This window comes from Dipteris shenzhenensis, chromosome 16, assembly GCF_047967505.1.
Source record: "Dipteris shenzhenensis isolate YYH24624 ecotype China chromosome 16, Dip_SZ_1.0, whole genome shotgun sequence".
Classification (NCBI taxonomy): Eukaryota; Viridiplantae; Streptophyta; class Polypodiopsida; order Gleicheniales; family Dipteridaceae; genus Dipteris; species Dipteris shenzhenensis.
The window spans coordinates 26,018,547-26,162,725 of NC_141611.1; the positions used below are offsets into that span (position 1 = coordinate 26,018,547).

At 42.0% G+C, this 144,179-nt stretch overlaps 3 protein-coding genes across 5 annotated transcripts; all 3 read right to left on the bottom strand.

Moving 5' to 3' along the window:
- Positions 1-17,751: 17,751 nt before the first annotated feature.
- On the bottom strand, positions 17,752-85,466 carry LOC147892745 (putative L-type lectin-domain containing receptor kinase S.7). The gene is made up of 3 exons (XM_087386780.1): positions 85,416-85,466; positions 85,054-85,318; positions 17,752-19,939 (listed from the first exon to the last, which is right to left on the bottom strand). The coding sequence occupies exons 1-3, from the start codon at positions 85,464-85,466 to the stop codon at positions 17,835-17,837; spliced, it is 2,421 nt and encodes an 806-aa protein (XP_087242906.1). The 3' UTR covers positions 17,752-17,834.
- Positions 85,467-121,273: 35,807 nt separating this feature from the next.
- LOC147892746 (uncharacterized) lies at positions 121,274-121,705 on the bottom strand. Its single transcript, XM_087386781.1, has one exon. The coding sequence runs from the start codon at positions 121,703-121,705 to the stop codon at positions 121,274-121,276; it is 432 nt and encodes a 143-aa protein (XP_087242907.1).
- Positions 121,706-139,931: 18,226 nt separating this feature from the next.
- Positions 139,932-143,523, bottom strand: LOC147892747 (pentatricopeptide repeat-containing protein At1g11290, chloroplastic-like). 3 transcript variants are annotated; one of them, XM_087387271.1, is made up of 3 exons: positions 143,422-143,523; positions 142,394-143,230; positions 139,932-142,270 (listed from the first exon to the last, which is right to left on the bottom strand). In XM_087387271.1, the coding sequence occupies exons 2-3, from the start codon at positions 142,928-142,930 to the stop codon at positions 140,306-140,308; spliced, it is 2,502 nt and encodes an 833-aa protein (XP_087243397.1). In that variant the 5' UTR covers positions 142,931-143,230; positions 143,422-143,523; the 3' UTR covers positions 139,932-140,305. The 3 variants fall into 3 exon arrangements, with proteins under 3 accessions (XP_087243397.1, XP_087243396.1, XP_087243398.1); XM_087387270.1 differs by having other exon boundaries at positions 139,932-143,230; XM_087387272.1 differs by lacking the exon at positions 143,422-143,523 and having other exon boundaries at positions 139,932-142,280; positions 142,394-142,548.
- Between the last annotated feature and the right edge of the window lie 656 nt (positions 143,524-144,179).

Below are 144,179 nucleotides of genomic sequence, written 5' to 3' on the forward strand. Positions count from 1 at the left end.
TTTTCTATTTTTAGAAATTTCTCTATGCTCAAAACCCTAAACCTAACCTTGACTTTCATGGTCAGGCATATAATTTCCATCTTTCCTTGTTGCATGGCACTTTTGGGGCGTCCCCTTTGAAGCTTTCCAAAGTTCTACATGGGAGGTTCGTTCGACACTACGTCTATCTGAATTTCTTCTTCTCATAGTTCCAAGGGTGCTTCCTTTGCTACATTGGATGTATCTTCTACTAGTGGTGGAACCTCTTTTGCCACCTTGGATGTGTCTCCTACTCCTTCACCTAAGCATGATGGTGGACATAGAAGCCCAAGTACTCAAATCCATGGACCTGATATTCCCATTGAAGAGAATGAAATAATAGATGTCGAAGCAAGCACAAGAGGTCAACAAGTGTTATCAGGTATGTGGTCCATGTCTAAGTTCATTCAATGGCTCTCTTTGTTTCATTTTTGGAGCTAGAAATTATTTTTGACAAGGGACATCTAATCTAGATGGATCTCAATGACTGTCTCGGCTATTACAAAAGGGGAAGCGGAATTCAATCTCGTCTATTGAGGAGAGACTAAAGGGAAGACCAATGAATGTGGACCTCAAAAAGTCTAGCTACACAAGAGGGAGAGCTCATATAATGCTAGACACCGCACATCTGAAAGAAACCTGCAATACTCTTTGTTGTAGCAGAATGTGCTTGGTCACTTTTGGGGTTGCAAAATTAAGGGTGTTACGGCAAAATTATGTTGAAATGAATAAAGATGATCAAAATTTTTATTTAGCATGGTCTGTAAGACCTAGGGAAAACAATATGAACAAAATTGTGTTTAAGTATTCATTCAGTTCAAGGATTGTTTGTCGCAAAGCATATAGACTTGCACATTGTCTTGGCAATGAAAGGCTAAAAAGATTACAGGCCCGCCTCTATAAAGACCCCCGCATTTGTACAACAGGACAAATGAGAGTGCCTGGACCACATGGCAATATGGTATGCTCGTGGTTGCAAGACTTTGTGCAAAAACATGCCAAGGCTCTTCCAAATAGTGACCAGTTGCACTTACCGGATAATTTCTCCAAGCGTGAGATCCATTCCATGTACAAGGATGCCATGGTTACTGTAGGTGATGAGTATGTGACATACCAGCATTTTTGTAGGATTTGGAAGAATGAATTCAACAACATGAAGATACCAAAGCTTTCAAGTCGCTTTGGTGTATGTGCCACATGCACAGACTTGAAGGCCTTGCATAATAGAAGTCAAGGACAAGAGAGAGGTGTGTAATGATGCCGTGAAATTTTGCTTCGTTTTGACAAAAATTGTTTGCTTGCAACATCTAATAATTTTCTATATTTGTAGAAGAAGCAATCACAGAGTTGCAAATGCATTGAGAAATGCAAGCTCTAGAAAGGAGGAAGTTAGCGAAGCATCGCAAGAAGAGCTACCAATAACCTGATAAGTACATAACCATCATCATTGATGGGATGGATCAAAAGAAGACCAATCTTCCACAGTTCAAACGAGTGCCCAAGGATTTGAAAGAGGAGAACTTCATCACATTTAATATGGTTGATCCTAATCTCACAGTTTTCGTTCTTAATGATGCATTGAGGAATCTTACACAACCTCTTCCAAAAGTGTTGTATGTCCAACTTGATAACACATCGAGAGAGAACAAGAATCAAGTTGTGTTGGCATATCTTTGCATGCTTGTGGAGAAAGGAATATTTCTGAAAGTGAAATAAGGATTCCTTATGGTGGGTCACACACACGACCATATTGATCAAATGTTTAGCCGGTTCTTAGTAAAGCTGAGAAGGAAAGAAGCATGGGATGGGGATGCAATGATCTACATTTTACAGGATGCATATGTGCCAAAATCGATAATTGCAAACATGGAAAATACAACAGATTTCAGATGCTTTGTGTTTGGTGACAACGAGTGAATTGATCGATGTATTGAGAAGCTTAATGAGTTAAGCTTTCAACACCAATTTTTAATGAAGAAATATCAAGAAGGCACAATGTTGTTGTGGGGGATGTTCTATTCCACATCACCGACTTGGGTTCCAGTCAAAGGATTGAAGTTCTTGAAGTGTGTTCCAGAGCGTGAGTTGTATGTGGCACCCTTACAACCTTTACAATCAATGAGGGAGTTACAATGAGCCATGAAGGAGGGGAGAGATGTAAACCCTATGAGTTCAGTCAATGAGATTAGAGAAACAATCCAGCATGCTGCATCGTATTCACTACAAGGCATAGGCCCTTTTCCGATGAAAATACCGATGCTTTTTACATTAATTTTTTTTTCACGGGCGCAAACGTCGTTATTAAAGTCGCTAAAAGCATCGAAAAAGAACCATCGCTATATAGCGACAATGATAAACGTCGCTATATAGCGACACTGTTAATCATCGCTATATAGCGACACTGGTAAACGTCGCTATATAGCGACGATTAACAGAACTAAAAAAAAAGGATTAGTGGGGCTAAACAGGGCTTGCTATGGCCCTGTTTAGCCCCACTAATCCTTTTTTTTTTTGGTAATTACAAAACAAAGTTTTTTTATAACAAAATTTCCCTTGCGAAAAGGGTGATACAAAATCGCTCAAATGAAATGATCGAGCAACAAAAGCATATACATGTCGAACATATACAACATTGCTTGTTACAAAATTACCCTTTCGAAAGGGTGATACAAAATTTCTCAAACGAGCGGATATACAAAATGACATACAGGGCGAAGTATCTGCCCAGCTAGGTTTAGCCAACCCCTTTGTGATGGAAGTACGCAAGGTTGTTCTACGATGCTTTAAGACCAAACCCATGTGCTCTCGCATATAATCCTCATTAAACTCCCAATTTGGCGGGTTAGGGTATTTTTGTTTTAATTCATTGATGACCGCCTGCTTCTTTTGGTCATCTTGATACCGCCAATCGGTAGCAATGCCGCTCTTGAAGTGATGGCTCATCAGCCGCCTCATGGTGGCCATCACTGCTTTGCCCTTTCTATCTTCTATTATCTCTCCGGCAGCTGTGATTTGATAGGAGAGATCCCCTGATGAGTAAGGAGGACTCTGATGGTAGCAGAGTCAGAAGGAGTGGAAGCTATGTGAGCGCTTCCAGAGCGAGGAGTAGTAGTGGGAGCAAGAGAGGGTAAGGGACCTGACTAATACTGTGTCTCCGGACCAAGTGGAGACCTGTAGGAATGTGTGTGCTGACTCGTCTACATCTCCCGAGTCAGCACAACATAAGCTACCCTTCCTACTCTTCCTTCCCTTACGAGAGGCACACGCAGGTGATGACCCCTCGGTTGAAGGGGCACGAGGGGACGGTTGGGCAGTACGTCCAGCCATTGGTGTAGGGGAGGGAATTGCTGAGGTCCTCTGAGATAGCAGAAAGAAGAATCTCACTGCCTCCTCATTGCTCATCTGTGCTACAAACTCGTTGGGACTCCCGACAAAGCCATGCGCGACTAGCAAAGGAGTTCCCCAAGGGGTAGTCACAGTGCTACGTGGAAGAGGAGTCGGACCAAGGGTAGTCGTAGTGCTAGGTCCGAGAGGAGTCGGACCAGGGGTAGTCGCCTAAGAGGAATAAAAGTCCTCTGGAGCATATAGATCATGAGCTCTCCTCCTGCGAAGCTGTCCGTACTCGTCGGATGTGCGACGTGAGCCCATGTCTAACATAGACACAAACACGAAAACAAAAAACAAAAAAACAAACATAAGCATAGGCATAGGCATAGGCAAAGAGGGAGAGAAGAGGAAGAAGAGGAAGAGGAAGAGGAAGAAGAGGGAGAGAAGAGGGAAAAGAGAAAGTGGAGGAGAAGAGGAAGAAGAGGGAAAGGAAAGAGGGAAAGAAGAGGAAGAAGAGGGAAAAGAGGAAGTGGACAAGAAGAGGAAGAAGAGGGAAAGGAAAGAGGGAAAGAAGAGGAAGAAGAGGGAGAGAAGAGGAAGAAGAGAGAAAGAAGAGAGAAAGAAGATGAAGAAGAAAAGAGGAAAAAGAGGAGAAGAGGAGGGAAAAGAGGAGGAAGAAGAGGGAAAAGAGGAGGAAGAAGAGGGAAAAGAGGAAGACATATGCTCATGCTCATGCATAAGCATAAGCATGAGCATATGTCTCCTTCTCTTATGCTCATGCATAATGCATAAGCATGAGCATATGTCTCCTTCTCTTATGCTCATGCATAATGCATAAGCATAAGCATGAGCATAAGAGAAGGAGACATATGCTCATGCTTATGCTTATGCATGAGCATAAGAGAAGGGGGAAAGAGAGAAGAAGAGGGAAAGGAAAGAGGGAAAAAGAGGAAAAGAGAGAAGAAGAGGGAAAGGAGAGGGGAAAAGAGGAGAAGAGAGAAGACGAGGGAAAGGAGAAAGAGGAAAAAGAGAGAAGAAGAGGGAAAAAAGAGAGAGAGGGAAAAAGAGAGAAGAAGAGGGAAAAAGAGAGAAGAAGAAGAGGGAAAAAGAGAGAAGAAGAGGGAAAAAAGAGACATATGCTCATGCTTATGCTTATGCATGAGCATAAGAACATGAGCATGAAAGAGGGAAAAGAGGGGGAAAAGAGGAGAAGAGGGAAAGGAAAGAGAGATTGGAAAAGAGGAAAGAGGGAAAGAAAGAGAGAAGAAGAGGGAAAGTAAAGAGGAAAAAAGAGACATATGCTCATGCTTATGCATGAGCATATGTCTACTTCTCTTATGCTCATGCATAAGCATAAGCATGAGCATATGTCTCCTTCTCTTGCTGAGCATAAGAGAAGGAGACATATGCTCATGCTTATGCTTATGCATGAGCATAAGAGAAGGGGGAAAGAGAGAAGAAGAGGGAAAGGAAAGAGGAAAAAAGAGGAAAAGAGAGAAGAAGAGGGAAAGGAGAGGGGAAAAGAGGAGAAGAGAGAAGAAGAAAGAGGAAAAAGAGAGAAGAAGAGGGAAAAAAGAGAGAGAGGGAAAAAGAGAGAAGAAGAGGGAAAAAGAGAGAAGAAGAGGAAAAAAAGAGACATATGCTCATGCTTATGCATGAGCATATGTCTTCTTCTCTTATGCTCATGCTTATGCTTATGCATAAGAGGAGTCTTATGCATAAGCATAAGCATAAGCATAAGAGGGAAAGGAGAAAGAGGGAAAAAGAAAGAAGAAGAGGGAAAAAAGGGAAAAAAGGAAAAGAGGAGGGAAAAAGAGGAGAAGAGGAGGGAAAAGAGGAGGAAGAAGAGGGAGAAGAGGAGGGAAAAGAGGAAAAAGAGGAGGGAAAGAAAAGAGAGATTGGAAAAGAGGAAAGAGGAAAAGAAAGAGAGAAGAAGAGGGAAAGTATGTCTACTTCTCTTATGCTCATGCATAAGCATAAGCATGAGCATATGTGTCCTTCTCTTATGCTCATGCTTATGCTTATGCATAAGAGGAGTCTTATGCATAAGCATAAGCATGAGCATAAGTCTCTCCTTCCTTTCCCTCTTCTTCTCTCTTCTCCTCTTTTCCCCCTCTTTTCCCTCTTTCATGCTCATGTTCTTGTGCTCATGCATAAGCATAAGCATGAGATTACATAAGAGACGTAATATCATGCTTATGCTTATGCATGAGCACAAGAACATGAGCATGAAAGAGGGAAAAGAGGGGGAAAACAGGAGAAGAGAGAAGAAGAGGGAAAGGAAGGAGAGATTGGAAAAGAGGAAAGAGGGAGAGAAAGAGAGAAGAAGAGGGAAAGAGAAAAGAGGAAAAAAGAGACACATGCTCATGCTTATGCATGAGCATATGTCTACTTCTCTTATGCTCATGCATAAGCATAAGCATGAGCATATGTCTCCTTCTCTTATGCTCATGCTTAAGCATAAGCATAAGCATATGCTCATGCTTATGCTTATGGATGAGCATAAGAGAAGGGGGAAAGAGAGAAGAAGAGGGAAAGGAAAGAGGGAAAAAAAGGGAAAGAAAGAGAGAAGAAGAGGGAAAGGAAAGAGGGAAAAAGAGGAGGAAAGAGATTGAAGGAGAGAAGAAGGAAAGGAGGGAAAGAAGAGGAGAGAAGAGGGAAAGAAGAGGAAAGAGAGGGGAAGAGAGGGTTCCTACACCCATCACTGTAGCTAGCGCTTAAGGCGCTAGCTACAGGCCAATGCAAATAACAAAAATAATAAATGAAAAAAAGAGGAAGCACTTACCTGAAATAGTATGTCCCGCTCGGTGTTGTGGACTGGCCCTACAAAAGAGAGGAAACATACCATTTTTCAAATAAGATGTTAGAGGAAGGAGGAGATTACAAAAGTAACTTCTTGAAAGGAGGAGATTGAGGAGACAAGGAGAAAGAGAAGGAAGAGAAATACAAAAAAGACTAGAAGAGGTGAGTCTTCTTTCTTTCTTGAAATCTCGTTTTTTGTTTCAATCCTTTGAAAACAAGCATGAAAACTAGTTTACAGGTTTAGCAATACAAGGAGAAGCACTCACAAAACTAAAGCTAACAAACAAATAACCTACATTGTTGAAACAAACTCACCTCTTGAAAAACTTCCTTTCAAGAAACCAAAGAGGAAAAAGGATAGAGAAGGAGCACAAGAGCTAGGAGAAGGGTGAGGAGTGGAGAATAGAGTGGGAGGTTGTTGGAAATAGGTGGGAGGTCGTCGAAAATAGATGGGAGGAGAGATTTCCTTGCTTACTTGAGAGATTAGAGAGTGCTAAAGAAAGCGCCACGTGTCGAGATGAGTTTCGGTTTTAACCCACAACGTCACTATATAGCGACGCTTTTCCGTCGCTATATAGCGACATTTTTAATTAAAAGCGTTGCTATATAGCGACGGAATAGAGAAAAAAGTCACTATATAGCGACGCTTTAAGTCACTTTTTGTTCTAAGTTGAAGGGAAGCTCATAGATGCTATTTTATAACTATTAATATATTTTCTTGTAACTTATGTTGTGATTTTATAAGTGTAGATGGAAGGGATGAGTGGAAGCTCGTTCGATGATGCGCCAACGCCCAGAAGCACAAAGTGGCTTACGAAGAGGTTATACTGTCATTGCACTCATTGCAAGCGAGAAGTACGACATCAACATCGTATTATCATGCGCCACTTGTGGATGTATGGGGAGGAGCCCGAACCAGTACCCACCGTTGGTGTTACACGTGTTGATGGACCATCGGTAAGTCAAAGCTATTTAAGTTCGTAGTCTTATTGGATACCAGGAAATACAAGATCTTATATTTACATGAAATCTTAAAATAGGATGAGGAGGGTGACGAGGGTAGGCATATACCTTCACACTTTGAGCAAGACTATAGTCTCCCAGATGATGACGAGGGTATGGTCGACATGATGGATTCTATTTTTAGGGGCACTACATCCCATGTACACATGATGTCAGAGTCTGAGGTCAAAATGCGAGAGTTGCAATCAACACAATTGTACAAGGGTGCTAGGATGTCTAAACTACGTGCTTGTCTCTCAATCTTGAATCTGCAAGTAAAGTATGGGTGGTCGGATACAAGTATCTCGGCCTTAATGAGGTTAGCTCTTGCATTAATTTGACTCATTATTTGGATATTGTTTGTTTTGAAAATCATCATGTTTGTTTTGAGAATCATCATTTGGATAGTGTATACCGAATCATCATTGTTCGAAGCCTATGTATGTTTGAATTGTCATAGGTTGCTCCAGAAGATGTTGCCTTCACCAAACACCATGCTCGCATCAAGAGATGAAGTGAAAAAGATGCTAACAACGGTGGGTATGGATTATAATACCATCCATGCTTGCCGTAATGATTGTATTCTCTTTCGTCGTGAGCATGGAGATTTGGCTAGTTATCCAAAGTGTGGGGAACAACGATATAGAGATGACTTGCAGGGTGAGCGGATACCGGTAAAGGTCTTGAGACGCTTTCCCATCATTGCAAGAATACAACACATGTTCTGATGCAAATCCATAGCGGAGTTGATGACATGGCATGCATCTCATCAGTCCACTGATGACACAATGAGGATTCCCGCAGATTGTGTAGCTTGGAAGCACATAGATAATCAGTGGCCGGACTTTGCGAGCGAGCCACGCAACTTACATCTTGGGCTCGCCATGGACGGCATGAATCCTTTCGGGTTATGCTCGACATCTTGGTCGACATGGCCCATAGTCGTGGTGAATTACAATATCCCACCATGGCTAACAATAAAAAAGGGACACCTCATGCTTGCACTACTTGTGCCAAGAAAGTACAAGGCAAAAAATATGGACGTGTACATGGCACCTTTGATAGAGGAGTTACAGATATTATGGAGAGGAGTGCAGGTCTTTGATATTTCCAGAGCTCCTAGACATACCAATGATATTTTGGTGAGGGGTATCTTGATGTGGACAATGCATGACTACCCAGGATATGGAGAGTGTGCAGGTACGTGGTTGTGTCTTTACATGTATAATGAGGGATTATGCTTTTATGACTCTCTTTCGCATGCATGTCTTATACTAACACATTCATGCACGCGTGCAGGACTTGTTACAAGTGGGTACCATGCTTGTCCTGTTTGTGGACCGACTCTGAAATCGCTTGCATGCTACTCCAAACATATGAGGAAAAATGTTTATGAAGGTCATGCTCGATACCTTCCGCTCGACCATCTCACACGTGGAGGTCAGCTTGATCCACCACCATCATATTTGAAGGCAAGTGATTGGATTCAAGCTTGGAGGGTGAATGGAGAGGAACCTCCTCCTGGTATGAAGAGGCTATCGATCTTTCACGAGCTTCCTTATTGGGGTCAGTTACAAATCAATCATCTCTTGGATCCCATGCATATCTTCAAGAATGTGGGGGCTACTATTTGGGCACACTTGGTTGGTTCCCAAGACTCGAGAGGAGTGCGAGAAGACTTGCATGCTATGAATAGGATGTCTCGTTTGTGGCCCCAAGTGCATGCTTCGGGAAAAGTTGTCCTCCCGAAAGCAACGTGGATCCTCTCTACGAGGGAGGAGGCAGCGGTCAAGGTAGACATTGCCTCTTTTCAAACACCGACAAGGTACATGCGTTGCTTGAAAGGAGTATTTTCAAAGGACAATAAGCTTAGTAGGCTCAAGTGGCACAAGGTCTTATAGGTATTCTAAGTAGAATTAGTGTACCGATAATCGTGATGCATTAGCGTAATTATGATTATGTTATATTATTGACATGACTTCTTTGTTGCTTTGATAGTTCATCCTCCCAATTACAATAAAAGGGTGCTTACAAGAAGATGTTAGAAATGCTATTTTCAAGATCTGTGATATTGTGAGGTATGCTTACTATCAAATCGTATTGATTGCATTTTCTTCAATTTAAGCTGATTATGAAAATATCTTACATGGACATGTGAAATAGGTGGATATCTCAAAAAGAGATCTCCATATCGAGCATCGAGAAGGCTAAGGTGGAATCCATCGAAGCCATATGCTTGCTTGAGAAGCACTTTTCCTCGAGCATTATCACAACTCAAGTCCACTTGCTTGTGCAGATAGTTGATGAGGTGGCTATTGCAGGTACCGTTCATAATCGATGGATGTTTTTTCTCGAGTGGTTTATGAAAACTTTAAAGGGATTTGTAAGACAAAGAGCAAGACCAGAAGAAAGCATGGTAGAGGGATGGCTTGTGCAAGAGTCATTAGTATATATCACAAAGTTTCTTACATCCACGGATCTCGATATGCCGCAAGCTTGGCATAACAAGGATGATGATCGCATTGTTGGCGAGGTTCCCCAAGGAAAAGGGATTGAAAGAAAGATGAGCGAAGAGCAAATGGAGAAATTCAATAAGTTTTGTATCCTCAATAGCCCTGAGATGCAGAAGTGGATTGAGAGATATGAAGTGGCCAAAGCAGAAAGAATAAATGCAAGGACGAGATTCAGAGTAATGTACAGGTGATCGCAACCATATCCACTGGATCTGGCTCTTCTCCCCACTCACATGTCACTTGATTGGCTACAACTGGCTCTACATAAAGCCGAACGTGATGGAGAGACAATAAACGAGCGCGAGCAAGAGTTATCATCTGGATGTATGGTGCATGTAAGTTTCTTACCTCTTGACGTAATTAAGTAATTATTTGTGGCAATATACGCTATAAAATAGATGCATCTTCATTGTTTTAATGATGCTCTTTTACAGTACAAAAAGTACAGTGCATTATGGTCATATGGACGACATTTTCGCGTGAAACGCATCGATTCAAAGAGAGTCACGTATGATTGTGGAGTCATGGCTAACTTCACACAAGATAGCCGAGCAAGTGCTTCGGATACCAATCTTCTCTTCTCACAGTTGGATTATTGTGGAACCATACACGACATCTATGAAGTTGATATCAGACGATTTAGTATTTTCATTCTTGATGTAAAATGGTTTAGAACTGTTTACAACAGTCCCCATGCGACAGTGAGAAAAGATAGTAGCGGTTTCTTTGCAATAGACTCCACCAAACATTGGACCGATGAAAGTGATACTTTCGTTCTTCCTGAGCACTGTGAGCAGGTGCATACTAATGATTTAATTAATCGAAGCTTTCATTTTTAAAGATCCATTGATACATGTACTTGAGCATAGTTTCATATATATAATTGACGACATTTGGCACCCATCTTCAATATAGGTGGTTTTTCATCCGGATCGTTCTGATCCAAGATGGTGGTACGTGATCCAAGTTGCACCACGAAGTAAGCAAATTTTTGAAGATAGGGATGTGGATATGGAGATGCCGGATCCAATTGATGAATCTAGCGAAGAAGATGTAGATCACAATATGAGCCAAGAGGAAGATGCGCATAATGACATCGCACGGGAGGAAGATGGAGATCACGATATTGAGGAAGAAGACAACGATCATCAAGAATCACCACACTTTATTCTCACTTTATTGAAGAATATAATCAAGTACTTTTAGGTGAACGTACGATGTTACTAGAGTACGATGATGATATAGGAGATCAACTCTGTATAGAGTTGGAGATAGACTTGTTTGGCACCTTAGACTTGGCTCAAGATGAAACAGTATATGTAAATGCTCTTAATTGATTTTTTTCATCTCAAACTTGGACATGAATACATGAGCTTCAAAGGCTTGATGTACATGCTCTCATATTTTTATTCTCTATGAGATCAAACATGTATGAAAAATTAAAAAAATTTGTCATTGGAAAAAACTAACTTTTAAGGCCTATATGAAAAAAAAAACGTCTCTGGAAAACGTCGCTATAAAATAGTATATTAGTGTCACCATATAGTGACACTTAAAAGTCGCTATATAGCGACCCTTGTAATAGTCGCTATATAGCGATGTTTGGCTAACGTCGCTATATAGCGACGCTTTACGGGATCCGCTTTTCATATCGACGATTAGCGCCCCGCGCATGCTAAACGTCGATACGTAAACGTCGCAATAGGATCTATGTGTAGTAGTGATTTTAAAGATGTCGTGTGGACATGGTGGAATCACTCTTTGCATCCCAACTACTTATCAATCACCTACTAAATGACCCCCAAGATGTGTCAAATTTTAGTTGGCCACAATGCATTGAACAAGATTTTGTAAATGCGCGTATGAATGCTTCTTCAAGTGCGCATTTACATGCACCTTCAAAGAAGAACTATCTTGGGGAGGAGAGAGAAATGTACCTTGGAGCCAGAAAGTCCAAAAAAGCTAGGAAACACAACAACACAAAGCAACTATAGACGCGCTTGGTAGACGTGCAAAATAGCGGGTGCGTCTATAGGCGTTGCTTTAGTAGAGAAATTACGGGCGCGTCTATAGGCGCGGCTAAACACTCGTTTATTTGCGCGTAAATCACCGCATCTATTTGCGCGTTTGACCTGAGAAAATACGGGCCCGTCTAACATCCCGTTTATTAGCGTGTCTATTTACGCGTGTATTTGCGCGTTTATTTGCGCGTTTACACTGAGAATTAGACGCGCATTTAGACGCATAAATAGACGCGCTCCAGAGAATACAGAAAGTGAGATTTTGGTGTACATCATTGCTTTCCAAACATTGCCCATGATTACCAAAGCACATAATTTTTTGCAAGCCCACATATACAAGAATTAAGTGAAATGAGGAGAATGAGACAATATGTAAAATAGTTTTGCCAATATCAATTGTGGGGCTACGGTTCAATCTCATCCTCAATGAGATCAACCCTTGCCAAACTATCTACTTCAAAATCCAAACAAGTGTTTAGATCTACAAATACATTCAACCCACTACTACTTGTGCCACTCATGTGCTCATCGAAATCAACATCTCCATTAATGGTAGGCTCGTCCTCACGGGTAATGTCGGCCTCAATATCTATATCTCCTATCTCATGATCATCCTCCTCTCTTGTATCACGGTCATCATCACGTCCATGGCCATGATCATCCTCCATACGCTCCATATTAGTAAATGTACTATACATCACTTTGGAACGTGGCATAATAGGTATGACATGCCACCATCTATTATTATCCACCATTGGTTGATAGACAACCTAATTCAAACACAAATACAATCATGTTACTTTTCTTGCATCAAATATTTAAAAGCGAGTATTTTTATGTGTGTGCACAGTACCTGTTCACATTGTTGCGGTAGTACTAGTGTGTCCTTCCTACTTTGCCAAAACTTTGTGGAGTCAATAGTTACAAAGCCACTTGCATGACGTTTGATTGTTGCATTAGGGCCTCTTTAAAGCTTACTTGAGTAATGCATTCAAACTTACATTGCTCCATCCATAGATGGTTTGCAAGTTTAGTAACTCAAGGGAGGCACGTAGAACAGAGAATGTGCACCCCTCAAACAGTGGAGTCGATGCTGCGGTAAAAAGATCATCCTGCTCCATGCTATTATCCCTGCCTTGATGGACATATAAATCCCGCACCATATCATCAAACACCTCCTCCTCCACGGCTTCATGAGGTAATGGCGGAGGGCTACTATCACCATCACTCCATGCATCCGTAACGGTCCCTCCTGAAGATCCCACCTCATATCGCCGACGCTTCGCCTCCTCACGATGGGCATAGGGTAACATGTGCGGGTGTGGCACTGCATCCTGTATCAAATTAAAACGGGATCATAACTCAAACATATGAACACCCATAGGTATCTCAATCAACCTTAACTTACAAACCCTTATCCTGTTTACGGTCACATCCCATTCTCCATACTTTGAGATATGATTGAGCGTAATCCTGCGTGCACGATACATGTTTCCTCGACATCGATCACATAGACATTTGATTTTTTGCTCCAACCACATTTCGCGATGGTGGATACCGAGGGATTCATCCTCACTGGAGCTACTTGTTGAAGATGGAGACATCCTACAAACAAACAACCCACCAAATTTGCTCTTCTTCAAATGCTTAATTTAAACTCTGTGTTGTGTCTATCGCTGCGTCTATAGTCGCGTCTAACATCGCGTCTAACGGCGCGTCTAAACACACGTCTACTCTGTGTATTCAGACGCGACTATAGACGCGCTAATAGACGCGACTATAAACGCGCTAATAGACGCGGCTTTTAAACCTGCTTTTCGGCGCGCCGCTCGCTTTGCTTTTCTTTTCATTACTTAAACTTCGCGAGCGGCTTCCTTCCTTCTTTATTAGCAGTTCCATAGATTCGAAGCTTAAGAGAGAGCCTCTCATGATACACAGTTCCAAGCTTTCACTCAAGAGAAAGGGACCGTACCTACACTTCCTTCCAAGCCTAAAGAAGAGGAGTACGAACAAGGAGAAGAAACAAGTTTGGAAAAGAAAGATCCTTCCATACCTTTTTCCAAGTAAGTCCTTTTGAAGTTGTTCTTGCTTGCTCTTTCCAGTTTTGTACTTTCTCGCATCCATGAAACGCAGAACTAGGTATGAGCGACACGTTCTTTTGTCGGGCGCAACGTCCTTTTCGACTTTTTAGTATTCTCGCCTGTCGGAGCGCGTTTATAGGTGCGTCTAAAGGTGCGTCTAAACGCGTGTCTATAAGCGCGTCTACCTTGTTGCAGACACACACAGACGCGTCTATAGACGCTCAGACAAACGCTCTGTTAGACGCGCTTTTAAACGCACTGTTAGACGGATTGTTAGACGGACTGTTAGACGGATTGGTAGACGCGCTTTTACTTGAATTGTTAAACGCTCTGTTAGACGCGTCTATAGACGCGCAGATCAGACGGGTCTATAGACGCGCTCTGACAGAGCCTGTTTTTTTTTTCCCTTTCTTCTTAGCTCCCAAAGTAATAGATTTGTTTCCTATTTTCCAGTTCAACATGTGGCCAGGAAGTGCTTCTAGCTCACCTGATCCACGGGAATCGATTTGGAAGGATTTATATAATCTTTTAGGGCACCCTCCTAGTCCTGCGGAGTTATATGGGTATATGACGGGTACCCTTAACACTCCCCAGGAGTCGGCACTACAGACTCCGAGCCACCCCACACCGCCTGAGATCACCCCAGCGAAGTCCGCACAGCCGTCTTATGCCCCTTCCCCCGTACCGTCTTATGCCCCTTCCCCCATGCCGTCTTATGTCCCTTCTGCCATCCCGTCTTATGCCCCTTCCCCCATGCCGTCAGGAGGTCCTTCTGTCTCGGCGAGCCGTCGACGTACTCCCCAGCCGTCGAGACTCGGTTCTCCAGCTGCGAGTGGTCAGCGTAGTCCCGTGCAGTCCCCAGCTACGAGTGGCCAGCGTATGAGCTCGACACGACAGGGTAGCAGGCGTAGTAGCAGGGAGAGCGGTGGCGGATGCTGCTTTGGGCCATGTGGCGGTGAGGAGGAGGATGATTCAGATGATTTAGACGTGCCTCTGGGTGATGGTACGATTTATTATGACATCACTTAGACAGGAGGCATCTTGATGGATGCGCGGGGGAAGGACATCATGGCCTTCATGCGCTCTGTAATTGCTAACAATTACAGAGATTGCTTTATCCACTATAAAGACCACCCAAAGAGGTTGGCTGATGAGACCCTCACTACTGTTCGCTCTAGGTATCCTAACCCCCCCAATCGCCAGTTTACAGATAAATGGGGGAAGTCAAAGATTGTTACGATACTTAGCAATAAAAGATCTTCGCTTAAGAGGCAGGCACTAGCGGAGCTTGCCAGGCTTGAGGCAGGTCAACCACCAAGGGGCCCGCCCCACACCGCTCACAAGCGTGAGTGGAAGAAGGCAATGAAGTCAGCGAGGGAGGAGCCCAATCTGCAGCACGTGGAGGCACGGAGGATCCAGATGGAGGAATATGGAAGCGCGCATTTTGGAGCAGGGGGTGTTGAATCATGGGAGGCCCAATTTGTAAGTATCGATCTCAAATTATATTGCTTATGTAGTTTATTAGGAGGTTGGTTGTTTCTTTGTACTAATCCCTCCACAAAGTGTATCGCAGTCATGCAGCTTGAGATCGTGGGCAGATACCCTACTCCAGTGGAGACAGCCTACCACCGCCACCATCGCAGAGGAGATACATGGAGGCACTTCTATGATGACGGGTTGATTACTGAGGAGCAGTATACCTGAGCTACTGGACAGGCCCCCCAGGTATTTGAAAGTAATTAAATAATGCCAAAATTATAAGTAAAGATTTGATTTTTCATACATTGATATATGTTGTCCCTTGTTTACAGGCCCATGCACAAGACGATGAGGAAGACGAGGAAGGAGGTGCAGAAGGGAGCGCAGAAGGGAGCGTGGAAGGCAGCGAGGATTAGTCGTAGAAGTAGTGCTACTATTCTTAAAGCCACTGGCTTGGCTTCGTGCCTCTTGTATATAGACTCCTCTTATTTTTTGTACTTGAAGCCACATGACATGGCTTAGCTTCCTTATTTTTTGTACTTGAAGCCACATGACGTGGCTTAGCTTCGTGCTATATGTATATACAAGCACTTTTTGAGCTTTCAATTTTATTGCGTTTTGGAGTTGTAATATTTTATTTGGAATTGTAATTAAAATGCGGTTGGCTGTAAGAATTGAATTACAGAATGTGGATATGGGATTCTTGTAACTATATAGCATACACAACATACACAGTACTATTCTGTAAATTTTTTTTAAAAAAAAGGCGCGTCTATCAGTGCGTTTAAAAACGCGTTTATATTCGCGTCTGTCTGTTCGACTTGCGTCTATACGTGCGTCTATAAAAGCGTTTATAAGCGCGTTTATTTATGCGTCTTTGTGCGCGTCTATACGCGCGTAAGTCGGATATATAGACGCGCAATTAGACGCGGGTCTCCAAACACGCAAATAGACGCGCCCGTAAGTTTTTTATTTAGTTCATGAAATGCGTCTGTGCGCGCGTCTATTGGTGCTTTGTCTTGTTGTGAAAAGGGTTCAAAAAATGTGGAGTGGTAGCATCGAGGACTTGGTAGTGGGTATGATGGTTGCTGTGTTAGCAACATATGATCCTAGTGGATTTTCTTTTTGGATTGCTAAAGTTGTGAAAGTTGAAAAGGAAGGTTCAAACACCAAGTCAATAGAGGTGCATTGGTTTTTCACCAAGTCCATGGATGCTTTCACGGGTTGATATAACCCAGAGATGGTGGTTACAAGGAAGCGTGGCCAAAAAGGGAAGAGGGCAACAAATAATTGTCCAAGAATTGATACTCTACAATTGGATGAGGTAGATATTTTGGTATATGCATTTCAATTAACACAAGCCAGGCATTTGCCAAAGGAGACACAATACATAATATCCCAAAAAATTCCAAAGACATTAATAGAATGCAGTGAACAAATGGAAGCCAAGACATGCCATGTAAAAAAGAGGGTGGCAGCTAAACTTGCCCAGGGTGACTCGAAGAATGTTTTAGTGGACAGCCTAGAGGAGGAAGGATCTTCAACTTCTACCACACAAAGCTTAGGCTCTAGTGCATTTGAAGGTGTAGGATTAGAGGATGAGTACTATTCTTTGTAGGATCAGTGGCATGTATGTTTGTGCAACAATGTGATTTGTACCTTTTTATGATTTTGAAATGTGTTATGCCATGGTCCTTTTATGTGCATTGGATGCATAGGCCCTTATTGTAGTGGTTTAAAAAAATTAATGTATTTTTTACAATTTTGGTATTCCAAGTGTAGGTGCTTGTGCCCGTTTTCCAAAAAAACTTTGTCGACAAAATTTGATAAAAGCATGGTTTTTATGTATTTTTTCAAAAACCGTCGTGCAAAAAGGCCATCTTTTTCAAATAAACGTAAAATTCACATGAAAAAGAGGTAATCTTTCAAAGATTCCCCTAGAGTTCTCTTTTGGAGGTTATAGTTCTCGAATTAGATGTTACACTATTTTCCACCTTCATCGCCAACATTTGCGCTCGGTAACGTCAACATTGACTTCAATTGCTCTTCCACGAACATGGCTCAGCTACAAGACTTCATGCTCCACCACAACATGCGTCTACTCAACAAAGGGCCGGCAACAATCTATGGATTCACAATCATCCATATCTGGACTAACGAGAATACAAACAACACACAGAGAGAAAGGGCTTTCACATATTGGTATGACCACTTGCTACTCCATATAGAGATGTCGCTGTAAAACCATGCGCTTCCTCGAAAGCGCTCACAAGGGCAGGCCCATTGAAGAAATCACCGTGTTCTACTTCAAGAGGCAATTAGACATCACACTTGGAAACGGGTTTGGTCATTTTTGTACTTCAAGAGGCAATGAGAATGTAAGACTGTTCCGTTGGCCGAACGACCACGGTGTTCTTGATAAATTTATTGTTCGTGCAAAGCATCCCCTCTACAAAAGATCGATCAAAAGTAAGGGTGTTAACAAAAGGACATAAAGATGCCATCTATGGAAGTGTTCATGTGTCACGACGCACGGTTATGTGTTTATGTTACAAAAAGCCACAACGTCGTGCAACTCAAACGTTCTTATGTTATTTGCTGTGTGAGTTGAGTAGATCAGTGGTTGAAGAGGATGAGGTTGTAGAGGGAAGGGAATAAGAAGATGCAATGGAAGTGATGCCTGATAGGTTACTGGGAACACTATCACATGTAGCTTCTTCGGAGCAATCTTTGGGACTCCACTGTTTGCTCTTGCCAGACCGTAAGAGATCCTCCAAACAGAGAGGCACGTCGTATTGATATTGGACGACAGGCCGAGAGCTTCCGAGTGGGATCACCCGCTCCTCCTTCAATATCTGTAATACTTGTCGCATTGATGGTCTTGCATTCGCAATCGGATGGCCACACAACAATGCCACATGCAACACCGTCCGCACTTGACGTTCTACGTATTCGCCCTCCAACCGTCCATCCACAGCATCCAAGATCCTGCCGTTCTCGTGTAGATGCCACACCCACTTGAGGAGTTGCGCTTGCTCGGGGGGTAAGTTGTAGTTCAGGACTCGACGACCAGCAACGATTTCGAGCGCAAGGATCCCAAAGCTGTAGACATCAGCCCGATCGGTGGCCTTGCCCGTGAGGGGAAGCTCGGGAGCCACATAACCGGCGGTGCCAGCTGCAGTCATGGTGGCCAGCTGGTCATGGTCGATAAAACGAGCGAGCCCGAAGTCACCGAGGCGGGCTGCGAACTCAGAGTCGAGGAGCACATTGGCAGCCTTGATGTCGCGGTGGATGATGCACTGCTGGCGGCCTTCATGGAGGTAGTCGAGGCCGGAGGCGACGCCGGAGACGATACGAAAGCGTTGATGCCAGGTGAGAGCGGGGCGGGAGGTGCAGAAAAGGTATTGATCGAGGCTGCCGTTGGGCATGAGGTCGTAGACAAGGAGCTGGGAGTGACGCTCGTGGCACCAGCCGAGGAGTTGGACCAAGTTACGATGGAGGGTGTTACTGATGGTGGTGACTTCTTGACGGAAGTCGGATTCACGGGAGTCATTGAGGGTGAGTTTCTTGACGGCGATGGGGGTGTGGAGGGGGCGAAGGGAGCCACGGTAGACGGTGCCGAAGGCGCCTTTGCCGAGGAAGTTGGAGGGGCTGAAGCCGGAGGTGGCGAGGTGGAGCTCTTTGTAGGAGAAGCGCCGAGGGCCGGCTTGAAGCATGCTCATGGAAATCTCTTCATCTCCGTCGACGGAACGGCGGCGGCGATATAGAAGAAAGCAGGCGACTCCGGCGGCGACCGCAAGCAGAGCCGCCGCTCCGCCGCCCAGGCCCGCCCCTACTCCTCCCCTCCGCCGCCCAATCCCCTCTAAATTTGGCGATGATACCTCCCCCAGCTCCGGCGCTCCTGCCCCCACCGCCGGCGTCGCTGCACTTCCGTCTCCCTCCGGCGCCGGCGCCGGCGCCCCGCTCCCTCCCCCTACCGCCTCGAAGCTCCACGAGAAGATCTCGTGCCCCTCGTACGAGTCCCCCGTCGCTGCCGAAAATCCCACATACATATCCTCCAGGAACACGCTCGACAGATTGTACCTCGCCGTCACCACCGGTCTCGCTGGCCTCTGCGCCCCGTTCTGCCCCACTAGCCGCACCTCAATCAGTTCCGTCTGCTTGCTGTAGTCGATCCAGCACGTGAACGTCGCGTTCCTGTGCATGTCCAGCGCCGTCCCGGACGTGTCCGTCGCGTTTATCGACACCACCGTGTCTATGTCGATGCCTACGTGACTGGAGCTCAGGTCCTCGAACTCGGCGTTCATGTAGGTGTCGAACTCCACCGCGAAGAAATGCCGGGTAGGATCCGCGGCGGTGTTGTTGCTGCCTTCGATCAATCCCAGGGATCCGCCGCCGCTGTTGGCCCCGAAAGGCCCTCCGTCGCTGGGCACGATCGCGAACGCCAGCCCGTCCCCTGCGAATTGAGGGTCTGTCCAAATTTGAAAGGTGAAGGAGGTGGTGAATGAATCGACATCCTGAAGCTGAACTGGTGCCCTGTAAAGCACCCATCCGAGTGTACGTTTCACGGAGACTTGGTCTGGAAATCGCGAGGCTGCCGTGAGGACGACGCCGCCAGTGTCGAACGATGCATTTTTATAGAGCTTGATTTTCTGGGACGTTTGGAGAGGGCTGTAATTGAATTGTAAGCAACAAACTGCGCTGAATACGCAGCAGTGTGTAAATGCCCAAAGGAGCCAACTCCATTTCTTACGCATCCCTCCTCCCTCTCAATCTCAGGTTCAAGTTCTGTCTCACCCTCTTTCCGTCCCTCCCTCGCTTATGCGGTAACCAAATCGATGTAGCACCTGGAAGGGCTCAAGAGCAGCGTCCGCCCGTCGAATCCCAAAAGCAAGCGTGCTAAGTCCTCATACTCAAACTAGGCGATGGAAGCTTGGTCGACGATGTATGGAAACTCTCCCTACAATGACACCCATTTCTCGATGCAAGGTGAGAACCCGATGCGAAAACGCTGAACTCTTACGTACAGGTTGTGCAGGAAAGCAGGTTGTGTGCTGTGACAAGGGACGGAATATGGATGAGGCAGAAAGTTGACGCGAGCTACGAACAGGTGACGGGCAGAGCGTGAAGACAACGAAGAGCACGTAAAGAAGAAGCTCGAAACCGGCGAGGGCAGGGCCGGCCGTGTGCTTGTCGTGTAGCGCTTGGCAAGGGCATTTCAAGGACGGCCTAACAGTTCCAAGCTGTTACTCTAGCTTTCTCAAGGGCGTACGCATTTGTCAAGCTTGACTTTCTAAGTTTGAATTTGGCCCAAGTTTCTCCGGCAGTTTGGAGAGCGCTTGAAATTCAGCCACTGTTTTAGGGTCGTCCTTAACATTCGCCAAAACACGTGATGTCTAGAGTTCATTCCCACGAAGCAACCTCTTGGACAACAGCTTGAGCCTGCCTGGGCTGAATAGCCTGATTGCAGCGTAAAATCTAAGTGCTTCCCTCACCGCCTCGACTACGGGAAAACCCCTCTCCAAGCGGGCATTACGGGGCCAGTTTTTCTCCCACCAATGTTTGAAGTAGGTTGAGCGAGATGCTACAGATTTCTGTCAGTTTTCGCCAGATATGAGCGTCATGTTGTCAGACGTGAACGATGAGGAGAACCCAGCGACTCGTGGGAACCATTCAAAGGAAATGTTCCATGCCTGCTCAAGAATGCTCGTTAAGCATGAACGCTCGACGAGTGGGAACGGGCTTTAAGAAGGGCATTTCCACGCTCCATGTTTCAAATCCAGGGCAACCAAAAAGTAGGCTGCTGCAAGCTGAGAAACTGCCATGCTCACCGAGCATCGGAACGTGACTCCTATTGTCGCAAATTGGGTCGATGTGAGGATGGATTCAACACGTCCGCCGGACGGCGTGAACTAGACCAACGTTGGGCGCTCGTTTGCTTAGTCACTGGCCATGGAAAAATAGCTGGCATTTCACACACATCTAGACAAAGATCCTGACATTCAATGATGGTTGAGCACAATCCTTCAGCAAACTGTGGTGCTCTCTCCGTTCCCTTCTGGCGGTTGAGCTTCCTCCTTCAATAGAGTCTACCGCTCTCCCCATTTCCTTCTACGACCTCAATCTTGCATGCCTCCCAACAAGTTTGTACCGCAGTGCAGCTCAACAAATCTTGTGGCCACTGGGTACTAGATATCCAGCATTCAAATCGCCTGTATAGACAATGAGCGGCTGCTTCCACAAATTAGAATGTCTTTATAGGGATCTTCTATTACAAATTATGTGCATGTGTGTTACTGGGCTTAACGTCATAGCACCACTTTCATAGGGATCTTCCACAACGTTACTAGGCTCGGCATCATAGTACCACTTTCATAGGGATCTTCTTTTTCAAATTATGTGCATTTGCGTTGCAAAGCTGCTTACTGTGTTGAGCAGAGCATGAATTTTGCAAATGGAGTTAGAGGGAAGGGAGTGGGAGTCGCTTAAGGAAAGCAAGGAAAGAGGCAAAGTGCAGGAGAAAGAAGGACAAAATCAAAGACCTCTGAAAGAGCACGAGGGCGAAAGTACAGGAATAGAACGAAGCATTAGGGGAAAATTGGGGTCTCAAAAAGGCCTCATAAAGAATGGATTAGGGAATGATTAGTGGGCTAATGCAAGGGGCTTGGAGGGTCCCAAAGAGGCCTAACCCGCCCAACCTAGGTGGGTTAAGCCCACATTTAAGCCCACCTCTCCCCCCATCAATGAGAGGAGGGGGCCACTTTTTGAAATTTGAATTCAAATTTCGAATCTCCCTCCCTCCCTCTCTCTCTATCTCTCCCTCCCTCCCTCCCTCTCCCTCCCTGCCTCCCTCCCTCCCTCCTCCTCCTCCCTCTCCCTCCCTCCCTCCCCCTCCCTCCTCCTCTCCCCTCCTCCATCTTGCTCCTCCTCCTCCCTCCTCCCTCTCCCCTCCTCCTCCTTCTGGCTCCTCCTTTCTCTCCCCTCCTTCTCCAGCTGCCCAGGATCCCTCTCCTCTGCTCCTCCCTCCTGCAGAATCTCTCCCCTCCTCCTCCCTCATGTAGGATCTCTCCCCTCCTCCTCCCTTCTATAGCGGCTCCTTCCCTCCCTTCTACACCTGTCGCCCTACTCTTCTTCTCCTCTTCCTCTTGCCCTCATCTGCTTCTCCTCCTCCCTCTTCCTTGCTACTCTCTCCCTCTCACTGCTCCATCTTTGCTAGCTCTCCCCTACATTTCAGCCTACATCACTGATACCTCTCTTTGAGTACTCATGGCACCATTCGAGGACATACCCAACAAGTACCATGTGAATCTACAACTAGAGGCAGAATATGCAAGCACACGCTCTTTGGGATATAGGGGAACTCCTCAAAGTGTGCTCCATAGTCTTCGATTGCAAGGGAAAAAGCATCTTGACCGTTGGGTGGATGGAAACTTGTATCCTTTAGACCCTGCCACCCAAAAGAGTCCTCCTTTCATACAATGCATGATGTTGTTCGGTTTGTTGGCAAGGGACATGTTGGATTGCTCGGTTATTGCAATCGATTGAACCATTCTTAGACATTGGCTATGCAAGCAAGCGAGGTGCAGAGAGCCCAAGCAGAAGAACTTACACATTTGGGAAATATTACTATTGTGGCAATGCATAATAGTATGTAGGATCTCCAATTGCAAAACAAAGAACTTAGTGACAAAGCACATGCACTAGACTTGGAGCGACATGAATTGGAAGAATCAATCCAGAAGCTAGAAGAAATGAGAGGTCGATAGAACGAGTACAAAAGTTGAAGGGAACACCTTTGGGACTGAAGGAGAGGAAAAGACAATTGCAATCTATGGATGCATTATCAATCAATAGTGGTGCCCGAAAGAGGAGAAAACGGGCTGCAAGGTTAGTTTTCCAAATTTTCAATAAAATTTCTTACCCCAAAATATTTGTGGTGTTGCATTCTTTCCACTAAGACTCATTTGTACTCTACTTTAGGAATTTCATGGAGGATGTGATGGGAACAATGGAAATGGATGATAGTGATCCTTCATATGTTCTAAGAAGTTTAATAAAGCCAAGTGATGTCATGGAAGTGTTGAAGGACCCTAGACAAAAAGGGCTACATAAACAAGTTGCTAGAGAGGTAATGAAGGATTTCAAGGGCCTCGTCCAAGCAAAGGAGGTGCTTGGAGCTTGTGATGCTGCTGGTGTAAGTCGTGAAGCTTACAACTCTGTTTTTAAAAATTTCAAGTCTGTTATGGAGGAAAAGTATAAGATATCTACAATGCCATTGCCAACACCGTGGTCTGTAAGGCTTGCACGTCAAGAAACAAACAATGTGCTGGAGAAAAGCTTGCAGGATACCATTTTATAAGTGGCACAATAACTTGGCAGAGTAAAAAGAACACCTATTTCATTAATTTTGGACTTTTTCTGTTGTTTTTGGACGAAGCCCAAAAATCCTTCCCAAATGAAAAGTTTAATTTGTGAAAATATCCTTTCCAAATCAAAATTTTACTTTCTGAAAATATTCTTTCCAAATCAAAAGTTCACTTTGTGGCACTATCATATTCACATAAAAATATTGTTTTTTCAATCTATACTTTTGCACCAACATGCAAGAATTTGAAATCATCCTATATTAGAAATTCTAGCTATATCTAAGTTATTTGTTAATTTAATTATTTTTAATATTTTTCCTTGATGTGATAAATTTATAAATCCATGAAAGGAGACTTAAATATTTCATGAAAATAACATTGTCACTCGCAATATGCACAAAATTTTTAAAACTTTTAATAAATAGAAAAAAGACATGATGCCATAAGACCCAAGTTTTGTATTGAACCAAAGAGGTATAATAGCAATTATAGCTATTATTATATGATTACATTGAGAGACGTTGCTCTCAGGTAGAGTCTTTATATCCAAAAAGATATAGATTGAACATATGTTTACAATTTAAATTGTTGCTCTTAAAGAGCCTCAATTCGTGCCATCTGCATAATTTGACTCCCCATTGTCTTATTGCTCAATGTCACGACAGTCCCTTGCCAGGTGCCATCTGCATTAACTCCCACTTGTCTCGCCAAGCCTTGCCCCTTGGGTGCATTGACTCCCCATTGTCTTATTGCTCAATGTGATAGTCCCTTGCCAGGTGCCATCTGCATTAACTCCCTATTGTCTTGCCAAGCCTTGACCCTTGGGTGACATCCAATGCAAAATACAGGTGCCATCTGCATTAACTCCCACTTGTCTTGCCAAGCCTTGCCCCTTGGGTGCATTGACTCCCCATTGTCTTATTGCTCAATGTGATAGTCCCTTGCCAGGTGCCATCTGCATTAACTCCCTATTGTCTTGCCAAGCCTTGACCCTTGGGTGACATCCAGTGCATATTTTGACTCTGATTCGACATAGGAGGTGATGACTTTGATTATAATTGTCTTGAATTGGCTTCTTGCCTAGTACCCAAATAAAATCCTTCAATGGACTTCAATACAAAGCTTTAATCACGGACATTCTTCATTTGCGCTGTCTCCTTCTACTTCCTCCATGGCGAGCATCCTTAAAAATTCGTGTATATGCAAAATACTTTGCTGTGGTATTTTTATTTTTCCTTCTACCTCATATCCCATGTGCTTCTTTGATTTCTTTGCCCTTGAATGCCAAGACACTATGATTGTCTCCGTCGAAACTTGAGAGACCGCTTCATCATTTGGGACCCACTCCTTCATTATACAATTAGTATACAATGTGTTGTTATCCATATTCTCCTTCCTGCCCTTTGGCTCATACCATACCGCTGTAAATGTTGTAGCTCTCCCTTGGGCATCTCTTTGCACATCAACTACTTTTGCAACCCAAAACTTCACATTCTCATATTCATCATCCGATGGCTGAACCACAACAAAACAATCAACCTTTATATCTACTTGTGGCATAAACTCTCTCTTCTTCGGTCCACAATATGGATGTGGGAGTAATGATACAAATTCATTTTCAAAGACTGGAGCTGGGTGCAAATCGTTATGAACATTTGGCCAAAACATATTGCATTCTTCCTTGACATCCTTTGAGCCTCGCATTCTCTCAAGGTCCTTTATTAAATTTCGTGTCTTGTTAATTACAGTGGTAGTGTGTTCTCTCCAAGTAGGCTTCGAATCAGGATATCTCCGAAGCATTTCCTCTTTGTATGTAATAAATGCTTTTAATCCTTCTATTTCACAGTTAGACCTCTCATTGAATTCTTGTATAGGAGCCCATGTTGGATATCTTTCCTTGCTAGGAATTGAAGTTAAGAGACTGTAAGGTTCTTCAGGTTCCCACTTTGTATCATGAGAATACTATTGCCATTGCATTACGGGTTTTTCATCTTAAAAAAAAAAACGAAAGTAGTGTGGATTGGTATGACCTGTCAATGCATCACCACCCGTTTGTATGAAAGGTAGAATGAAGCTCTTCCAATCATACATTCTTTCGAGCCTCTCACATACTGTACTTTCCTTACGACCACCAACTTGCCTGCCACATCTTCTTACCAAGTCATCTATTGTCTCCACATCCTTGCATTTAAGCTCCCTTGAGACTGTGCTAAAAACCTGATCGATATCCTCATGTGTATGCCCAACATACAAAAATCCGCATTCGACCTCATTGAAGATTCAATGAGCAACTAGCATGGAGCAGAATGCAAACATGAGTACATTCTTATTTTCTCGCCAGCAATTATCAGCTTGTATTCTCAAAGTCGGTGGTAGGTGACCTTTTTCTGCATGTACATTGCGAATTGCCTTCATAATAGATGTTACAACTTGATTGCTATCATGTAGATGCAAGGAATCAATCCATATATCTGCAAAGAACTTAATTCCATGCACTAACACTCCACATAGATGTGTCTTTAGAAAGTGCTTTCCTTGTAATTTAGGTGGAGTGGCAACAAAATGAGGCAATGTTGTTGTATTCAGATCCATGCCATCTACAATTAGGCACATGTAGTCATCAGGGTGTGAAATAGCTTGCTCCTTCCAAAATGCATATTTTTGTCTGGAATGTCGAATAAGGTCATGATGAGATTTTTGGATTTTTTTGTATAATTCCCTTTGATTTGGACATGTTGCACTCTCAATCGCTTGCTTTAAATCATCACAGACATTGCACTTTGATAATTTTTACCTCCTTGGGATTTTAACATATCCAAAGTTCTTCTTCCAAAGAGTTTACAAAGTATGAGAAGAAGCTACGGCATCCCCTCTTTGCCTTTGCTTTTCTGCAATAGAGTCAAATACTTCGAGCTTTGTCAAGCCCATTGGAAGATGCATTTCAGTGATCGTGTCACCGTTAGGGAGTTTGGTAGATATATGGGGTTGAGGTAAAGCATTTTCATGTATGAAGTCTTGCAAAATTGTTGCTGCCCTGACAGTTGAGATTCTTGATTTGGACCTTCCTCTATTACCGTGGATGCTAAATTTGTTGCCGCCCTTTGCCTTGGTGACTAAATCCCAATAGGTACCATGGGATAATCCAGTAATATTGCGATATGCCTTATTGCAAAACTTTTTGAGGTTTTACCTTTTGTCTTGAACTTAGCCTTTTATTGCCATTCTGAAGAAAGCAAGAGAGACTTGTGAGAAGGTATTCATTTCTTTCGCTTCCTCTTCTTTGCCACACGTGCCCTCTACATTCCCTGTTATCTGCAAGATCAATGAAACGCATACATCTTCGCTTGCAACATAGATATCCCAATGCATTTAACATGTTCTCCTCCTTCATTACTCTCTTCCTCTTTGGTTGCTTTTGTGGATCTGCCTGGATTCACTTTCTCTTCATGCATATGTATGACCGTTTTCGTTCCTCGTGCACGTTGTTATCTGTATTTATGCAATTCTTCTCCTCACATTTGTTTGTAACCAAGCATCCATGATTGGTCATTGCATCCTTGGCCATATCACAATCAAAGTTAAATATTGAATAATCCTCTGTTGATCTCATCCTCGTTTTTAACATACTCTTAGGACCATTCAATGAATTCAATATTCTACGAGAGTATTGAGAACCTTGAAACTCTTCCACTCCTGAGAGAACATCACTCATTGGGACATCTTGCATGGCTTTCACAAATCCACAAGCTTGATTGACACCAGGTTTGTTAATATGCATGAACTCATCCACACTTGACAAGACATCGCTATTAAAACCTTTGCCCTTCTCACTATGCAAGAATTCATCGACCCCAGATAAGGCTTCACTTCTAAAATCATTTTATTTCTCGGAACCAATGAACTCATCCACTCCAGATAAGATGTCACTTCTATAATCGAGTACATTGAAATCATCCACATTTGAAGTGATAGAGCCTGGCACATGGGCACACTTTTTAGGTCCTTTTATATTATAGTATACCTTGTCTTTATCATTGAAAACCATGTGCCTCTTTCTCATGTTTAAAAATTGCATGCTCCATCTCATATTCTTGCCTACCTCATAGTAGGGATCACATAAGGATGTTATGTTATCAACCATACCATCATCAGTGACTTTTAGAATCCTCATCTGTGCAAATGACCATTGCTCCACTTGTTCAAATCCCAATACTTCACCTTTTGCTACAGTCTTATTTGCAAATGATCTCATTTGTAAAATGTCCCCTATAGTAAAATCCAAGGTGGTGCACTTTGTATTCTTGATAATGTTTGTTGCATAAGTCTCATCTTTGTCCCATGCTATAAATGATTTGTTGGATGTATTGTAGGGCATAACATCTCTAAGTGTTTCCATATCTCCACATTTATACTTTAGCTTAACATGTGCACTAAGAATCTTTGATACAGTAACTGCCACCTTATCTTCGCCAAGTCTTCGAAAGTGGCAAATTGAATTGGGATTACTATCATGGATTGTAGCAAATGCAACTACTTCTCTTTTGCTACATAAAATCACATCCATCCCTGGAACAAAATCTATAGCCATCTCCTTTGTGAGAGTCCTTCGCAAGCAAGCTGCAGTAGCAACAATTACATAAATATTAGTCTCTTTTTAATAATCTACTCATTTATTATAATTTTTAATTAGTACTTAATTTATTAGTGGGAGAAGTTATCCGATCAAGTACTCATTAGATGGACATGCCAAGTTACCCTTTGCATGGTCGATCGAGCATTAAATACTATTTTTGCTCTAGTGTCATGCACATCCGTAAAAAAACACGATGCTAGGTATGTTATCCGATCAAGTACTTATGGGATGGGCATGCCACTTTGCATGTAAGTCAATTCCACCTAGTTGAAGGTGCTTTGCATGGTCGATTGAGCATTAAATACCATTTTTGCCTTAGTGTCATGCACATCTGTAAAAAAACACGCTGCTAGGTGCGTTATCCGATCAAGTACTTATGCGATGGGAATGCCACTTTACATGTAAGTCAATTCCACCTAGTTGAAGGTCTGTGCAAAGTATTGTTCCCATCGGATATGCTTTGCATTGTCGATCCAGCATAAAACACCGTTTTTGCCTTAGTGTCATGCACACTCATAAAAGAACACGGTCCTAGGTGTGTTATTCAAACAAGTACTTATTGGATGGGGGCTCCACTTTACACGCAAGTCCGTTTCAACTAGGTTGAGATGCGTGCAAAGTATTGTCACCATCGGATATGCTTTGCATGGTCGATCGAGCATTAAATACCATTTTTACCTTAGTGTCATGCACATCCGTAAAAAAACACGCTGCTAGGTGTGTTATCCGATCAAGTACTTATGCAATGGGAATGCCACTTTCCGTGTAAGTCAATTCCACCTATTTGAAGGTGTGTGCAAAGTATTGTGCCCATCGGATATGCTTTGCATTGTCAATCAAGCATAAAACACCGCTTTTGCTTAGTGTCATGCACAACCATATAAAAACACGGCCCTAGGTGTGTTATTCAAATAAGTACTTATCGGATGGGGGCTCCACTTTGCACGCAAGTCCGTTTCAACTACGTTGAGGTGCGTGCAAAGTATTATCACCATTGAATATGCTTTGCATGGTCGATCACGCATTATACAGCATTTTTTCCCTAGTGATATGCACATCTGCAAAAAAACACGCCCTTAGGTGTGTTATCTGACCAAGTACTTATCGGATCGGTGTGCCTCTTTGAGAACATTTCAATACCACCTAGGTTGAGGCGTAGGAAAAGTGTTGTGCCCATCGGATATCCTTTGCATGGTCGATCGAGCATTAAATACTATTTTTGCTCTAGTGTCATGCACATCCGTAAAAAAACACGCTGCTAGGTATGTTATCCGATCAAGCACTTATGGGATGGGAGTGCCACTTTGCATGGAAGTCAATTCCACCTAGTTGAAGGTGTGTGCAAAGTATTGTACCCATCGGATATGCTTTGCATTGTCGATCAAGCATAAAACACTGTTTTTGCCTTAGTGTCATGCACAACCATGAAAAAACACGGTCCTAGGTGTGTTAATCAAACAAGTACTTATCGGATGGGGGCTCCACTTTGCACGCAAGTACGTTTCAACTAGGTTGAGATGCGTGCAAAGTATTGTCACCATCAGATATGCTTTGCATGGTCGATTACACATTATACAACGCTTTTCTGGTAGTGATATACACATCGGCAAAAAACACGCCCTTAGGTATGCTATCTGACCAAGTACTTATCGGATGGGTGTGCCTCCTTGAGAACATCTCAATACTACCTAGGTTAAGGCATAGGAAAATTACTGTGCCCATGGGATATGCTTTGCATGGTTGATCGAGCATTAAATACCATTTTTGCCTTAGTGTCATGCACATCCATAAAAAACACGCTGCTAGGTGTGTTATCCGATCAAGTACTTATGCGATGGGAATGCCACTTTGCATGTAATTCAATTCCACCTGGTTGAAGGTGTGTGCAAAGTATTGTGCTCATCGGATATGCTTTGCATTGTGGATCAAGCATAAAACACCGTTTTTGCCTTAGTGTAATGCACAACCATAAAAAAACACTGCCCTAGGTGTGTTATTCAAACAAGTACTTATCAAATGGGGGCTCCAATTTGCACGCAAGTATCTTTCAACAAGATTGAGGTGCGTGCAAAGTATTGTGACCATCGGATGTACTTTGCATGGCCGATCACGCATTATACATCGTTTTCCCCCTAGCGATATGCACATCCGAAAAAAACACGCCCTTAGATGTGTTATCTGACCAAGTACTTATCGGATGGGTGTGCCTCTTTGAGAACATTTCAATACTACCTAGTTTGAGGCATAGGAAAAGTGTTGTGCCCATTGGATATCCTTTGCATGGTCGATCGAGCATTAAATACTATTTTTGCTCTAGTGTCATGCACATCCGTAAAAAAACACGCTGCTAGGTATGTTAACTATCGGATCAAGCACTTATAAGATGGGCGTGCCACTTTGCATGTAAGTCAATTCCACCTAGTTGAAGGTGTGTGCAAAGTATTGTGCCCATCGGATATGCTTTGCATTGTCGATCAAGCATAAAATACTATTTTTGCCTTAGTGTCATGCATAACCATGAAAAAACACGGTGTGCTAATCAAACAAGTACTTATCCGATGGGGGCTCCACTTTGCACACAAGTCCGTTTCAACTAGGTTGAGATGCGTGCAAAGTATTGTCACCATCGAATATGCTCTGCATGGTCGATTACGCATTATACAACGTTTTTCTGGTAGTGATATGCACATCGGCAAAAAAACACGCCCTTAGGTATGTTATCTGAGCAAGTACTTATCGGATGGGTGTGCCTCTTTGAGAACATTTCAATACCACCTAGGTTAAGGCATAGGAAAAGTATTGTGCCCATCGAATATGCTTTGCATGGTCGATCGAGCATTAAATACCATTTTTGCCTTAGTGTCATGCACATCCGTAAAAAAACACGCTGCTAGGTGTGTTATTCGATCAAGTACTTATGCGATGCAAATGCCACTTTGCATGTAAGTCAATTCCATCTATTTGAAGGTGTGTGCAAAGTATTGTGCCCATAGGATATGCTTTGCATTGTGGATCAAGCATAAAACACCGTTTTTGCCTTAGTGTCATGCACAACCATATAAAAACACAGCCCTAGGTGTGAACTATTCAAACGAGTACTTATCGGATGGGGGCTCCACTTTGCACGCAAGTCCGTTTCAACTATGTTGAGGTGCGTGCAAAGTATTGTCACCATCGGATATGCTTTGCATGGTCGATCACGCATTATACACCGTTTTTTCCCTAGTGATATGCACATCCGTAAAAAAACACGCCCTTAGGTGTGTTATTTGACCAAGTACTTAACAGATGGGTGTGCCTCTTTGAGAACATTTCAATACCACCTAGGTTGAGGCATAGGAAAAGTGTTGTGCCCATCGGATATCCTTTGCATGGTCGATCGAGCATCCAATACTAGTTTTGCTCTAGTGTCATGCACATCCGGAAAAAAACACGCTGCTAGGTATGTTATACGATCAAGCACTTATGGGATGGGCATGCCACTTTTCATGTAAAACAATTCCACCTAGTTGAAAGTGTGTGCAAAGTATTGTGCCCATTGGATATGCTTTGCATTGTCGATCAAGCATAAAACACCGTTTTTGGCTTAGTGTCATGCACAACCATGAAAAAACACGGTCCTAAGTGTGTTAATCAAACAAGTACTTATCGGATGGGGGCTCCACTTTGCACGCAAGTCCATTTCAACTAGGTTGAGATGCGTGCAAAGTATTGTCACCATCGGATATGCTCTGCATGGTCGATTACGCATTATACAACGTTTTTCCCGTAGTGATATGCACATCCGCAAAAAAACATGCCCTTAGGTATGTTATCTGACCAAGTACTTATCGGATGGGTGTGCCTCTTTTAGAACATTTCAATACCACCTAGGTTAAGGCGTAGGAAAAGTACTGTGCCCATCGGATATGCTTTGCATGGTCGATCGAGCATTAAATACCATTTTTGCTTTAGTGTCATGCACATCCGTAAAAAAACACACTGCTAGGTGTGTTATCCGATCAAGTACTTATGCGATGGGAATGCCACTTTGCATGTAAGTCAATTCCACCTAGTTGAAGGTGTGTGCAAAGTATTGTGCCCATCGGATATGGTTTGCATTGTGGATCAAGCATAAAACTCTATTTTTGCCTTAGTGTCATGCACAACCATATAAAAACACTGCCCTAGGTGTGTTATTCAAACAAGTACTTATCGGATGGGGGCTCCACTTTAAATAGCACCTAGGTTGAGGCATAGGAAAAGTGTTGTGCCCATCGGATATCCTTTGCATGGTTGATCGAGCATTATATACTATTTTTGCTCTAGTGTCATGCACATCCGAAAAAAACACACTGCTAGGTATCTTATCTGATCAAGCACTTATGGGATGGGCGTGCCACTTTGCATGTAAGTCAATTCCACCTAGTTGAAGGTGTGTGCAAAGTATTGTGCCCATTGGATATGCTTTGCATTGTCGATCAAGCATAAAACACCGCTTTTGCCTTAATGTCATGCACAACCATAAAAAAACACGATCCTAGATGTGTTAATCAAACAAGTACTTATCGAATGGGGGCTCCACTTTGCACACAAGTCTGTTTCAACTAGGTTGAGATGCATGCAAAGTATTGTCACCATCGAACATGCTCTGCATGGTCGACTACACATTATACAACATTTTTCCGGTAGTGATATGCACATCCGCGAAAAAACACGCCCTTAGTATGTTATCTGAGCAAGTACTTATTGGATGGGTGTGTCTCTTTGAGAACATTTCAATACCACCTAGGTTAAGGCATAGGAAAAGTATTGTGCCCATCGGATATGCTTTGCATGGTCGATCGAGCATTAAATACCATTTTTGCCTTAGTGTCATGCACATCCGTAAAAAAACACGCTGCTAGGTGTGTTATCCGATCAAATACTTGTGCGATGGGAATGCCACTTTGCTTGTAATTGAATTCCACCTAGTTGAAGGTGTGTGGAAAGTATTGTGCCCATCAAATATGCTTTGCATTGTGGATCAAGCATAAAACACCGTTTTTGCCTTAGTGTCATGCACAACCATATAAAAACACGGTCCTAGGTGTGTTATTCAAACAAGTACTTATCGGATGGGGGCTCCACTTTGCACGCAAGTCTGTTTCATTTAGTTTGAGGTGCTTACAAAGTATTGTCACCATCGGATATACTTTGCATGGCTGATCACGCATTATACACCATTTTTTCCCTAGTGATATGCACATCCGCAAAAAAACATGCCCTTAGGTGTGTTATCCGACCAGGTACTTATCGGATGGGTGTGCCTCTTTGAGAACATTTCAAAACCACCTAGGTTGAGGCGTACGAAAAGTGTTGTGCCCATCGTATATGCTTTGCAGTGTCCATCGAGCATTACATACCATTTTTTCCTTAGTGTCATGCACATCTCTAAAAAATCACATTGCTAGGTATGTTATCCGATCAAGCACTTATGGGATGGGTGTGCCACTTTTCATGTAAGGCAATTCCACCTAGTTGAAGGTGTGTGCAAAGTATTGTGCCCATCGGATATGCTTTGCATTGTTGATCAAGCATAAAACACCGTTTTTGCCTTAGTGTCAAGCACATTTGTAAAAAAACACGGTCCTAGGTGTGTTATCGGATCAAGTACTTATCTAACCAACACGCCACTTTTCATGCAACTCAATAACACCTAGGTTGAGGTGGGTGCAAAGTATTGTGCCCATCATATGTACTTTGCATGGTATATCACGTATTAAACTCCATTTGTGCCTCAATGTCGTGCACAACCATAAAAAAATATGCTTTTAGGTGTGTTATCTGACCAACTGCTTATCAGATGGGTGTACCACTTTGCATGCAATGCAATACCACAATTGTTGAGACTCATGCAAAGTATTGTGCCCATCGGATATGCTTTGTATTGTCGAACAAGCATTAAAGACTCTTTTGGCCTTAGTGTCATGTACAACTATCAAAAAACGCGGTCCTAGATGTGTTATTCGACTAAGTACTTATGGGATGGGCACGCCACTTTGCATGTAAGTCAATAATACCTAGGTTGAGATGTATGTAAAGTATTGTGATGATCGGATATGCGTTCAATTGTCGATTAAGCATAAAACAACGTTTTTGCCTTAGTGTCATGGACAACAACCAATAAAAAACATGGTCCTAGGTGTGATATTCTAAAAAGTACTTGTCAGATGGGGGAGCCACTTTGCAAGAAAGTCAACTTCAACTAGGTTGATGTGCGTGCACAGTATTGTGTCTATCGGTTATGCTTTGCATGGGGGTTCACACATTATACACCATTTTCCCCTAGTGTTATGCACATCTGTCAAAGAACACGCTCTTAAGTGTATTATCATACCAAGTACTTATTGAATGGGCGTTCCACTTTGCATGGAATACCATACCGACGCTTTTGAGGCACGTGCAAAGTATTGTGCCCATCGGATATGCTTTACATGGTAGATTGAGTATTAAATACCGTTTTTGCCTTAGTGTCATGTACAACCGTCAAAAAACACGATCCTAGGTGTATTTATCAAACAAGTACTTATCGGATGGGGATGCCACTTTGCACACAAGTCAATACTGCCTAGGTTGAGGAACGTGCAAAGTCTTATGTCCATTGGATATGCTTTGCATAGTCGATCACACATTATACACCATTTTGTTCCTAGTGTTATGCACAATCGTCATAAAATACATTTGGAGGTGTGTTATCCAAACAAGTACTTATGGGATGGGTGCACCACTTTGAATGCAAGTCAATAAAACCTAGGTTGAGGCGTGTACAAAGTTTTGTGCCCATCGGAGAAATGTAGATGCGATAATATTAGAAAATTCTCGGTATGTGTATATGTGTGTGTGTGTGTGAGGCAAACAATTTTGATACAACAAAGTAAACACCTAGTGCACAAATTATGCACTTGATACCTTGAGTATTGTGTCAAAATAAAAGCTGAAATAAGCTTGTTGATGAGGATAAATGCGCCCTTGAATAAAAGCACAGTTGTTGTATGACCACAATAGGATCGCTTTGACACCTGTGATTTTGCCCACATGTAAGTTTGCAAATAGTATAAAAAATCATATAATAATATATTAATAGTTTGCAAATGTGTATAGCAAGTGAGTAATGGGAAGTGGAAGTGGGAGTGAGGAGGGAGGAGTGGAATGGGAGAGGGAAGTAATAGGGGTGTATGATAATAAGTATAAAAAATAGTATAATAATATATTAATAGTTTTCAAATGGCAAGTGAGTAATGGGAATTGGAAGTGAGAGTGGGGAGGGAAGGATGGAATGGGAGAGGGGTAGGTAATAGGGGAGTAGGATAATAAGGGAGTGAAATGAGTGAGGGGAGTTAATAAGGGATGAAAAAGAGGAGGGTGAGATGGGGAAATATAGGATTTTGGGAAATGGAAGGAGTATGGGACGTGGTGGAAATGTCGGATGGGAGTGGTGGCAATGGGGGAGGAAGAAGAAATGGATGGGGGGAGGGCCAATGGAAGATTGGGATGAGAGGGATGGGGGTCCAGTGGGAGAGGGGGAGTAATGGGAGCCAATGGGAGAGGGGAGAAATGAAAAGCCAATAGGAGAGAGGGGAGGAATGGAAAGCCAATAGGAGAGGATGAGGAAAACCTAAATTTTCTTATATATAGTCTTCCTTCTTCATTCATTCTCCCCTCATTTCATTCATTGAAGCAAGAAAGCAAGGAAGGAAGAGCAAGAAAGCAAGAAAGAGCAAACTTACAAACTTTCCAGGTACTTGCAAATTTTTTTGATTAATTCTTTATCTAGATTTTTTTTTTAAATTTGAAGAGAGAGAAAGAAAGAAAGAGAGAGAGGAACTAGAGAGAGAGAGAAAGTTTAGAGAGAAGGAGAGAAGCCTTAGAAGCCGCCGCCTCCAGGAGGAAGAGGGAAGTGGAGGGGGATGAGAGGGAGGAGCCAAGGAGGGAGGGAGGAGCCCGGGGGGGAGGGGTCGAGGCAAGGAGGGGATGGAGGGGCAGGGGGGGTCAAGGGAGGGAGGGGATGGAGGGGGGGTTCCTAGCGACCGCGGCCGCCAGGACGGGAGGGAGGGGAGGGAGGTGGGGGGTCGAAGGAGGGAGGGGATGGAGGGGGGGGCGGGGAAGGAGGGGAAGGAGGGGATGGAGGGGGGGGAGGGGAGGGAGGGCAGGGGGCGGGGTCGAGGGAGGGAGGGGGGAGGGTTCTGGCGGCCGCGACCGCCAGGACCCTAGGGAGGGGAAGGAGGGGATGGAGGGGAGGGGAGGGGAGGGAGGGGCGGGAGGCGGGGTCAAGGGAGGGAGGGGGCGGGGGGTTTTGGCAGCTACAGCTGCCAAGACCCTAGGGAGGGGGCAGGGTTGAGGGAGGGAGGGGGGGCATGGCCGCCAGGACCCCAGGGAGGGGAAGGAGGGGATGGAGGGGAGGGAGGGGCGGGGGGCGGGGTCAAGGGAGGGAGGGGCGGGGGCAGTTCTGGCGGCCACGGCTGCTAGGACTCCAGGGAGGGGAAGGAGGGGGGATGGAGGGGGTGGAGGGGAGGGAGGGGGGGAGGGGAGGGAGGGGTGGGGGGCGTGGTTGAGGGAGGGGGGGTTTTGGCGGCCATGGCCGCCAGGACCCCAGGGAGGGGAAGGAGGGGATGGAGGGGGGGAGGGGAGGGAGGGGCAGGGGGCGGGGTCGAGGGAGGGAGGGGGGGTTCTGGCGGTCGCTGCCGCTAGGACCCCAGGGAGGGGAAGGAGGGGATGGAGGGAGGGGAGGGGCAGGGGCGGGGTCAAGGGAGGGAGGGGGGGTTTTGGCGGCCACGGCTGCCAAGACCCCAGGGAGGGGAAGGAGGGGATGGAGGGGGGGGAGGGGAGGGAGGGGCAAGGGGCGGGGTCGAGGGAGGGAGGGGGCCGGGGGGGGTTTGGCGGCCGCCAGGACCCCAGGGAGGGGGCGGGGTCGAGGAAGGGAGGGGGGGTTCTGGCAGCCGTGGGAGGGGGGGTTCTGGCGGCCACGACCGCCAAGACCACAGGGAGGGGAAGGAGGGGATGAAGGGGGGGAGGGGAGGGCGGGGCGGGGGGCGGGGTCGAGGGAGGGAGGGGGCGGGGGGTTCTGGCGACCGCGGCCACCAGGACCCCAGGGGGGGAAGGAGGGGAGGGAGGGGCGAGAGGGGAGGGAGGGGCGGGGTCGAGGGAGGGAGGGGGGTTCTGGTGGCCGCGACCGCCAGGACCCCAGGGAGGGGAAGGAGGGGATGGGGGGGGAGGGGAGGGAGGGGCAGGGGGCGGGGTCGAGGGAGGGAGGGGGGTTCTGGCGGCCACGACCGCCAGGACCCCAGGGAGGGGAAGGAGGGGATGGAGGGGGGGGAGGGGAGGGAGGGGCGGGGGGCGGGGTCAAGGGAGGGAGGGGGCGGGGGGGGATGGAGGGAGGGAGGGGATGGAGGGGGAGGGGGCACCGCCAGGACGAGAGGGAGGGGAGGCGAGGGAGAGAGAGAGGGGAGGGGAGGGAGAGAGAAAGGGAGAGGAGGAAGAGAGAGAGGGGAGAGGAGGGAGAGAGAAAGGGAGAGGAGGGAGGGGAGAGGAGGGAGCGGAAGGAGAGAGAGGGGAGATGAGGGAGGGGAGGGAGAGAGAGAGAGAGAGAGAGGGAGGGGAGAGGAGGGAGCAGAAGGAGAGAGAGGGGAGAGGAGGGAGGGGGGAAGAGAGAGAGTGAGGGGAGGGAGAGAGAAAGCGAGAGAGAGAGAGAGTGAGGGGGGGAAGATATGGGAGCGAGAGAGAGAGTGAGGGAGTAGAGGGAGAGAGGTCGAATTCTTACAAGAGCGACAAATAAGATTTGACTTAGGAAAAGAATGAAAGGGACTTACAAGAAGAATGTTGAACACAAATTTAAATTCTTACAACTAAGAGTAGGACTATCACGAGCTTTTCAACACAAATTTGAATTCTTATAACTAAAAGTAGAACTATCACGAGCAAGAGCGACAAATAAGATTGTTGCTCAAATAAGATTTGACTTACTATCACGAGCAAGAGCGACAAATAAGATTTGACTTACTATCACGAGCAAGAGCAACAAATAAGATTTGACTTACTATCACGAGCAAGAGCAAGAGCGACAAATAAGATTTGACTTACGAGAAGAATGAAAGGGACTTACGAGAAGAGAGTATCAAGAAGAATGTTGAACACAAATTTGAATTGAAAAGGAACGTACGAGAAGAAAGTATAAGAAGAATGTTGAACACAAATTTATAATGAATTCAAATTTCCCTCTCTTTTTTAAAAATTCAAATTTATGCGTGGGAGGAGTGGGCTAGTTTTTCTTATATATACTCTTCTTTCCCTTCATTCATTCTCATTCTCTCCTCATTTCATTGAAGCAACCAAGAGCGGAAGAGAAAGGATAAGCATAGCCTTACTTTTTTCACTTTTTCCAGGTACTTGCATTCTTTTTCTTTACTTACAATTCTTTTTCAATTAGTTTCTTGTTAAAGTTTTTGAGTTCTATTTCTTAAAATTCGTCTTGTAATTCTTTTTCTTAACTTACAATTCTTTTTCAATTAGTTTATTGTTAAAGTTTTTAAGTTCTATTTGAATTAATTTCTTATTGAAATTTGTGTTCTAAATTTGAAAAGAGAGATAGAGAGAAAGAGAGAGCTAGAGAGAAAGAGGAGAGAGAGTGTGTGTGTGAGAGATAGCACTAGATTAAGAGAGAAAAGAAAGGAGGGAGAGAAAGTAGGAGAGAGAGAGAGAGAAAGAGAGAGAGAGAGAGAGAGAGAGAGAGAGAGAGAGAGAGAGATTAAGAGAGAGAAGAGGGGTAGAGGGAGAGAGAGAAAACTCGTTGCAGCCGTGGCAGCTAGAGGAGGGGGGTTTTTTAGAAGGCATTACAATTCTTTTTAAATTAGTTTCTTATTTGAGTTTTTGAGTTCTATTTTAATTAGTTTCTTATTTATATTTGAGTTTGTAAATTTGAGAAATGAGAAAGAATAGGGAGGGAGAGAAAGAGAGAGGAGAGAGGAAAAGAGAGAAATTAAGAGAGAGAAGAGGGGCTCTTGGCGGCCGTGGCCGCCAAAGGGAGAGAGAGAATAGAAATGAGAGAGAGAATGAGAAATGAGAGGAGTAGGAAGGGAGAGAAAGAGAGAGAGGAGAGAGGGAGAGAGAGAGAGAGAGAGAGATTCAGAGAGAGAAGAGGGGCTCCTTAAATGAAAGAGAAGAGTAGGGAGGGAAAGAAAGAGAGAGGAGAGAGGGGGAGAGAGATTAAGAGAGAGAAGAGGGTCTCCTGGCGGCCGTGGCTACTAGAGGGAGGGAGAGAGTAGGGAGAGAGAGGGAGAGAGAGAGAAAGAGAGAGAGGGAGAGAGAGAGAAAGAGAGAGAGAGAGAAAGAGAGAGAGGGAGAGAGAGAGAAAGAGAGAGAGGGAGAGAGAGGGAGAGAGAGAGAAGTTTAAGAGAATGAAACGTGGCGAGGGGAGAGAGGGAAAGAGAGAAATTAAGAGAGAGAAGAGGGGCTCTTCGTGGCCGTGGCCACCAAAGGGGGAGAGAGAATGAGAAATGAGAGAGAAGAGTAGGGAGGGAGAGAAAGAGAGAGAGGGAGAGAGACAAGAGATTAAGAGAGAGAAGAGGGGCTCCTTAAATGAGAGAGAAGAGTAGGGAGGAAAAGAAAGAGAGAGCTGAGAGAGGGAGAGAGAAAAGAGAGTCTCCTGGCGGCAATGAGAGAGAAGAGTAGGGAGGGAAAGAAAGAGAGAGCTGAGAGAGGGAGAGAGAGATTAAGAGAGAGAAGAGAGTCTCCTGGCGGTCGTGGCTGCTAGAGGGAGGGAGAGAGTAGGGAGGGAGAGGGAGAGAGAGAGAGAGAAGAGAGGAGGGAGACTTAGGGAGAGAGAAAGAGAGAGAGGGAGAGAGAGAGAGAGAGAGAGAGAGAGAGAGAGACAAAGAGAGAGGGAGAGAGAGGGAATGAAACTTTTGTGCTAGAGGGAGGGAGAGAGTAGGGACGGAGAGGGAGAGAGAGAAAGAAGAGAGGAGGGAGACTTAGGGAGAGAGAAAGAGAGAGAGGGAGAGAGAGGGAGAGAGAGAGAGAGAGAGAGAGAGAGAGAGAGAGAGAGAGAGATGAGAGAGAAGAGAGGAGGGAGACTTAGGGAGAGAGAGATAAAGAGAGAGGGAGAGAGAATGAAACTTCTAGCAGCCGTGGCCACCAAGAGAGGGAGGTAGAGAGAGAGAGAGAGAGAGAGACTTCTCGCGGCCGTGGCCGCTAAGGGAGGGAGGGAGGGAGAGAGAGAGAGAGAATGAGAAATGAGAGAGAAGAGGGGAGAGAGAGAAGGAGAGATTAAGAGTGAGAAGAGGGACAGAGGAGAGAGAGAAAGGGAGAGAGGGAGGGAGGGAGGGAGGGAGGAAGGCTGAGAGAGATTAAGAGAGAGAATTGAGAGAGAGAGAGAGACATAGAGAGGGAAAGAATGATAAATCCTAGCGGCCAAGAGGATAGAGGTAGGGAGGTAGAGAGGCTAAGAGAGAGAGAGAGAGAGGGAGAGAGAGAGAGAAGAGGAGAGAGAGAGAGGAGAGAGATGGAGAGAGAGAGAGAAATAATTACAAATCCTAGGGATAGAGAGAGAGATAAAGAGAGAGAATGATAAATCTTAGCCGCCATGGGAGAGAGAGAAAGAGAGACTTGAGATAAACTAAGAGAGAGAATGAGTGGGATGAGGACAGAGAGGGAAACACATAAGAGTTGTCAGAGAGAGAGAGAGAGATTAAGAGAGAGAATGAGGTGTCTTGACTATGGCTACAGAGAGAATTAGGAGTCGAGAGAGAGACAGAGAGAAAGTAAAGAGAGAGTTTTATATATTTACATGTTTTATATTATACTTTTAAAAAATTATAAAAGAGTGAATTTATGGTTTGTTTTGAAGGTGAGATAATATTTTTATATATATTCATCTTTTAAATTGAAAAATGTTAACTTTTCTTTAGATACTTGTTCTTCATTTCTCTCACATGTAGGTTTAGCCTCTACATCAAAACCCCTTCTTTTACATGTTTAAGCCTCTTAAACCCCAGCACATTAAAATGAACACAGAAAAAGAAATTATTTATTACTTTTCTTCACTTCGACGGTTGGTTTAGCATAGTTTAGCATAGATTAGATTGCCTTAGAGGAGAGAATTCTCCAAGTTGCCAATCGAAGCCATGCTCAAATTTTTCTAACTAGTTCCTAATCGTTGTCAGTCCCTTTGCTCACATGCGGTTTAACACTCATAACATGCTATTAAATAAGACCTTTTACCATTTACCAAGAAGTTTATCAGTGGGCAGATTGCATGAGCAAATATCAGTGGACAGATTACATATATCAGTGGACAGATTACATGTCATGGGACATATTGGAGCTTGATGATTATTGGTTATTTTTATTGCATTTGTATAAATATTTAAGCTCATTTATTGTCATAAAAAACCTTGTAAAGCCTTCTATGCTATTTTTTACATTTATTGTCATATGAAGCACCTTGTAATAAACTCGACCATCCCAACCATTCACTATTTAACGAGTATCAGTGGGCTGCATAAGTGGATATCATGTGGGCTACATAAGTGGATATCAGTGGAACAGTTTTTAGTGGGTAGGTTGCATCAGTTGGGTATCAGTGCACAGATATCAATGGATGGACAGATTACATGTCATCACGAAGATTGAAGCTTTATGACTAGAGGGCAAATCAATGGATGGACAGATTGCATGTCTTCACGAAGATTGAAGCTTTATCACTAGAGGACATTTTATTTCATTGTAAAGCTTTATTGGCTAATTTTTTTACATTTGTAGAAATATTTAAGCCTTGTAAAGCCTTCTAGGCTATTTCCCACATTTATTGCCATATGAAGCCTTGTAAAGCCTTTTGGGCTATTTCCCACATTTATTGTATCAAGCGTTGTATATTGTACTTTACTTGTATGTATCTAAATTCTTCATTATCTTTTCTTGTAGGATTATGGAGCAATCAACTAATGTGGGGGCTATCCTAAATGACTCTGAGATAAGAGCATGGGTCTCTGATGTCACTTTGAATTTGAAAGGAAAGGAATATAGCGCCAATGGCTTTAGTAGGTGGACTCGATATCACATGGGTAGAAGAGCTTGGTTTCTTCATCAAAAGGAAAAGAGAATCTTTCTACTTATGTCAAAAAGGGAGTTCAATGATGTTGAAGATCCATGGGATGCTACTTTCTTCAAAAAAGATATGACTTCAAGCCTTGTAGTAGGCATAATGATAGAGCCAAAAGAGACTTTTATGGATATTTTTACAAAGAGTTCAGATCCTGAAGTTGGTGGTCTTCATTTTGTTGTGTCAAGGAGAGACTCAAAGACCTTTGTGATGCCTCCTCCTCAACCATCAAAGTTTCCAAAGCTGCAAAGTGCATTGGAGGCTCTTGCATATACTTGGGAGCAATTTCCTAGTGTGGTGGCAAAAAGGATGCATGCAAAGATAATGTTTGAGTACTTTCAGGATACACAGTATGCTCCTCATATTCAAGGATCTTCACATGAAGGAGATCAAAAAGCTCAGACTTCGATGTAGGGACAAGAAGAACACACACACTGTCACAAATGTGTAGAACATGAGTGCAAACTTCTAGAGCAAGAAATGGTGGATGTAACTAAGGATGATGAAACACAAGCCTTGAGTGCATGGGAATGAAAAAAATTTGAAGAAGATCAAGGTGGATCCACTGCAGTTATGCTAGAAGCTCTTGCTAGCAAACCACGACGTGAAATGCAAAAGGCTAGTACTGCAAGAGCCATGGTTCCAAGCAGTAAAAAAAGGCATCGTCCCACTATAGAGAGAGATAATGTGGATGAAAAACGATTAAAAGAAGAGAAAGATGAAGAAGACTCAGAACCCGAGGCTGAAGATGATCAGGATGAACTCACATCAATCAAAAATCTTAATCTTCGTCTTAATGAAGCAGTTACAGATGATGATGTGGGATATATCTAGGGTCAAAGGACATGGTTAGTGAATGCCAAAGATGTGGAAGCTGCAGCTGTCTTTACTAATAGCCGAAGCCTTGATATATCCTATGCACTGCAAATATACGAGGCTTTGAGAGATGGTAAGAAACCTGTGGCAAGCAATGTGGTCCTGTGCCCAATAATGTTTTGTCCAATCAAAAATAGTGTTTTGGATCAAATAACATTTACAGGGCCTACACATTTCGAGGAAACCTTCAGTCGATTCTTTAAAGATACTCTTAAAAATATTCCACATGAACAAGGCGAAGAGACACAAGGTGAGAATATGCTAAAGGAAGCAAAGAAGTTATTCCTCCTTCATTGCAGATTCCAGCCCATTGATGGTCAACATTGGGCTTATGCTTGTAATCAGATCGCAAAGGAAGCAAAGGACATCAAAAGACTCACTTCAGAATAATTTGCAAAGATAAGTTCATTCCATTATTATCCTGCAACAATCTGTATATTCAAGCATGAGATCAAGTATTTGATTGAGTCCGAAAGACTTAATCATTATGTCCATGGAAAGCGTAAGATATCCTCAACATCAAAGGTCTTACAAAAGGCAAGGATTATATGGACAACATTTGGTTCTCCAAATCTTGATTTGAAGCAAAAGGTCACAAAAGCAGACGTCGACACACTCACGAACTTCTATACTTCTTTGAGTGTAGTTGTGCCTAGGGGAACTCAAGAGCGAGAAGAAAATATGACAAGCCTCAAGGTGGTGAGGGACAGATATGCCGACTACACTTCTATCATATTTCATCCTATTGAAGTGTTCAATGAGATGCTTGAAACGTGCATTGCTTGTGAGCGTGGACAGTTGACCTATGAAGCTCCTTTGTTTATCCTCGGAAAGTCAAAGGTAATGGATAAGAAGGAGTTGACGGCAAGGATGTGGAGGCCTATAAAGTACTTACCTGACAAGTATGCATCCATGGCAGCACAAAAAATTTTAAAGAAAGAATGGTTTTTTGGAAAAAAAGACAAAGACCACTACATGGAAGAATGCATCAATGTACAGGTGAGGTGTGATGCAGTGCATAGTGCCATTAAGTATTTGCTGTTAGAGAAACAAATTCCACTTACTCATTGTAACATTGACTATAATATGGTGAAGCATATAGCTTCTTTGTCAACATCCAAGGTGAAGCTATGGGCAAACAGGTGGATTAAAAAGGATGAAGATGGGTCAAAAATAGTAACCTCTTACATGAGAAAAGAAATCCCACAACAGGTGGTTGCATATGTGGAAAGATTAATCAGCGAGATAAGGATGCTGACAGATATGCACCAAAGCTTTCAATTCAATGTAGAGGTTACGGCAGAGTCTGGAAAGCTTGTGAACTTCAGGGGAGTCTCAGAAGATGACTTCATCAAGAATGAGTCAGCATGGGATAAGTCACAACTATTCTTTATCAATGAAGTTTCTAGTGATGATATCCATAACTTCATTGATAGAATAGTATAAACCACCATTAGCAAAGTGGCAATTTGCAACATTGACATTTTTGTTGATAAAAAAGACAAAGAAGCCATGCAGGTTACTCTAGAGCGAGCATATTCATCAGATTTGAAGATCTATAGTGGTGTTTATGCAGCAAAGAGAGGCAAGAGAGAATGTGGCATAGCGATTCAATCTCTTGAATCATTCTTTTTGTGTATGCGGAGTCCCAACCCTGATCACTCCTTACAAAAGAACATAAGAGGGAATTCAAATAATTTGAGATTGATTCTAGAAGAGCAAGATATTCCCAGGTCCATACATTATCAAAAAAACAACTATGGAAGTCTTGCAAAAAGTGGGAGTCTCTTGCTTATCATGATGGAGAATTTGCTACCAGCAGGTTGGGAGGTCACCTTGTGTAGGATGGGATATTTATTTGAGGATCTCCTTAGAAAAGGCAACTCCACAAATATTATTGAAAACAAGCATTTCATGGCTTATTTTTAGCTTCAAGCAGATCTAACCACAGGCTATGAAAAAGAGATAGACCACAAGGACACTGATGACATGGATGATTACCTTGAAGATCATAATGTCCCAGTTGATGATGATGAAAAGATGGACTTACATGAACCATTCAAAGAGAGGTTGGTGGATGAAGACAAACATGATGATGCTTTCTTTGATAATTATGGCTCACAGGGTTATGAAAAAAGGCCACTATGACAATACTTAGCGGTATGAACTCTCTATTTCTCAACTAAATATAATTTTTTAAATAAGATTTAAATTTAAAGATAATGAATCTAATCTCTCATATTTGTTTACAGGCAATAGAGGGAGAAGAAATGGATGAAGTCAATATGGAGGCACTCCCTTCTACTTCAGCAATGCAACCATCTCTAAATTTGATTGAAGAATCCCATGAGCACAAGAGCTTTAAAGACACCATGGAAAAGCAGAATGACCGCAAACATAGAATACAAGCTATGACAGAGACGCATTCTGCAAATTTAGCTGCATTGGATAAAATGGAGAGCTCATTTGAAGTTAGGATCATTTTGAAATGAGAACCTAAGTATTTGAGCTTTGGTAGAGAGGAGGTTTCAATCCTCTCCGGTCCTTTAAAAGAGGTTAATGACAATGTTATCCTAGCCATTCTCAAATAACGTTTGTTTATTTGTTGCTACTTCAATGAGCTAACATTTGTTTATTTGTTTACAGTGTAGTTATATATCAGTTTCCTAGTGCAGAATGCAAATCAATTCTATGAGCTAACGTTTGTTTATTTCTTGGTGCAGTGTAGTTATTTCTCAGCTTCCTAGTGCAGTGCAGCATCATGTCTACATGCTTGATGCTCTCCTTTCTTCTATTCTTAGCTCTCCTCAAAAGACTCTAGAAGATGTTCGTACCTGGTTAAGCCCTTTGAATTTAGATGGGGTGTCATCTTTATACCTTATCATGAGGAGTAAGTATCAACTCTAACCTTATTTTTACTATTTCTTTGGCAAGTTTGTGTAAAACAATAATCATTTTTATGCTGGTCGTGTAGCTCACATTAGAGTCTGATCTCCTGGGACCTTGAACTCAACCGTTTGTGGTTTGTGAATTCAATGGAAGGCTATCATGCCAACTCCCCAAGGTAATTATTCTCTTAACATTTTTGTTACTTTCTTATTTTGTATCTTATGATCATGACATATTAAAATATTTAGTATGTCATGATGGACAATGCTGCATATCGGCTAGTATCTGCTATCAAAACAACCACGGAGCAACAAGACCAAGTAGAATTCAAAAGACGTCTGCCAGTGGAGCAAAAAGATGGGCACAGCTGTGGGTGGAGAGTTACCTACAACTGCATGTTGTTTCTTAGAGAGATATTTGATTTGGAGTTACCAGTCAAAATGAAATCATATACAAAAGCCGATCTGCTAGCATTTCGGGCTGAGAGTATTCAGCATCTAATTGCTACCATTGGGAAACAACCTGAAAATATGACTACATTGCAGCATGTATAAAACCTTATCTTTATACTTGTATGCTTGTTCAAGCCTTTAATTGGGATGTGTAAATCTCATAACTTTTTTATATTTTCCTCCAAGAGGAGAAGAGACTGAGTCTAATGAAAGCATGCTATCTTTATACTTCTATGATTATTTAAACCTTTATTTTTATTTGGGATGTGTAAATCTCATAACTTTTTTAATTTTTCCTCCAAGAGGAGGAGAGACTCACTCTAATGAAAGCATGTATGAAACCTTACTTTTTAAATTTTTGCTCCAAGAGGAGGAGAGACTCACTCTAATGAAAGCATGCATGAAACCTTATCTGCTTGTTTAAGCCTTTATTTGGGATGTGTACATCGCATAACTTTTTTATATTTTTATAGCAGAAGGAGGATGTAGAAGACATAGCAAGTGAAGAAGAATATGATGTAGACTACTCTCTCAATAAGATGAGTCATGAAAATATGAATCTATTGGAGCAGATTGGAAGTTCATTCACCGCTATGTTGTTAATTCGACAACAACCTCATTTTTTTGAATTTGGTGAAGAAGAGATTTTAATCCTCTTGAATCCTAAGAAAGAGGTTAATGTCAAAGTCATTACAACCATCCTCAGGTTTGATGCAGCCTTTTCCTTGGCTTTATACTTTGCTTATTTTGATTAAACACAAGAAGCTAATACTTTTTTTTAAATATAGTAATGTTATAGCAAATTTTTCGCAAAATATACAAAGTGTTTCATGTATGCTCGATCCTCGTATTTCGGAAGTGCTTAGCAACAAAGAAGAAACCATAGAGGATGTTTGCAAGTGGTTGAAGCATGTTCCTATGAATGATGCACAAGTTATTTTTACAGCATATTATGAGAAGTAAGCATCAAACCCTACTTTTTTTCCTATTGCATTGCTAGAATTGTCTCAAACACAGTAATTATTCTTTATTGATAATGCAACTCACATTGGAGTCTGGTAGTCGTGGACATCTTTGCTAAGAAGTGCTTTTTTGCCAACTCAATGACATCCATCCATGGCACTATGTTAGAGTAAGTATAGACTATACTTTTTGTCACTTCTTGACATGTAGATTGATATGCAATGCACATATTCACTGTTGTTATATGTTTTGATGTGCAGATCAGCTCGAAAGTTAGTAGGTGCTATCGACACAGTAATGTGGCAATGTGACTTGGCACAACAAATAGAGTATATAAGATGTCAGGTATCACATCAAGAGAATAGCCACATCTATAATTGTGGATGGAGGGTGGGCTACAATTGCTTTTTGGTACTTGGTCAAATTTTTGAGATACAAAATGACATCACACTGTCAACATTTACGAATTTGCATCTCTATGCATTTATAACATGTACCATTCGAGCAATCATTAAGGGCGACATTATGGACCCTCCCACAAGGCAAATAGATAATGGCTCAGAGGAGTGCGAAATGAATGCCGTCAAAGAGTCAAAGGGGATAGAAGACCTCAACTCTACAAACATGGCTTCATTGGAAGAATTGGGAAGCTCTTTTAATGTTAGGGTTATGATTCAACATAGACCTCAGTATCTTGAATTTGGGGGAGAGGAGATTTCAATCCTCTCTAGAGCTTCAAATGAGGTCAATAACAACGTTATGATGGCCATTCTCAGGTTTGATACAAACTTTTTCTCTGCTTGATAATTCAATATTTTAATTAAATCTAATAAGCTAATATTCATTTATTTGTTGGTGCAGTATAGTTATCTCACGATTTGGTAGAGCCGTACAAAACCGTGTGTATATGTTGGATTCCCTCCTTTCTCCTATACTTAGTGATAGCAGAAAGACGATAGCCGATGTTTGTAAATGGTTACAGCCTTTACATTTACATGGCATGCAAATCCTATTTATGGCATATCACGAGATGTAAGTATCATGGCAACCTTTATTTTCATCTTATACTGGCAACATTGTTGGTTCTTAATTATTCGTGTAGGGAACATTGGAGTCTGGTGGTTTGGGACCTTGAAGACAACTATTGTTGGTTTGTTAACTTGATTGCAAGCTTTCATGGCTCAGTGCAAACATAAGTATTCTATTAATCTGTTGTTACTTCTATATTATGTACCTTATGTAATAGACACACTAAGTTTTTTTAATATGTCATGATGAGCAGGTCGATTGAGAAGTTGGTATCTGCTATTAGAGAAACAAGACAGTACAAAGACTCTCGATAGACTTCCAAAAGCGTTTAGTCGTAGAGCAGGAAGATGGGCATAGTTGTGAGTGGAGAGTTGCCTACAACTGCATGTTGATTTTCAAAGAAATTTTCTCACTTAAGCCACAGATCTCATTGGAAGACTCTTTGGAGCCCAAATATTCAGAGGAGGATATACAATTGTTTAGGGTTGAAATCATTCGAGACCTAATTGCTGCCATTAGAATACAACATGCAACTGAAGCAATATCAGAGCTTGCATTTAACGAAGAGGAGACTGAGTCTACTATGAAAGCAGTGCACACTACAGAAGAAATAGAGACTCAGTGTACACCTACAGCACCACAGCCTCCACTGGAAGCATTAGAAGAGTTGCCACAGCCTCTGCTTGCATTTAAGGAAGAGGATATTGAGTCTACTCTGAAAGCACTACATACTACAGAAGAAGTAGAGACTGAGTGTACATCTAGAGCACCACAGCCTCCATTGGAAGCATCAAAAGAGTTGCCACAGTCTCCACTAGAAGCATCAGAAGAGTTGTGATGCATGTATGATGTTGTGTTTGTATATATGCATGAGGAGCATATTCTCATGATGTTGTTTACTCCATGAATATTATGGTTGACATTTATTTGTTGCAATGTATGAATCATGATGTAGTTTTTGTTGATTATACACCAATTTTTGACTTATTACTTACGTGGCATTTAGTCATGATATTTATATATTTATTTCATGCACTTAATTTTATGATATGAATGTGTGATGATGTGATTATTAGGAAATATAACCTTCTGTGATGAGAATTTTGATATGAATATGTGATGATGTAATATTTGTAATATATTTCATGGCAAAGTATCAATTCCCAATGCTCCACTCACTTAAAGTACATCATTCCCAATGCTCTGCAAAATTTTATTCAGTTGGACAGTCTCCCCTCACTTAAAGTAGAGCATTTCCAATGCTTCTCTCACTTTATTCCAACCCTTATCCTTATCATAGTGAACACATCGTGCCTTAGTGCTTTGTATTCTTCCATCGTAGTCCTTCCACAAACACTCTCTTATTTCTTACATCCTAGTCCTTCTGATTAACTTGTATTCGTCTTTCACTTTACGTCTTCCCTCACTTTCTATCACTCTTGAAGGAGGGGCAGCTCACTGTGCATCCTTCGCTATCGCTCCCTCACTCTCCTTCTCCCACTTTCCCTCTAAGACAATGACTAGTTACTACCCGACTTCATTTATTGAACTCAAATTCTGTCTTAGATCTCTTTTGTATGGGCCAATGAAGGGAAAATCATTTGAGGAGGATATGTTACGCACATGGCTGCTTGATTTGAACTCAGCAGAAGAGGTGAATATCCTTAGCTTTCTTTTTCACTTCTTTTAATCACATACTTCTTAAATGCGAACAAGTTAAATTTTCGTACAGGATATGGCGGTGGCTAGAAGCTATATTGAAAAAAATGGTGAAGATGAGGAAAGCCAAGAGAGAAAAGAAGAGGTGTTGAATGCTTACAAGTGGGCGGAAGATTCGAAACAAGTTGTGAGGAGAGTTTGTGAGGAGATTTGCTATGCCAGCCCTAGTTACGCATGGCCTACAAGTTTAAAGTCTACTTGTTTTCATGAAGCCAATGCCATAGTAGGCACTTTCGAGGACATATGCTCTCTCTAATGACTTAATAGTCAAGTGATGGAAATTTAATTCCATAGAAATTTAAAGTAACTGTGACATTTAATTCCATAGACTTATGTGTTTTCTAAAGTAACTGTAATAGACAAGAAATGAAACTACAGTTTCAGAAAGACTTTTTAGTTCTCTAATGTAAAGTTGTAATAGACAAGAGAGACAAAGATGACATCTTCTAGGCTGAGCTAATGGAAGGTGTTTTTTAACACCATATGGCTTTGAGTTATATGATCTACTTCTTGTATAAATGTGTCATGCTTTTTTTTAAATGTACTCTAGTTTTTTTTCTAATTTGATTTTTTAAAATCTTACTTTTTGTTTATTTTAACAACATGAAGTCCTCTTTTTTTAATGTACTCTAGTTTTAATAACATGTCACGTCATTTTTTCTAATTTGATTTTTTAAAATCTTACTTTTTGTCTCAAAGTTTTGTTTTATAAGAGCCTCTTTTTTTAAAATGCTTTATCCAAAATTATCTCACAAAACGAATTTGGATAGTGCACTAGTCCAAAATTAATGAAATAGGTGTTAAAGAAATCTGGCATCCAAACGTTTGAGATGAATGCTTTCAATAATGTCTACGTGGATGTAGAGAATTCGTAGAGCACCATGGTCAAATTCTATGGGATTAGAGAAGAAGGTAAGAGAACTTCCCTCTTTACATTCAACTTTATTTCTTTTGATTTCTATATCCTTACTGAATTTCTCTTTCATTGTACAGATGGCAAGCTAGTATTTGTTATAAAAATGGATAAAGCTTAGTTGGTAAAAGGGCACAAGCTAGAGAGGGTGAGCATTTGTATTATGAATGACACCTTGCATTTTGCTCAAGGGGATGAGGAAGTTGAGCAAGGTTTCTCAGTCCAATCTGAGAAGGACATATGGTGGCTTGTAGCCTTTGAGACCCCAAAGGAGTGCCACAAGACATTGAAGTGGGTTTTGGAGAGAACCAACATCCCGTCGATTATTCAAAGACAAGAGGCAAGGCAAACATTAATTGTGGATGGGCATGGAATGTTTCAAGTTGAATGGCATATAGCTGGTGATTTGAAAACCCTCAAGTGCTTGTATGGTTGTGATATAGGTGCAGATACAAAATGGACATGCTTGTATTGCACCCACTCTCAGAAGATGCATCTCCATCTAGTTTATGCTTGGAGTTTGAGGCCACAGTAAGTATCTGCACAATGCATTCCAAAAGCTGAAGAACTACTCTCACTAATGGGACTTCACGGAGGCAATGTGAAGCTTAAGTAGGACAAGAAACAATTAGGAAAGACACAAAATCTTCCTACTAAAGTATCCATGGGTGGAGGAAAGGCAAGGAGGTTCTTGTCCAACCACAATGCTGATAAAGAAAAACATACATTGGCTCAAAGCACCCTAGGTTGGGAGTACTAGAAAGATTTGTGTGAGTGCACCACAAATCAAGCTTCACATCCACGAATTGCTACTTTGAGAGCAAAACTGTGGACAAAGCTTGATGCATTTATAAAATTGCTTAGACAAGGTCAAACAGATGAGATTTATTATAAGAGATTCAGGAGAACATTGGGAGAATTCATATCATTGATGGTAGAAGCATGGGGGAGTCACATATTACACATTACATGGTAATCCTCCTTAGGTTGAAATTTTGTGCTTTGAATTTGAGTCAGTTTATGTTTCTAATACAATGTTTTTCTTTACAGCATATTCTTTACGCACATGCACCATGGTTAGTGGAGCGATGGGGCCCTCTATCCATTTGGAATACTCAAGGAATGGAGAAATCACACTACAGAGCAAAGGCAACATACTTCAAGAATACAAGGCATGGGGGTGGTATCGCGCGAAGCAATGACTACAGGAAATGTTCGATTGGTTTTATAGATGTCTAGAGGCCAGGACTCTCAAGTGCAATAAGGTAGAGGTCTCAAGTCTCGCAAAAGCAGTTCAACATGTCAAGAAGACAAGGAGATGTGCTGCTTGGAAGTCCTCAACAGGGAGCCAAGGGGTTGCACTTTGGTTGCAACGTAGAGTCAGACAGGGGAGGCGTTGGGTCCTAAGAGAGCCCCAAATGTAAAATGTTTGATGAATAAAGTTAACACTATTTTTAGTCAATTATAGATTCCAAAATTCACAAATTTGTTTGGAAATTGCAGAATTGCATGTGCGACATGGCAGGGCGGAGGGGTGAGTGGGTTGGGAGGGAGGGTGGTGAAGATTAAGTATTACCGAACTGGCAACAAAAGACTTGGGGGGGGAGGAGGTGCACTCAAAAAACCCTAATTTAAAAGAAAAACCCTAAAGTGCTTTAAAAAAGACTATATAAAGCACTTCAAAACCCTAAAATCCCTCATTTCTATGGCATGAGTTAAACAAACTGCTAGACCCATTAGACGCCATTTAGACGCTACCCGTCGTCCTCCTCAAAATGCCATGGCCTTCGAACACACTACAAGCCCCAGTGGCCAAGAGGGCAATGATCACCAAGGATCTGAAGGCAGTTCTCATCATCGGGAGTCCAAGCAACGCGAGTCCCCACCATCTAACTCTCATGGGGGATCCCAGGGATCTCAGTACCATGAGGAATCCTATCACGATGAAGCATCCAAGCACGATGAGGGGTCCTCTCAGTCCTTCCACACAACTAACCGTGGAAGTAGAGAGGCCTCCCGAGAGGGAAAAATAGTCCAGTCAATCCTGATCAATTGCCCCTCCCTCCTCCATGGGGTCCTGTCATGGAGCATCTAGATGAACAAGGGGAGCAAGAAAGGCAAAGAGAGGAGATGGAGAGATTACAGGGGCCACAACAAGAGGAAGTATTTGGCGGGCTCGCAGATATAATAAACCTTGGCCCCAATCCTCCAAGCAAGCAGACCACATGGAAGAGCACCATCAACCCTCTGTGCCTTGAGATTATCAGATATGAGGAGCCTCTAGTACGAGCTGAGTAAGAGCCTCAGCCTGCTGTCTCACAGCCTCGTGAAAAGGAAAAGAGACCAAGGACAAAGTAGACCCCTAGGTGTGAGAAGCCACCTCGAATGACCCACCAGACACAGGAAGAGGAGTCTGAAGAGGTGGTTGCAAGGGAGGAGAGGCAAAAGAAGTTCAAAGCGGACAAGCGACCATGGAGCCATGTCCACAAAAGAAGTTCAAAGCGAACAAGCGACCATGGAGCCATGTCCAAAGGCCAATGCAAGGTCCCCCAAAGATTAAGAGGCGCAAAAAATCAGGAGTGAAGGCCTCAGGGGGGTCACTCATCATATGTAACCCTATCACGTGAGTTTAATAGAAGGATTTTTTTCCCTAAAATTTACAAATTAAGTTTGGAAAAAATTTACAGATTTGTATAGAAAAGGGGTACATTTTATTAATGAAATTTTTTATAGATAAGGGAATTTAAATATAGGCCTTGAACGCATGTGATATAGAGGGTTTATACATAGTGACCCTCCCGAGGTGAAGGCACTTCAGGAGATCTGCAAGTTCCAAAACACTGTGGAGAATCTCGTTTCCCATGCACCCTTCCAGCGTGTTGTACGTGAAATAGCACAACATTACAATAGTGATGTGCATTTCACTTCAGGTGCTTTGGGAGCAATTCAAGAGGCAATAGAGCAGATGATAGTAGGTCTTTTTGAAGACGCGAACTTCTGTGCTATCCATGTCAAAAGAGTAACAATGATGGACAAGGACCTTGCACTCGCCAAGTGCATCTGCTCTGATCCCTCCCTTAGGCCCTAGATGTTGTTTAGGTTCATTTGGTGTAACCGGAATCATTTTGTAAATCTCTGCCCTTTGAGGCCAATGAATAAAAGATATTTTTATGTTCTATTATTGTTCCCATGCTATTATACATGTTACGTGATGCTTTCCATCAGTTTATGCAAGTTCAGTGTGAATTTGAGTGGTCAAATTATGTTTTTTTGCCATGGTGCAGAAGGCAAATGTGTTAGGCATCGTGCGGGGAGCCCAAAAATGGCAAAACCAGCTAAACCCCAATGATGGGCTCGGAGTCCCTAAATGTGTATGAGATGCACTCGTCCAATACCTTGGTCTTAGCGGATCATGATACTCTCCCTCCCTCTCTCTCTCAAACCAAGGCACCACCTAATATCACATTCCATCCACTCTCTCTAGAAATGGTGGATCACATTGCAATGCATATCTACTCCAAATTGAGACAAGAATGCCAAGGGTGGCTCTCCAGTAAGATCTCCCCCTTCTCTATCTGCCTCCCCTCTCTACTTGATCTCTCGCTCTCTCTCTCTCTCTCTCTCTCTCTTTGTGCATGCGCACGTGCATGTGTGTGCATGCGTGCGTGTGTGTGTGTGTGTGTGTGTGTGTGTGTTGTGTGTGCACATGGAGTGTGTACAAAAGAATGCAATATGGAGAGTTGGGAAATTCCCAACCCTCCATATCGCGTTCTTTTGTACACACACACACACAAGTAGAGGGAGAGGGAGAGAGAGGAGAGAGAGAGGGATGGAGGAGGTGGTGGAGGCATAGAGAGAGGGGGGTGATCTTGTTGGAGAGCTTCACACACAGACACACACACACACACACACACACATAGATCAAGTAGAGGGAGAGGGAGAGAGGGTGGGGGGGGGGGGAGGCAGAGAGAGAGGGAAGGGATCTTGTTGGAGAGCATGATAGAAAGAGAGAGACAGAGAGAGTGGGAGATAGGGAGAGAGAGATCAAGTAGAGATAGAGGGAGAGAGGGGGGAGGAGGCAGAGATAGAGGAGGGAGAGAGAGGGGGGGACACAGATCCATATTGCTTTCTTTTGTACACTTTCTCCATCTCTCTCTCTCTCTCTCTCTCTCTCTCTCTCTCTCTCAAGCTCTCCAGCCAGATCCCCCCTTCTCTCTCTACCTCAACCCTCCATATTGCTTTCTTTTGTACACTTTCTCCATCTCTCTCTCTCTCTCTCTCTCTCTCTCTCTCTCTCTCTCTCTCTCTCTCTCTCGCTCTCCAGCCAGATCCCCCCTTCTCTCTCTGCCTCCCCTCCCCTCTCTCTCCCTCTCCCTCCCCCCCCCCCCCTCTCTCTCTCTCTCTCTCTCTCTCTCTCTCTCTTTGTGTGTGTGTGTGTGTGCGCGTGTATGTATGTGTGTACACAGAGTGTGTACAAAAGAAAGTGATATGGAGGTTTGGGAAATTCCCCACCCTCCATATCGCGTTCTTTTGTACACTATCTCCCTCTCCCTCTCTCTGTCCCTCACTAACTCCCTCTCCCTCTCCCTCTCTTTCCTTCATGATTGTTTTATATTGAATGAAACCTGTCTTACATTGAACGAAACCTATACACAAGAATGTGAGAGAGAGAGAGAGAGAGAGAGAGAGAGAGGGTAGCATCATACACACACACACACACAGTAGATGAAGAGAGAGTATCATGACACACACACCTTGAGAGAGAGAGAGAGAGAGAGAGAGAGAGAGAAGGAGAGCAGGGTGAGGGGACATGAGGGGGACACGGAGAGAGGGTGGGGGATCTTGCTAGAAAGCCTAACAGAAAGAGATAGATAGAGAGAGTGGGAGATAGGGAGAGAGAGAGAGATCAAGTAGAGGGAGAGGGAGAGAGGGGCTGGGGGGGGGGGGCACAGAGAGAGGGGGGGGATCTTGTTGGAGAGCATCAGAGAGAGAGAGAGAGAGAGAGAGAGAGAGAGAGAGTGTACAAAAGAAAGCGATATGGAGGGTTGGGAAATTCCCAATCCTCCATATTGTGTTCTTTTATACACACTCTCTGTGTACACACACACACAAAGAGAGAGAGAGAGAGAGAGATTGCATATCCACCTCAGGATCCAAGCATGATCATGACAGTCAGGCAATGAGAGGGCGGTCTGGGAAGAGAGTTCTAACATGCAACGGTTATCTGATCGTATAATCACAGCAAGACCTTCTTTAAACCTTTAGCGAGGAATTATAGTTATGCACCATAGAGAGAGAAAGGAGATGAGGGTAGAGAGAGAATAGAGACGACAACCGATTGGGTCCCCGTACCCACTGAGGGACCCCTCCCCCAATCAAGAGAGAATTTGCTTTCATACTTGGAGAGATGAGAGACAAATAATACGAAAACGCGCTTCTGAAGAGTACAATGTGCACATGTATTTGCCATGCAGCTATACGCTGAGTTTGTGCTTGGTCATCGGGTAGACTACCTTAGTACCCAAGGAGTGTGACATGGTAGGATGGGGCATCAGGAGCATCAAACTGCAAGTGTTCGGTGTCGACGTGAGGCACCAGAGTTGCACACTATCCCTGCACCGGCATTGCGAGCTGTTGGAGGACAGATTAGGGGGGATGTTCATTCAGTGGCATCATCCTTGCAGCACATGGTCTCTGCCCTATCGAGATCACTTTCGATTCCACCTCCCCCACCTCAATCATCGATGGAGCCTTCCACATCTACTCCACCTCCCACATCTACACCGCCTCAGCATGAGTTGGAGGCTCGAGACGCACGGAGAGTTGGAGTCATCGTTGGCCGAGTCTAGAGACGACGTTAGTTATTTTGATTATGTTAGTTTATTTTTTTGTAGCGTGTTTAGATTTTTGGTTAATTCTCACCATGTACGCGTCATGTTTGCATTGTAGGCACATCTATTGCGTTAGGATATGGAGTCTCGTGTACAACTGTTGGAGGCAGATTTGGAGGAGCAGAGGATTCGGACACGCATAGCATACCATCGTGCGGAGCACTATATTTTGCAGTTGAGGCATATTAGTCGTGATCCATCTCGCCATTGGATCAACCCCAGCGTGGCCCTATACCCCGCTTCTCCTGTAGATGTGCCGACTAGGACACCCTGCAGAATCTCTCCCCTTCTCCTCCCTCCTATAGCATCTCTCCCTTTCTCCTCCCTTCTGCAGCAGCTCCTTCCCTCCCTTCTACACTTGTTGCCCTACTCCCCTCCTCCTCTTCCTCTTGCCCTCATCTGCTTCTCCTCCTCCCTCTTCCTTGCTACTCTTTCTCTCTCACTGCTCCATCTTTGCCAGCACTCCACTACATTTTAACTTGCATCACTGATACCTCTCTTTGAGTACTCATGGCACCATTCAAGGACATATCCAACAAGTACCATGTGAACCTACAATTGGAGGCAGAATATGCAAGCACACGCTGTTTGGGATATAGTGGAACTCCTCAAAGTGTGCTCCACGATCTTCGATTCAGGTATATTCAACTTACCCTAGAAGAAACAAAGGTGATTTTACAGGTGAGAGGAGGCAAAACAAGATGACGCACCAACGAGCTTTGCTCCAACAATGGTCCAACGTGTTTCAACCTGAAGTCCAAACAGTCTGACAAAACCGACTGAGAACTCTGCCAAGGTTCCGACAGGGACCAAACTAAACAAATCGGACTACCAGACTACTATCGTCGCACACATGATGCACTTGTCTTTTTTGACTTTTTGGATTTCGACTGAGGTCGACGCCTTGTTCACGTATTCAATCCCGTGTATGATCCACCTACTCTAGTCCGACTTTCATCTGACTTTAGTGTCCACCCACGGTCCGACCATTCATTCCGACTCCAATTCTCCACATGAAACGCAACAAATTCTGACTATGCTCCGCCTGTCTGACTTCATTCTGCCCCTAGTCCGCTGACTCATAGAGGACACTAGATTCACCATACCGACCCATCATTGCTCATATGTACACAGAATCCACGGTGCAAAATTTGACAAGGCCGCTCACACAAGCGACACCCTCACCATGAGAAATAGCATCATCACACCCACACATGCCATACCAACTCCATGATGAAGATGCATGTAAGCAAGGAGGGATGGGAGGTGGATAATACACACACCCAATCGCTGCTTCAAACTACCAGTCCGGCACATGTGAGACAACTAGTGAATCCCCACACAAGCCCAATGAACGACGGCTTCTCCACACAAACTTCCCTTCAAATGGCTCTGAAGCTTAGTTTGAGGCTCACAACTCCATTGCCTTCTGAACCACAAGAGCCATCGCTAGGGCTCCTTCATAGAGGCACTTTTCTAGATGACATGGGTTGCAGCAAGAAGTCCCTGACTCTAGTAAGAAAGAGACCCCGAACAAGCCCAGATCGGGAGAAGGCGATTGTCATCATAGAGAGTGAAGAGATAGAGTCGAATGATGAACCCCCCCAGCCACCGCTCAAGAAACATATTGTGACGGCCAGTTTTGCTAACTTCAAGGTCTCTTTGGACCTTAGCAAAAACCAAAAATGGTTGAAGAAGATTGGCTTGCTTCAGTAGTGAGTCTTCCATGCACATCCTGGAAGGCTCCACAAGATCCTGTCACACAGTATGAAGCTTTCCAGAAATCGGGAGGTATGTTGAGCAACAATCTCATGGTGACACTTGAGATTATCTCGGAGGTTTTTAAATTGCCTTTGATTAGGGAGGAAGTTGCATACAAAAAGAATGTAGATAGTGAGATGCACAAGGAATTCCAACCGCCTGAAACACAGAAAATTAATTATCTCTTTGTTAGTTATGTGAAAGATACAGGCCGCCACCAACAACTAGTGTGGTATCTCCAAAGAATGCATCTTTTGGTAAAGCCAAACACACTGAGCTGGGATTCCTATGTAGTACTCCGCGTAGTCAAGAAGGGCACACGCATAAGTTGCGCTCACCTATTGCACTCACGTCTTATGGGGGAGATAGAAAAGAAGGATTTGACTACCTCTAATGCACATTCCAAGATTGCACCCTTCATTACAGCATTGTTCGAATTTGCAGCACATAGCAAGGAAGAGATGCCAAACGTGATTATATGATACCGAGAGGATCGAAGAAAACACATGCATGATAAAATAGAGCTACAAGATAGCAAAGAATCCAACCAATTGAAGGATGCAAGAGTGCAAGACTTGCAAGGGGCACAATATTCTCAAGATGAAGCATTGCAAGTAGTATATGGTAAGTCCTTAGTAGACACGCCCTGGGACATGCCACTGGATGGCTCCTCAACAAGTAGAATAGAAATCCACCAAAAAGATCAAGCTCAACCAACGAGCTAAAGCAATGATGCCAAAGTAAACATGGCTGAAGCTCGAGGATGACGTGGCCCGGTTGTTCCTCAACTCACCCCTCAAGACCCCATTTGAAAATTTGTCTCCAATCCACAAGCTAGACTTGTAGGAAACTCCTATCAAGGAAAGACAAGCATTCGTAGCAAAGACAAAGGTGTCAAGCATGTAGGTTGACTATGCCCTACCCGTACTCCAACAGTACTTTGAACACCAAGAGAATGAACAAGCAAAGCTGCAGCAATAGGTCCAACAGTTGTAGAAATACAAAGAGGCAGTACAAGAATTCATGCTCAAACAGTTTGACATGCAGCAATAGCTTGCCAGTGCACAAGCCAAGCTTGCAAAACTTGAGAAAGAATATGCAAAGTCTAGGAGCAGCATAACAAACATATTGCAAAGCTAACAGCCTAGGTTAAGGCAACAACATTGCATGCCTACTATAACAGGATGGCTCCAAGAAATGAAGGATGAATTCTTTGTCTAGCTTGAATGTATGAGAGCAAATCATAGTGACCTTCAAATCAAGAATATTTTGTTAAAACAATAGATTCATGCACTACAAAATGTAGAACATCAACTCAGGGATATGGCTGACGAAGTAGATGGCATATTCCTTAGCAAGTATCAATTTATTGATTGGAAGAATCAATTGGTTAGAACATCTCAGGAGATGTGGAACAACTTGAAGGGTAGACTCTTTACTATAGCCATGCGACCATATGATGCTTTCACATCGGCTACATATGCCTACCATGGCCTATGAGCTAGAGACTCTAAGGGCAAGAACAAAGGATGCCCAGAAGAAGCAGATGCCATTGGATGACCCTCTCACACTCTTTGAAACAGGAAAAGCAAAGCCTCGTGCAAATTTCAATATGCCTGTAGAATTCATGACACAGATTACTAAGCATACAATAGAATAGGATGCTAGCACTAAAGTCAAGAATACTACCCCGAGCCATTCCATGTGTGCTAGTCAAGAATACTACCCCGAGCCATTCCATGTGTGCTAGTCCCAGTAGAACAAATGAGGAGCCAGAATCAGTAGAAGCACCAGAAGAGACTCAAGAAAAGAAAGAGGAAACTGAGATTGCAAATCCAGTTTTCACCTGGGGAACACTAATTGACCTCAATGCTTCACATACCTTCAAGGTTCACTTGAAGGAGTATTTCTAGTAGAAAAGGGTTCGTGTCCTTGAATTTTTGTAAAAAAGCCTCTCCACCCGAAGTGCCAGGTGTTGAAGGCATAGCCTCCACCCACGTGGACACTTACCATGGGATAGGATAAATACACCTTTGGTAAGAGGGAGTTACTAGAACAAAGTAGTGGGATCATTTTGTAACTGTAGGGACAGTTGTAACTATACCTAAAAACACTCCTTAGTGTCCTAATCCACCACATAATGTTTTGGACTATGATTGTTACATTTTGAAACTTATTGTTGCCTTACAACAGCCGAACTAATCTCGGATGGCTATAGAAACCTTGTATCAGCTCATGTTCAAGAGAGTTGTTGAGTTGATGTATTCTCTACCAAAACATAATATACAAGAAACAAACTAGTACCTTTGCAAGATTTACTCTCTGTTCTTTTTATACATGTCGTGATAGTTTTTATAGTCCGATTACTTTTCGATTATACTCTGACTACTAGCACCTTGTTGTCTGGAATGGAGACGTGTTCTCTTCTATTGTGGTGTGGAGGCTCGACAGTGGCTAGGCATCGAGGTTCTCTCTCTCTCTCTCTCTCTCTCTCTCGCTAGCTCGCTCTATATATATATGTAAATATTCAAACGAGAGTAGGTCATCGAGGGGAAGATGAAGAAGAGGAACAAGAGGGAGGAAAGGAGGAGGTGAAGGTAGGGCATGCTCTTTGGTTTTGAAGCTATTTGTGTTTTGAAGGTTGAGCTGCAATAGAGCTTGAGAGAGAGAGAGAGAGAGAGAGAGAGAGAGAGAGAGAGAGAGAGAGAGAGAGACATGTGTACAAATGAATGTGATTAGGAGGGTTGGGAAATTCCCAACCCTTCTAATCCCTTTCTTTTGTACACTCTTTAAGGTGTGTAGAAAGAGAGAGAGAGAGAGAGAGAGAACCACACAAAGGGAGGGAGGAAAAACACACACACACACACACACACACTTGCCTTTCAAGAAGGAAGGGACTAGATCCCAACCGAGATCCCATGGATGGAGAAACATACCCATATAGAGGATCGACGCCTAGGCAATCCTAGGCGTCAATCCGAGGCATTTACATGCCCCTCAATAAACTCCTTTATGTTGCCATAGTTAAACAAAAACGACCCCCGGGATCCGATAAGCGTACGAGACTTATGGACATTAGAATACTAAGTGTTGGATGGGTAGAGAGAATAAGAGGGAGAAAGTATTTAACCTGATTCAAAGAGAAAATTGAAAATAGATGTATGGAAACTTAAAAGACCCTTCACAACGAACCTTACACCACCTCGACCGAATCCTTGGGAGGTGCGAGGTACTTGGTGACCTTGACACTTACGAATTTAATTTCCCGCCTCCCCAAGCTCGACCGTGGTCCACAACGGCCACTCGAAGAGAATCCTTTGTGCATTGAGCCCAAAGTCCATGAGGATTTTGGCATCCACCCCCAGAAAAATCCCTGACATACGAGATCTTGAGATATCTCAAGCTCGAGGCTCGGAATCTGGAGAACAGACGAAGAGGCTTGGCGTGAAGACCCAGCATTAATAGAACGTCTGACAGCACCAAAAAACCTTGAAGGGCGACCTTCTAGGGCAACGCTAAACGATGGACAGCACCCAACAAAAGCTTGCTTTACCTCTCCCGCCCAGCCATGGACTGGCATTGTCTTTTATATTCCCCCCCTCCTCCCGCTTCAACCGATACTACGCTTGTGCACTGCGCCCTCCTTACCCCACGCTGGAGGAACCATGCACATGCACTGCGCCACCTACTCCACTTGGGAGAAAATCGTCCTGGCCAGTATGTCATCCACCGCCGCGAGGCACAGAGTCACAGCACGACGGGCTTACCCCCGTCGGACGCACTACACGATGGACTTGCACCAATGGAGCCCCACAGACTCAGGCAGCTCATCCGCCATGCCCCCACCCGGATGAGGACCCCGGAGAACTCGTCCCTTACTGAAGCGGAATCAGAGGGCTAGCAAAAGCACAGTGAAGCGATGGGATAACGCCCCCTGGCCAGCAAGTATGCTCCCGCACTTATAGTGTGAGGCTCTTTGGGCCATGGAGCAATTGCTGAGGTAGCCCAGAACCGAACTGACGCTGTGTCCCCCGTGCTTAGCTTTTGAGGCATACGCTCGCTTTACATTTATCTGCAAGCCAGCCTCGGGTCTGGACCTACGAAGTAGAGACCGATAAGAAACGGGTCCTCGCTCATGCGCAAAGATGGAAGGCATCTGCGGCATCTACCTGTGTCCTTAAACGAGATGTAGATGCTTCATATCTACTGAAGTGGAGGCTGAAGGGTCACGTGAGCCTAATGAGGCAAAGAAGAAGCACCCACAGCCAGATAGCAAGCTATCACACGTAGAATAAGGGATTTCACTAGTGTTAGCGCATGTAATGAGGCTGGACGACAGCCGAACGGTCGCTACCCTCACTGGCACTCATCGTTCTTTGGACCTCCCACTCATTACACGTCCGTTGCATGCCTGTATCGATGCCGTGCTCACTTAATAGAAATGGAGGGTGACCGGTCCGCACCCCTACACCTGTATGAAGAGCTTGTTGCAGTAGGTTTCGCTACACGATTTTCATGAACGACTATGTGCTTGGCTAACACAGAAGAGTTGGGACGCAGCAAGCGAATCAAGCTTCGGTTGGATATACGCCTATGGGAAGGAAAGAATGACCAGACATATACCCATACATACTAGGTGCAGTGCTTGGCTCAAGATCCTACGTGATAATTGTAAGAGGCGTGACAAGCATCTGCGGGTAAACGGTCTAGATCGACTAGCTAGCACAATGTATAGGTTGGAGTCGAAAATGGTCGGAAATGGCACTCCATAACTATGTAGAGCGTTGTAGAGCCCTCAGGAGAGAAAGTGCCAGCCAACCTGCACTGCACTCGACTCGTACGCACACATGATTGCTTCATGTTCACGGAGAAATACATGCCAATAAAAGTGACCAAGAATCAAGACCCGAATATGGGATAATGGAATCCCTACTGGAGAACTTATACCTTACTGAGATATCAGTAGTGTAAAATAGACATGCGTGTATATTACATGCACCCTCTTTTTTCCCTTGAATTCTAAAAGAAATTAGCATGACAAATGGACTTGTCATCATGTTAGTAATCTCTCATCATGTTAGTAATTTCGATTCCTTGCCCATGTCTCTCGGAATGTTTAATGTATATATTATGGAAGGGATATTATTGATCATGGAAGAATGCTAGGATACTAGTTAAGACTCTTTAAACCTAAAGCATACTGAGGTTTTAATGGATCTTCAAAGACTACTACTACTCAAAATATGATAATAGTAAATGGTCATGTGGTTAGTGATACCCTCTGAAAACAAAGTTATTCAAAAACAGATCATTATGATCCAAAAAGCATGGTCATCACCACTGTCCCCTCCCTGATTAAGAGAATTGTTGGGTCTAACGTGGATAACAACTGTAGCAGGGCCGTGAAGCCTACAATCCCACATTGTATTGCAATTATGTTCTAGCATAGGATGCTTGTGGATGGATATAGGTGAGTCTGGCTACTTGTCAGCATTTTTATTGATAGGAAGGAGGATAATGAGGCACGTGATGACAACCTGATTGACCTGCAAATGTTCCTCAGTTCAAGAACACCCACTACAAGAGAGCTCTCAACATGACTCCTTGGAGTTTTTGACATGGCTTGGTGTCCATTGGGGAGTCCCCTTACAAGCAATACATAGCCAAGTGACATGGCTTGGTGTCCATTGGGGAGCCCCCTTATAGACGGTCTATTGTAATTGAAGTTGTTATGTATGCAAAATACGATTGAAGGATAATCTATGCTATATTGTGTCTTAGACATACTGGACACTAGGTTTTGGAATTTGTATGAAGAATGACATGATAAGGCAATAATTGAATTCTGCAATATGTAATAATGATAAGCTGTTTGGATGACATTCTTGACTTAATACGCAAGAATGTATACATGAGTATGAACATCAACACCTAAAAGTGTGTACAACACCTTAAAATGCACTAAAAAACATGGGAATGAGGATGCATTGGATGTAATGGGAAACTCTTTACATGGAAGCCAAGGGAAGGTAGTAAGGGAGATTTACATCTTATTGTTTGGATAGGTAACATGCACACGCACACGCACACGCATACACACAGAGATGTACGAAAAAATACGATATGGAGGGTTGGGATTTTCCCAACCCTCCATATCGCTTTCTTTTGTATACTGAATATGGAGTGGAGAGAGAGAGAGAGAGAGAGAGATGAATTGGGAGAGAGAGAGAAGTGAGGGAGGGAAATTTGAGAGGGAGAGAAGTGAGGGATTGATAGAGAGATGAGAGAGGGAGAGCTGAGAGAGAGAGAGAGAGAGAGAGAACTGAGAGAGGTTGAACTAAGAGGGAGAGAAGTCAGGGACAGACAGAGGCATGAGGGACCGATAGAGAGAGGGAGAGAGAGAGAGGGAGACATACAAATAAACAGAGAATTCACACACACACACACACACATGTACAAAAGAAAGCGATTAGGACGGTTGGGAATTTCCCAACCCTCAATATCACTTTCATTTGTACGCTATACAGTAGTGTTTAAAGAGACAGAGAGAGACAGAGATAGAGAGAGAGGGACAAATGAGGGAGAGAGAGAGAGAGGGGGGCGAAGAGGTTGGTTTTTAGATGCACATAGTAGATTATCCATGCAAAATAGATCACTTAAAGTGACAGTACAATATGAGTCGAAAGCTTTTATTATTCCTCAAGAAATACTTAAAGACCTCCACGCATCACTGCTGTGCTTGTTGTGGAGGTTTACATCTTGTAATCAATAAGTCACAAAGTCGTACACACTCATAAGCTCACAAAGAGCACAAACGATTGCTACAAAAGCCACACTCATAACCTATAGATCCAAGCTTATCTATCAGCCTGATAGAGAGACGGTATCGACCTAAGAGGTGATAGAAAGGGGTGGTAGCAAGCTAAGGGTGTCCACTTTTTGTTCACTCCCCAATCCTAAGGAGGTGGAAAAACAAGCTTTTTAGCACTCAAAAATGCAAATCTCACCTACTTCCCTATGGATCTAGTCTTTGAAGTCTTCTGACACAACATCACACTTGCTATTGTGCACACAATCGTATAGTCTGATCGAAAATTCGATGCACACACAAAAAATTTCTTTGTGTCACACGGCATGGTTCCAGGGTGGTCACACGTTTGTCACGAACAAAGAGTGTCATATAAAATTCAAAATTTCTCACTCATTTTAGATTAAATGTTATTTAAACTTTGTAAGTGGTCTCTTTGCATTATGTAGAGCTTAACTTGATTTATTGGTAATTTTTTGAATGATTTATCTAATTATAAATAATTATTTATAATAAATAAAGTCATAAAATACATGCATTTTAGTAGCACACCACATTTTTTTAGTATTTTGAATAATTAAGCAAATCCAATTCGGTGGAAGGTTAGTAGGCACATAAGGGTGTGTGGTTGAATCATCAAATCCCAAATCCAACGGTTAGATTTAGGAAGATTGAAGTTTAATTTTTACTTTTACTCCTCAGAGGATCAACAAAGAATATTAAAAATAAATCTAGTAATTCTCAAACATAACCAAACATTTCAAAAATGTCAATATTTTTAGTCCTATGCATGATGAATAAGGGGAAAAAATTTTGGTTAAATTTGAGTAAGGGAAACGTACGATATGGCCTCCAAGAGTTAAATCTCCCTTTTGTGGGGGAAAAAGGGCCACCCAAGCCTAATACCAAGACAAGGTAGGCTTGGTATTAGGCTTGGTGATGTAGGCTAGGAGCATCACCGATCCTAGTGGCAAGCCTTTGGAGTTTGCATGCTGCCCATGTGGAAGGCTGAGTCATCAAAACCATGCCACATTGTTAGACCACGTGGTGCCATCTCATCAAGCAGATGTGACATCACTCCTTGCCATGTCACCTTACATTGCCACACGTGCTGCCACATGTGCCACCTCATCATTCCCCATCATCAGCCATGTGATCACACAATGCCACCTTGGCATACCTCCTCTCCTGGCCACGTCACCAATCCTCCACCGCAATTTGCCATGTCATCTACCACCTCATGAATGCCAACTCATCATGCCACATCATGCCCAGTACCACATCATGACCATGTAGGAAGAGACTATATTACCACATCATGACCATGCATGGTGCCACATCAGCAAGATGTATACACATGACGATGTGCGATGCATACAATACCTCGATCAAGGTATGTATGATGGGGGATTCATACAATACCTCGATCGAGGTATGTATGATGGGGGAGGCATAGAATACCTCGTTCGAGGTATGTGACCGAGGACCGAGGTTCATACATACATGCATGCGCAATGCACTTAATACCTCGATCGAGGTATACCTCGATCGAGGTATAAGATCTGATCGCGGCTCCGGGCATAGCAGACCTCTCCACCAAAATTAAGCCAATTAGTATCAATCTTAGCACCTCTCCACCAATAATAATGAAGAGCAATCTAAGAGCAATCTAGTGGATGAGTTGAGGCTCTCTATAAGACACCACGTTTTGGTTCATTTCACCCATTCTTAGCCATTCTTGCCTCCTCATCACTTTGTCACACCTTCCATCCTACTTTCATTGAGAATGGGTTCTCAAAGCCGTAGAGCTAGTAGACGTGAAAGATGTAGGAACCCCCCCCCAAATCTCATTGACGAGGAGCGCAAGCGGAAGGCTCGTGAGCGCAAGAGAGCCTCTAGAGCTCGAGCTCGCGCTGCCACCACTGATCCACCTCCAGCTCTACCTCTACATCCCACCTCCACTCCCACCCCCACCTCCATTGTCCCCCCATGCTCATCCGCTCCCCTACCTCTAGCCTCCGCCCTTCCCCTAGCCACCTACATTTTGGCCTCCACCTCTACCTCTTCCCCCTCCACCCTCCCCCCTCCCCCTCCCCCTCCCCCTCCCCCCGCTCCGCTTGGCGCCTCCCTTCCCCCGTCCACCCTACCATCTCCCATTGATCCCGTTGCCCCACCTTGTAGCAGCAGTGTTGCTTCACGACGTGACTTGCCGAAGTCCACTATCCGTCGTCGTACTAGCAAGATCGTGCAGTCTTTTTTTTGTGACCTCACGCCAGCTTCGCAGTCTTCTCTTCTTACGTCCCTGATTGATCACCCTGACTTGGTAGAGTGTAGGAGGCTTGCTGGTCTTGGTGCACGTAGAGATAGGGTTGTATCTAGCGAGGTCCTTAGCAGTGTTCGACATTCCTATGCTTCTATTAAGCATAGGAACTCCAGTGATGCCTTGGCAGCACGTCGTGCTATTGTGGCTGCCATTAGTAGACCTCATATGATAGGCCATGTGCGTACCGCTTCACGTCTTCTTCAGATTGCACCGCGCACATTGCGAGCAGGCATCATTAGGAGGCAGAGTCTAGAGGATAGTGAGACTGATGCTCTTTGGGCTTCGAGTGGTCGTGCACATCGCAGCGATCGATTGTTGGATGATTCCGCTAGGTCCTTCATACAACAGTTTTGGGAGGAGCATTGCAGAGCATCCCCGGTGTTCAAGAAGGCATTGCGGAAGAGGGTGTCACGCGGTGTGTACATTGAGCATGGTGCATGTTTTTTGGAGTGTACCCAGACTGAGTTGTACACTCAGTTTGTAGAGGCGCACCCGGAGTTCAAGATTGGCCAGAGGTCATTTGAGCGATGCAGGCCATGGTTTGTGCGATGCTCTCAGGAGCGTGACACATGCTGTTGTCGCTACCATGTGGATTTTGGATTGATGTATGACGTATTCCGTTCCCTTGATGGTCATAGGGGAGTGGTTCCTACTAGCCCTCGCGACTTCATTCATTCCATATTGTGTACACGAGATGGTGATGCTTTATTCCACTCCCTTGATTGTGTGGAAGGCACGTGTACTTTGTGTGGTGACTTTGCCAGAGTGCCACGAGTTGCACTAGATACTTGTGATGTGCAGATGGTTCGTTGGCAGCAGTATGAGTACTGTACCTTGACATTAGATGGTGGTGCACAGTCGAGGAGGTTGCAGCTTGTGGGGAAGGAGACACCACGTGTTGTATTCATCGACTGTTTTCGAGGGAAGCTGTACCGCTACATACGCCACTCGCACACTGCGAAATGGGAGGATCGTCAGTTTCGTGCATGTTTGAGGACATTTCCTATAGGGGTGGTTGTCTCAGTGGTGGACTTTGCGGAGAATTACACCTTTGCACCACAGCATGAGATCCAATCGGAGTATTATTTCTCCGAACAGGTGACGTGTGATTGAGTATTGATTTTTTCCCCGCCTCATTATATTGAATTATTTCAATAGTCATAATTTTTTTTCAATGCCATATTGCAGGTTGCTATATTTGTGCACATTAGCTATCGTCATGCACAGGCTCATGTGGATGGCATTGATAGCACCATGGACTCACGCATCATTGTGCGAGAGTATCACTTCTACATTAGTGATGATCGATCGCATGATGCCCATTTTGTGCAGTATTGCTTCACTTTGCATGATAGTTTCTTGAGGGATCATGGTGTCACATGGCAGCGGCGCTGGATCTGGTCAGACGGTTGCGGTGGTCAGTTCAAATCCGCTAGACAGTTTTATTGGTTCTGCAGATGGCACCGTGAGACAGGCATTCCGATCACATGGAGCTACTTCGCGACAGGGCACGGTAAGGGAGAGCACGATGGTGCAGGTGCTTGTGTGAAGCGTGCTTTGCGTCGATACCAGTTGCGTCACAGTGCCGATCGCTTCAAGGATGCACATGATGTGGTGCGGTGGTGCAGCCAGCACTTATCCACTAGTGCTACGTCCTCGTTTCAGTCGCGTGACGATAGGGTGGTGAGCCGGTATTTTTGGTGCGTGGACATTGGGAGTCTTGATCGGTCGCGACCTTTTGATTGTCGTTCTGTGCCTGGCACTCTTGATTTCCATTCCATCAGGAGCGTAGGTGAGTCTCACCCCGCGATCTTTTCTCGACGGTTTGCATGTTTTTGCTCTGCATGCATTGATGATGATTGGGGAGGGTGCTCCATGATACCATGGGCCGATCCATGGGTACGGCGAGTGCTTTCTCCCTTCCAGCCTTGGGAGGAGATACATGATGATCAGGATGCGGGATTCAGTTCCTCTAGAGATTATGACCAGCTTACAGATATTTTGCGTATTGGTGATATCTTCGCGGTTATTGCTTCGGAGGGCAATGAGGAGGGTGTGGATTATTACTTGTTGCGATGCTCTATGCTGAAGAGTGTGCTGAATGAGGATACAGTGGATGGGCATGGGATGCACTTCAATGCTCATAGCATGATCGTCGGTGGCCACTATTTTCAGCAGATACAGAGGCGTGGTCGCTATATTGAGTTCCAGGAGTACATGGCGGATCGGGAGGCATACATGTATTCTCATCTTGTTGTTGGGATCAAGATTACTTTGAGTCGTGTTCGCACTCGCAAGGCGACGTCCACTCCACGATGGCGCCTTGCAGTGGCGGATCACGAGAGCATACTTGCAACTATTGGCATGAGAGCTGATCCTGAGGAGTAGCACATTACATATCTTATTTTTTGGGATCATCAGTTGATCAGATTGATTTTTATTGGGTATCACTAGTTGATTACACTTTTTTGTATTCGATATGTATAGGCTCACTGTGTGACCGTACCATTGTATTTTTCATGGACTCATATTTTGTATTTCACTATGATGGCTGTATACACGTTCATTCACATCATTGTATTAGATTCTATTTTTAACATGATGTCCGATGTCTTGTCAATGGGATTTGTTGTGTTTGTAATACAAAAAATTGTTTATTAGTAGTAATGTTGTAATTTGTTTTGTGCATTAGGACATTTTAAAAACGCCCTCATCTCAGCTCTCGGCATCTCTATCTGCATACGAATAGTGGTGCTAGAACCTGTGCACTGGCTGGCGCATGCACAAAAAAAACACATGGAAATTAATATTCTATTTGGGTAATGAAAATAATATTCTATTCAATATGACTTATAATCTATTTACGCAATGAAAACTATTTGTACGTACTCCTTGATGAGGTAGATCCTATGCACCTACCGACCGGTAGATGGGCCAAATGTGTGGCTCAATATTAATCAATATTATTAATAATTCTTAATTTTGATTAGAATTTTTTCACTCTAGTCGTTGCATTTTAAAACTTAGATGTCTCAAATATTTTCTCCTTATATGTTTCCCTTTTTTCACTTTTTATCCAATATGAAACTTTTCCACATGTGGTGTAAGGACCACATTGTCCACTAATGGCCCCTATACTAAGGACAGATAGTGGAGAGGTTTGGTTAATAAGACCTTCTTTGAATGCTTTACTGCCTTGGGTTTGCAATAGATATGGAGGAGATAGAAGGATACCTAATACATTACTTTGAACGATACACAAGCAAGGCGCATCTAGTATTTCTTAGACTACACATTAAAAATGAGAGCGGGTTCACACTACAAACCTTTTAAAGCGAGAACTTTGAGAAAATAATTAAGCCTTCTCAATATTATCTATTTTGGTTGGGCAATCCACCTCAACTACTGGCCATTCCTATAGATCATCACTTGGTTCAAGACATTTTGTATAAGACAAACAACATGGAATGGGATGCTTCAAATGTCGACTCTTGAAGGTTATGGAGTTCTCTCTCTCTTAAGTCTCTTATCTATGATCATTAAGGGATGATTAGGAGAGATTCAGTCATTAACAGGCTCTATTTGAACTTAGGTCTATAGTTGATCAAAACACTTGCATATATTAGCATGAATGTGGAATGAATATAGATCCACTAGAGTCCCATGTGCAATGAATGTTAGGTATTCTAGTTAAACTTTCAGTTTCTCTATGGCGTATTTCTTTCTTCTTATACATATAAGAGAAGTAGATGAATTATGGAACTAGACAACAAACATGATCAAAGTGCTAGATCTAAAGCATGCCATAGTGATAGCATAAGAATCTCAAACAGTTTATAGGCACAGACCGTAATATTCGAGTTCTTGAAGACCCATCCAAATATTCTCAATCTTGTAATATTCTTTTTTCAGTTATGCTAGAGTCTATGCATAACTTAGAAGAATTAGACATTTGCAACTCCATGTCTTCTTAAGGTCTAAGCCACTATTTCATGTCTTCTTAAGGGATATTGAAGATTTGGACTAAGCCACTATCTAGGCATTTCCAAGCTATAGCCTTATCATGCATGCTTAGTCTAATCAATCTATTGACTAATAGGGGACATATGCCTTCAACTTATTTCCTAGTAGAATCGATCCTTACTAATTGCCAAATAGTTAAAGGATGATTTATCATTAGTAATTTCCCAATATATTAGGGATGATTACCCAAGCTTAAACCTAGTTTCCTTCTAAAGAACTTGCTTGTCCCAAAGTGTCTAGTCAACTTCAAGCTTTGGTCACCAACCATGTCACTAGTCAATCTTTAATGTCCAACTCCAATAGTTGACTAGTAGGTTTATGTTTGTGTATTAACTCGATAAGTCGAGCGAGTCTTATACAAAATGTCTTATTAATTTGATAAGTCGAGCGAGTCTTGTGCCTCATTAAACGTTTTTTAAATTTAAAATTTTCACATTTTAAATTTTAAATGTCGTAATTCAAAATAAAAAAAAAATTTACAAATGCATTTCAAATTTATAAATACTTAAAAATTAGTCCTATGAACGTTTTTTATTTAATAGAAAGAGCTCTATTTACCAAAAAAAAATCTCATTTCACATTTTAAATAAAAAATGTCGTAATTTACAAATTTCAAAAAAACATTAAAATGCATTATAAATTTTGAAATTTTTTATAATTTTCCTTATAAACTAAAATTTAATTAAATTCTACCAAAAAGAAAATGCTACATTAAAAAAACAGAAATATAGAACTCCTAATTCAAAAATTTTAAAAAAATTTACAAATGCATTTCAAAATTATAATATTTTATAATTATTAATATGAACGTTTTTTTAAAATACAATTTCATATAAAAAAGCTCTATTTTGAAAATACAATTTCATTTTCACATTTTAAATAAAAAATGTCGTAATTCATAAATTTCAAAAAAACATTATATTGCATTTCAAATTTAGAAAATTTTTATTATTTCTCTTTTAACCTAAAATTTTTTATTATTTCTCTTTTAAATTCTACCTCATAAAAAAAACAGAAATATTTAACATTTTCACATTTTTAATAAAAAAAGCCTCATTAAACGATTTTTAAATTTAAAAATTTCACATTTTAAATTATAAATGTCGTAATTTAAAAATTAAAAAATAAAATTTACAAATGCATTTGAAATTTATAAATATTTTATAATTATTAATATGAACTTTTTTTATTTACTAAAAAAGGCTCTATTTAAAAAAAATAATTAATTTTCACATTTTAAATAACAAATCTCGTAATTTATAAATTTAAGAAAAACTAAATTTATAATGCATTTATTATTTTTCTTATAAACTAAAATTTTAAATTACGTTTTTTAAAATTAAAATTTTCACATTTTAAATTATAAATGTCGTAATTTAAAAATTAAAAAAAAAATTTTACAACTACATTTCAAATTTATAAATATTTTATAATTAATAATATCAACGTTTTTTTATTTACTAAAAAAAGCTCAATTTAAAGAAAAAATAATTAATTTTCACATTTTAAATAAAAAATCTCGTAATTTATAAATTTAAGAAAAACTAAATTTATAATGCATTTTTTAATTTTTCTTATAAACTAAAATTTTAAATTACGTTTTTTAAAATTAAAATTTCCACATTTTAAATTATAAATGTCGTAATTTAAAAATTAAAAAAAAAAATTTCAACTACATTTCACATTTAAAAATATTTTATAATTAATAATATCAACGTTTTTTTAATTACTAAAAAAAGCTCTATTTAAAAAAAATTTTAATTTTCACATTTTAAATAAAAAATCCCGTAATTCATAAATTTCAGAAAAACATTAAAATGCATTTTATAATTTTTATTTTAAACTAAAATTAAATCAAATTCTACATAAAAGAAAATGCTACATAAAAGAAAATGCTACACAAAAGAAAATGCCAACCTGGACTCTCCCGCTCCTGCTCCGTCCATGTCCGTCGAAGTCCGTTCGTCGCTCTCCGTCGCTCGCGCTCTTCCGTCGAAGTCCGGCAAATCCGAAATCGTTGAATGAGACAGAACTCGATCGAGGTATGCGGAATGAGGGGGGTCGCTCTCCTTTTATAATAAAAATTAGGGTTTGCCTACCTCGATCGAGGTATTCTTTCCATGCCCATACATCCCGGCTCATATACCTCGATCGAGGTACTCTTGACATAACCATGCATGTCGTTGGCATGCCACAATACCTCGATCGAGGTATTGTTTCCATGCGCATACAACCCGGCACATATACCTCGAGCGAGGTATGGCCATGCCACGATACCTCGATCGAGGTATTGTGACATGCCCATACATCTCGGTACATCCACGTCGATGGAGGTTTTGACATGCCACGATACCTCGATCGTGGTGTGTTGGCAGAAACGGGATGCCAAGTCATGTGTCCACAATACCTCGATCGAGGTATGTCATCTGCCCTGTTGGCTGCCCTTTCGGATGGCCAATACCTCGATCGAGGTTTGCTGGACATGCCACGTGACCTCGATCGAGGTTGAGCTGGAGGATCACAATACCTCGACGAGGTAGATGTGGCATGTGTAGCTGGCTTGCCAGCAAACCTCGATCGAGGTACAGGCTCGGTTCGGCAAAATGATACGTACCTCGATCGAGGTATGGGCTAGGCTCGGTTGTGCTCGTGTGTGATTTTCATTGGAGCTTTTACCTCGATCGAGGTATAGGAGACCGAAGCAAAACCTTTGTATTTTCACTCGAGCGGGTGTCACACTCACCCGAAAGTGGTCCGGAAGTGGACACCCTTAGCTTGCTACCTCCCAAAGATGTCATGCCACTGCTCTCCTAGTGACCTCTTCGTAGAGCTGCCAATAGTCAAGAGATGTGACTCTGATAGAGGAGCTCCACACCGACGAGAACAAGAGCTTCACAAGAACTCGAAGGATCAAGACATAGTCGCTATGAAGATCCATGTAGAAGCTTGCATGGAATAGTGCCACATGGCACTTAGTCTTTTTACCACTCCATTAACTTTGGAGTCATTCTGCTCCCCATGAGGACGTGAAGATAACTATATCCTACATACCTCCTGTCGGCCAAAATGGGGAGAACATATACTAACTTATTAAACGACAAATAACTCCAACCATCTACAAAATATAGTTGCCATGTACTTGTTCTCAAAGAATATTCAAATCCAAAACATCCACAAAGGAAATAGCTAGCAAAGCTCACGAAGAACTTGCAAATCAAACATCAGATGCTCACAAAGAGCTACATCAGCGCAATAGCAAGATAACTTACTCACAAAGAGCGCGACTTTGCCCTCCTTAAAGGGCCCAATCCTGATCCTTGAGAGTATCGGATTCTACCAGCATGCTCGATTCTTTTTTACTATTGTGATGCCAAAAATTGATATTTTTTTATTTGGCATCGGTATTGTTTTCTTCTATGCTTGATAAGAGTTTGAGTATCAAGTGATAGCCTAGTGGCTCTCACTTATTTCTATTTTCTAAGATATTGTATGGGATTGAGAGGATGAGCGGAATGGATCATTGTAAATACCATCTGTATGAATGACAAATACCTTGGGATGGGGTGAGAGTTATTTGTGTATGGGATATTATGGGGTTTTTAAAAAATAGGAAGAGTGAGTCATATAAAGAGGTGGGCTCATGTCGATGTTTTCCAATAATATAAGAGAGTCCACATGCCAAGCATGTGGAAGGCATGTGGAGGAGTGTGGAGTCAAGAGGAATGCTTCTAGAATTCCTATGTGGAATAAGGAGGATGTGGACATATGGAAAAGAGAGGGTCCCTATGGGCTCCATGTGGCGAGACTCTTGACTTTCTCAAAATTTTAAGAGCCTTGAGCATCTTTTTATGGGACACATGGCAAGAGTAGCCCAAAAGGACATGGATGGTGACATATGGGCTTATGTGATAGACGGGCAAAAGAATCTACAGGCAGCAATTGTAAATGGGTGAAGGAGGGTGATAAAATCCCTATAAAAGGAGCCCTCCTCTCCCTTGTTCATCATCTCTTCCACCATTAGGCCTCATGTTGCTATATCTCTAGTTTCCTCATTGAGCCTCTTTCATGAGCATTCTCTCCCTCTTGTAGATATTCTCTTATGTAGACTCTTGAGTCCATCTCTCTCTAGTTTATTCTCTCTCCCTGAGTAGTCTTGGAGCTTCCGCTCCCTCTTGTATGTATGAAACCTCTTCTTATCCCTTGTGTTTGTAGTATTTTGAGTGTATTTGAGTGGAGTCTTACTCTCATGGCAATGAAAGTCACTTCTATGAGTCTCCATTCCTATGTTTTTTTCTCTCTCTATTCAAGTCTCTAAAGTAGTTCTTGTTTGGCCGCTCATTGTGCACACATGGTCCATTTGTTTCCCGAGCTACCATGCAAGCTTCTTCCTCTCTTTTAGGCAAATTCTAGGGGTATTGGATCGTTGTTGATAATTGTGGAGCCTTGAGGGAGTAGTTTGCTTAGGCGAAATCTGCATGGGTATATGGCATTTAATATAGCAATTAGACCCCCTGTCAATATTTGGCCTCTAACTTTCTCCTCGGTGGTCTAATTTCAATCAAACTTATATCAGCACGAAGCTCTCTTTAAGAGTCTCCCTCCCATGTAATTAGGTTTTTACATTGGGTCCAGGACAAGAAGTTATGAGTCTCTGTGTATGACTGTTTATTTGTATGGCAATTTTTACCCCCTTTCAGTAAACTATCCATATCTCTTCAATCGGTTATCTGTTTTCAACAAAACTTATATCAGTACGAAGCTCACTTCAAGGCACATTCCTGTATGTACTTGAATTTCTAATATCAATTTTCTAGTGGAAGTTATAGACCTCTGTGTTTTCTAGCAGTTTGTAGAATGATTTTGAGCCATTTCTAGAGGCTTCTATGAAGGAGGTGCCATGTTTCCCCGGAATTTACCCATCCAACCAAATCAGCCCCTTCAAGCCCCTAGATATATATTAGTTTATGTCATGTTGAGCCGAAAGATCTTCTTCCAACAACGCATCACTCTTCTCTTCGGCTTGGTGAGATAATGGCCTCTCCAGATCCTTTTCTTCTCCCGATGCTGGACTACAACGTCACTTGGGATGTCATCATATTCATTCTCCTCTAAGGGAAGCAAGGAGAAAGATATGTTGTGGTTTTCTTTGCATGAAAATATTTTCTTCATCTCTCTTTGCAAGTGATAAGGGTCTCTATTATTAAGATTGGGAAGAGCATGAAGCTAAGAGGTGCGTGAAGTTTCATTACCCCCAACTTCATGTCACATCTTTTTGGTGGAGACACTGGGTACGTTTGGTATTGGATTCATCCTACCTTAGTAAATGGTCTCGAGTGTACGTGATTGCATGTAATGCCTAGTATGGGCATGTGTTTCTGATGTGATAAAGAAGATGCCTAAAAGAACTCCGTTAAAAGAGATTGCAGCCCGTTTAAGAGAACTAGAAGATTGTGAAAGTGATGTTCAAGCTATTCGCATGGTCATCATGATCATATACTTTATGTTTGCACTCTTCCATATGTTGGTGAATCGACAACACCGACAGCAAGCACAATGATACATTCATGCATTAGCAGCGTGGTGTGAAGAAGAGTTGAGTCTTTGGGTAGTTTTTGACTCTAACAGTGGAGAGGTGATTCTCAATGCTTTCAACTTCTTTTGCTATGCAAATGATGAAGAGTACAATATCTTGAAGCTGTTATGTGCACTTCCAATTGTGATAAGGGTGATTCTTGAATACATGTATACACAATGTTTTCATAGTGCTGGTTGGTCACTTATTTTTGAAGATTTTGTTGAGGATCACATTGTGGAGGGTTTTCAACAAGTGGTTATGCATAATAAGTTCGTCTTGGTATACTAAGGCTCTATGGGATCTTGTTTGGATGTTGTTTGGGATATTATTTGGAACTTGGTGTTTCCTTTTTGTGTTTCATCATGGTGAAGATTCTAGTGTTTCGAGGGACCCAAGGGGAAGACCCGGAGTCTTATCTTTAGGATTTTGTTCGAGGATGTCGGCTTTTTGGATGGTCCATGAAGGATCGGGCGGAGATTTTTCCTGATTTTCTTGAAGGTGTAGCCTTGAGTTGGCATGAGGCCTTGCCAGACTCTACCATGCAGGACTGTGACCAAGTGATGGCAACAATGAAGCAAAGATTTGGGGCAGTGGAGTCGCCAAATGCTTTGATGTTGTAGTCGGACCGGTTCTATCAAGGAGAGAGTGAGATGGTCTCTGCGTTGGCAATCCGATATGAAACTTTATGGACAAAGTATGAAAGGACAGCTTTGCGAGTTGTGGCATCTGCATCATCGGCTCATCAAAGTCTCTCAGGGATGGAACACTTAAAGATGAGCAAATTTGTTATGGCTTTGGAGCCTCATCTTCGCTCAAAAGTAATGAGTAAAGATCCAACAACATACATGGAGGCACTTCGCATTGCGACCAAGAAAGAAGCTTCTCTAAAGATCGAATCCTCTTTTGTGTCTTCAACAGCTTCAACTCCTAAGGTGGAGGTAATGGGCACTCCTCAGGTACCAAAGTCCTCTGAGTTAGATCATAATATCTCCCAATTGATGGCAGAGTTTGCTAATTTGAAATTGCATTTGGTTAATGCACGACAACCTAGAGCACCAAAGAGTGAGGATAGGCCTCGATATAAGAGTGGGGTAACTTACTATGAATGTAATGAGAAAGGTCACTATCGCCCCGAGTGTCCTAGATTAAGAAAGAAAGAAGAAAAACGAGTATCCTTGTTAGAAGCTTCTTTAGGGGATGAGAAAAGAGAGGTAATGATGGCTAAATGGGGGTGTGGTAAAGCAAAAGAAGAAGAAGAAAGAAAGGAAGAAGTAGATGAGGAACAGTAAGAAGAGGAACACCGTATTAAGAAAAAGAGGGCATCTAGAAGGAGAATTAGCTAGTTAGAATTTCCTTTTAGGACAAGGCATTGGAAGCTATGACTTGTTGTCCGACCTTAAAGAAAAGGAAGCTCATATCACCTTTGGTGAATTACTTGCTTTGTCTCCAAAACTACGGAAGGAATGGGAAAAGCTAGCCAGCACAAGAGTGTCAAAGAAGAAAAGTGTCATTCCTGTTGTTCAAAAGATAGATATAGATGTTGGTGATGATGTACCTATGGTTGATGTGATCATTGATGGTCAAGTGATTTCTAATGTTTACATTGATGGAGGTGCATTGATTAATGTCATGAGTGAGAAGACCATGATACATGCTGATTTAAAATACTCTAGTACTACCTCTCCTTATCGCATCAAATTGGCTGACAACACTAGGGTTAAGACCTTGGGAGTTGTGAAGAATCTAGAAGTGGATGTATGTGGAATTTCTGTGCTGACTACTTTTCAAGTGATCCCTACCAAGCCAAATGCACGTGCCTATCCATTGATTTTGGGAAGGCCTTGGCTACACAAGGTGAAGGCTGTTCAAAAGTGGGATACTATGGAGAATTGATTTTGCAGAGGGAAATGATAAGAAGGTGTGCTACAACATCAGAAGTCGCAAAAAGGAAGTTGTCAAGGAGAAGTCTTCAACATCAGAGAGTTCGAACTGATGAAGAGGAAGAGACAGCATGTAGCTCTGAGGAGTCCAGCTCAGAGGGTGAGGTGGAAGGAGTGGCCTTTGGTCTTTGTGTTGGTGCTGATCGGGATGAGTTAGGAGGGAACAAGGTGGTGGTACAAGAAGATCCTGTAGAGACACTTCATGTGGAGGATGTGGAGCACACTAAATGATACCAATGCAATGAAGAGCTTGTTAGTGATTCTCTATCAGGTAGTGAGAAGCTCCAGTACTTGGATATATTAGATGATTTTCCATGTCTCTTTGCAACAAGCTATTCACAGGTTCGTCCAGTCTCTCTAGTGGAGCACAAAATTGAGTTGAAACCAGAAAGCAAGCCAGTTGTGCAATGCTTAAGGCGATTGGGGGTGATCCGAGCTGAGGCACTAAAGAAAGAGGTAACACGACTACTTGAGGCAAGATTCATCTTTCATGTTGATGATTCAAAATGGATATCTCCTATAGTTGCCACACCAAAACCAAAGAAAGGAAATAAGTGGCAGGTTTGTGTGGACTTTCATCCTTTGAATGCATGCACTAAGAGGGATCATTTTCCTTTGCCATTCCAAGATGAAATACTAGACCAAGACCAAGTAGCAGGGTAGGAGATGTATTCTGTATGTGATGGGTATTTCAAATTCGTATTCGGAAGGAAGATCAAAAGAAAACATTATTTGTCACACCTTGGGGAGTTTTTGCTTACAGAGTGATGCCTTTTGGGTTGACCAATGCACCAACTACATTTCAAAGGTTCATGAGTCAAGTGCTCGAGACTTACTTGGGAAAGTTCATAAGGGTGTTTTTGGATGATTTTTGCATTTATTCTCGGCGCATAGATCACATGGAGAAGTTAAAGATGGCCTTAGCTAGGATTGATGAAGCAAAAGGGTGTCTAAATCCTAGCAAGTGTCATTTGGCTCAAACAAAAGTAGTCTTGTTGAGGCATATTGTGTTTAAAGAAGGCTTGCAAATGGATCCTGACAAGGTTCAAGCAATCATGGCATTGCCAAGTCGTGAGAATATCACTAGTGTTCACAGAATTCTAGGAAAAAGCAAGTATTATCGACACTTTTGTGATGATTTCACAGAGATAGTGCATCCCATGAACTTGTTGACAAGGAAAGGAGTTTCTTTCCAATGGGGTGTGGAGCAACAAGAGTCTTTTTAGAAACTTAAGCATGCCATGAGTAAGGGCCTAATATTGAAGCCCCCTGACTAGTCCCAAGACTTTTATGTAAATCCAAGTGTATCTTTGCATTTAGTTGGTGCTGTATTGCTACAAAAAGGAGAGGTAGGTAGAATGCAACCCATCTATTATGCCAGCTGACAGCTTACAGAGGTGGAAACAAGGTATGAAGAAATGGAGTAGCAAGCCCTCGCTTTGGTGTTTTCAGTCAGAAAGTTTCGGTCCTATTTATTACCTTGGCTATTTTTCTTCCTTACCTCTCAGTCTGTATTAGCATATCTAGTTCGCAAGCCTTATCTTGAGGGGAGATTTGCAAAATGGTTGTCATAGCTTCAAGAGTTCTCTTTCTCTTTTGTCATCACTGAAAATACCACTAGGTCCACTATGGCAGATTTGCTCACAGGAGGGGAGGATCCAAGAGAAGAAAAGAAATATAAGGAGGACATGAATGATGAAAGGGAGACCACCAATAGCTTTTGTCTTGTATTTTGATGGGGCTTTTAGTCCTTCACACCAACAAGGAGTCGGGGGGATAGTCTTGATGAATTCTAAAGGTCAAGAGGTGTGGGCAAGAGGACAAGAGATTCTAGGTATCACAACTAACAATGCAACTGAGTATAATGCTTTGATTCTTGGTTTGGAGGGTTGTCTTCAAAGTCAAGTTAAAGAATTAGAAGTAAGAGGAGATTCTCAACTTATTAGCAAATGCAAGGGCATTACAGGACAAGAAGTTCTCATTTGAAGGAGCTTAATCAAAAGGCTATGGCACTATGTAGTCAATTGGATTTTTGCAAGTTTGTTCATATAAATAGAAAAGAAAATCAAAGGGCAAATGAGCTAGCTACTCAAGCCATTGTAGTACAAGACCAGGGGGTGGTTTCTTTGATAGACACTGGATGGCTAGAGCTACAAGATGTTCAGCAATATGTGGAAGAAGGCATGTTTCCCTGAGGGTTAACTCCACAACGGAAGTAGAGTTTGTAAGAAAGGCTTGTCCCTATACTATTGTTGATGACATTCTTTATAAATTGGGAAAAGGCAAGGTGCTCCGTCGGGTGGTCCATCCCATGGAGACTAGGAGAATCCTAGAAATGTGTCATGAATGCTCCAGTCATTCTGCTTCAGCGAGCATAACTAGGAGAGTTCTTAATGCAGGTTACTTTTGGCCATGCCTCCATAAGGATGTATAGGAATGGTGTCAAAGTTGTAAAGTATGCCAAAAGTTTGGAAGGCGACAGTTGATTCCTGGGCCCTTGAAGCCTATTCCAGCATATGGACCATTTGAGAGGTGGGGGTTGGACTTTGTGAGACCACTCCCTCGCTCATCTCTAGGCAAGAATTATCTATTAGTGGCCACAAGTTATGCGACTCGGTGGGCATAGGCCAAGGCCACAGTCAATAGCAAGGCAAGCACAATTGGAAATTTTCTCTTTGATCAAATTTGTTCACGCTTTGGTTGTCCTTTGGAAATTCTCACTGATGGAGGAACCTCTTTTAGAAATGAACTAATTGAAGATGTGGTGCATAAGCTAAAGTGCACAAGTTATGCGACTCGGTGGGCATAGGCCAAGGCCACAGTCAATAGCAAGGCAAGCACAATTGCAAATTTTCTCTTTGATCAAATTTGTTCACGCTTTGGTTGTCCTTTGGAAATTCTCACTGATGGAGGAACCTCTTTTAGAAATGAACTAATTGAAGATGTGGTGCATAAGCTAAAGATAAATCATAGCATGTCCATGCCATACTATCCCCAATGTAATGGCTTGGCTGAGAAAACAAATGGATTGTCATGCAATTCAATGGAAAAGCTTGTAGACACCAAGAAAAGGCATTGGGATAGGCACTTGGCAGAAGTTTCTTGGGCTTACAGAACCACACACAAGCTAGCTATTGGGTTTACACCATTCCAACTAGTGTATGGAATAGAAGCCATTTTGCCCATTGAATTGGAGATCCATAGTCTTTGTATTGCTGTTGCAAGAAAAGAAGGACAGGAGGATGCCTATGCTCAACACTTGGTACAGCTAGAAGCCTTGGATGAATGCATATTACAGGCCTTATAAAACTTAGAAGCTTCTCAAAAAAGACACAAGGCCCGTTTTGACACCAAATTATGCAAGAAGAAAGATATTGCAGAATGAGATTTGATAGCCGGCTGGACAAGTGGCTAGACAAAAAGTTTATCGGTTGATGGGAAGGAACATATCGAGTCAAAAAGAAGTTCATGAATGGAACCTATTAGCTTGAGGATGTTGATGGCATGGTGACACCAGGACGCACCAATGAGTATCGCCTTAAATTCTTCTATGCTCAACCACCTTGAGGCCGAACAGACCCTCTTTGTTACTAGAGAGGATCTACTAGGGGGGGAAAGATGTGATGCCAAAATTTGATATTTTTTAATTTGGCATTGGTATTGTTTTCTTCTATGTTTGATAAGACTTTGAGTATCAAGTGATGGCCTAGCGGCTCTCACTTATTTCTATTATCTAAGATATTGTATGGGATTGAGAGGATGAGTAAAATGGATGATTGTAAATACCATGTGTATGAAGGTTTTTAGAAAATAGGAAGAGTGAATCATATAAAGAGGTGGGCTCATGTCCATGTATTCCAATAATATAAGAGAGGCCACATGCCAAGCTTGTGGTAGCATGTGGAGGAGTGTGGAGTCAAGAGAAATCCTTCTAAAATTCCTATGTGGAATAAGCAGGATGTGGACATATGGAAAAGAGAGGGTCCCTATGGGCTCCATGTGGGGAGACTCTTCACTTTCTCAATATTTTAAGAGTCTTGAGAGTCTTTTGATGGGACACATGGCAAGAGTAGCCAAAAAGGACATGGATGGTGACATACGGGCTTATGTGGTTGATGGGGAAAAGAATCTACAAGCAACAATTGTAAATGGGTGAAGGAGGGTGACAAAATCTCTATCAAAAGGAGCCCTCCTCTCCCTTGTTCATCATCTTTCCACCATTAGCCTCATGTTGCTATAGCTCTAGTCTCCTTAAGCCTCTTCCATGAGCCTTCTCTCCCTCTTGTAAATATTCTTTTATGTAGACTCTTGAGTCCATCTCTCTCTAGTTTATTCTCTCTCTTTGAGTAGTCTTGGAGCTTCCGCTCCCTCTTGTATGTATGAAACCTCTTCTTCTCCATTGTGTTTGTAGTATTTTGAGTCTATTTGAGTGGAGCCTTACTCTCATGGCAATGAAAGTCACTTCTTATTATTTTCCTTGAGTCTCCATTCTTTTTCTCCATTCCTATGTTCTTTTCTCTCTCTATTCAAGTCTCTAAAGTAGTTCTTGTTCGGCCGCTCACTGTGCACACATGGTCCATCCGTTTCTCGAGCCACCATGCAAGCTTCTTTCTCTCTTTTAGGCAAATTCTAGGGGTATCGGACCGTTGATAATCATGGAGCCTTGAGGGAGTAGTTTGCTTAGGCGAAATCTGCATGGGCAGATGGCAGTTAATATAGCAGTTAGACCCCCTGTCAATATTTGGCCTATAACTTTCTCATTGGTGGTCCGATTTCAATGAAAATTATATCAGCATGAAGCTCTCTTTAAGGTCTCCCTCCCATGTAATTAGTTTTTTGCATTGGGTCTAGGACAAGAAGTTATGAGTCTCTGTGTATGACTATTTATTTCTACAACAGTTTTTATCCCCTTTCAGTAAACTATCCATATCTCTTCAACCGGTTATCTGTTTTCAACGAAACTTATATCAATACGAAGCTCACTTCAAGGCACATCCCTGTGTGTACTTTAGCTTTTTATATCAGTTTCTTTTGTGGAAGTTATAGACCTCTGTGTTTTCTAGCAGTTCGTAGAATGATTTTGAGCCATTTCTAGAGGCTTCTGTGAAGGAGGTGCCATGTTTCCTCGAAATTTACTCATCTAGCCAAATTAGCCCCTTGGTGAGATAATGGCCTCTGCAAATCCTTTTCTTCTCCCGATGCTGGACTATAACGTCACTTGGGATGTCACCATATTCATTCTCCTCTAAGGGAAGCAAGGAGAAAGATATGTTGTGGTTTTCTTTACATGAAAATATTTTCTTCATCTCTCTTTGCAAGTGATAAGAGTCTCTATTATTAAGATTGGGAAGAGCAGGAAGCTAAGAGGTGCGTGAAGTTTCTCATTACCCCCAACTTCATGTCACACTATCCACTGTCATTGCTTTTTCTTTGTTTTTCTCAAGCTCATCCCATTTCTTTGTATAGAAAAACTTTTCAGTATGACCTTCTTTGTCATAGTACACACACTTACGAGTATCGCGTTCTTTTTACTTACTCGAGACTGCATAAGCTCTCGAATCGTAGATGAGTGAATTCGATCTTTTCTCCTTGCTGAGAAGCATGCCTACACAGTCAAGGAAATCCATGCTATCATCCAGATGAAGTATCTTGCCTGTATCTCCATATTGCTCGACTAGTAAGCTCTTCAATAATATAGCCTTTTTATCATCATCTTCTACTTTAGCTCCCAAGTCATTAAGCTGGTGCAACAAGTCTTGCATGCAATTGAGGAAGACTCCAAGAGACTTTGATTCCTCCATCTGTAGACAAAAAAGGTTTTGTTTTAGATTGTCCTTTGAATGCTTCATACGTACTCCGAATAGGGACTCTAGGATCTCCCAATTCTTTGTCGCCTACCAGCTTCACATCAAGGTGGTGGAAATATTCGTAACCCAAAGCTCTGCCCATGTAGCCGATTGCCTTTTCATTCTTTGTCTCCCATCAGCACCATGTGATCTCTCCTTTGGTCTTTTCTCTGTCCCTGCAACGCTCCATAGACCTTTCTTCATGAACAATAGTCGGGTCGCCAACTACCAAGATCTCAAGAAAACACGCCTCTGATAATAGTACCAATGGTTAACGATGTCTAGTAGCTCTTTGATTGCTCCATGGCCTTCTCAATTCCCTTGGTACGACGGGTAATTGACACATGCAAGATCAACTACACAGCACTCTCTTGGACATAGATGATCACCTCCGAACCCTCTTAGATGTAGACTATGGAACCTCAGCTCTGATACCAATTGTTGGCTTTTATGAGTCAAAAGCTTTTATTATTCCTCAAGAAATACTTAGAGACCTCCACGCATCACTATTGTGCTTTTTGTGGAGGTTTAGAACTTGTAAGCAATAAGCCACAAAGGCTTACACACTCATAAGCTCACAAAGAGCACAAAGGACTACTACAAAAGCCACACTCATAACCTATAGATCCAAGCTTATCTATCAACCTGATAGAGAGACGGTACCGACTCAAGAGATAACAAGAGGTTGCACCACAGCTCCTAGCAACCTCCTCATAGCTGCTAATAGTCAAGAGATCCGACTCTCATGGAGGAGCTCCACACTGATGAGAATGAGAGCCTTCACAAGAACACGAAGGGTCGAGACATAGCCGCTATGAAGATCCAAGTAGAAGCTTGCATGGAATAGTGCCACATGGCACTTAGTCTTTTTACCACTCCATTAACCTTGGAGTTGAGTCTTCTCCCCATAAGAACATGAAGATAACTATATCCTACAAGAGAGAGAGATAGAGAGAAGTGAGAGAGGGAGATCTGATAGCCAGAGAAGTGAGGGATTGAGAGAGAGAGAGAGAGAGAGAGAGAGAGAGAGAGAGGTAGATAGATAGACAGAAGTGAGGGGTAAACAAATAAATGAGAGAGGGATAACTAATAGCCAGAGAAGTGAGGGATTGACACAGAGAGAGAGAGAGAGAGAGAGAGAGAGAGAGAGAGAGAGAGAGAGAGAGAGAGAGAGAGAGAGGCAGATAGATAGACAGAAGTGAGGGGTAGACAAATAAATGAGAGAGGGATAACTAATAGCCAGAGAAGTGAGGGATTCACACACACACACACACACACACACACACACACAGAGGCAGATAGATAGACAGAAGTGAGGGGTGGACAAATAAATGAGAGAGGGATAACTAATAGCCAGAGAAGTGAGGGATTGACACACACACACACACACACACACAGAGGCAGATAGATAGACGGAAGTGAGGGGTAGACAAATAAATGAGAGAGGGATAACTAATAGCCAGAGAAGTGAGGGATTCACACACACACACACACACACATAGGCAGATAGATAGACAAAAGTGAGGGGTGGACAAATAAATGAGAGAGGGATAACTAATAGCCAGAGAAGTGAGGGATTGACACACATACACACATAGAGAGAGAGAGAGAGAGAGAGAGGGATATGGAGAGAACTGAGAGGCAAAAGTGAGAGGGAGAGAAGTGTATGAGAGAGAGAGGGAGAGAGAGACACACACATAGATAGAGAAAGAGAGAGAGAGAGAGAGAGAGAGAGAGAGATGTACAAAATAAAGCGATTACGAGGGTTGGGAATTTCCCAACCTTCAATATCGATTTCATTTGTACATTGGTGTGTAGAGAGAGAGAAGTGATAGACAGAGAAATGAGAGAGGGATAGCTGACATCTAGATAAGTGAGGGACTGACAGAGAGAGACACAGAGAGAGAGACACAGAGAGAGAGAGAGAGAGAGAGAAACAAATAGAGAACTAAGAGAGAGAGAGAGAGAGAAAGAGATGGAGAGAACTGAGAGGGAGAGCTGAGAGGCACAAGTGAGAGTGAGAGAAGTCTATGAGAGAGAGAGAGAGAGAGAGAGAGAAGTGAGGGACAGACAGAGAAATGAGAGAGGGAGAACTAACATCCAGAGAAGTGAGGGACTGACACACACACACACAGGGAGAAAGAGAGATATATATATAGAGAGAGAGAGGGGGAGGAAGGGAGGGAGAACTAACAACCAGAAAAATAGACAGAGAATTAACCTCCAGACAAACAGACGTTGATATGAGAGAGAGAGAGAGAGAGAGAAGTGAGAGAAGGAACTAAGATGCAGAGAAGTGAGACACAGACAGAGAAATGAGAGAGGGAGAACTAATAGCCAAAGGGACAGATACAAAGAGAGAGAGAGACAGAGCTTCAAAGTTGTGCACATGTAGAACTTAGAGAGAGAGAGAGAGAGAGAGACCATTTCCTTTTTATGGTGTTTTATTTCCTCAATTGGCATTTTATTTTCTCAACTTTGACATCTCCAATCTTTGTTACAAATGTGAATATAAGTGGTTTAAATAAAAATGATTTGCTCAACTGGCATTTTATTCATTGGCTTCTCTCTTAAGTATGAGACTTTTGGCATTTTATTTGCTCAACTTTGACATCTCCAAGCTATGTTATAAATTTGAATAAAGTAGTTTGAATAAAAATAATTTTCTCGACTGGCATTTTATCATTGGCTTCTCTCTTAAGTATGGAGACTTTAAATTAGTTGACTTTGTTTTTCTCTCTCTCCCCCTTCTTTATCTCATTCAATAGAGGGAGAGATAGACAAACAGGGACAGATGCAAATCATCTTATTCCATGAAACCCCAAAACAAGTAGCACGATAGAATTGTTGGGTGGGGATGCTAAGGAAGGAAGAATAGCAGCTTTAGCCTAGCATCCACAAGTTCCCAAGTATTTGTCATTTGGCCCAAGCATGTTGACCTTGATAGATTAATAATGCTAGACTGATTGCAGAGTTTAGTCCATGCTATCCATCAATAGTTGCATCAATGGATAGAGGGGATAGAAGTGTAGAAACTAGGAACACATGAAGGAACCAGGAACAGAGAGGGAGATAGGCAATCACATGATGGAGACAGGATGAGGCACAATAGTAGATAATTTATTCATGAGTTGAAGGCCAATATATAAGAACCAAGTTACACCAATGAACATCATAGATGATGTCATCGTACAAACCACCAAGATTCTTTAATCACGCCACCATCTCCATGAATCTCTCAATCACACACACACATAGGTTGGTGACACCTAACTAATGAGTCACCTGACACACCTACCATGGTGCTTACTCACACCATGTCCTACACAAGCACTAGCACACCGGTACACACACACCAGTCCCTAAGTGTGTCCCCTAAACATCAATTTATCCAACACCCACCCTTAAATTGATGACCTTCTACCCTAGCAGTAGCCCTTCCTGTCTCACTCCAGTTGCATTAGTAGTAGGCACATGTGGACGCCCTAGCTCCACCATGACCTCACTCCAAATCTGGTTACCTCAGTTTACAACAAGAGAGTCCACCTGGAATATGTGTCTTTGGGTATCACCATAGGACATATGACTCAAAGCAGGCAAACATGACTAACTAAAATGGAAATAACATATCGTTTTAGGATGAACTACCCATGGTAGAGCACCTTATTGACTCAATGACACTCAATAACACTTCATTACATTCATTTTGGGGGACAACCCAGGTAGAGAACCCAAATCATGTTGAGATATGGTGCCATGAGCACATAGATTAAAGGGCTAAGGTATGTGCTAAGGAAAGAATTAAAGTAGCCACCCTAGGATGTGGACTACATGATGTGGAGATGTGGATTGAGGATATCCACAAGGAGAAATGTGGATGAGAGGATCCCACATGGTTTGACTATTCTAAAGGCTCTCTCTATATAAGAAGCCTATCATGTCTTGTTGAGAATATATATTGCAAGAGATATAGATTTTCAATCTCCCTCTTATGTCTTATTTAGTGTGCTTTGAGCCTCCTTAGTTCTTCTACTAATCTTGAGTGCACTAGGTTTAGCATGATCTTACATTCTTTTGACATGGTATCAGAGCACGTTTAGCTAAACCTAGATTAGTTTTAGGGTGATTGAGAGTCCCTTGTGAGCATTCTTCTCAAGAGATTCATGAGAGTTCTCATCATTTCCATTCTTGTGAGAAAGAGATCTTAGATTCCATTCTATCCTACTTTGAGAGAACTAGGAAGTCCTATTCTACTCCTCACAAGTGCCAGCCAAGACTTCATCAATCCGAGCTACAACAAAGGCTCTAGCTCCATGCACACAGAGGCTTAGCGACTCCAAAGTCTCCATACAATAGCCTATGAAAGCAACTTCAAGCAACTCACTACTACGGCTCTAGCAACAAGCTACTCTATCTTAGCCTCAGCCTTCAGCGAAACCTCAAAAGCTCTTCTTGAGGATCAACAACAACATCTCGGACGTGCGCTAAAGCTTCACCAACCGCCAACGTCCTCTACCAAGGCTGTAGCCCATCTTTGTTTCACGATGCTAACGGCACGGCCTCCATAGCCCACCAGACCAACTCAGCTTCAATGGCCTTCTACAAGTCTGAGCACTGGCGTCGTCTCCAAAGGCACAACCTTCACAATGCAGCCGGTAAGCCATACGGGCAACTAAGAAGGCAAGGTCCTGTTGATTCGAGGAGCAACGCCTTCATTCATCTCATCCGATGTTTGGACAGAGCTTTTTTCACCCTGCGCTAAGCATTCGGGAAGCACACACGAGTTTGAAGAACCCAACTCAAATCTCACAGCATACTGCACTTCTGTAGCATTCCGTTCGCTTCTCCAGCTTGCTTGCGCTATCGGATCTCTGTTCCGGATTCCTACCGCTATGTTTGCTTCACAATTGGCTACAACAACCTCCTCGCCATTTCCAAACAGCAACTGCTCTGCCCCCTGCTACGACACTTTGTCCACTGAATAAAATCTCTGCCATAGCTGCTGGCAGCAAAGATGCCTCCTACATGCATCTTCGGCTCCCTCAACGGACTGTGCCTTCTCTGCCTTTGCTCCACCTACGGCCTCTGCAAGCTAGACCTATAGCAGAAGATACGCCAACAGCACACGACTACGTCTTCTCCAAACGATCGACTCCGCGATGTGCCATAGCGCCCAACCTCCGATCACCTTCAACGAAATCGAGATTGAGAGCGCAATCGTGCGTCGCCCCGAGCTCCCTGCTGCAAACTTCATTTTTTGTAAGGATTCCTTGGAAAAGCCACGTGGCAGATAGGACCCGTGGTTTAGTTTAGCTAACTCCTGCATGGTTTAGTGGTCTTTGGTTAGAGAGTGCCAGGTGGCAGATAAGACTTAACTCTAGTAAGGTCAAACATAGCTATGGTTAAGTTATGTGGTTAGTTAAAAGTTCCACCTAAGCACACAGCTTCTTGCTAAGCACAGTGTGAGTGTAGCATGTGAATCCCTGTGCCACATCATCAAGGCTTCCTCTTCTTCACAGAAACTTCGACAAGCCGTAACTTGCAATCCAGGAAGAATTTGGACACACTCCAAAAAGGAAAAGTGATCGTCTTTTTGAGCTCCACGCGCTTGTCAGATCAGAATCATTGTATGCAATTAGACACTGCCAATATTGAAAGAAATCAATTGGTAAGACCTTTGCAACAAATGGAAAAGCAACGCATGAATGCAAAAAGCATGCCAAAAGCACAAGTGCATGAGATGACCATAGCACGAAGCATGGCATCCACACACAAAGCATCAAGGCACATGGAAGAACAAAGCATCATGCATGAAGCTACACCAAACAAAGAAGCAAACACCATCTCATCAAGCCATGAGCCCAAAAGGTGACATCAATGGAATGTATTGAAAAGCAAAAACCTTGCCAACCTTGCCTATATTTTGTAATCAAACCTGACCACCTGAGAGTAGCTATGAAAGCACCCAGGGGAGGTATTGACATGTAAACCACACTTTACCACCTTAAGTAGCAATGCAAGCACTAAGGGGAGGTGATGGAATGTAACTCACATCTGACCACCTTTGTAGTAGCCAAACGATTATGGCACCAAGGGGAGGTGTTGAGATATGGTGCCATGAGCACATAGATTAAAGGGCTAAGGTATGTGCTAAGGAAAGAATTAAAGTAGCCACCCTAGGATGTGGACTACATGATGTGGAGATGTGGATTGAGGATATCCACAAGGAGAGATGTGGATGAGAGGATCCCACATGGTTTGACTATTCTAAAGGCTCTCTCTATATAAGAAGCCTATCATGTCTTGTTGAGAATATATATTGCAAGAGATATAGATTTTCAATCTCCCTCTTATGTCTTATTTAGTGTGCTTTGAGCCTCCTTAGTTCTTCTACTAATCTTGAGTGCACTAGGTTTAGCATGATCTTACATTCTTTTGACAAATCACACAAAGTAAATAAAGGAAAAATGTAGATCTCTCGGGCTAAGAGATGTTCCCCAAGTATCTTCCTGCACATAAGTGTGCACTTCCTCCCTGTCGGTGATATGTCAGTGAAGCTCATGGAAAAAAATGCCCCAAATGATGTCGATGAAGTCCATGGGAGTAGCTATCAAGGGCAATCAGCCCATTACTCTCAAAATGTGAAGCTGGTAGTCACCAATGTCGAATTGCGGGCTTAAAACGTGATCAATTTTGCCTAGAGTGGCAAACTCCTCAAACTAATTTACAATTCAAAGATGAATGTGTACTAATTTCACGAAAGCCCCAATTTTTCACATGTTGGATGCTTTGATTTTGTTTATTGAGAATGAAATTGAGAAAACCTCCAAAAAGTGAAGAGCTAGTGCATCAAATTTGTCCTCACTATCGATTTTATAGAGGAACTTGATACACTACAATTGATCAACAACGTTGATATGTCTTTTGCCTTCAAGAGCAGCAGTGTAGAGATTGCATCCTGTATGGAGGCAAACATTCTCTCATTGAATGTAATGGTAGGAAAGTATGCTATAACCAAAGGATTTACACCAGTAGTATTGCACTCGACCACCTCTTTCAATTAATTGAGGCCCTTGAGAGCAAAACAGCATGAGCTCGAGGCAGCCTTCTGAGCAACAATTGCACACACAAGTAGCGAAAGGATGAACATGGAACTAGCAAAATACTCAAAATGAGATTAATGACACAGAAATAGCCATCATCTGGAGTGTGTTTTCTGCTTCCGCATTCGCTATCTATTCAATGAGAAGGAGATCTTGTCCTCTTGCAAAAATTATGAGAGAAGATTTGGAGTGTGTTGCGGCTAGTTCAAGCTCTAATATGAAGGTGAAGCTCCTTCGTCATCTCCTTCTCTGCTACTGCACTTCTCCATCCACCCCAAGCCTCCATAGTGCACTCTAAAAATCACAAAGGCCATGCCCTCGGTGCCCTATGTCTCTCCATGTTGGTGAGGATCGCTCTCCAAGGTCGAGGTGATTGAGAGAATTCAGCTCTCCAAGGTTGCGGTGGAAGAGGGAAACATGAGAAACATTTGGGAAGAAGAAGGAATCTTCTTGGAATCTTATGGATACTCTTCCTAGGCACTGGGCATTGTAAGAGTTTTCACAATAGCAAAAGGGTCAAGAAAGTTTTGATCTTGCAAAAAACTCTCATGATCAGGTTCTTTAGTCTTGGCAACTCCTTGGCAATAAGTCTCATATCCCCTCTCTACCTTTTCCCTCTATCTTGATCTCTATCTCATATGCTTAAGAGATGAGCACAAGCAAGTGGAGAAGCATCTATGTTGAGGAATTTCAAATTGTCTCTCCCGATTTGTGTTAATATTGGTGATCTACACGATTGTAGAGTGTAACATTTCCATCTTTGAGAAAAATCATGGCTCTACATAATTAGAATAATAAGTAACTTTTAGACAATGCAAGGCAGGACATTTCATGAGGTTGATGGGGGGTGGAGATGAGTGTAATAAACACAAATGCTTCTTGTAAGCAATATGGTCAACAATTGTGGAGCAATTCAAGAGGAGGAGGGTAGCAGGTGTTTTTAGGCATTCAAAAGGGGAGGAGGGTAGTAGGTGCATTAAAAAGGATGGGTATTTTAATTCCACTTTTGAAAAAATTTTAACAGGTTTACACTAACAGGAGGGGGTTTTTAATTAAACTTTAGAAAAAAATCTATTAGTTCATAAGTAAAGAGGGGTTGTTTTATTAGGAAAAAAAATTTAGTCGAGGAGTTTTTTTAATATCCCTTGAATGCACATAATACTAGGATTTCTTAGTGGTGCACCCCCCGAGCTTGACCCATAACTTATGCATTGCTCAATGGAATTCAGCAAAATCGGTCTCCAAGTTGTAATATACATTCCAAGCTTTAACTTGAGAGAAAAAGAAGCAAGGAATAAAGATTTGGTATGAGGTCATTAAAGCATTACAAGTGCTATGTTGCACCTAATAGCATAGAATATAACAACTTATTCATAAACATTGAAATTTTGTTCTACACATACATGCAACCAAGTAATCATTCAAAAGTAATACTAAGTGAGCTTCTTCTAAACCAAAGGACACACCCATTTTAAAATATTCTATGTGGTTTAAGGACCCTCCAATGTTGTGCTAAAATTATGCACACCCATTAGAGGTTTTGATCCATAACTTCTTCTTGATTTATTGAAAATTAAAACCAATTGAAAATATGGTAGCCAAACTAGTGGGACTTTTGCATGGCAGTGTGACATGAAGTTGGGGGTAATAAACTTCACGCACCTCTTCACTTCCAGCTGCTTTTGAACTGACTGCCAAAGATATTTATCATTGAGAATGGGATGTTAGAAAGAAGATTTTATGCCAAAATACCACACCATACTTTCCTCCCTCAGATGAGAATGAAGATGGTAACATCCCAAGTGATGTTGTAATCAAGCATAGGGAGAAGGAAAGGATCAGCAGAGGCCATAATCTCAGCGAGCCGGTCTGCACCAAACAGAAGAGTGATACGTTGTTGAAAGAAGATCTTGTGGCTCAACATGACATGAACTGATATATATTGAGGAGTTTGAAGGGGCTGATTGGGCCGGATGGGTAGATTCCGAGGAAACATTGCACCTCCTTTATAGACACCTTTACACTTAGCTCAAAACACTCTACAAACTATCATTAGACACAGAGGCCTATAACTTTCAGTAGAGACATGATATCAAAGAGTTAAGCACACAAAGAGATGTGCCTTGAGATGGGCTTCGCGCTGATATAAGTTTTATTGAAAACAGATAGACGGTTGAAGAGATATGGACAGTTTACTGGAAGGGGGTAAAAACTATCATGAAAATAGAATGTCAAACATAGAGACTCATAACATTTTGCAGCAGTATCTAATTCAAGATCTAAGCACATAAAGACATGCGCCTTAAAGAGAGCTTCGCGCTGATATATGTTTCGTAAGAAACAGAGAAGCGGCCAAGAGGTTATGGACAGTTTACTAGATGGGGGTAAAAACTGTCATGAAAACAGACTGTCAGACACAGAGACTCATAACTTTTTACAACAGTATCTAGTTCAAGATCTGATCACATATAAACATGCGCCTTGAAGAGAGCTTCGCACTAATATAAATTTCATTACAATCGGACTACCGAGCAGAAAGTTATGAGCAAAACACTAACAGGAGTCAAACTGTCATGAAAACTACCCTCCACCCAGGCTAATTTCGCTTGAGCAGGATGCTCCCTCAAGACTCCACCTTCATCAACGATCCACCCCTCATGGATTTTGCCTAGAAGAGGGTAAGAAGCTTGCATGGTGGCTTGGGAAACAGATGGACCATGTGTGCACAGTGAGCAGCCGAATAGAAAGAACTTTTAAGGCTTTGAAAGAAAGAAAAGGGAAGAGACACTCAAGAGAGAGAGAACCTGAAGTGACCTTCATTACAAATAGAGTGAGAATCCACTCCAACACTACAAACACAAGGGTGAAGAAGAGGTTTCATACATACAAGAGGGAGCGGAAGCTCCAAGACTACTCATAGAGAGAGGATAAACTAGAGAGAGAAGGACTCAAGAGTCTACATAAGAGAATATCTACAAGAGGGAGAGAAGGCTCATGAAAGAGGCTTGGGGAGACTAGAGCTACAGCAACATGAGGCCTAATGGTGGAAGAGATTGATGAACAAGGGAGAGGAGGGCTCCTTTTATAGAGATTTTGTCACCCTCCTTCACCCATTCACAAGTGCTGCCTGTAGATTCTTTTTCCCATCAATCACATAAGCACGTATGTCACCATCCATGTCCTTTTTGGCTACTCTTGCCATGTGTCCCATTAAAAGATGCTCAAGACTCTTAAAATATTGAGAAAGTCAAGAGTCTCCCCACATGGAGCCCATAGGGACCCTCTCTTTTCCACATGTCCACATCCTCCTTATTCCACGTAGGAGTTCTAGAAGGATTCCTCTTGACTTCACACTCCTTCACATGCCTTCCACATGCTTGGCATGTGGCCTCTCTTATATTATTGGAACACATGGACATGAGCCCACCTCTTTATATGACTCACTCTTCCTATTTTCTAAAAACTCATAATATCCCATACACAAATAACTCTCACCCCATACCAAGGTATTTATAATTCATACCTATGGTATTTATAATGAGCCATTCCACTCATCCTCTCAATCCCATACAATATCATAGAAAATAGAAATAAGTGAGAGCTGCTAGGCTATCACTTGATACTCAAACTCTTATCAAACATAGAGAAAAACAATATCAATGCCAAATTAAAAATATCAATTTTTGGCGTCACATCTTTCCCCCCCTAGTAGATCCTCTCTAGTACAGAGAGGGTCTGCTGGCCCTCAAGGTGGTCGAGCATAGAAGAATTTAAGGTGATACTCATTGGTGCATCCGGGTATCACCATACCATCAACATCCTCAAGCTAAAAGGTTCCATTCGTGAACTTATTTTTGACTCGATATGGTCCCTCCCATCGGCTGATAAACTTTTTGTCTAGCCGCTTGTCCAGACGGCTATCAAATCTGATTACCAAATCTCCTTCTGCAATGTCTTTCTTCTTGTGTAATTTGGTGTCAAAACGGGCCTTGCGCCTTCTTTGAGAAGATTCCATGTTTTGTAAGGCCTGTAATCTGTATTCATCCAAGGCTTCTAGCTGTACCAAGCATTGAGCATAGGCATCCTCCTGTCCTTCTATTCTTGCAATAGCTATGCGAAGACTATGTATCTCCAATTCAATGGGTAAAATGGCTTCTATTCCATACACTAGTTGGAATGGTGTAAACCCAATAGCTAGCTTGTGTGTGGTTCTACAAGCCCATAAAACTTCTGCCAAGTGCCTATCCCAATGCCTTTTCTTGGTGTCAACAAGCTTTCCCATTAAATTGCACAACAGTCCATTTGTTTTCGCAACCAAGCCATTACATTGGGGATAGTATGGCGTGGACATGCTATGATTTATCTTTAGCTTATGCACCACATCTTCAATTAGTTCATTTCTAAAAGAGGTTCCTCCATCAGTGAGAATTTCCAAAGGACAACCAAAGCGTGAACAAATTTGATCAAAGAGAAATTTTGCAACTGTGCTTGCCTTGCTATTGACTATGGCCTTGGCCTCTGCCCATCGAGTCGCATAATCTGTGGCCACCAATAAATAATGCTTGCCTTGAGATGAGCGAGGGAGTGGTCCCACAAAGTTCAATCCCCACCTCTCAAATGGTCCATATGCTGGAATAGGCTTTAAGGGCCCAGGAATCAACTGTCGCCTTCCAAACTTTTGGCATACTTTACAACTTCAACACCATTCATATACATCCTTATGGAGGTGTGGCCAAAAGTATCCTGCATTAAGAATTCTCCTAGCTATGCTTGCTGAAGCAAAATGACCAGAGCATTCATGACACATTTCTAGGATTCTCCTAGTCTCCATGGGATGGACCACCCGACGGAGCACCTTATCTTTTCCCAATTTATAAAGAATATCATCAACAATAGTATAGGGACAAGCCTTCCTTACCAATCTTTGCTTCTGTTGTGGAGGAAACATGCCTTCTTCCACATATTGCTGAGCATCTTGCAGTTCCGGCCATCCAGTGTCTACCAAAGAAACCACCCCCCGGTCTTGTACTACAATGGCTTGAGTAGCTAACTCATCTGCCCTTTGATTTTCTTTTCTGTTTATATGAACAAACTTGCAAAAATCAAACTGACTACATAGTGCCATAGCCTTTTGATTAAGCTCCTTCAAATGAGGACTTCTTGTCTTGTAATGCCCTTGCATTTGCTTTATAATAAGCTGAGAATCTCCTCTTACTTCCAATTCTTTAACTTGACTTTGAAGACAACCCTACAAACTAAGAATCAAAGCATTATACTTAGCTGCATTGTTAGTTGTGATACCTGGAAGCTCTTGTCCTCTTGCCCATACCTCTTGACCTTCAGGATTCATCAAGACTATCCCCCTAGCTCCTTGTTGGCATGAAGGACTAAAAGCCCCATCAAAATACAAAACAAAAGCTGTTGGTGGTGTATCCCTTTCATCTTTAATGTTCTCCTTACATTTCTTTTCTTCTCCTAGATCCTCCCGTCTTGTGAGCAAATCTGCCATAGTGGACCTAGTGGTATTTTCAATGACAAAAGAGAAAGAGAACTCTTGAAGCTCTGACAACCATTTTGCAAATCTCCCCCCAGGATTAGGCTTGCGAATAGATATGCTAATACAGACTGAGAGGTAAGGAAGAAAAATGGTCGAGGTAATAAATAGGAGCGAAACTTTTTGACGGAAAACACCAAAGAGAGAGCTTGCTGCTCCATTTCTTCATACCTTGTTTCCATATCTGCTGTAAGCTGTCGGTTGGCATAATAGATGGGTTGCATTCTACCTGCCTCTCCTTTTTGTAGCAATACAACACCAACTGAATGCAAAGATACACTTGGATTTACATAAAAGTCTCGAGACCAATCAGGGGGCTTCAATATTGGGCCCTTACTCAAGGCCTCCTTAAGTAGCTAGAAAGACTCTTGTTGCTCCACACCCCATTGGAAAGAAACTCCTTTTCTTGTCAACAAGTTCATGGGATGCACTATCTCTATGAAATCATCACAAAAGCGTTGATAGTACTTGCTCTTTCCTAGAATTCTGTGAACACCAGTGACATTCTCAGGACTTGGCAATGCCATGATTGCTTGAACCTTGTCAGGATCCATTTGCAAGCCTTCTTGAGACACAATATGCCCCAACAAGACTACTTTTATTTGAGCCAAATGACACTTGCTAGGATTTAGACCACCTTTTGCTTCATCAATCCTAGCTAAGGCCATCTTTAACTTCTCCATGTGATCTATGCATTGAGAATAAATGCAAAAATCATCCAAAAACACCCGTATGAACTTTCCCAAGTAAGGCTCCAGGACTTGACTCATGAACCTTTGAAATGTAGCTGGTGCATTAGTCAACCCAAAAGGCATCACTCTATAAGCAAATATTCCCCAAGGTGTGACAAATGATGTTTTCTTTTGATCTTTCTCCCGAATACGAATTCGAAAGTACCGAGAATACCATACAGAATACATCTCATGCCCTGCTACTTGGTCTAGTATTTCATCTTGGAATGGCAAAGGAAAATGATCCCTCTTAGTGCATGCATTCAAAGGACGAAAGTCCACACAAACTCGCCACTTATTTCCTTTCTTTGGTGTGACAACTACAGGAGATATCCATTCTGAATCATCAATAGGAAAGATGAACCCCGCCTCAAGTAGTTGTGTTACCTCTTTCTTTAGTGCCTCAGCTTGGATCACCCCCAATCGCCCTAAGCGTTGCACAATTGGCTTGCTTTCCAGCTTCAACTCAATCTTATGCTCCACAAGAGAGACTGGTTGAACCTGTGAATAGCTTGTTGCAAAGTGACATGGAAAATCATCTAGCATATCCAAGTACTGGAGCTTCTCACTACCTGATAGAGAACCACCAAGAAGCTCTTCATTGCATTGGCGTCATTTAGTGTGCTCCACATCCTCCACATGAAGTGTCTCTACAGGATCTTCTTGCACCACCACCTTGTTCCTTCCTAACTCATCCCGATCAACACCAAGACAAAGACCAAAGGCCACTCCTTCCACCTCACCCTCTGAGTTGGACTCCTCGGAGCTACACCCTATCTCTTCTTCTTCATCGGTTAAGTCAGAGCTTGAACTCTCTGATGTTGAAGACTCCTCCTTGATAACTTCCTTTTTGCGGCTTCTGATGTTGTAGCACACCTTCTTATCATTTCCCTGCAAAATCAATTCTCCAGTATCCCACTTTTGAACAGCCTTCACCTTGCGTAGCCAAGGCCTTCCCAAAATCAATGGATAGGCACGTGCATCTGGCTTGGTAGGGATCACCTGAAAAGTAGTCAGCACAGAAATTCCACATACATCCACTTCTAGATTCTTCACAACTCCCAAGGTTTTAACCCTAGTATTGTCAATCAATTTGATGCGATAAGGAGAGGTAGTACTAGAGTATTTTAAATCAGCATCTATCATGGTCTTCTCACTCATGACATTAATCGATGCACCTCCATCAATGTACACATTAGAAATCACTTGACCATCAATGATCGCATCAACCACAGGTACATCATCACCAACATCTATATCTACCTTTTGAACAACAGGAATGGCACTTTTCTTCTTTGACACTCTTGTACTTGCTAGTTTTCCCCATTCCTTTCATAGTTTTGGAGACAAAGCAAGTAATTGACCAAAGGTGATATGAGCTTCCTTTTCTTTAAGGTCAGACAACAAGTCATAGGTTCCAATTCCTTGTCCTAAAGGAAAGTCTGACTGGGTGATTCTCCTTCTAGATGCCTTCTTTTTCTTACTACGGTGTTCCTCTTCCTGATGTTCCTCATCTACTTCTTCCTTACTTTGTTCTTCTTCTTTTGCTTCACCATGCCCCCGTTTAGCCATCATTACCTTTCTTTCCTCATCCCCTGAAGAAGCTTCTAACAAGGATACTTGTTTTTCTTCTTTCTTTCTCAATCTAGGACACTCAGGGCGATAGTAACCTTTTTCATTACATTCATAGCAAGTGACCCCACTCCTATCTCGAGGCCTATCTTCACTCTTTGGTGCTCTAGGTTGTCATGCATTAACCATATGCAATTTCAAATCAGCAAACTCTACCATCAATTGGGAGATATTATGATCTAACTCAGAGGACTTTGGTACCTGAGGAGTGCCCATTACCTCCACCTTAGAAGTTGAAGCTGTTGAAGACACAAAAGAGGATTTGATCTTTAGAGAAGCTTCTTTCTTGGTCACAATGCGAAGCGCCTCCACGTATGTTGTTGGATCTTTACTCATTACCTTTGAGCGAAGATGAGGCTCCAAAGCCATAACAAATTTGCTCATCTTTAAGTGCTCCATCCCTGAGAGACTTTGAGGGGCCGATGATGCAGATGCCACAGCTTGCAAAGCTGCCCTTTCATACTTTGTCCATAAAGTTTCATATCGAGTTGCCAACGCAGAGACCAACTCACCCTCTCCTTGATAGAACCGGTCCAACTGCAACATCAAAGCATTTGGTGACTCTACTGCCCCAAATTTCTGCTTCATTGCTGCCACCACTTGGTCCCAGTCCTCCTTGGTAGAGTCCGGCAAGGTCTCATGCCAACTCAAGGCTACACCTTCAAGAAAATCAGGCAAAATGTCTGCCCGATCCTTCATGGACCATCCAAAAAGCCGGCATCCTCGAACAAAATCCCGAAGATAAGACTCCGGGTCTTCCCCTTGGGTCCCTCAAAACACTGGAATCTTCACCATGATGAAACACAAAAAGGAAACACCAAGATCCAAATAATATCCCAAACAAGATCCGAACAAGATCCCACAAAGCCTTAGTATACCAAGACCAACTTATTATGCATAACCACTTGTTGAAAACCCTCCACAATGTGATCCTCAACAAAATCTTTAAAAATAAGTGACCAACCAGCACCATGAAAACATTGTGTATACATGCATTCTAGAATCACCCTTCTCACAATAGGAAGTGCACATAAAAGCTTCAAGATATTGTACTCTTCATCATTTGCATAGCAAAAGAAGTTGAAAGCATTAAGAATCACCACTCCACTATTATAGTCGAAAACTACCCAAAGACTCAATTCTTCTTCACACCAAGCTGCCAGTGTATGGAACAATCCCCAATCTATCATTGTGCTTGCTACCGACGTTGTCGATTCACCAACATATATTCAACAGTGCAAACATAAAGGATATGATCATGGTGACTGTGCGAATAGCTTGAGCATCACCTTCACAATCTTCAAGTTCTCTTAAACGGGTTACAATCTCTTCTAACGGAGTTCTTCCAGGCATCTTCTTTACCTCATCAAAACACATGCCTCTTCTAGGCATAACATGCAATCAAGCACACCCGAGACCATTTAGTAAGGTGGGATGAATCCAATACCAAACGTACCCGGCGTCTCCACCAAAAGATGTGACATGAAGTTGGGGGTAATAAACTTCACGCACCTCTTCACTTCCTGCTACTTTTGAACTGACTGCCAAAGATATTTATCATTGAGAATGGGACGTTAGAAAGAAGCTTTTATGCCAAAATACCACACCATACTTTCCTCCCTCAGATGAGAATGAAGATGGTAACATCCCAAGTGATGTTGTAATCAAGCATAGGGAAACGGAAAGGATCAGAAGAGGCCATAATCTCAGTGAGCCGGTCTGCACCAAACAGAAGACCGATACATTGTTGCAAGAAGATCTTGCGGCTCAACATGACATGAACTGATATATATTGAGAAGTTTGAAGGGGCTGATTGGGCCAGATGGGTAGATTCCGAGGAAACATTGCACCTCCTTCATAGACACCTTTACACTTAGCTCAAAACACACTACAAACTATCATTAGACACAGAGGCCTATAACTTTCAGTGGAGACATGATATCAGAGATTCAAGCACACAAAGAGATGCGCCTTGAGATGGGCTTCACGCTGATATAAGTTTCATTGAAAACAGACACACGGTTGAAGAGATATGGACAGTTTACTGGAAGGGGGTAAAAACTATCATGAAAACAGACTGTCAAACATAGAGACTCATAACATTTTGCAACTGTATCTAATTCAAGGTCTAAGACATAGAGACATGCGCCTTAAAGAGAGCTTTGCGCTGATATATGTTTCGTAAGAAACAGAGAAGCAGCCAAAAAGTTATGGACAGTTTACTAGACGGGGGTAGAAACTATCATGAAAACAGACTGTCAAACACAGAGACTCATAACTCTTTACAGCAGTATCTAGTTCAAGATCTGATCACATATAACCATGCGACTTGAAGAGAGCTTCGCACTGATATAAATTTCATTACAATTGGACTACCGAGCAGAAAGTTATGAGCAAAACACTAACAGGGATCAAACTATCATGAAAACTATCCTCCATCCAGGCTAATTTCGCCTGAGCAGGATGCTCCCTCAAGACTCCACCTTCATCAACGATCCACCCCTCATGGATTTTGCCTAAAAGAGGGTAAGAAGCTTGCATGGTGGCTCGGGAAACAGATGGACCATGTGTGCACAGTGAGCAGCCGAATAGAAAGAACTTTTAAGGCTTTGAAAGAAAGAAAAGGGAAGAGACACTCAAGAGAGAGAGAACCTGAAGTGACCTTCATTACAAATAGAGTCAGAATCCACTCCAACACTACAAATACAAGGGAGAAGAAGAGGTTTCATACATACAAGAGGGAGCGGAAGCTCCAAGACTACTCATAGAGAGAGAATAAACTAGAGAGAGAAGGACTCAAGAGTCTACATAAGAGAATATCTACAAGAGGGAGAGAAGGCTCATGAAAGAGGCTTGGGGAGACTAAAGCTATAGCAACATGAGGCCTAATGGTGGAAGAGATTGATGAACAAGGGAGAGGAGGGCTCCTTTTATAGAGATTTTGTCACCCTCCTTCACCCATTTACAATTGCTGCCTGTAGATTCTTTTCCCCATCAATCACATAAGCATGTATGTCACCATCCATGTCCTTTTTGGCTACTCTTGCCATGTGTCCCATCAAAAGATGCTCAAGACTCTTAAAATATTGAGAAAGTCAAGAGTCTCCCCACATGGAGCCCATAGGGACCCTCTCTTTTCCACATGTCCACATCCTCCTTATTCCACGTAGGAGTTCTAGAAGGATTCCTCTTGACTTCACACTCCTTCACATGCCTTCCACACGTTTGGCATGTGGCCTCTCTTATATTATTGGAACACATGGACATGAGCCCACCTCTTTATATGACTCACTCTTCCTATTTTCTAAAAACTCATAATATCCCATACACAAATAACTCTCACCCTATACCAAGGTATTTATAATTCATACCTATGGTATTTACAATGAGCCATTCCACTCATCCTCTCTATTCCATACAATATCATAGAAAATAGAAATAAGTGAGAGCTGCTAGGCTATCACTTGATACTCAAACTCTTATCAAACATAGAGAAAAACAATATCAATGCCAAATTAAAAATATCAATTTTTGGCATCACAGCAGCCTTAAAACATTTATAGTTGGTGATATTGGTATCTAGATTCACCCTAGAATGCAAGAATTTAAAAATGTGTAAATTGTCCATGTGCGAAGATATTTTAATAAATCCAATACTTTACAATTTTGTATTGGTTTTTTTTTCATGAAATTCCTTGCTAAGCATGTCAAAGGTCATTGCATTTTGTAATATACATCATCAAACCCGATTACATGCCCTTTGGCCTATTTGTATTTTGAAGCAATTTGGGCCACATTGCACTTGCTTGGGGGCAACTGGTGTATCCAATTTTGTTGACATGTATCACCAAAGGGGGGAAATCATAGCAGATAAAACTTTTGCTATCCCCACCCACTTTCAAACAAATTTTACCTCCCACCCTACAAATCTTTGAATTCTAAATGTTATCCTTCCCTTGCTACCCTACAACCTGCACCATGCAGAGTAAGCTCGACATGTTAACCTCATTCTTTTGGTTTAGCATTATCTTGTTTTCTTAGGTAAGTTGTTTTCTATTTCTTTGCTTTTCTGACAAGCTAGTTGGTCTCTGTTCTCGTGGCTGCTCATTGATCATCTCCATGGCATCAATGGCAAGATGCAGCTCATCATGGCTTGCAAGAGATGCACACAGAGGCTACAAGATAGGAAAGCTCAAAAACTTGGTTAGGGCACAAGGAATAGATTGCAGAGCAAGGAAAGAAACGGCACAAAACAGTAAGGAAAGACACTTTTCCAATGTTTTCATTGGGAGAAACAATGAGAAGAAAGAAGAATCCTTGTAGAGTAGCAGGAAAAAGTGGTTTCAAATGCACACATTTGATCATTTCCATCAGAGTAAAGAACGCAAGCTATTGTCTCACAATTGGTGGGAGCATTTGAGGCAGCAATTTCAGGCCATTCCAAGTGAATACCACTCTTGCTCTCACAAGCTTCACCTTGCACCCTAAGATTCATACAGTGGCAACCCTACCAACACCTTGGGAGATGCATGCCTAAGGGACAATGCTACGAAGAGATCGACATTAACTATGTTGGTATCCTTTGAAATAAAGGAGAAATAGCTTGGGCACACAACGTTAAAAAGATGTTGTCAATCAAAAGGGCCAACATGGCTCTAGCAGTTGGATACAGAGAGGAAGCAATGGCAGATCATCTAGATCTAAGAAGTTTGTGGGCTTCAAGAGAACACAAGAAAGGAGAGACAACCTAGGAATTTTTTAGTACGTTTTTTTAAAGGAAAAAATGTGTTTTTTAAATTAAAAATGCATGTGGACGTTTAAAATGCAAAAAACGTGTTTTTTATAATCAGTCAATACCGACCGCCGGTATTTTCCCAAAAATACCGAACGATGTTGGGATTCACCGATCAATGAGAAGAAACCGGTTGGTGAATCACCACACCAACCGGTATATAACAAACCGATCGGTGAAACAAAACACCAGTCAGTATATTCGAGAAAATACCGATCGGTGTAGTAGAATACCGATCGGTGTGCACTGACAAAACACGTGGCATGCATGCATTGGCCGTAAAAACTGACTGGTGTGTAGACATACCGACCGGTATGTCGAGTTGGGTTCTATAAAAGGATGCCTTCACGTCACTTTTTTCTACCTTTCACCGGAATTCACCGTAGTTTTCCATTGTTTTCTGCACCCTCGCTATTTTTCGCTGCTTCTTCAGGCTTTTAGTGAGCTTCTGACCTCACTATTGTTCTTAGTTAGGGTTGGGTGATGGCTCACTTTGGCCGGCTGGATTCACCACACCTTAGCTGAGAGAAAAGAGAGAGAAAATATGTCATATGTTTGTGCTTGCTTGCTTCTGTGTGTGTGCTTGCATGATGTGTTTCACTCGAGGCCGCGGATGATGACTCGCTTTGGCCGGTTGGATTCATCTCGCCTCGAGTGATGTTCTAGTAGTATCAAGATTAAGGCCGAGTGATGGCTCGCTTCGACCGGCTGGATTCACCTCATCCCAATTAAGAGAGGAATATGTATGATGCTTATTTATGCTTGCTTATATGTGTTTGAATGTGTGATGTTTATCATTTGGGGCCGGATGATGACTTGCTTCAGCCAATTGGATTCATCTCACCTCAAGTGACATTCTATTAGGTAGTATCATGATCAAGACCGGGTGATGGCCCGCTTCAGCTGGTTGGATTCACCTCGCTTTGGATTCATATATATTGTATGTAGGCATCAATAGAGGCAGTTATTGTTCAGATGATAGCTCACTTTGTCTGGTTGGATTCATCTCGATGACGACCTTCCCAACGAGCTCAAGATGTGTGATCACACAATGTTGATCTAGATCATCTTGGTTCATTACATCATGATTGCTATTATATGTTTTCCTATTTCGTCTTTTATAGCCTATCCTTCTTCGATAGCCTGATAGGGTTTCTTGGAGTAATTTGTATGAGGTGCGCTATTGCTTGTAGTGTCCATGTTATAATTATCTATTAGAAATTCATGTTAGCATGTGCGTAGATCTCAATTTTATTTCTTGATTTTTTTGCATTTGTTTTTGTAATGACTATTGAGTGTTAACTTAATGCCTTACGATTGGGCCTAGATGTCTCAATTACTTAAATGCTATGCATTGGTTTTCATATGTACACGTTGTGATGCATCGTGGTAGCAGACACTCACGAGTGCTTACGTAATGATTGTTGTGTGAATTAGATGTATACCTTTGCCTTCCTCATGGCAGCCACCCCTTCAAGGAGAGAGAGAGACACTTGGAGAATTGAGTTGCAACACCTTGTCCGTACGGTGTGCGTTTGACATATTATAACATTGAGTGAGGAGCAAATAAGAGAGATTATGCATACCAAGTCTAAGCTAGATGAAACACATCAGTGCATACTTGCTCAATTTGACTGTAGTTGGAAGAGGCAGGTGGAGCGAACTGAGGAGAAAGAGACTGTACTAAATTTCCTACCTAGAGTGCTGGGTGGTATAGTTGTACAATGGGAAATGGTAAAGTAGCTAGAGCCCTTGACAGACAGCACGATCGAAGTTGGATAGGTGGCTCATAGAATGGAAAGAATCCCACGTTGCCATTCATAGGAAAAATCAAAAGAAAAAGGTGCAGTCAGTAGACTATCAAATGTCGCCATGCAATATTATACCCAAGTTGCTAGTGGCTCATAAAAAAGAATAGACATGAGAAGTCAAGACAACAAGACACAAATAGACCTATGAACGAAGTTTGTCGACATGTGCTCTACAATGGTACACTTCCCACTAGTTGCATTGACAATTCTTGAGGAATTAGGCGGGGGAGTGGAAGGAAAAGTGTACTGGGTTAAGATAGAGGGTGTGCCATGTTTCAAGCCAACCCTATCTTATGTTGGCAAGAAGTTAAGGCTACTGCACACGCACATAGATCGTCGAAGATAGAGCTGGCAATTACTATAATGCATAGGTCCGTGTGTCACACAATTGGTGTCACACACAATGATCTTTGGTTAATCAGTCCATACTTTAGTGGAGATAGTATTCATGACATGTTCATGAGCCTACCTTCCATGTATCATGATTATTCGAACTGGGCAAGGTGAGGAAACCCCACGAGCAACCTCGCAATGTGTGGCATGATACACGAAGTTAGATGTGAGCATGCCTATTCTATAAGAACGCTCTTGCCATTTGTGCAACTATTGCTAGTGCAATAAAAGCAATGCATGAGAGGGGGTCTAGACACATTGATTTGAATGCCGAAAACTATGTGCTGGATTTCACACCATATGGGAAATCTGTCCGGGTGAGAATTATTGATTGGGAAAGTTGTCTCGATAGAATCAACAACAAGCCCGAGCAAGTGCATGCTCCAAAGTCAATATTTCCTTGGTTTGCAAGAAATGATGCTGTACCTCAATCAAATGGTGCATGGTCAGACATGTCAAACTGCTAAGTTCCTTGTGGGGTGTAGGGATCGCACTATCAAGTGATGAACTATACTCAGGGCATGTAATCAAGCTATTGTGGGATTGTAAACTTCACTTGTGCCAGGCCTCAGGAATGATGACAATGGAATCGTTGCTAACTAAACTTCACACACACCGTGTTGATGAAAATGACGCAATGCGTCCAACGGACGATATGAAAACTAATCTATAAAATTGTAATTTTGACATATCATCATATTTCCATTTGCAAGTCCTATAGTTTTTAAATATTCCTAAATTAAAATTTGCACTGTTTTGAAATGGATGTTGGATAACGTCATTGGTTGTTTAGGGTTTATGTTTTGAAATTTCCAAAAAACAATCTTCTACAATAGGATGAGAAGCAAATGTGTTTGAATGTATGTATGTATCATGTCCTAAACTCGTATCTTTGCTATTATGTTTAGGGTTTAGCATTTCACCAAAACAATGGCATTGTCATCAAGAACACTGTGATGCCAAAATTTGATATTTTGTATTTGGCATTGGAATTGTTTTCTTCTATGTTTGATAAGAGTTTGAGTATCAAGTGATAGCCTAGTGGCTCTCACTTATTTCTATTTTCTAAGATATTATATGGGATTGAGAGGATGAGTGGAATGGATCATTGTAAATACCATGTGTATGAATGATAAATACCTTGGTATGAGGTGAGAGTTATTTGTGTATGGGATATTATGGGGTTTTTAGAAAATAGGAAGAGTGAGTCATATAAAGAGGTGGGCTCATGTCCATGTGTTCCAATAATATAAGAGAGGCCACATGCCAAGCGTGTGGAAGGCATGTGGAGAAGTGTGGAGTCAAGAGAAATCCTTCTAGAACAACTATGTGGAATAAGGAGGATGTAGACATATGGAAAAGAGAGGGTCCCTATGGGCTCCATGTGGGGAGACTCTTGACTTTCTCAATATTTTAAGAATCTTGAGCATCTTTTGATGGGACACATGGCAAGAGTAGCCAAAAAGGACATGGATGGTGACATACGGGCTTATATGATTGATGGGGAAATGAACCTACATGCAGCAATTGTAAATGGGTGAAGGAGGGTGACAAAATCTCTATAAAAGGAGCCCTCCTCTCCCTTGTTCAACATCTCTTCCACCATTAGGCCTCATGTTTCTGTAGCTCTAGTCTCCTCAAGCCTCTTTCATGAGCCTTCTCTCCCTCTTGTAGATATTCTCTTATGTAGACTCTTGAGTCCATCTCTCTCTAGTTCATTCTCTTTCTATGAGTAGTCTTGCAGATTCCGCTCCCTCTTGTACGTATGAAACCTCTTTTTCTCCCTTGTATTTGTAGTATTTTGAGTTGCATTAGAGTGAAGTCTCACTCTATTGGTAATGAAGGTCACTTCAGGTTCTCTCTCTTGAGTGTCTCTTCCCTTTTTTTCCATTACTTTCTCTTCCAAAGTGCTCAGAAGTGTTGTCTATTCGGCTGCTCGTTGCACATACATGGTCTATCTATTTCCCAAGCTACAAAGGGGGCTCTTTCTTCCCTCCTAGGCAACCTCTATGGGACTTGGATCGTTGATGAAGTCTTAGCATGGAGGTAGTATTCTCCCAAGTCGGCACCAGTAGAAGGAGTAGGTGTTTTTCATGACAGTTTGACCCCCTATCAAAATTTTGCTCATAACTTTTTGCTTGGTGGTCTGCGATTTGGACAAAACTTATATTAACGCGAAGCTCTCTTCAAGAGCATCATCTTATGTCTTCAATTATTGTATTGGATGTCAAACCAAAAATCTATGACTCTCTGTGTGTGTCTATTTCTTTTTTAGACAATTTTTACCCCCATCCAATAGACTGCCCATATCTTCCGACTGCTTCTATGTTTCTTATGAAATTATAACAGAGCAAAGCTCATTTCAAGGTACATTTCAATATGTTTTTGAATATTTGATATCATTCCTCTGCTTAAAGTTATGGGTCTCTGTGTCTTATAATATTTTGGAGAGGGTTTTGAGGTAATTGTAAAGGTGTCTATGAAGAAGGTGCAATGTTTCCTTAGAACCTACCCATCTGACCCAATCATCCCCTTCAAACTCCTCAATATATATCAATTCATGTCATGTTGAGCTGCAAGATCTTCTTTCAACAACGTATCGTGCTTCTCTTTGGCATAGACCGGCTTGCTGAGATTGTGGCCTCCGCTGATCCTTTCCTTCTCCCTATGCTTGAGTACAACACCACTTGGGACGTTACTATCTTCATAATCATATAAGGGAGGATAGTATGGTGTGTTCTCTTCATATAAAATCTTCTTTTTAATGTCCCTTTCCCAGTGACTAATATGTCTATCACTCAATTCAAAACCAGCAAGAAGTGAAGAGGTGCATGAAGTTTATTACCCCCACCTTCATGTCACATCTCTTCTGGTGGAGACGCCGGGTACGTTTGGTATTGGATTCATCCCACCTTACTAAATAGTCTTGGGTGTACTTGGCTGCATGTTATACCTAGTCTAGGATGTGTTTTCTGATGTGATAAAGAAGATTCCTAGAAGAACTCCGTTAGAAGAGATTGCAGCCCGTTTAAGAGAACTAGAAGATTGTGAAGGTGATGCTCAAGCTATTCGCAAGGTCATAATGATCATATCCTTTATGTTTGCACTGTTGAATATGTTGGTGAATCGACAACGCTAACAGCAGGCACAATGATAGATTGGGGATTGTTTCATGCACTGGCAGCTTGGTGTGAAGAAGAGTTGTCTTTGGGTAGTTTTTTACTATAATAGTGGAGTGGTGATTCTCAATGCATTCAACTTCTTTTGCTATGCAAATGATGAAGAGTACAATATCTTGAAGCTGTTATGTGCACTTCCAATTGTGAGAAGGGTGATTCTTGAATGCATGTATACACAATGTTTTCATGGTGCTGATTGGTCACTTATTTCTGAAGATTTTGTTGAGATCACATTGTGGAGGGTTTTTAACAAGTGGTTATGCATAAAAATTTTGTCTTGGTATACTAAGGCTCTGTGGGATCTTGTTTGGATCTTGTTTGGATATTGTTTGGATCTTGGTGTTTCTTTTTTGTGTTTCATCATGGTGAAGATTCCAGTGTTTCAAGGGACCCAAGGGGAAGACCCGGAGTCTTATCTTTGGGATTTTGTTCGAGGATGCCAGCTTTCTAGATGGTCCATGAAGGATCGGGCGCAGATATTTCTTGATTTTCTTGAAGGTGTAGCCTTGAGTTGGCATGAGACCTTGCAGGACTCTACCAAGGAGGACTGGGACCAAGTGGTGGCTACAATGAAGTAGAGATTTAGGGTAGTGGAGTCACCAAATTCTTTGATGTTGCAGTTGGACCGATTCTATCAAGGAGAGTGTGAGATGGTCTCTACATTGGCAATCGATATGAAACTTTATGGACAAAGTATGAAAGGGACTTTGTGAGCTGTGGCATTTGCATCATCGGCCCCTCAAAGTCTCTCAGGGATGGAGCACTTAAAGATAAGAAAATGTGTTATGATTTTGGAGCCTCGTCTTCGCTCAAAGGTAATGAGTAAAGGTCCAACAACACATGTGGAGGCACTTCACATTGCAACCAAGAAAGAAGCTTCTCTAAAGATCGAATCCTCTTTTGTGTCTTCAATAGCTTCAACTTCTAAGGTGGAGATAATGGGCACTCTTCAAGTACCAAAGTCCTCTGAGTTAGATCATAATATCTCCCAATTGATGGCAGAGTTTGCTGATTTAAAATTGCATTTGGTTAATGCATGACAACCTAGAGCACCAAAGAGTGAAGATAGGCCTCGAGATAAGAGTGGGGTCACTTGCTATTACGAATGGAATAAAAAAGGTCACTATCACCTTGAGTGTCCTAGATTGAGAAAGAAAGAAGAAAAATAAGTAGTCTTGTTAGAAGCTTCTTTAAGGCATGAGGAGAGAGAGGTAATGATGGCTAAATGGGGACATGGTAAAGCAAAAGAAGAAGAAGAAAGCAAGGAAGAAGTAGATGAGGAAAATCAGGAAGAGGAACGCCGTAGTAAAAAAAAAGAAGGCATCTAGAAGGAGAATTATCCAATCAGGCTTTCCTTTAGGACAAGGCATTGGAAGCTATGACTTGTTGTCCCACCTTAAAGAAAAGGAAGCCAAGAGAGCAAATTGGCAAACACTTTTGTAAACTATAATATCATGCATGTATTACTAGCAAAAGATCTTAGTAAATGAGAGACATCATACCGCAATAGGCAAGAAGATTTTCAAGGATAAAATCTTCACCATTGTCTAGATTTCACTAGCAAGTAAGACTTCATGTTCATGGATACATACATATATCTTCGTGGATCTAATATATTCTTTTCCCAATACCTATTCCTACAATTAACATAGGAATCTGCATCAATTAGACCTTTTGTCTTAGCACATGGTACCAATACTGAATTCCTACTTTCTTGAGGCCAGGAGTTGTCACATCCATTTCTATGCTTTGACCTTGAGCAATACCAAGACTTATATAGGGTAATATGGCCTCACCAATATAAAGTCATATTACGTAACTTGTACCATTGGTCTAAATCATTCCTTGTATTATCTCTTAGGGGACCACAATATTGGTTATTCCATTCCTCATATCCTTGGGACTCATTAATATGAGCATCTACATTATCCAATAGACGTTCTTGGCAAAAAATCAATGTACATTTACCTCTTTGAGCTATTTGGTTATTCAAGTTCCCCAATCATGTTTTTCCAGTAATCTAGCATTGGCCTTAGAATATTGTTTCATATCATGCATTCTTGCCCCTTGCACACCTCTCCCAAAACTTAATATGATCCTTTACCCTTAATACTATGGGACCTCACAAATTGTAGTAGATTTGGATAGTGTGCTAGGTTGCAATGGATGTTCCTTGACAATATCTTTCTCTCATAGCTCAATGCCCCTTCTATGGACATCTAATTAGTTGATTTTGGATGCACTTTTCATTGCATCATTGGTTTGTCATCTTGCATGGAAACTCAAAATTGTAATGGTTTTGCATGAATCACCACTATGACTTATTAGCCACTTTTGGATGATATTCCAATGCAAAATACATTGAAAAAACATTTTTCTTAAGTATGAAAATATTGGTATTAGCCTCTTTTACATGGATACTCCAATGCAAAATACATTGAAAATAATTTTCCCCTAAGTATGAAAATAGTTTTTTCCTAAGTATGAAAATATAGCTACATATTTCAGTATGTCCGTTGGAAGAGACCTATCAGTATACTCATCAAGATGTCCCAATGGAAACAGATAGCATTGGTATAGTCTTCAGGCATTGATGCTATGTTCCCAGAATTGTGTTTTTATGTGAAGAAAATTGGGACTTTTTCAGTCCCATTCTTCCCCACTATACTTGAAACCAAAATCAATTTTAATTACCAAGTGGGCTATTTAGCAGTTTTTGGTTACATTACAAAGGGCATGCATAAACTCTCACATCATGGATTGCAAAAGCTCCCATCAAAATAGGTTATGTACAAAATATGAATACATGCCAAAAGAGATATAAAAAATGGCAAAATGGATGAAAGTTGGTTATGTAAAAAATGGCTAAAAGATGGTTTTCAGTATACTCATTAGGATGTCCTAATGGAAAGAGACATTGTTGGTATAGTCTTTGGGCATTGACACTATGTTCCCAACATCTTTTGTAATGTGAAGAAGATTGGGGCTTGTTTTAGCCCCATTGTTCAGCAATATACTCGAAACCAATATCAATTTCAATGACCAAGTGGGAACAAATGAAACACCAATGCAAACACAAGGAAATAACTATTATGATTATTTTTTAAATTTTTCTTATTTTATTTGTTTATCTTAAGTATATATAGACTAAACTAAAATAGGTATTTATATGTAATTTTTAATTATTGTTTCTTTTATTTATGTATCTTAAATTTAAAATAATAATAAACTATAAAATAAGAAATTAGGAGGAAAATATATGTTGCATACTAAAGTAAAATAAATAGGTACCTAAGAGTAGACGAATCCAAAAATTAAAAACTCCAAAGAAAATGGGCCACTTTGGATTTTGATTTGTACGTTCAATGATCCTAAACATACCCGAGGCTGAAATTTCGAAGATATAACAACGTCAGACGGTCGTAAGACATATTAGATTCTCTTCATTACTTTTCTTTTATTATAACCATTTTTAAGAAGTAATAGGATTAAAATACTAAATTGAGAGATAAATGCACTCTTCCTTGTGCAAAGACAAGAGAACCTATAGAATTGGGAAGTAATCAATCCACATTTAGCCATATTAGAGGTTTTTGAGTCAAAGTTCATATGATATTTAACATAGCATACTCAGTTTATTATTGTTTATCTTCTAAACCTAAAGAAGATTGAGTAATGCTAAGATCCAAGAAAATACAATAGCTTCCATTAGTTGTTCAATTAAGATAGCAAAACTCTCGAGGATAAATTTACACGAAAAGAATTTGGAACATTGGACATAAAGTCTTTAAAGTTCTCAATCACTTGCAACATCCCGATTCCCATGCTCTCTAGACTATGCTATGCTAGAAATATTCACAAACATGATATATTCAATCCCTCACGTTGATTTTCCATAAAGACAAGTATACATAACATCTAACAAGAGTATCAATGATGATGCTAGGGAGCGCTTCTCCCACAGGTCCAATCTTTGCTACAAAATAAGAGTAGCCTATGAACACGAACTAGTCGAGTGTTGTGTTCTTTCAGCCCTCTTCAAAAAAGGAGCAAGAAGGGTCGAGCATGCAACCAAGAAGCTCCCATGTTAGTACTTAAATGTTTTAAGTAGCTCAGTGGTTGAAATCTGACAGTTAACTATACCTAGTCTAAAGGGCACTAGTACTGTGCAACAAATTTTAGGATGGCACGGTAGTAGTGTAGGGATAGCATGGTAGTAGTGTAGGATTAGTGCAGGATAAGTTATGGCCAGCGCAGTAGTTGGCTGCACTAGAATATGAACAACCACTAGCACAGTGGTTTGCTTCTGAATGGATTCATTATGGGAAACTAGCGCGGTGGTTGTTGGGATATACTAAAAGCAAGCATGGATGAAATCTGACAACTAACAAAACGATAAACAGTTTAAAGGGCACTGTTTTAGTATAGCACTGTGCAACAAATTTTAGGATAGCACAGCAGTAGTGTAGGGATATCATGGTAGTAGTGTAGGATAAGTTATCACCAACGTGGTGGTTGGTTTGCACTAGGATATGAACAGCCACCAGCGTGGTGGTTTGCTTCTATTATTACAAGATGAATGGATTTGTAGGATGTGTAAAATTGTTATGGGAAACCAGCACGATGGTTGTTGGGATATACTAAAAACAAGCATGGCTTTACCCTTTGGGATTTACAAAAAAAATTTAATAAAGCCAGCACAATGGTTGTTTGGGATATACTAAAAAGAAGCAGTCTCAATACAAATTCAATTTTGTAGGACAAGTGGACATATTGTTTCCCTACAATGAGACTGCATACATTTTCTTAGTACTATCTCAGTCGTCCTTGTCCACTGCTTCAAGACACCCCAAGATGTTCTCATGCGTGTCTAAATACAATTTGAAGACACTCTTGCCCTTCTTTCATTATGGCACAGGTTCTCTTACTAGATGAGAGTACACACATGTTTGTGGACTACACACATGTTTGTGGACTCTAATGTAGCAGTTCGTAATTGCGGCCTCTCTTGGATGTTTTTTTGTACCAAAAAGCTCTGACTACTACATCCCTCTTCTCATAGGTTGTTCCCCAATTATCCTTAAATGTTTCCTCACCCTAGTACTTAGGTTTTGTGCATTGCAACAAAAAGTATGGGTCATCTTCCTCGTTCTCCCTAGAAACTGTGACAACTACAAAGTTATCCCCCTCTTCTAGCAGTGAGGTCATCGAAACTCTCCCCAAACTGTGGCGAGTCGTTTGTCTCTCCATTGTTTGTGACTCCATTTGAGCGTAGAGAAAAAACTTGAACTCGCTCCCATGTCTTCACAGTTGCAATGTTCTCACAATCATCATGATCCCCTATGATGCACGCATTGCAGAAACAATAAAGTTTTCTCATTTTAATCAGTTAGTTGTTTGAAAAGCCCCATATGCTATGCAGACCACAAACTTCTTTAATTTTCTTGCAATCGTGCCGGCTTCTTCTTTGCACTTCATTGACTTTCACTTCATGGAACACTTTGTGTACTATAGTATTCTTAAGGCTTTGTTTATTGTATGTTGAATGCATGCCTATGGAGAGGTTGGCTGTAAGCCATGTTACAGTAGCATGGGCATCATTGATTTTTCTTAAGGGCATGCTAATTGGTGTTTAGATAGAGCTTGCTTAATAACAGCATCACATCCAACATGTTCACCCTTGCCATGGCTAGACCCAAAGAAATTCCACATCATGTCTAGACCGGTCAGGGATTTGAACTTTGAGATGAAGTAGAATCCACGTGCTGATTTAAATTGAGAGGCAGCACCATCTGACCACACCCAATGTTGTTTTATATTTTCTACATGGGGATTTTCCTTTTTCAGCCATTCCCAATGCAGCAGAAAAGCATGCTGTACAAATAGGATGTCATGTTCCCTATCATCTGAAATGTAGAAATGGTAAGTGCATTGCACTGACCTAGACTCCTGTGAGTCAACAAGTAGATTGGCATCAGGCGTGGAAGAATCAAGCAAATGATTGTACGTGATATGCACAAGAATTGTTATCTTCTTATTGTACCAGTGAACACTTTGTATCTCATCTTGTTCTTGAAAAGAATAATTTTCTGCAAAATCTATGACAGATGCAATAGTGTCACGGGGAAAATTGGCAAGGCACATCCTGAACTGCTTACCCTGCCAGCTAGCCATGAAATTGTGAAGCACATATTTTGGGATGGATTGAACCACATGACCTACAAGATCCCTTGGGTGCTCTTATATGACAGTAGCCATCTCTTTTTATCAGATCCTTCAACATTGACATGTTCAAATCTCCTCCATTTTAGAGCAATGTGGTTGTCTTCCCTCATTTCATTTGGACAAACATTGAATGTCTTCTTCTTCAGCTTCAAACTGCAATGCCATGTGCTGTGAATGCATTCAATGTTGTGCTACTCACGGTCTCCCTTTTGACAAACCATTGGCTCCCACAAAAACCTCATGCTACAAAACCTGCCCTCCCTTGCAACACATGATGAGGATCCAAGTGGCTTACAAACTGTGCATTCAGTGGGGAGGCATGGGCATCGATCCCCATGGAATAATGCTTCAATATGACCAAATCTCAAGTCATTCATAGCTTATCAAGCCAGGTCAAAGTCTATGTGTGTTTTGCAACAACAAACATTCCTATCTTTGAGTTTCTTGACGTACCAGGGCTTACAATGCTCAAAGCTCCTCTACTTAATTGAAATGGAAAGGGAAAGAGGAAAGGGAAATGAGTTAAGGGGAAGAGGAATTTGGAAAGGCAAAAATGAAAGAGGAAAGGGAAAGGGAAATATGAAAGAGGAAAGGAAAGGAGAGGGGAAAGAGCAGAAAGGGAAAAGATTATGGAAGGGATAGAATAGAGGAAAAAGGGAAATGGAAAGGGATAGAATAGAGGAAAAAACTAAAGAGTATGGAAGGGATAGAAAAGAGGAAAAAGGGAAAGAGGGAAATAAAAAGGGGAAAGGGGAAACGCATGTAGGAAAAAGGTAAAGAGGAAAGAGGAAAGGGAAGGACCAAGGCCATAAGGAGGGGATAAATCAAGCAAGCAAGCACGTAAGAAAACAAGCAAAGCATATATATTAGGAGGGGATAGAGCAAGCAAGCAAGTAAACAAGACAAAGCAAGCAAGCAAGACAAAGCAAACAAGTAAAGCAAGCAAAGAAAGAGTAGAAAGGGAAAAGAGTATGGAAGTGATAGAATAGAGGTAAAAGGGAAATGGAAAGGGATAGAATAGAAGAAAAAAGTAAAGAGTAGAGGAAAAAGGGAAAGAGGGAAAGGGAAAGGGGAAACGTATGTAGGAAAAGGGAAAGACGAAAGACGAAAGGGAAGGACCAAGCATATAAGGAGGGGATAAAGCAAGCAAGCAAGCACATAAGAAAACAAGCAAACATGCATATAAGGAGGGGATAGAGCAAAAAAACAAGCAAACAAGATAAAGCAAGCAAGCAAGACAAAGCAAACAAGCAAATCAAGCAAGCGAATAAATGTAAGACAAGGTTTCCCCCTTTCCTCTCTCAGGTTTCCATAGTTTCTTCTCTCATAAGCCAGGTCCCATGTTTCCATAGATTTTTCTCTCATGTTTCCAAGAAGTCCTATGTTTCCATAGTTTCTTGAAGAGAATAACTTAGAAAAAAAATAGAATAAAAGAATAACTTGCTTAGAAGAAACTTGGAGAGGGGATAGGGTCAATGTAATAGGTAGAGAATGTAATAGGTAGAGACATATTTGAAAAGAACTACCTATTGAAAAAAACAGAGTACAATTGAAAGAACAGTAAGAACTTCCAACAAATGACATTTCAATTCTGAATTCAGAACAAGTGAAGACCATAATGAGTAATACTGATTGATATCCATTTCATTACCACTATAAACTCAGGACATCATATAGGAAATATAGTCAGAACTAGACAAAATAGAGATATATGGATAGATAATGCTTCCTCATTCAAAACTCCTGAACTTTTGAATCAATGGAGTGGAATCTAAAGTTATTCTAAATGATGTCATCCCCTTATCTTGGACATCTAACATGGCTTTGCTAAGTGCATCTCACTAAACTTTAAGCAAAGCATGCAACACTTAACATTAACAATTGTGCGACATTTTGAATATGTGACAATAATATTAGCCCTTTAAAGGTTGTGTGCAAGATGGAACCTACAACTTAAAAATGTAGTGGAATATAAAGTCATTCTTAATGATGTCATACCCTTATCTTGGACATCTAATGTAGCTTTGCTAAGTGCATCTCAACCAAACTTTGAACAAAGCATGCAACACTTAACATTAACAATTGTGCAACATTTCAAATATGTGACAAGAAACCTTGACTTGAGTGCAAAGGTTGGCATTTTGACTAGGTTTATATGACATCCAGACATGAAATGGGTCACGAACAAAATAGGACTTCCAAAACAATTGCTAAAGCCCTTGGTATTCAACCATGAAATTTTAAGATGACATATAAGGAGAAAATTTCAAATGGAATAATAGAGGTCAACGGTGCAAGAAATATTGCTTGAGTTTTGATGTTGTTCAATGTGTCATTGACTTTTGGAGAGACAACACTGGGGTGTCTCCAAACAAAAGGGATGTTTGCAAGAAAAGGCTTAGCCTAAAACAAAGGTGTGTTCTTTACCCCATTATGCCACAAATGCTATTTTACATTTTAAATCCTCTTCTTCCATTTGAATCTGATTGTAGCCACTAAATCCATCAAAAAATCTTGGATCTTTATGCTTGTCAAAAACATCAAGCATTGTGTCACAGAATGGCAACGAAAATGGGTTCATGTTTATGGCTACATTCAATTTTTTATAAATTGATAGAGATCTAGACTTTTCTTCTTTTTTTGGAACAATCACAACACATGAAAGCAATAGTGCTTTTTCAAGAAAATAGATGAAACCCAATCTTAAGTAGTTTAATGATCTCTTGCGTAACTAGCTTGGCAAAATTCGTATCCATCCTATATCTCTATAGGATTACAAGGACCTCATTCTTGTTTGAAGTTTATCTAGTGCACACACACATTTGGATAAACCCCTTTCATGTTAGTGTGCTCCCATGAAAAATATCATTGAACTCTTTGAACAGTGGAATCAATTCCATCTGTAACTCATCTTCCATATATACATTGATTTCCATCTATACATTCAATCTGTAACTCATCATTGATTTTTATGGTTTTTGGATTCTCTACTATATCCAAATTGATATTTTGGAGATGATCTTCTTTGACTCATAAGGTTCTTTGCATTTATTCTCCATAAGTTGTGTTAGCTTTTGCAATGACATCCTTCAGCTAAATCCATCATGCCAATGAAACTATCTCTAGTTCTATCCTAAACTCCATCACGTTAATAAGTCTATCTCTTGTTCCATGCCAAATAATCAATTAATAGCATTTACATCAAAGTGCTAAAGCAGTGACTCCCCGCCCACCGCATTATGAAGTCACCATGTTATCAAGTCGCTGCATTATGAACTTTCCATGTATGAACTTGCTGCATTATGAACTATGAAGTCACCACATTATGAAGTCACTACATATGTGCTAAAGCAATGACTCCCTGCCCGTCACATTATCAAGTCATCGAGTTATCAAGTCACGATGTTATCCACCAGTAATATCTGACCCACTGCATTATCAACTTGTTGTGTTATCAACTCGTTGCATTAGCTTTAATGTAGTAAGACAAAAAATAGCACTTGGCCAACTATAGACTTAAACAAAATGATGAAATTTGCATATAGATTGCATTAAAATAAAGACCATTTTTCAAAAGAATCACTAGGGGACATTGGAGCAGCTAATTCATTAGTCTCATGCTTTAAATGTCAAGGACCTCATTCCTTAAAAGACTTTATCTACAAGGAAATGCCATCTACACCAGCCATGGCCCCTTCAAACACACAACCACCATTATGCATTGGGTGTGGATTTGACAACCTCTATAAGGATTGTTCAATGTAGAGACCAACAATGCCAACTAGTGCACCTAAGAATGCAAGTCTTAATCTTCTTAGCATTGAGAGAGTTCAAGCATCCTCGATACCCTTAAATGTAATTACAAGGGCCTAAGATAAGGCATTCAACAAGGAATTTCATCAAGCAGGCCAAAAGAGATAAGGCTAGTACATCCCATCTTAGAGAAGTAAACAACAAGGGTGCAGTTAAGGTGGGAAAATGTTTTGACAAGGTGATTATACAAAATGGATCTGATGAGGACATTTTTCCACCTCATCCTCTTCTAGTGATACTCCCTCATACAATAACCAATTCAATCAACCTCCAAAAGGAGGGGATGACACTTGGGGAGTGTTGACTAATAGGAAACCTATGACCCCCAAAGGTCAGGGTGAATACCCTAGCCCTATCATTGAGAAACAACACCTCATGAAGGCACAATAACTGGTGCATGATGGCCAAGAAAAATTTGAGCAATGGCTCAAGGCCAGCAAGGGGCTAGAAACCATCCATCCAAACTACCAAACCTTAAATGGATCCCTTAAAGCCTCTCCCATACTCAAAAGAGTAGACAAGGAATAATTACAAGGTTCATGGGAAGGATGCTTACTCCTAAGGTATTAGATTTTCAAGAGATGCAAATTTTTGGCGAGTTTTTTGAGGCGAGCTTTTTCAAGCGAGGTGAGCTTTTTGTAACTTATAAATTTTGGTGAGCTTTTCAAATTTAGATTTAAAGAAAAATTTCAAGTGAGGCAAGCTTTTTGTAAAATTGTAACTTCTGTTGAGCTTTCAAAACAAACCGGAGTGCTGCAACCACTCCCTGCTGCCACTTCATCTCTGCCAATGCATGAGCCCTTTTGTTGTCCTCCCTCTTCACATGCCATATCTCAAACTTGGAGAGCTTTTTCATCAACCCCTTGATCTTATAAAGCCATTGCTTCAGTTCCTCCTTATTGGCCTTCCAAACCTCTTGCACTTGTCTCACCACCACTAGCATAGAATCACCCTTAGCTACCACCTTTCTGTAACCCAGCTCAAAACACCTTTGTAGACCAACATAAAGGCTGCAATATTTAGCTTCATTATTGCTATAAAATCGCTCATCTTGAAAGTGCTTAGCACATACCTCCTTCCCTCTTGTATCATAGATCACAAACCCCATACTTCCTTTTTGGCTCACCCTCTTAAAACCCCCATCAAAGGAAAGAGTTACCTCTCAATGTGGAATCTCCTCCTGAATCCCAACATGTGGTACCAGCTTATTTTGAAGAGTAGAAACTAGCTCCTTTGGCTCCGTGTAGGTGAGAAGACCAACTAGCTGGGATCTCATAGAATCCTCCCTTAATAAGGTAAATTCAAACTCTTGCAAACTAAGCATCCACCACTTAGTAATCCTTGGAGTATTTGAAGCTTTCATAACCTAAGGAAGACCTTAGTCCAGGTGGTCTGCTCCAACATCTACCTATCCTAGAAGGTAAAATGAACATATATCTCCATGGACTTTATCATGGGATTACTTGGTACTCCTAGATGTAGAAATAGAATTCATGTTGTGGTCATTAATACCCACCAAAAGTCAATACTCAATCTCCGTGATTGCTTCCCAATTTATAAAAAATATCTTCAATTTACATGGACTAGCACAAGAGATTGTGAGTGACCGTGGTAGCAAATTCATGGGGCATTTTGGTAAGAGTTATTCAAGTCTATGGCATGCTTCTCACCCCTAGTGCATTTGATCACCCACAATTATATTGCCAACCATAGAGATTTAATATTGAAAGAATTTTTGTTTTGACACTTAGCTACCTGGGATAAGTCATTTGGCTGAGTTCTCCTATAATACTACTAAGAATTCATCCATTGGGATAATTCCTTTTGAAGGTATGTATGTCTACAAAGTTCATGTGACTTCCAAAGTAATTTGTAGGGAAATGACCAATCAACAAGTATCGGATGAATTGGCCCACTTGACTATTTTGATGCATCAATGTAAGGATAATAAGATCAAGGACCAAGGTCAAATGAAGGCAAATGCATATCACCATTGTAGAGGACTTTATTTTGAAGAGGGATAGCATGTGCTTATTAGACTCCACATACCTAGATATGCTTCTCTAAACGGCAACACTAATTACTAAGCTTGAGCATAGTATTATGGACCTACAAAGTTCTAAAGAGAGTTGGTGGAAGTGGCTTACCAATTGGAACTACTCCCATCTTCCATAACTCATAATGTATTTTGTGTCACACTCTTGGAGAGGTACTTAGGATCTTTTGATCAATAACTTGAAGAATTACCTTCCATGGATCAAAAGGGACAAATTCAAAATATTCTAGACAGGGACCATTTACTCTAAAATAAATCACATGTGGAAAACTAAGTCAAATTTAGGGGGCTTTTGGATAATGAATCATCTTAGAAGCCCTTAGTTTAACTTTGTTTTAATGCTCTAACATTTCCATCTCAGACAACTTTTATGTTTGGTGATGGTTTGTGTTCTTCTTTCTTCTGAACGACTCATTATCCTTTCCCTTCTCTTGCCTCTTTCTTCCCACCCCCTCTCCCTCTCCCTCTCCTTTCTCCCATCCCTTCTCCCCCTTATTCTCATGTGGGTCCACTCTTGTAGCAACTCTAAGAGCCGCTTTGGTGACACCTATGGACCATTCATGCTTGCATAGCTTCCCCAACAAGTAGCTTGGATTAGGAGGCTCCATTGGCACATTTATAAGAACTCCATGACACGTGAGCCACTGCCAAAACTACACATTTTTAGCACACTTGCCATGGAGTTAGTGGTATACTTTTGCTTGTCTGTGCTTCTGCCATTATCCATTACCAAACAATTAGTAGCTTGGTGAAAAGTAGGTGTTGGTTTTAGTGTTTTGGAAAGGTATGTGCCAAGAAAAGGGGAAAAGTGAGTGAGAAGAGATAGAGATAGTCGATTCATGTGTTTGTACATGCTTTTTGAGGTTCTTAACTGCACAAATCTGGGAAAAGATAGAGGTGATCATTGCTAAGCCTTGTAGGTTGTCCAATCCTCAGAGAAAAGCTAAAAAGTGATGATTGGGTGGGTGTTTCAAGGTCTTGGAAATGACAAACAGTTCTCTTTTTAAGAAAAACACTCTATTTTGCTTTAAACTTACTTGTTTTTTGTTATTTCTTATTGTTTCTTGTTTGTAGTAGGTAGAATAGATAGAGAAGTAAACCCCTAGCACTCCAACCCTATAAAAAAGCCATTGAAACCTAGAAATATATGTAAATTCCATTGACAACACAGTCTAGCAAAGACACACTAGGTTAGCACTAACCCAATGCATGCTATATTAGTTTAAGAACATTGAATTAGCATTGATCACACTAAAAGCATTGAAGATATAACACATACTAATCTGATAAGATCTTCTAGTTGCACATTAATTGCAATAAAACCCAATCCAAAATAGAGGTCAATCCCTAATTCATCAAACATTGAATAAATATCTCAATGCTTGTTGCTGAGTTAGCAACCCAATGCATGCAAAAATAGCAAAGTCAATGCTAAAATGGCAAATTTAGCATTGAATTATAAAAGTAAATGTTGGATTAGCAAAGTCAACACTACACTAGCCATAAAGGAGCCTTAATTCGATGCCATGTTAAATTGCCAATTCAACACATGGTGAATTAGCAACATGTTGAATTCATTGTATTTTAGTGCACATTGAATTATTCATATTTTAGCGCATGATAAATTAGCCATATTTTAGCACATGCTACTAATTCAGTGCACATTGAATTAGCTCCTAAACATTGAAGGTTGGTCACTTGCAAATTTAGACAAATATGATAAAATTTGCATGGTGATTGCATTGAAATAAACCCCATGTTTCAAAAAAATCATTGGGGCATTTCCCCCACACCTCGCTAGGATGTTATCCCTAGACCCTACCCTATAATGGCACAAGGAAGACATAAGGGGCTACTACTCCTTGACCCCATATCAAAGTAGAATCAACCTAGAATTGTGGCCTTAACTACGTCAAAAAACACATGCACTTGAGATCAGGAAGAGTTCTTAGAGCTAATCCTATTGACCCACACACCTAGCTCTTTATCCTTTTTAATGCATGACAAGAATATTGGGGTCAATGTATTGCTGATTGTGTGAATCCCATTTGCAGCAACCAAGAAACAGCTGAGAGGTTAAGGGACATATGAGTGAATTAACATTCTTTCTAGGAAACAAGAATGTTCAAGGAATACAAGAATTCCACTGTTTCAATATTGGAAGAAACTTCTCTTTGTAGAATTCGAAGAATGACCCTAATTTCACTATTGGTATTTGTTGTCGCTATATTTGCAAAATCTTAAGAGGGTGTTGATGATGGGACATACACATGCGGACATTGATGTATTATGTAGTACATTCCCAAATAAACTAAGAATGAGTTATACTTCCACATTTTATCATCTGATATGATCCTTCAATGAATGCCAAAACTCTCATGCATCTCCATTGTACTTCAAGAGGTTGTTGATTTCAAAGATTTCTAAAAGGATACTTGTGTGGAGGAAAAGAAGCACTAATGGAGCATTCAATACCATTGCAATTTTTATTTTTCATGCGTGATAGTGTTTCAGTATATGATGCATAAAAATTTAGGTCAATGGAGTCTACTAGAAATTTTTCAATAAGGTAAATGTGATGTAGGTGGTAGAGCAATGGCACCATCAATAATTCCCAATACTGTTCCCATAAGCACAATGTATTAGATGCTAAAGATGTCATATTCTAGGAATCAACAAGCAAGTGGAATAAGATCTCATCTTGGTAATAACATTGGTACTCAAATTGGATAGCACCTATAATTCAACATGTGAGACATTGATTTCTTGCATGGAGAAGCCCACTGTACAACATGAAAAATTTAGTCATAACTTCTATCCAAAGAGGCAATGGAAATATAGTTTGGATGATGATGCAGTGAATAAAGAATATGTTGAGACTATAGGTTTGGAAGATCTAGAGAACCATTAGTGTGGCCTTGCATGTAATAACAAAGGGAAGAAATCAAACTAGAGGTGGATGTGAAAAAACACTAATTTCATTTTGGTCATGCCAATTGATGATACACATCCATTAGCTAGGTGTTGCATTGTCTAATGTAGACACAGAAAATGCATTCAATAATTATATGACGGTATTTGTATAGTATTGCATTCCACTCCATAAATAAAGATGTAGTGATGCACTATGATATACAAATTTCTTGAAGAAAGGGTGGCTATATATGGGGGATGAGGACTATTGGGAGCATGTGGATTCAATAGTATGGAGTTGGAGCACAAAACAAGTTCCATATGAAAGAAGGAAGGTATAAATACCATAGGGTACAACCTTGAAAGCACAAGTGAATCTTGAAAAATCTCTTAGAGACTACATTGTCAAGATTAAAAACTTAAACTCACAATGTGAACCTCATGAAGGGATGAGTGACACACATCTATTACCATGCTTCCTCATAGTTCTTTGGGACTCTAAGCTTTTCAAATGAATTCCACATTGTTTGAGCCATGCAACAAGACTGTAACACGTCTAGGTGATAATATGAAGTAAAATCCTGAAGGGGAAAAGTCTTCATCTACCTCATCTGAGGTATCATAAACCTTGAAGGCCACCAACTAGAGTGAATCCAAAGGGGTAGCCACAACCACTAAAGGCATGCATATGGAGGAGTTGTCTATCAACCTATTAAATTAGCTAAGCCAAAATTAATAGGAGGAGCAACAAGGAAAGTCCCTAGTAATCCTCATCTATTTTCAAGGCTTGGTAATGTTTGGTGTAGAATTTGTATGTCTCATAACTCCCTGCCTTGTGCCCATTAAGCACAATGGGGGAGTTATGAGACATCAGAATGTCATTATCCTAAGGTCATTTCCCAAACAATGTGCCAAACATGGCCATGCCACTATTGCCTACACCACCAAATCAATCCAACCCTAGCCAATTATGAGTACAAGGAGCCACTTCTACCAGCCATGGGAAACTTAGGGCTCAAAATATCCAGTTACTCCCATCCATACTGGGTCCTCAACCACCTCCACCATGGGTCACTCCTATGAACTAGATGCTAGTAGAGGAATTGCCTAGAGATTGGGACGAACTAGATCACACCCTCATGGTGTGTGGTTACTCTCAATACAAAAGTTTTACAAGAGTCCCAATGATTGGTAGAAACTAGATCACACCCTCATGGTGGGTGATTACTCTTAATATGAGAGTCTGGGAAACTAGTCTAGCTATATAAGTCACTATGTTATGTAGGATGATCAATACATCCTAGTCTATCAAACAGCTCCTGTATTCCAAAAGGCTAGGGATATGAATAGCTTGACTCTTGAAAAACCTCCAATATGTTACACATGTCAAGGTCCCCATAAGACTAGTGAGTGTCCATACAAGCTTAAAACTAATCAGCAAGTGTCATGCTACAACTACTAAGGACCTCCAATATGTTACACATGTCAAGGTCCCCATAAGACTAGTGAGTGTCCATACAAGCTTAAAACTAATCAGCAAGTGTCATGCTACAACTACTAAGGACCTCACTTCTTAAAGGATTTCCCATAGAAGGATGGCCAAACCATGCCAATGGCAACCATGTCCAATGTGGATTCACTGTTGTGCTCTTGCTATGGAGTGCATCACCTTTGTAAGTACTACTTGGCAATCTAGAATTACCACAAAACCTAAAGCCAGCATTAATGTGCTGAGTGTAGAATGAGGCCAGATATCTACTGTGTCCTTGAATGTGATAACTAGAAACTAGGATAGAGCCTTTAGCAAGGAACTAAGCAACTAGGACAAAAGGGAGAAGGCTAGTACATCCTAGCCTAGAGAGGTAAATAGCAAGGCTATAGTTAAGGTGGACAAGGTGATTATCAAAAATGGGTTCGATGAGGACACATCCACCTTGCCCTCTTCTCGTCATACTCCCTTGATTGATAACCAATTCAATCAACCACCAAAAGGAAGGGATGATAATTGGGGATTGACCTATAGGAAACCCATGACCCCAAGGGATAGAGAGAACACCTAGACCCTACAATTGAGAAAAAATGCCTAAGTTTTCAAGGCACAAAAGTTGGTGCACGGCTGCCAAGAAATATTTAAGCAATGCCTCAAGCCAAGAAAGGTGCAAGAAAGGGACCAAACGCTATCCATTTTAATTGTCAAACTGCTAATAGAGCCCCAAAAGCCTCCCATGTACTCCAAAGAGTGGACAAATTGTCAAACTGCTAATAGAGCCCAAAGCCTCCCATGTACTCCAAAGAATGGATAAGGAAGGATCACAAGGTTCAACAAAAGAATGTGCACTCCTAAGGCATAAGATGTTTGAGGAGGACCCTGCATGGCACCAAGCAAAGAAACAGGACAACATGTCATTTTACTAGTTTGAAAAGCCATAGTCAATGGACCATGAACCAATCACTCTACCTCAAGATGTGGCTAGACTAGATGCATTCCTATCCACTGAGGTCAAAATGCCAATTGCAATTCTATTACGGGGAAATCCAACTCTTTGGAGAGACCTCTCCAACTGGATGTACGGGAAAAGAGGCCCAAAAACAGGTGAACCCTGAACCCCCGTTGAGGAGGAAAACTTCTTAAGGTATTAATCAACAAGTTGGGCTGGTACTTTGGGAGTGATGACACTAACCAAGTAGTTCCCATCTTCTACCAAGATAAGAGCATGATTACAATCTCAGATGGAGGAGCGGGTGTAAGCATAGTCACTAAGTAATGTTGGGCCAAGTGGGGATGACCTAATATGAATGGCACAAACCTCATGGTCAAATTGGCTACTAGAGAAATAGCCCAATTGGTAGGAGTTCTAAGGGACATCAAGAATAAGAAATTTGCTCTGACCTACCAAGTGTTGTTTGTTGAAATGGACTTCCTCAACCAACCAAAAAGCTATGACATCATAGTGGGTAGACCTATTATGTGTACTATAATATTGGTCCATGAATGGTGCTCCAATACTATTTACCTTTCATTTGTACTATAAGATTGGTCCATGAATGGTGCTCCAATACTATTTACCTATGAAAGGTTGAGCAAGTCATAACAGTGGATCTCCAAATTTGGAAGGCTCAACCCTATGCATGGAATCTATTCACAATTGAGTTTGATACCACCGATAGGTCAACATCAATAAATGTATTCAATGCTTATAAGGACAAGGCAAATGGGAAGAGTCTTGAAGGTTCTTGGTGTGCTCATTTACTTGAGTTAGAAGAATCACCAAATTGGATGCATACACTGGTCACAATACATCTGCCAAATGCTAAAGGAACTCATATTATGCAACTTGACAATGACAAACCTATAGCGATTATGCCCTTTTACACTATAACAAAGGTACTACCTAATGAGATTAAACCTTCCATTGATAATTCCATTCATACTAAGGAAGAGAAAGCAAAAACCTCATTTCTTGGGAAACATTAAGACACTCGGCCAAGTAATTCTTGAAGAGTATGTGTTTCTAAATTTTAATTTAATATCAAACGTACCTCAATTAAAGTTGTTGGTTCTTTTTCCATGGACAATCATGTTGTGCCTTGCAAGTTTTTTTAAACTACAAAAACCACAATTCTTGGAAAAAGTTGGATCCAAGACACTTATAGATCATTGTTTGGTGATGAATAAACCCACAAAATTGACATCAAATGGACCAACATTTAAGTATCGATGCCTACATCTGTTTCCATAGCTCAACCTCTACAAAAGTCTCACCAACAAAGACAACAAAGAAGAAGAGCAACCAATAAAGTGTGGGTCCATAAGGATCTACTTCAAGCCCAAGGGTACCTTGAAGGTGAATCATATGTAGAGTCTTCTGTGAGTCAATCATATAAATGGCCCTATGACCAAGGAAGAATACATGAATTAATTTCCTTGTACTTTGCCCAAGGTAGCACAGTGCTAGCCAATTACAATGATTGGTGATAGCTTTTGTTGGCTCTTTCCCCTGGATTTTGTAGGAAAAGCAAGGCATTCTTAGTATGCAAGGTTTCGAGGCTTTTTGTCACCTACAGATATATCGATGTCATTGTTTGTAGTATAAGTTTAGCTTAAAACCTCGGGTCATATTTTGGTGAGAGACGTAGGTTTAAGTGTGGTAAGAAAACATAGTGCATGCATGTGTGAAAGGAACGTGCATCATCATGATTGGGGTAATGAAGGCTTTCGCCTTCATTAGGGGTTGAAGGGTTTAGGATGAGTTTAAGGGTTAGAGGGAGGTTCAAGGTTCAAAAGGAGGTTCCATGGTTTAGAAGGAGGTTCCAGGGTTTAGAAGAGGTTCAAGGTTCAGAAGGAGGATCCAAGGTTTAGGGTAGAGTGCATGCCGGGGAGAACTGGTTTCCCTTGTAGATCATGGAGGACAAGGGTTGAGGGATTAAGGGTTTAGGGGGAGCATGGGAGTGGGAGAGGAAGAAGGTGTAAGAGCAGGGGTAGGAGGAGATGGTGGACAAGGGAGGAGGAGAGGGTGGAGAAGGGAGGAGGAGGAGGGAGGTGAAGAGGGAGGAGAGGGAGGAGAAGGGAGGAGGAGGGAGGATGAGAGGGATTGCAAGGTTAAAGGAGAGGGGAGGAGGAGTTGCAAGGTTAGGACATGCTTTTGGATGTGGAGTGCAAGGAACCATGGACACTTGGAGACAATTGCTTGGAATACCAATGTAGAACTCAGCACAATGCCCCAAAGAGTGTGAACTTCATTCCATTATGGGGTATTTATACAAGTTGGAGAGCTTCTCTCTCTTCATGTAGGAATTGTAAGACATTCTCTCTCTACATGTAGAACTTGCATCTAGAAGTTGCATATAGGACTTGCATGTAGAACATGCATGTAGGAGTTGCATGTTGTATGTAGGACTTGAATGTAGGAGTTGCATGTACAAACTGCCTATAGGAATTGTATGTAGAACTTGCATGTAGAACATGCATGTAGGAGTTGCACGTAGAAGATGCATGTTGGATTCCTAAGAGAGATTATTACTAGCCTTATGCAAGTACAAGTGGAGCTTTGCCGCTACTCTACAAACACATTTTGTGCTACCTAAGTCCATGTTGGCACAGAGACAACATACTCTCGAATCCATTTTATTGCCCCATCCTCGGGCTATGGCTTATTGTGATCACGAATTTGGGATGCCATGTGGGTAACCCAATGGCTATGGAACTTGTGGTGGGCAATTGATCTTGTTGTAAAGCCTTGGCACCATACAATTTTTGCTCTATTTCGAGGAAGCCTGTATCCACCATTTATTCGAACAGAGATATGTGGTGTGCTCCTAAGAAAATGACTCTTTGATTGTTTCTACTTGTCAATCCGTTCATTGGATTGAAACTGAGTTTTGGAAAATGGCGATCAATGTGGATGGGGACCTCCAGAATGTATTCCAATGTTTTGCAGAAGACATCACTTTGGTGAAGGATGCAGGAATCATCAGCTACAAGGGTGGCATGTTAGTTATGTCATGCCCTATGGATAATAGTGATAGCGTTTGTAGCAATGGCAACAAACCAGTAAGGACTACCCATGAGGCATACATATGCGATGAAAGCACTTATCCTGAGTGTTATAAACCTGGCATGTGTAGACAAGTAGAAGATATTTTTTCATCTTCGGATAAGTCTTGGAAAACTTTGTGCAGAGTTTTTGCCCCTATGGAACGTTCCAATTTGATGTTTAAATGAGCGGATATGATCTTGAGTTGGAGTTGCTTCCATTGGGTAAGCACTCGTGCTTTTAGTTGATCTTCTGCTTGTAGAGTGGCCACAAGCTCTTGGTATACCACCGGTGTGCATTGTAGTGGGACTTCATTGATGGTGTCTTCCATTGCCTCATTGTTTTCCACTAGCAATTGGAGTTCAAACTTTGAGATGATTATCTTTTGGGATTGCATTTCAACCTTTTTTTCCTTAAACTTATGGTAGATGGATGTATATAGGCCTTGAGCTTTTTCATTTGCAAGGTGACCTATGCTAGTTGAGGAAGAAATCCTGGAGCTCTTCTTCTTTTTGGATTAGAGTGAGTTGAGCTTGTGCCAGTTCCTCCACCTACTGAGCATGTGCTAAGGTCAAGTAGTCATAGGAGGTCTGTAGGATTGCCGTAGCTTGTACTACTGCTGTCAGCTGTATTTCGTTTTGGTGGAGGTTGAAGGTCATATCCCACACTGCCTTCTCTTTAGCTTGAGGAGCTTGGTTCATTCGCACTTCTTCAACCTCTTTCTCATCTATTTGCACCCGAAGTTCCATTACCTCTGTGGTGGCGATTCCATGGAATTGGTCTTGGAAGGCTACTACAATCCGTCTTTCCAATGCTCGGGCATGCTCCTCCTTGGCCAAGCTAGTGAATAGTTTTGACATTTGAAGCATTTCATTGGCTTGATGATGGAGAATGATAGACGGTGATGAGGATTAGCAATACTATTAATACAATTGGTGCCCATGTAGCCATCTTGATGATTCTGCAGTACTTGTTGGAGGTTGTTCCAATGGTAAGTTAGCCACTTGGAGGTTGTTCCAACGGTAAGTCAATCATATTAATGATCTGGCACTAGATCTCCTTATGGCTCATTGACTGGCATGAGGGTGTGGTCAAATTGGAGCAGGCTTGGCCAAGCACGACTTGAGGTAGTAGAGGCAAGAAAGTGTCAGTAGAGTTGGATGGCATCGACGACGGTTAGCACCGGCCTCTAGTTTGTTGTATCGCTATCGAGGGCAAGATGTGCTACCATGGGCAGCCAGTCTGCCTTGGGTGCAGGGCCCTAAGGCCCTTAAGCCCTTGAGAGAGGGGGTGCAAGGGCATTGGGGGGGGCAGGGGGGCAGGGGGGAGGGGGGGTGGAGAGGGGGCGAGGGGGGGGGAGGTGGGGGTGGAGAGGGTGGAGGGGGGGTGGTGGTGCGGGGTGGAGAGAGGAGGGGTGGAGAAGCAGGGGGGGGGGGAGGGTGGAAACTTGACGGATGGAAAACTTTGACAAAAATTCAAAGGGAGGAGGAGATGATCACCTACAACACTCTCCCAAGTCTTTCTCAATGTAACAAGATTGTTGAGGGTGAATGGATAGTGGATGGATGGCTAGGTTATTGCTATGAGAAGGGCTCGAAACAACTCACCGATGAGGATGGGAGTAGGGTGGTGGTCGATGGAGAGGGAGGAGGGTCTTGCGTAGGGCTCGTAATGGGGAAGAGGATGGAGGCTACATGTGGAAGAAGAAGAATGAGGGGGTGGAGTGGGTTTTTATAGGAATCGGTTTAGGGTTAGGGTTAAACCCTAAACTCTTCACGGGCCATAACTTCTCATGGTTAGCTCGAATCGCTCTTCTATAAAAAAGTGAAATGTTCAAAATTGCAAACTCTACACATTGGTGTCCATTAGATAGCCTGATTTATTATCCTAGTGGCTTCTTATTAAGAAATAAAGAAATTTCATAAGGTAGTAATGCAAAATTGATGCTTGGGGTTGATATTTTTGGCTAGAGTTGGAAAAAATATTACTCTCCTTGCCCTTGAGTGCTATGCTTGTGAAAGTTCATGGTAGTTTGTTTTTTATACATACTTGCATATGTTTACTCTCGTTAATTGAGACACCACTCTCCCCAACAGCGGCGCCAAATGTTGGCTCTTTCCCACGGCTTCCGCAAGAAGAGTAGGGTATTCTCAGAATGTAGGGTTACGAGGCTTTTTGTCACCTACAGATATATTGGTGTCGTCGTTTGTAGTATAACTGTAGCTTAGAACCTCAGGTCATATTCCGGTGAGAGACGTAAGCTCAAGTGTGGTAAGCAAGCATAAAGCATGCATGTGTGAAAGGAACATGCATCATCATGATTGGGGTAATGAAGGCTTTCGCCTTCATTGGGGATTGAAGGGTTTAGGAGGCGTTTAGGGGTTAAAGGGAGGTCATGGTTCCGAAGGAGGTTCCACGGTTTAGAAGGAGGTTCCAGGGTTTAGAAGAGGTTCAGGGTTTAGAAGGAGGATCAAAGATTCAAGGTAGAGTACATGTTAGAGAACGGGTCTCCCTCATAGATCATGGAGGTCAAGGGTTGAGGGACTAAGGGTTTAGGGGGAGCATAGGAGTGGGAGAGGAAGAAGGTTAAGAGAAGAGGGGAGGGGAGAGGGTGGAGAAGGGAGGAGGAGGAGGAGGAGGGAGGTGAAGAGGGAGGAGAGGGAGGAGAAGGGAGGAGGAGTTGCAAGGTTAGGACATGCTTTTGGACGTGGAGTGTAAGGAAGCATGGACACTTCGAGACAATTCCTTGGAATACCAAAGGAGAACTCAACACAATGCCCTAAAGAGTATGGGCTTCATTCCATTATGGGGTATTTATACAAGTTGGAGAGCTTCTCTCTCTGCATGTAGGAATTGAAAGACATTCTCTTTCTACATGTAGAACTTGCATCTAGAAGTTGCATGTAGGACTTGCATGTAGGAGTTGCATGTACAAACTACATGCATATAGAGCATATAGAGCATGCATGTAAGAGTTGCATGCAAGACTTGCATGTAGGAGTTGCATGTAGAACATGCATGTTACATTCCTAAGAGAGATTATTCTTAGCCTAACGTAAATACAAGTAGAGCTTTGCCACTACTCTACACACACATTATGTGCTACAAAAGTCCATGTTGGCACAAAGACAATAGCTGTCCAAGGCTTTCCTTAAATGGTTCAAACAAGAAATAAATGAAGAAAATGTACGCACCAAGCTTAGTGATCTGAAACAAAAGAAGAATTAATATATCCATGATTTTGCACTAAGAATGCGGGCTCTTATTAATCAACATGGCACACCACTCTATGATAAGTCGCTTTGTGCATGGTTGATCACAGGCTGCACTCAAATTGATCTGTGGTCTCCAAGTTTTGAACTCAACATGAACATATGAAGGGTTTCTAAACCATGCTATTGAATTGGAGAAAAGTAGACCTGCCAAGAAGAAGTTAAAGAAAAAGTTTGAAGGAAGGATTGGGGAAGATGCTTCCATAAATCCAAACAAATTGAAGTCTACAGTGAAGAAGGCTCTAAAAGAAATGGGTTTTTTAGAACCTAGGCTAGAATGAAAAGTGGGGCAACAAGTGTTCTTGTAAAGGATACAGAGAAAATGAATGCAGAACAAAATATTGTGATGCATGTACCAAATATGATCATGATGAGTTTGATATGCAAAGAAGAGAACTGCAAACATGAATCAGGTGGAAATAGAGACTTAGGGAAAAGATGGTCACTCACCTAGATCACAGTAAGGAAAAGGTAAGGGTGAGAATGGTAAGAACAAGAATCAAGGCCCATCACAGATTTGGTGCTACTTCTATGGCGTGAACCATACATAGGGCAACAGATCGATGGGAGGCTCATAGATTAAGAGAGGTTGTGCGTAAGCGAAAGGTTGAGCGCCCATCTTTGGTCTATTTGTGTTTTGAAGCATTTGGCCGAAGGTCATTGCATTTAATAGTACACAACATGAAACTCGATAGCGTGCCCTTTGGCCTATTTGTGTTTTGAAGCATTTTAGGCCACATTGCTCTTGTTTGAGATATCCAAGTCTACTAATGTGTATCATCAGGGAAAAACCGGCGGCTGAAATTTTGCTACTCTCATGAATTTTGAATTTTCACACCTCTCGCCCATCAAATCTTGAAAGATTAAGTACTTGCAACCTGCCCCCACCCTGCAAACGCCCTGCAACGCGCACGCACCTCAAATGACCCTATGCAGAATTTGGTTTGCCATTATCTAATTTTGGGTAAGTTGTCTTCTATTCTTTGCTTGCCTCACCAGCTAGCTTCTCTGGGTCTATACTGGACTGATCGTGGCCATGGCATTAATGGCAACATGTAGCTCACCATTGCTTGCAAGAAAAGAAGACAGAGACTACGAGACAAAAAAGTCAAAAAGCCAGGTCAAAGCACAAAGAACAGAGTGCGGGTTGAGGAAAGCACTGGCACAGTATCGAATCGACAATGGAAGACACTTTTGCAACATCTGCGAAGGGAGAAACAATGAGAAGAAAGAAGACTCCTTACAGAGCGACAACGAGAAGTGGATGTAGATGCACGCATTCAATCATTGCCATCGGAGCAAAGAACATGAGCTGTGGTGTCACGATTGGTGACAGCATTCGAGGCAGCAACATTAGGCCATTCAGGTGATTACCAGTCTCGAGTCTTCATAAGCATTAGCTTGCACCCTAAAGTTTGTAGAGTAACAACCCTACCAACACCTTAGGAGATGCACGCCCAAGAGGCGATGCTCTCTAACTTGAGAAATGGCCTACAGAAAGTGAAAGGGGTGCACAGCTTAGATCAATTAGCTGCAAAGAGGGTGACATTAGCTCTATTAGTGTCTCCTAAAGGCTCAAACAAAGAAGAAACAGCTTGGGCGCACAATGTTGAAGATGTTGTCAATCAAAAGAACCAATGTGACTCCAGCGGGGTTGAACGTAGAGCAGAAGAAATGCACGATCATCCCAATCTGAGAAGTCTATGGGCTTCAACAGAACGTAAGAAAAGGAAAGACAGCCTAAGTGCGGAAGTCATTCCTACAGTGACAACGTTTTGGCACAAAAATATGAGAGTTTCTCCAAATAGAAAGGAAATATGTAAGAAGCGGACGGGACGCAAGGTGTTTGAGGAGCACATCATACACATGCTAGATACAACGCAGGTTAGTGGTGCCTAAACCAACTCGGTGGTTGTTTGTGATTGAGCTTTGGGATAGTTTACTTATTTCATTTTTTTAACCAGTGTTAGACTAAATGTGATTTTGTCCTAAACCAGCCCGGTGGTTGGAACATCATGCAACCATAGGCTAGTTTACCCTAATAGCCAGCTATGTGATTGTCCTGAACCAGCATGTGTGAAGGCATACGTACGTGCCGAGATGTGGATTTTCGACTACATGCTTGGCACAAATGGATTCCGGGTTTGGAAAGGATAAGCTTTGGGTGCTCCGGGTTTACAGCTAAGTGGTGAATGAGATCGAGTTGAAGAGAAGGGCTATTACGAGCGCTACTGGTTATCTTCGTGTAAGGGAGTCCATAAGCTTGTGTGCTCTGTGAGAGTAGAGAAGCTGCAGTGTTGGATATCATTACGTGAAGGAGACAGGTGTCGGGCATGCTGCAAGGAGAGCATGAGCTGACTAGTATTCGGGACACACAATCGCTTCAAGGCTGAGGGTAGAGAAGCCTTTGACCAGGCAGGTGATCGGTGTGGCTGAGAAGACCTTGGCTTTGGAGATCTCTAGAGATAGCGAGCTGTTGTAGTTGGTTGAGCATGGCTACCACACAAACAGGACGATCCGTTTGCATGTGAGCTGATGTAGGAGAGGCTACAAAATATTAACATCATAGGAAGGAAGGTGGGTGATAACAGGAGAGGTGCAGAGAATGTGTGGTCTGGCTAAGATCATATAGAAGCTGGCTGTTGCTAGAGGTGTGTTCAGTTGGGTTTGTGTGTGGTTGGGGATGAGCTATGGATTAGTAAAGCTTGAGGCATAGCTGTGTATTGTTTTTTGCTAGCTGAAGGACTGTTGGTGACGTGAGGTATGAGCGTGGAATACTCTGCAAGGGGGAGAAGGATACATACACTAGAAGTGGTTGTGTAAGGCAGAGATGGTTGATGCGATCTACTAGCCAGTCCCTTTCACTCTTTGGTCGTTGACTGTAGCTTTGGGGAGATGGATGCTGGAGCTTGGTGATAGACAAGGAGATGATGTGGCGCTGTTATGGCTTTGTGGAGAGTTACAAACTGTTGTTTTGATGGAAGCTTAGGAGTTTTGGTTGTGGGATCTTGATTGTGGGTTGATGTCTTGAAAAGTCACGAAGATAACCTTCATGTGGGCTGTGGGTTCGTAGTATTATGAGGCTGACTGTTTTCTGAGTTGTTGAGGGAACTTCACTTCTAAGTCTACTTGTTGGGCTATGTAGTCTTTTGGTTCTCTCTGAGTCCGTGTGATCCATTTTCAGTTAGTTTTTATAGGGGGTTCGTCTTGGTGCCTAGTACAAAGATACATGCTCTGGAGCTCGGTGCATTAGCTCATCACTTGGAGCCCACACTGTCTCTAATCCCACTGTCCTAGTTCAGTGTAAGTATTTTCTTGAAGTTGAATATGATTCTGTCCCTGGAGTTTGACTCGGATGTACCGGAGTGTTTTTTGATGGTTTTCAAGTTGAGGTTTTGTTTAATGAGGTTCATGGAGGTTACTGGTCATTGCTTCTACGAGTGATAGAAGAAGAATGGATGGGGGTAACTTGAAAGATTAGGAGGATCTTCCTGAATGTATTTTGCATCTAGAGTTTTTTGAGGAAGACTTCATGTGAATGGGCATTGAATCTCTTGGAAAAGATTTGATAGTCTTCTAAGCTTCTGTCACCCTTGTTTTCCACTCTCTCTATCTTCTTTTTTTGCTTGTATCACCGTCAACACTATAATATGTAAAGAATCACCTTTCATAGCTCTAACGGTTCCATTTCAGCTGTAAATCATGAAAAAATGAAATGCCTTCTGATAAAATTCTACAAATTGTACAACATATAAATGTGCAAGATACAATAAAAGGAGGCCATGTACCTAGATGAATCCAAGAACATTCCCAAACTCATCCTCTAAAAACACAACGTAGTGCAATTTCAATCTCACGATAATCACTCATAAGATTGAAAACCATAACTCCATCACGCATAGCAGGGACTAGCTTCTATGACATCCCCACTGATGTCATCAACGCCCAACAGTGGGTGTAGACCATAGTATAAAAGCATGCTCTCACACATACAAATCCACACACCCACACATGCTTGAGCATCCATTTATACAAAGTCTTCGTACTAAGTTTATGTCGGCACTCCGGAGGTGAAGGGCAAACTCGGCCATGACAAAGGCTAGCACTAAAGGAGAAGGCTAATCAAAAAGTACAATAAAAGGAGGCCATGCCCCAAAAATAACAGCCCATGTAATACATTGCCACAAACACGTGCCTTGGGCTCTCGACCCTCAATACATTCAGGAAAAAAGAGTACAAGACGATATAAATTGGAAGCATGTGCCAGCCATGCCAATGATCCATCATCCATGAAGCCTCAAAATCAGCCCTGAAATCCCAAGATGTCACAACAATAGAGGCCTCCCAAATCCCAAAACACCTGGGAGCCGTGTTAAAAACTTTCCAAGAATGTTAGAACATCGTTCCCAGGTGTTCCACAATCTACAGTGCGCACATGGTGTTCTGGTGCCTTTCCATGCACAGTTACCAAGGAACGCCATTCCCTTCGTATGGAACTTAGGAATGCTGGTCTGCTCAGGATACCTATTGAGAATGCCTAAGAATGTCAGGCATACAAAACGGCCAGAGAATGTCTAGGGAACTTTCCATAGGCCATTCCAGAAGGACTAGTCACTAAATGACAGTTTTCAGCTTTGTAGGAGCCAAGGAATTATTCGCTCTTTGGGTCCAACTTGCTTGCCTTTTGAGGGCCTTTCGTAGTTGCCTTGCTTTTATATGCCATTTGACAATGCATCACGCTTATTTTATATGTATTCTCCAGACTCCTCTACCATTGGTGATGTGGCATTTCAGTAACCATGCTTGCAAAACTTCTGTGATTATAGAAATCTTGTAGGTTTCAGTCGCGAGTCCTGAAATTATATGAAAGGTCAAATGCAGCTCCAATGCAAATGTTCTAGGTCCATAATCTTTTTCCCTCAAAATCTCTTAGGTGTAAAGATTTAAGAGAATGATCACAAAATTCTAACTCAAGCCTCTTTTAAAATTTTGGCTACTTGCCTCCCAACCAAAACACCCTGTGCAGGCATACTAAGTGAACAAGTAGTGGCTCCCTGTGCACAAGTGCAATCCCAAGCACTCCTGTTGCGCAAACTGTGCAACAATGCTGGGATGCTTCAAACAAAGCACAACGAGTGCATTTGTATTCCAAACTTCTGACTTGCGACATAGAATTGTAATCTGAGCACGAAGGTCTTCTTCAACAAGACAATCCAAATAGTTCCCTTTTCCCAAAGCATGCAACAATCCCAGGATCATTCAGACAATACACGATGAGTATATCAGATTCTACGTCACGTTGGGCTTCGCATTCAAGACCAACATTGCATTCCAGCAATGTGAGATTGCAACATGTGCAACTAAATATACAAACCCCTCTGTGTGTATATGCGCTCATGATGTTCACATCCACTGATTTAGTGTAGGAACAGGAAACCTGTGTCTCCAAACCATGCGACTGCATCTATTATCCATCTTAGGCTTCTTTTTACATTGCATCATAGTGCAGACATGAATCCCAATGTTTGCATGGGTGCACACACATGCACGTTGTTTTTTTTTTTTTCGGGGGGGGCGGGGGCTAAAAAAAAATGGTACCATCTGCAATGTATCCCAGCAGATGCAGGCCCAGCTTACTGCATGCACCTGATGACCTATACCCTCACAAAATTGCCTTGATGCCATTAGGAACACAGCAGTCCCCACATATTCAATGATCTTCAAATATAAATCAGTTTCATGAGGCAAACATTTATAACTCAATGCCAAGTCCAACTTCTCCATAGTGACGAGAGGAGAACCATTTCCATCTCTAGAATGCTAGCACATTCTTGTGCTCTCACAATTTTTTGGCAGCATAGTGTAGCTATACAGCTCATACTTATCTTCTGCAAGAAACACACTAACCTGTACTACGTCTCCTTGCTTGCAGATCAATAACTTGCATTCACTTCTGATATAGCATCCCAGCTGCCAGCTGCAGCATAGATGTTTGACAAAATAACTAATGCTCCAGCACTTTCTAGTTTTGACTCTAAAAGATAGTCCGAGATACAATTTGCTAGCTGAACATCTTTATGAATTCTGCAAGCACCAAGTAAAGCTTTCCACACAATTGCACTAGGCTCGATTGTCATATTCTTTAAGATGCTATCAGCTTCCTCCAGGCGCCCAGCACGCCCAATAAGATCGACCATGCAAGCAAAATGCTCCATTGTTGGAACAATACCATAATCTTTGTTCATTAAAGCAAAAATAAATTGTCCTTCTTCCACAAATCCCGCATGACTGAATGCAGAGATAATGTTAAGAAAGGTTATGTCATCAAGTCTCAATCCACTTTGTTGCAGTTGTTCAAGGACTCCCAAGGCTACTGTGGCATGCCCATGCAAAGCATATCCTGCAATCATCACAGTCCATGATACTAGGTCATGTTCGGGCATTTTATGAAATACATCGACAGCATCCTCCATGCTGCCACATTTGAAATACATCTCAACCAGAGCAGTTCCAATAGAAACGTCCACCTCAGATCCACTTCTAATTATGTGAGCATGGATATTCTTGCCTTGTTCCAACACTGCTAGGTTGGCACATGCCTTCAAGATGCTCACAAAAGTAATCTCATCCACCCTCGTTGCCTTTTGCTGCATTCTCCAGAAAAGATTTAAAGCCTGCTCATTATTTCCATTCTGTACATATCCAGAAATCATCACAGTCCAGGAGATCACATCTCGAGTCCCTCTTTCGAACAATTGGCCTGCATCTTGTACACTACCACATTTGGCATACATTTCAATAAGCTTGTTCATCACAGATAAATCTGTTTCAAGCCCACATTTTAGAATATAGACATGCATCTCTCTGCCCTGTTTCAGGTCTTTAAGACTAGCACATGCTTTAAGGATGTTCAGAAAGGTAACTGCATCTGGCCTCAGGCCTTCTTGTTGCATCAACCAAAACAGCTCAAAAGCCTTCCTAACTTGCCCATCCTTGACAAGTGCCGAAATTATCACATTCCACGAGACCACATTTTGTATAGGCATTTGGTCAAATACTTCAATTGCACACTCTAGACTCCCACATTTTGTGTACATGCTTACAAGGGTATTCCAAACAGAGGAGTTCATCTGGACACCACTTTGGATTATATGAAGATGAATCTGCTTGCCCTGTTCCAAGGCTTCTGGGTTGTCACATGCCTTCAGAATGCTCACGTAAGTGATCTCTTTTGGCTGCATATTTTCCTGCTGCATCTGCCAAAAAAGCCTAAATGCCTCTTTGGCCTGCCCGCAATCTGCACACCCTGCAATTATCACATTCCATGAAGCTAAGTCTCTATTAGGCATTGTTTTGAAAACCTGGTGAGCGTCCTCCATGCTCCAACATCTTGCATACATGTCAACCAGGGTGCTTGATACAAACATACTTGGATCAATCCCAAATTCAAGCATAAAGGCATGAATCCACCTGCCTTGTTGCAGAGCTTCTAGGCTGGCACATGCATTGAGAATGCTCACAAGAGTAGCTCCCCTGGGTTTCTCACCTTGAATTATCATCTGTTCAAACAGACTAAAGACCTCAGCAGGTACATACCTGGCATATCCTGCAATCATCACATCCCAAGTGTAAATGTTTCTTTTACACATCCGATCAAAAACTCCGCGCGCAAGATCTATGCTCCCACATTTGGTATACATATTAACAAGCGTGGTTCCCATAAATACATCAGACTCAAGCCCAGTTTTGATGATATAAGCATGGATTTGCATTCCCTCATCCAAAGCTGCTACATCTGCACATACCTGGAGGATTGTTGTGAAAGTCACAATGTCAGGATCTACACCTGCTTCTTGCATTTCCCTGTAGAGTTTGAACGCTTCCTTATCATGCCCAGCCTGTGCATACCTTGCAATCATCACATTCCAACAGACCACATTGTGTTTAGAAAATCTGTCAAACACAGCACGTGCATTCTCTATACTCCCACATTTTGCATACATATCAATAATAGTGCTCACCAAAAAGACACTGGACTCAAATTCACTGTTTGTGATGTGAGCATGGATCTGTTTCCCCTGTTCAAGGGCTTCAGGACTGGCAAAAGCCTTCAGAATGCTTTGATAAGTGACCTCATTCACCTTCATCCCTTCTAGCTGCATTTGCCGGAAGACCTTCACAGCTTTATTAGCGAGTCCATTGCTGGCATATCCTTTTATAATGACATTCCATGAGATATGATCCTTCTCATGCATTTGGTGGAACACCTGACATGCATCCTTTAAGCTTCCACATTTGGCATACATGTCAACGAGGGTGCTTTCCAAAAACATATTTGGCTTTGTTCCACTTCTTATTATGAATGCATGGATATGCTTTCCTTGCTCTAGAGATCCTAGACACGCACATGCCTTCAAAACACTCACAAATGTGAAATCGTCAGGAATCACACCATAGGAATGCATGTACCAAAATAGTTTCAGAGCCTCCTCGGCGGGGCCATATTTTGCATAGCTGGCCATCAACAAGTTCCATGTGAACACATTTTGTTCATGCATTTGGTCAAACACTCAGTGTGCATGCAGTATTTTCCCACGCTGGACATACATTCTGATAATGGTGTTCTTCAGAAACATTAACCACCAATGCTTTTGTGTGCAAGAAGTTGTTCCCTCTCTGGAAACGCTTTCATGTTGATGCAATCCTGCAAGAGACTCCCTACGGCAGAGTGTTCTTGCGTCCTCCATAGCGCCACAAGAAGTTTTGTTCCTTCCATCTCTTTGCCCTCCTCCAGCAAGCCGGTGCCTTGTAGAACCAGCATCTGTAACGGCACTTCCAATATGCTGTCTTGCCAATAGCTATGAACATGTAATCATGAGCGATCTAATATTGTTAGCGGTGATGGAAGTCCTGCAGCTCGGTTCAACCTATTCACCCGCCCTCTAGAACAGCAAAACCGTAGCAGATATATGATTCTCAGTTGACCTTATGTGCCAGCGGGCAATCATTAAAGATAAACTGCAGAGATTCGTACTCAAACCTTGCATACCGATGGGTTGATGGATGATGGGTAGTCTTCGAGTGTATGCTCGGTTCGCAGCATCCACCGGCCATGGAGGAGGAAATAGAGTTGGAGTATGGCCGCTGCGACATCCATCAGCCTTGCTAGTTTATGTCTGTAAGCCATGGAGTGTAGGCCATGAAGTGGGCGGCCTTTCTGGAACTTTTGTGTCACTGTCCAAGCCCGTCCCTCCTATTAGGCCAACTAGTACGATAGGTAGCACCCCAACGGTCATGGAGTGGGCGGCTTCATGGGCCCGACACAAATCTTTTGTGTGTCCAGGCCCGTCCCTCCTAGTGGGCCAACTAGGACAGTAGCCCTTTACACAACACTTTTTGGAGCGTGGTGTGAACACAGCCTTAGGCGTGCTAAGCAATATTCAACATTTTTAGAAAAGAACCAGAGCACATTAGCTCAGCGAGACACCGTTTGTCCACTTGATACCCCACCCTAGTTGTCCGAGAATGGGGGTTTCAGAAGCATGCTTCTTCAATGTATGAGGTATCAGACAACTCAAGAAACCTCATATCCTTCGTAGTGAGTTCATACAAATACACTTTTGGTAGGGTTTAATGAAATACCTACTTGTCTAAATCTGTCAAACACCTTCCCCAAATAAACTAAATGAACAAAGACAGTCGAGTATACACTGCATGAGATGCTCCGGACCTTGAAATCAAGATTGATTCTATAGAGAGAAGGAGAAAACTAAAATACAATAAAGGGAGAACCACCCGAAGCTATTC

Excerpts from the sequence above, each read along its gene's own strand:
- LOC147892745 (XM_087386780.1), bottom strand. The coding sequence starts at position 85,466 with ATGGGCAGAGCTTTGGGTTACGAATATTTCCACCACCTTGATGTGAAG. Across the intron at positions 85,319-85,415 it reads ACCACCTTGATGTGAAGCTG|ATGGAGGAATCAAAGTCTCT; the intron begins GTAGGCGACAAA and ends TTTTGTCTACAG. Across the intron at positions 19,940-85,053 it reads GAGAGCTTATGCAGTCTCGA|TTTGTTGCTTACAATTCAAT; the intron begins GTAAGTAAAAAG and ends TATTCAGCGCAG.
- LOC147892746 (XM_087386781.1), bottom strand. The coding sequence starts at position 121,705 with ATGGGGTTTGTGATCTATGATACAAGAGGGAAGGAGGTATGTGCTAAG.
- LOC147892747 (XM_087387270.1), bottom strand. The coding sequence starts at position 142,930 with ATGCATGAACAAAATGTGTTCACATGGAACTTGTTGATGGCCAGCTAT.